Source organism: Balaenoptera physalus (assembly GCF_965194825.1).
Source record: "Balaenoptera physalus genome assembly, chromosome: 19".
NCBI classification, from domain to species: Eukaryota; Metazoa; Chordata; class Mammalia; order Artiodactyla; family Balaenopteridae; genus Balaenoptera; species Balaenoptera physalus.
In genome coordinates this window covers 28,726,226-28,870,404 of record NC_138900.1, presented here as the reverse complement: position 1 = coordinate 28,870,404, position 144,179 = coordinate 28,726,226, and positions in this window count along the sequence as shown.

Sequence of the window (144,179 nt, the reverse complement as noted above, 5' to 3'; positions counted from 1 at the left end):
GAGCATTGTGATGACAGGCATCATGGAGCATTGTGATGACAAGTGTCATGCAATATTGTGCTGACACAGATCATGGAGCATTTTGATGAGAGTGGCCTTGGAAGACAGTGAGGCGAGACGTCATGGGGAATTAGGGTGACAGTGGTCAAGGAGCATTGTGATGAAAGTGTTCATGGAGCAATGCGATTATCAGGACAATGGAGCATTGTGTATACAAAGGCCATGGAACATTGAGATAACAGAGTTCATGGAGCATTGTGATGACAAGTGTCCTGGAACCTAGTGATGACACGGTTCACACAGCATTGAGATGTCCAGGGCCAAGGCGAATTGTGATGACACGTGTCATGGGGCCTTGTGATGACATTGGTCATCTTGCATTGTGATGACAGTTGTCATGTAGAATTTTGATTAAAGGTATCATGGAGCACTGTGATGACAAAGGACAAGGAATATTTTGATGACAAGGGTCATTGAGCAATGGGATGACACAGGAAAGGCGTATTATGATCACAAGTGTTCTGGAGCATTGTGATGACAAGGGCATGGAGCATTCTAATTACAAGGGCCATGGAGCATTGTGATGTCAACGGCATGGAGCATTGTGATGACAGGGTTCTTGGAGCATTGTGATGACAATGGTCATCAAGCATTGTGGTGACAGGGGTCAAAGAGCATTGTGATGAGAAAAACCATAGAGCATAGTGATGTCAGAGGCCATGGAACATTGTGATGACAAGGCCATGGACCATTGTTATGACAAGGGTCATGGAGCATTGTGATGACAAATGACGTGGAGCATTGTGATGACAAGTGTCATGGGGCATTTTGATGACATTGGCATGGAGCATTATGATGACAAGAGTTCTGGAGCATTTTGATGACAAGCGCATGGAGCATTGTGATGACAGGGCCCATGGAACATTGTGATGAAAAGGACAGGGAACATTGTGATGAATGGGTTCATGGAGCATTGTGATGAAGGTGCCATGGAGCATTGAGATGACAGGCGTCATTAGGAATGGTGATGACATTGGTCATGGATCATTGTGATGAAAGTGATCATGGAGCAATATGATAACAGGGGCCATGGAGCATTGTGATGACAGGTGTATTGGAGCATTGTGATGAAAGTCGTCATGGATCATTGTGATGACATGTGCCCTGGAACACTGTGATGACACGGTTCATCGAGTATTGTGATGACAAGGGTCATAGCAAATTGTGATGACAGGTGTCATGGGGCCTTGTGATGACATTGATCATCTAGGAATTGTGATGAAAGGTATCATGGAGCACTGAGATGACTGGGGGAATGAACCATTGTTATGAAAATTGTCCTGGATTATCGTGATGACAGCAGTCAAGGAGAATTGTGATGACAGGGATTATGCAGCATTGTGTTGACAAGGGTATGGACTATTGTGATGACAATGGTCGTGGAGCAAAGTGATGTAAGTTTTCATGGAACATCGTGATGAAAAGTGCCTGGGAGCATTGTGACGATAAAGGCCGTTGAGCATTGTGATGACAAGTGTCATGGAGCATTGTAATGAAAGGTTTCATTGTGCACTGTGATGAAAAGGGGGATGGAGTATTGTGATGAAACTGGTCCTGGAGCATTGTGATAACAAATTCATGGAGCATTGTGATGACAGGCATCATGGAGCATTGTGATGACAAGTGTCATGCAATATTGTGCTGACACAGATCATGGAGCATTTTGATGAGAGTGGCCTTGGAAGACAGTGAGGCGAGACGTCATGGGGAATTAGGGTGACAGTGGTCAAGGAGCATTGTGATGAAAGTGTTCATGGAGCAATGCGATTATCAGGACAATGGAGCATTGTGTATACAAAGGCCATGGAACATTGAAATAACAGAGTTCATGGAGCATTGTGATGACAAGTGTCCTGGAACCTAGTGATGACACGGTTCACACAGCATTGAGATGTCCAGGGCCAAGGCGAATTGTGATGACACGTGTCATGGGGCCTTGTGATGACATTGGTCATCTTGCATTGTGATGACAGTTGTCATGTAGAATTTTGATTAAAGGTATCATGGAGCACTGTGATGACAAAGGACAAGGAATATTTTGATGACAAGGGTCATTGAGCAATGGGATGACACAGGAAAGGCGTATTATGATCACAAGTGTTCTGGAGCATTGTGATGACAAGGGCATGGAGCATTCTAATTACAAGGGCCATGGAGCATTGTGATGTCAACGGCATGGAGCATTGTGATGACAGGGTTCTTGGAGCATTGTGATGACAATGGTCATCAAGCATTGTGGTGACAGGGGTCAAAGAGCATTGTGATGAGAAAAACCATAGAGCATAGTGATGTCAGAGGCCATGGAACATTGTGATGACAAGGCCATGGACCATTGTTATGACAAGGGTCATGGAGCATTGTGATGACAAATGACGTGGAGCATTGTGATGACAAGTGTCATGGGGCATTTTGATGACATTGGCATGGAGCATTATGATGACAAGAGTTCTGGAGCATTTTGATGACAAGCGCATGGAGCATTGTGATGACAGGGCCCATGGAACACTGTGATGAAAAGGACAGGGAACATTGTGATGAATGGGTTCATGGAGCATTGTGATGAAGGTGCCATGGAGCATTGAGATGACAGGCGTCATTAGGAATGGTGATGACACTGGTCATGGATCATTGTGATGAAAGTGATCATGGAGCAATATGATAACAGGGGCCATGGAGCATTGTGATGACAGGTGTATTGGAGCATTGTGATGAAAGTCGTCATGGATCATTGTGATGACATGTGCCCTGGAACACTGTGATGACACGGTTCATCGAGTATTGTGATGACAAGGGTCATAGCAAATTGTGATGACAGGAGTCATGGGGCCTTGTGATGACATTGATCATCTAGGAATTGTGATGAAAGGTATCATGGAGCACTGAGATGACTGGGGGAATGAATCATTGTTATGAAAATTGTCCTGGATTATCGTGATGACAGCAGTCAAGGAGAATTGTGATGACAGGGATTATGCAGCATTGTGTTGACAAGGGTATGGACTATTGTGATGACAATGGTCGTGGAGCAAAGTGATGTAAGTTTTCATGGAACATCGTGATGAAAAGTGCCTGGGAGCATTGTGACGATAAAGGCCGTTGAGCATTGTGATGACAAGTGTCATGGAGCATTGTAATGAAAGGTTTCATTGTGCACTGTGATGAAAAGGGGGATGGAGTATTGTGATGAAACTGGTCCTGGAGCATTGTGATAACAAATTCATGGAGCATTGTGATGACAGGCATCATGGAGCATTGTGATGACAAGTGTCATGCAATATTGTGCTGACACAGATCATGGAGCATTTTGATGAGAGTGGCCTTGGAAGACAGTGAGGCGAGACGTCATGGGGAATTAGGGTGACAGTGGTCAAGGAGCATTGTGATGAAAGTGTTCATGGAGCAATGCGATTATCAGGACAATGGAGCATTGTGAATACAAAGGCCATGGAACATTGAGATAACAGAGTTCATGGAGCATTGTGATGACAAGTGTCCTGGAACCTAGTGATGACACGGTTCATACAGCATTGAGATGTCCAGGGCCAAGGCGAATTGTGATGACACGTGTCATGGGGCCTTGTGATGACATTGGTCATCTTGCATTGTGATGACAGTTGTCATGTAGAATTTTGATTAAAGGTATCATGGAGCACTGTGATGACAAAGGACAAGGAATATTTTGATGACAAGGGTCATTGAGCAATGGGATGACACAGGAAAGGCGTATTATGATCACAAGTGTTCTGGAGCATTGTGATGACAAGGGCATGGAGCATTCTAATTACAAGGGCCATGGAGCATTGTGATGTCAACGGCATGGAGCATTGTGATGACAGGGTTCTTGGAGCATTGTGATGACAATGGTCATCAAGCATTGTGGTGACAGGGGTCAAAGAGCATTGTGATGAGAAAAACCATAGAGCATAGTGATGTCAGAGGCCATGGAACATTGTGATGACAAGGCCATGGACCATTGTTATGACAAGGGTCATGGAGCATTGTGATGACAAATGACGTGGAGCATTGTGATGACAAGTGTCATGGGGCATTTTGATGACACTGGCATGGAGCATTATGATGACAAGAGTTCTGGAGCATTTTGATGACAAGCGCATGGAGCATTGTGATGACAGGGCCCATGGAACATTGTGATGAAAAGGACAGGGAACATTGTGATGAATGGGTTCATGGAGCATTGTGATGAAGGTGCCATGGAGCATTGAGATGACAGGCGTCATTAGGAATGGTGATGACATTGGTCATGGATCATTGTGATGAAAGTGATCATGGAGCAATATGATAACAGGGGCCATGGAGCATTGTGATGACAGGTGTATTGGAGCATTGTGATGAAAGTCGTCATGGATCATTGTGATGACATGTGCCCTGGAACACTGTGATGACACGGTTCATCGAGTATTGTGATGACAAGGGTCATAGCGAATTGTCATAACAGGTGTCATGGGGCCTTGTGATGACATTGATCATCTAGGAATTGTGATGAAAGGTATCATGGAGCACTGAGATGACTGGGGGAATGAACCATTGTTATGAAAATTGTCCTGGATTATCGTGATGACAGCAGTCAAGGAGAATTGTGATGACAGGGATTATGCAGCATTGTGTTGACAAGGGTATGGACTATTGTGATGACAATGGTCGTGGAGCAAAGTGATGTAAGTTTTCATGGAACATCGTGATGAAAAGTGCCTGGGAGCATTGTGACGATAAAGGCCGTTGAGCATTGTGATGACAAGTGTCATGGAGCATTGTAATGAAAGGTTTCATTGTGCACTGTGATGAAAAGGGGGATGGAGTATTGTGATGAAACTGGTCCTGGAGCATTGTGATAACAAATTCATGGAGCATTGTGATGACAGGCATCATGGAGCATTGTGATGACAAGTGTCATGCAATATTGTGCTGACACAGATCATGGAGCATTTTGATGAGAGTGGCCTTGGAAGACAGTGAGGCGAGACGTCATGGGGAATTAGGGTGACAGTGGTCAAGGAGCATTGTGATGAAAGTGTTCATGGAGCAATGCGATTATCAGGACAATGGAGCATTGTGAATACAAAGGCCATGGAACATTGAGATAACAGAGTTCATGGAGCATTGTGATGACAAGTGTCCTGGAACCTAGTGATGACACGGTTCATACAGCATTGAGATGTCCAGGGCCAAGGCGAATTGTGATGACACGTGTCATGGGGCCTTGTGATGACATTGGTCATCTTGCATTGTGATGACAGTTGTCATGTAGAATTTTGATTAAAGGTATCATGGAGCACTGTGATGACAAAGGACAAGGAATATTTTGATGACAAGGGTCATTGAGCAATGGGATGACACAGGAAAGGCGTATTATGATCACAAGTGTTCTGGAGCATTGTGATGACAAGGGCATGGAGCATTCTAATTACAAGGGCCATGGAGCATTGTGATGTCAACGGCATGGAGCATTGTGATGACAGGGTTCTTGGAGCATTGTGATGACAATGGTCATCAAGCATTGTGATGACAGGGGTCAAAGAGCATTGTGATGAGAAAAACCATAGAGCATAGTGATGTCAGAGGCCATGGAACATTGTGATGACAAGGCCATGGACCATTGTTATGACAAGGGTCATGGAGCATTGTGATGACAAATGACGTGGAGCATTGTGATGACAAGTGTCATGGGGCATTTTGATGACACTGGCATGGAGCATTATGATGACAAGAGTTCTGGAGCATTTTGATGACAAGCGCATGGAGCATTGTGATGACAGGGCCCATGGAACATTGTGATGAAAAGGACAGGGAACATTGTGATGAATGGGTTCATGGAGCATTGTGATGAAGGTGCCATGGAGCATTGAGATGACAGGCGTCATTAGGAATGGTGATGACATTGGTCATGGATCATTGTGATGAAAGTGATCATGGAGCAATATGATAACAGGGGCCATGGAGCATTGTGATGACAGGTGTATTGGAGCATTGTGATGAAAGTCGTCATGGATCATTGTGATGACATGTGCCCTGGAACACTGTGATGACACGGTTCATCGAGTATTGTGATGACAAGGGTCATAGCAAATTGTGATGACAGGTGTCATGGGGCCTTGTGATGACATTGATCATCTAGGAATTGTGATGAAAGGTATCATGGAGCACTGAGATGACTGGGGGAATGAACCATTGTTATGAAAATTGTCCTGGATTATCGTGATGACAGCAGTCAAGGAGAATTGTGATGACAGGGATTATGCAGCATTGTGTTGACAAGGGTATGGACTATTGTGATGACAATGGTCGTGGAGCAAAGTGATGTAAGTTTTCATGGAACATCGTGATGAAAAGTGCCTGGGAGCATTGTGACGATAAAGGCCGTTGAGCATTGTGATGACAAGTGTCATGGAGCATTGTAATGAAAGGTTTCATTGTGCACTGTGATGAAAAGGGGGATGGAGTATTGTGATGAAACTGGTCCTGGAGCATTGTGATAACAAATTCATGGAGCATTGTGATGACAGGCATCATGGAGCATTGTGATGACAAGTGTCATGCAATATTGTGCTGACACAGATCATGGAGCATTTTGATGAGAGTGGCCTTGGAAGACAGTGAGGCGAGACGTCATGGGGAATTAGGGTGACAGTGGTCAAGGAGCATTGTGATGAAAGTGTTCATGGAGCAATGCGATTATCAGGACAATGGAGCATTGTGTATACAAAGGCCATGGAACATTGAAATAACAGAGTTCATGGAGCATTGTGATGACAAGTGTCCTGGAACCTAGTGATGACACGGTTCACACAGCATTGAGATGTCCAGGGCCAAGGCGAATTGTGATGACACGTGTCATGGGGCCTTGTGATGACATTGGTCATCTTGCATTGTGATGACAGTTGTCATGTAGAATTTTGATTAAAGGTATCATGGAGCACTGTGATGACAAAGGACAAGGAATATTTTGATGACAAGGGTCATTGAGCAATGGGATGACACAGGAAAGGCGTATTATGATCACAAGTGTTCTGGAGCATTGTGATGACAAGGGCATGGAGCATTCTAATTACAAGGGCCATGGAGCATTGTGATGTCAACGGCATGGAGCATTGTGATGACAGGGTTCTTGGAGCATTGTGATGACAATGGTCATCAAGCATTGTGGTGACAGGGGTCAAAGAGCATTGTGATGAGAAAAACCATAGAGCATAGTGATGTCAGAGGCCATGGAACATTGTGATGACAAGGCCATGGACCATTGTTATGACAAGGGTCATGGAGCATTGTGATGACAAATGACGTGGAGCATTGTGATGACAAGTGTCATGGGGCATTTTGATGACATTGGCATGGAGCATTATGATGACAAGAGTTCTGGAGCATTTTGATGACAAGCGCATGGAGCATTGTGATGACAGGGCCCATGGAACATTGTGATGAAAAGGACAGGGAACATTGTGATGAATGGGTTCATGGAGCATTGTGATGAAGGTGCCATGGAGCATTGAGATGACAGGCGTCATTAGGAATGGTGATGACATTGGTCATGGATCATTGTGATGAAAGTGATCATGGAGCAATATGATAACAGGGGCCATGGAGCATTGTGATGACAGGTGTATTGGAGCATTGTGATGAAAGTCGTCATGGATCATTGTGATGACATGTGCCCTGGAACACTGTGATGACACGGTTCATCGAGTATTGTGATGACAAGGGTCATAGCAAATTGTGATGACAGGTGTCATGGGGCCTTGTGATGACATTGATCATCTAGGAATTGTGATGAAAGGTATCATGGAGCACTGAGATGACTGGGGGAATGAACCATTGTTATGAAAATTGTCCTGGATTATCGTGATGACAGCAGTCAAGGAGAATTGTGATGACAGGGATTATGCAGCATTGTGTTGACAAGGGTATGGACTATTGTGATGACAATGGTCGTGGAGCAAAGTGATGTAAGTTTTCATGGAACATCGTGATGAAAAGTGCCTGGGAGCATTGTGACGATAAAGGCCGTTGAGCATTGTGATGACAAGTGTCATGGAGCATTGTAATGAAAGGTTTCATTGTGCACTGTGATGAAAAGGGGGATGGAGTATTGTGATGAAACTGGTCCTGGAGCATTGTGATAACAAATTCATGGAGCATTGTGATGACAGGCATCATGGAGCATTGTGATGACAAGTGTCATGCAATATTGTGCTGACACAGATCATGGAGCATTTTGATGAGAGTGGCCTTGGAAGACAGTGAGGCGAGACGTCATGGGGAATTAGGGTGACAGTGGTCAAGGAGCATTGTGATGAAAGTGTTCATGGAGCAATGCGATTATCAGGACAATGGAGCATTGTGAATACAAAGGCCATGGAACATTGAGATAACAGAGTTCATGGAGCATTGTGATGACAAGTGTCCTGGAACCTAGTGATGACACGGTTCATACAGCATTGAGATGTCCAGGGCCAAGGCGAATTGTGATGACACGTGTCATGGGGCCTTGTGATGACATTGGTCATCTTGCATTGTGATGACAGTTGTCATGTAGAATTTTGATTAAAGGTATCATGGAGCACTGTGATGACAAAGGACAAGGAATATTTTGATGACAAGGGTCATTGAGCAATGGGATGACACAGGAAAGGCGTATTATGATCACAAGTGTTCTGGAGCATTGTGATGACAAGGGCATGGAGCATTCTAATTACAAGGGCCATGGAGCATTGTGATGTCAACGGCATGGAGCATTGTGATGACAGGGTTCTTGGAGCATTGTGATGACAATGGTCATCAAGCATTGTGGTGACAGGGGTCAAAGAGCATTGTGATGAGAAAAACCATAGAGCATAGTGATGTCAGAGGCCATGGAACATTGTGATGACAAGGCCATGGACCATTGTTATGACAAGGGTCATGGAGCATTGTGATGACAAATGACGTGGAGCATTGTGATGACAAGTGTCATGGGGCATTTTGATGACATTGGCATGGAGCATTATGATGACAAGAGTTCTGGAGCATTTTGATGACAAGCGCATGGAGCATTGTGATGACAGGGCCCATGGAACATTGTGATGAAAAGGACAGGGAACATTGTGATGAATGGGTTCATGGAGCATTGTGATGAAGGTGCCATGGAGCATTGAGATGACAGGCGTCATTAGGAATGGTGATGACATTGGTCATGGATCATTGTGATGAAAGTGATCATGGAGCAATATGATAACAGGGGCCATGGAGCATTGTGATGACAGGTGTATTGGAGCATTGTGATGAAAGTCGTCATGGATCATTGTGATGACATGTGCCCTGGAACACTGTGATGACACGGTTCATCGAGTATTGTGATGACAAGGGTCATAGCAAATTGTGATGACAGGTGTCATGGGGCCTTGTGATGACATTGATCATCTAGGAATTGTGATGAAAGGTATCATGGAGCACTGAGATGACTGGGGGAATGAATCATTGTTATGAAAATTGTCCTGGATTATCGTGATGACAGCAGTCAAGGAGAATTGTGATGACAGGGATTATGCAGCATTGTGTTGACAAGGGTATGGACTATTGTGATGACAATGGTCGTGGAGCAAAGTGATGTAAGTTTTCATGGAACATCGTGATGAAAAGTGCCTGGGAGCATTGTGACGATAAAGGCCGTTGAGCATTGTGATGACAAGTGTCATGGAGCATTGTAATGAAAGGTTTCATTGTGCACTGTGATGAAAAGGGGGATGGAGTATTGTGATGAAACTGGTCCTGGAGCATTGTGATAACAAATTCATGGAGCATTGTGATGACAGGCATCATGGAGCATTGTGATGACAAGTGTCATGCAATATTGTGCTGACACAGATCATGGAGCATTTTGATGAGAGTGGCCTTGGAAGACAGTGAGGCGAGACGTCATGGGGAATTAGGGTGACAGTGGTCAAGGAGCATTGTGATGAAAGTGTTCATGGAGCAATGCGATTATCAGGACAATGGAGCATTGTGAATACAAAGGCCATGGAACATTGAGATAACAGAGTTCATGGAGCATTGTGATGACAAGTGTCCTGGAACCTAGTGATGACACGGTTCATACAGCATTGAGATGTCCAGGGCCAAGGCGAATTGTGATGACACGTGTCATGGGGCCTTGTGATGACATTGGTCATCTTGCATTGTGATGACAGTTGTCATGTAGAATTTTGATTAAAGGTATCATGGAGCACTGTGATGACAAAGGACAAGGAATATTTTGATGACAAGGGTCATTGAGCAATGGGATGACACAGGAAAGGCGTATTATGATCACAAGTGTTCTGGAGCATTGTGATGACAAGGGCATGGAGCATTCTAATTACAAGGGCCATGGAGCATTGTGATGTCAACGGCATGGAGCATTGTGATGACAGGGTTCTTGGAGCATTGTGATGACAATGGTCATCAAGCATTGTGATGACAGGGGTCAAAGAGCATTGTGATGAGAAAAACCATAGAGCATAGTGATGTCAGAGGCCATGGAACATTGTGATGACAAGGCCATGGACCATTGTTATGACAAGGGTCATGGAGCATTGTGATGACAAATGACGTGGAGCATTGTGATGACAAGTGTCATGGGGCATTTTGATGACATTGGCATGGAGCATTATGATGACAAGAGTTCTGGAGCATTTTGATGACAAGCGCATGGAGCATTGTGATGACAGGGCCCATGGAACATTGTGATGAAAAGGACAGGGAACATTGTGATGAATGGGTTCATGGAGCATTGTGATGAAGGTGCCATGGAGCATTGAGATGACAGGCGTCATTAGGAATGGTGATGACATTGGTCATGGATCATTGTGATGAAAGTGATCATGGAGCAATATGATAACAGGGGCCATGGAGCATTGTGATGACAGGTGTATTGGAGCATTGTGATGAAAGTCGTCATGGATCATTGTGATGACATGTGCCCTGGAACACTGTGATGACACGGTTCATCGAGTATTGTGATGACAAGGGTCATAGCGAATTGTCATGACAGGTGTCATGGGGCCTTGTGATGACATTGATCATCTAGGAATTGTGATGAAAGGTATCATGGAGCACTGAGATGACTGGGGGAATGAACCATTGTTATGAAAATTGTCCTGGATTATCGTGATGACAGCAGTCAAGGAGAATTGTGATGACAGGGATTATGCAGCATTGTGTTGACAAGGGTATGGACTATTGTGATGACAATGGTCGTGGAGCAAAGTGATGTAAGTTTTCATGGAACATCGTGATGAAAAGTGCCTGGGAGCATTGTGACGATAAAGGCCGTTGAGCATTGTGATGACAAGTGTCATGGAGCATTGTAATGAAAGGTTTCATTGTGCACTGTGATGAAAAGGGGGATGGAGTATTGTGATGAAACTGGTCCTGGAGCATTGTGATAACAAATTCATGGAGCATTGTGATGACAGGCATCATGGAGCATTGTGATGACAAGTGTCATGCAATATTGTGCTGACACAGATCATGGAGCATTTTGATGAGAGTGGCCTTGGAAGACAGTGAGGCGAGACGTCATGGGGAATTAGGGTGACAGTGGTCAAGGAGCATTGTGATGAAAGTGTTCATGGAGCAATGCGATTATCAGGACAATGGAGCATTGTGAATACAAAGGCCATGGAACATTGAGATAACAGAGTTCATGGAGCATTGTGATGACAAGTGTCCTGGAACCTAGTGATGACACGGTTCATACAGCATTGAGATGTCCAGGGCCAAGGCGAATTGTGATGACACGTGTCATGGGGCCTTGTGATGACATTGGTCATCTTGCATTGTGATGACAGTTGTCATGTAGAATTTTGATTAAAGGTATCATGGAGCACTGTGATGACAAAGGACAAGGAATATTTTGATGACAAGGGTCATTGAGCAATGGGATGACACAGGAAAGGCGTATTATGATCACAAGTGTTCTGGAGCATTGTGATGACAAGGGCATGGAGCATTCTAATTACAAGGGCCATGGAGCATTGTGATGTCAACGGCATGGAGCATTGTGATGACAGGGTTCTTGGAGCATTGTGATGACAATGGTCATCAAGCATTGTGATGACAGGGGTCAAAGAGCATTGTGATGAGAAAAACCATAGAGCATAGTGATGTCAGAGGCCATGGAACATTGTGATGACAAGGCCATGGACCATTGTTATGACAAGGGTCATGGAGCATTGTGATGACAAATGACGTGGAGCATTGTGATGACAAGTGTCATGGGGCATTTTGATGACACTGGCATGGAGCATTATGATGACAAGAGTTCTGGAGCATTTTGATGACAAGCGCATGGAGCATTGTGATGACAGGGCCCATGGAACATTGTGATGAAAAGGACAGGGAACATTGTGATGAATGGGTTCATGGAGCATTGTGATGAAGGTGCCATGGAGCATTGAGATGACAGGCGTCATTAGGAATGGTGATGACATTGGTCATGGATCATTGTGATGAAAGTGATCATGGAGCAATATGATAACAGGGGCCATGGAGCATTGTGATGACAGGTGTATTGGAGCATTGTGATGAAAGTCGTCATGGATCATTGTGATGACATGTGCCCTGGAACACTGTGATGACACGGTTCATCGAGTATTGTGATGACAAGGGTCATAGCAAATTGTGATGACAGGTGTCATGGGGCCTTGTGATGACATTGATCATCTAGGAATTGTGATGAAAGGTATCATGGAGCACTGAGATGACTGGGGGAATGAACCATTGTTCTGAAAATTGTCCTGGATTATCGTGATGACAGCAGTCAAGGAGAATTGTGATGACAGGGATTATGCAGCATTGTGTTGACAAGGGTATGGACTATTGTGATGACAATGGTCGTGGAGCAAAGTGATGTAAGTTTTCATGGAACATCGTGATGAAAAGTGCCTGGGAGCATTGTGACGATAAAGGCCGTTGAGCATTGTGATGACAAGTGTCATGGAGCATTGTAATGAAAGGTTTCATTGTGCACTGTGATGAAAAGGGGGATGGAGTATTGTGATGAAACTGGTCCTGGAGCATTGTGATAACAAATTCATGGAGAATTGTGATGACAGGCATCATGGAGCATTGTGATGACAAGTGTCATGCAATATTGTGCTGACACAGATCATGGAGCATTTTGATGAGAGTGGCCTTGGAAGACAGTGAGGCGAGACGTCATGGGGAATTAGGGTGACAGTGGTCAAGGAGCATTGTGATGAAAGTGTTCATGGAGCAATGCGATTATCAGGACAATGGAGCATTTTGAATACAAAGGCCATGGAACATTGAGATAACAGAGTTCATGGAGCATTGTGATGACAAGTGTCCTGGAACCTAGTGATGACACGGTTCATACAGCATTGAGATGTCCAGGGCCAAGGCGAATTGTGATGACACGTGTCATGGGGCCTTGTGATGACATTGGTCATCTTGCATTGTGATGACAGTTGTCATGTAGAATTTTGATTAAAGGTATCATGGAGCACTGTGATGACAAAGGACAAGGAATATTTTGATGACAAGGGTCATTGAGCAATGGGATGACACAGGAAAGGCGTATTATGATCACAAGTGTTCTGGAGCATTGTGATGACAAGGGCATGGAGCATTCTAATTACAAGGGCCATGGAGCATTGTGATGTCAATGGCATGGAGCATTGTGATGACAGGGTTCTTGGAGCATTGTGATGACAATGGTCATCAAGCATTGTGGTGACAGGGGTCAAAGAGCATTGTGATGAGAAAAACCATAGAGCATAGTGATGTCAGAGGCCATGGAACATTGTGATGACAAGGCCATGGACCATTGTTATGACAAGGGTCATGGAGCATTGTGATGACAAATGACGTGGAGCATTGTGATGACAAGTGTCATGGGGCATTTTGATGACACTGGCATGGAGCATTATGATGACAAGAGTTCTGGAGCATTTTGATGACAAGCGCATGGAGCATTGTGATGACAGGGCCCATGGAACATTGTGATGAAAAGGACAGGGAACATTGTGATGAATGGGTTCATGGAGCATTGTGATGAAGGTGCCATGGAGCATTGAGATGACAGGCGTCATTAGGAATGGTGATGACATTGGTCATGGATCATTGTGATGAAAGTGATCATGGAGCAATATGATAACAGGGGCCATGGAGCATTGTGATGACAGGTGTATTGGAGCATTGTGATGAAAGTCGTCATGGATCATTGTGATGACATGTGCCCTGGAACACTGTGATGACACGGTTCATCGAGTATTGTGATGACAAGGGTCATAGCGAATTGTCATGACAGGTGTCATGGGGCCTTGTGATGACATTGATCATCTAGGAATTGTGATGAAAGGTATCATGGAGCACTGAGATGACTGGGGGAATGAACCATTGTTATGAAAATTGTCCTGGATTATCGTGATGACAGCAGTCAAGGAGAATTGTGATGACAGGGATTATGCAGCATTGTGTTGACAAGGGTATGGACTATTGTGATGACAATGGTCGTGGAGCAAAGTGATGTAAGTTTTCATGGAACATCGTGATGAAAAGTGCCTGGGAGCATTGTGACGATAAAGGCCGTTGAGCATTGTGATGACAAGTGTCATGGAGCATTGTAATGAAAGGTTTCATTGTGCACTGTGATGAAAAGGGGGATGGAGTATTGTGATGAAACTGGTCCTGGAGCATTGTGATAACAAATTCATGGAGCATTGTGATGACAGGCATCATGGAGCATTGTGATGACAAGTGTCATGCAATATTGTGCTGACACAGATCATGGAGCATTTTGATGAGAGTGGCCTTGGAAGACAGTGAGGCGAGACGTCATGGGGAATTAGGGTGACAGTGGTCAAGGAGCATTGTGATGAAAGTGTTCATGGAGCAATGCGATTATCAGGACAATGGAGCATTGTGAATACAAAGGCCATGGAACATTGAGATAACAGAGTTCATGGAGCATTGTGATGACAAGTGTCCTGGAACCTAGTGATGACACGGTTCATACAGCATTGAGATGTCCAGGGCCAAGGCGAATTGTGATGACACGTGTCATGGGGCCTTGTGATGACATTGGTCATCTTGCATTGTGATGACAGTTGTCATGTAGAATTTTGATTAAAGGTATCATGGAGCACTGTGATGACAAAGGACAAGGAATATTTTGATGACAAGGGTCATTGAGCAATGGGATGACACAGGAAAGGCGTATTATGATCACAAGTGTTCTGGAGCATTGTGATGACAAGGGCATGGAGCATTCTAATTACAAGGGCCATGGAGCATTGTGATGTCAACGGCATGGAGCATTGTGATGACAGGGTTCTTGGAGCATTGTGATGACAATGGTCATCAAGCATTGTGATGACAGGGGTCAAAGAGCATTGTGATGAGAAAAACCATAGAGCATAGTGATGTCAGAGGCCATGGAACATTGTGATGACAAGGCCATGGACCATTGTTATGACAAGGGTCATGGAGCATTGTGATGACAAATGACGTGGAGCATTGTGATGACAAGTGTCATGGGGCATTTTGATGACACTGGCATGGAGCATTATGATGACAAGAGTTCTGGAGCATTTTGATGACAAGCGCATGGAGCATTGTGATGACAGGGCCCATGGAACATTGTGATGAAAAGGACAGGGAACATTGTGATGAATGGGTTCATGGAGCATTGTGATGAAGGTGCCATGGAGCATTGAGATGACAGGCGTCATTAGGAATGGTGATGACATTGGTCATGGATCATTGTGATGAAAGTGATCATGGAGCAATATGATAACAGGGGCCATGGAGCATTGTGATGACAGGTGTATTGGAGCATTGTGATGAAAGTCGTCATGGATCATTGTGATGACATGTGCCCTGGAACACTGTGATGACACGGTTCATCGAGTATTGTGATGACAAGGGTCATAGCAAATTGTGATGACAGGTGTCATGGGGCCTTGTGATGACATTGATCATCTAGGAATTGTGATGAAAGGTATCATGGAGCACTGAGATGACTGGGGGAATGAACCATTGTTCTGAAAATTGTCCTGGATTATCGTGATGACAGCAGTCAAGGAGAATTGTGATGACAGGGATTATGCAGCATTGTGTTGACAAGGGTATGGACTATTGTGATGACAATGGTCGTGGAGCAAAGTGATGTAAGTTTTCATGGAACATCGTGATGAAAAGTGCCTGGGAGCATTGTGACGATAAAGGCCGTTGAGCATTGTGATGACAAGTGTCATGGAGCATTGTAATGAAAGGTTTCATTGTGCACTGTGATGAAAAGGGGGATGGAGTATTGTGATGAAACTGGTCCTGGAGCATTGTGATAACAAATTCATGGAGAATTGTGATGACAGGCATCATGGAGCATTGTGATGACAAGTGTCATGCAATATTGTGCTGACACAGATCATGGAGCATTTTGATGAGAGTGGCCTTGGAAGACAGTGAGGCGAGACGTCATGGGGAATTAGGGTGACAGTGGTCAAGGAGCATTGTGATGAAAGTGTTCATGGAGCAATGCGATTATCAGGACAATGGAGCATTTTGAATACAAAGGCCATGGAACATTGAGATAACAGAGTTCATGGAGCATTGTGATGACAAGTGTCCTGGAACCTAGTGATGACACGGTTCATACAGCATTGAGATGTCCAGGGCCAAGGCGAATTGTGATGACACGTGTCATGGGGCCTTGTGATGACATTGGTCATCTTGCATTGTGATGACAGTTGTCATGTAGAATTTTGATTAAAGGTATCATGGAGCACTGTGATGACAAAGGACAAGGAATATTTTGATGACAAGGGTCATTGAGCAATGGGATGACACAGGAAAGGCGTATTATGATCACAAGTGTTCTGGAGCATTGTGATGACAAGGGCATGGAGCATTCTAATTACAAGGGCCATGGAGCATTGTGATGTCAATGGCATGGAGCATTGTGATGACAGGGTTCTTGGAGCATTGTGATGACAATGGTCATCAAGCATTGTGGTGACAGGGGTCAAAGAGCATTGTGATGAGAAAAACCATAGAGCATAGTGATGTCAGAGGCCATGGAACATTGTGATGACAAGGCCATGGACCATTGTTATGACAAGGGTCATGGAGCATTGTGATGACAAATGACGTGGAGCATTGTGATGACAAGTGTCATGGGGCATTTTGATGACACTGGCATGGAGCATTATGATGACAAGAGTTCTGGAGCATTTTGATGACAAGCGCATGGAGCATTGTGATGACAGGGCCCATGGAACATTGTGATGAAAAGGACAGGGAACATTGTGATGAATGGGTTAATGGAGCATTGTGATGAAGGTGCCATGGAGCATTGAGATGACAGGCGTCATTAGGAATGGTGATGACATTGGTCATGGATCATTGTGATGAAAGTGACCATGGAGCAATATGATAACAGGGGCCATGGAGCATTGTGATGACAGGTGTATTGGAGCATTGTGATGAAAGTCGTCATGGATCATTGTGATGACATGTGCCCTGGAACACTGTGATGACACGGTTCATCGAGTATTGTGATGACAAGGGTCATAGCGAATTGTGATGACAGGTGTCATGGGGCCTTGTGATGACATTGATCATCTAGGAATTGTGATGAAAGGTATCATGGAGCACTGAGATGACTGGGGGAATGAACCATTGTTATGAAAATTGTCCTGGATTATCGTGATGACAGCAGTCAAGGAGAATTGTGATGACAGGGATTATGCAGCATTGTGTTGACAAGGGTATGGACTATTGTGATGACAATGGTCGTGGAGCAAAGTGATGTAAGTTTTCATGGAACATCGTGAAGAAAAGTGCCTGGGAGAATCGTGACAATAAAGGCCATGGATCATTGTGATGACAAGTGTCATGGAGTTTGTAATGGAAGGTTTCATTGTGCACTGTGATGACAAGGGGGATGGAGTATTGTGATGAAACGGGTCCTGGAGCATGGTGATAACAAAAGCTGTGGAGCATTGTGATGACAAGGGCCATGGAGCTTTGTGAATACAAGGGACATGAAGCCTTGTGATGACAATTGTCATGGATCATTGTAAAAACCGGTATCATTGGGCATTGTGATGACAGGGACATGGAGCATTTTAATGTAATTTGCCATGGAGATTTGTGATGAAACGGATCATGGGGATTTGTAATGACAAGGGCCATGGAGCATTGTGATGAAACAAATCTTGGAGTATTTTGATGAAAGTTGTCATGGAGCATTGCGATGAAAAGCACCAAGGAACATTGTGATGACAAGGGCCGAGTATTGTGATGACAAGTGTCATGGAGCATTGTGGTGACAGGTGTCATGGAGCAACGTGATGACAAATGCCATGGAGAATTGTGAAGAGAGGTGGCATTTGGCATTGTGATGAAAGGGGTCATGGATGATTCTGATGACAAGTGTCCTGGAACCTTTTGATGACACGGTTCATGTAACATTGTGATGACAAGGAACATAGCGAATTGTGATGACATCTGTCATGGGGCATTGTGATGACAGTGGTCATCTAGAATTGTGATGAAAATATCATGGAGCACTGTGATGATAGGGGCCATGGTACATTGTGGTGACAAAGGCCATGGAGCATTGTGGTGACAAGTGTCATGGAGCATTGTAATAAAAGGTTACATTGTACACTGTGATGAAAGGAGGATGGAATATTGTGAGGAAACTTGTTCTGGAGCATGGTGATAACAAAATCCATGGAACATTGTGATGACAAGAATTCTGGAGCATTGTGATGACAAGGGCCATGGAGCATTGTGATGCCACGGTCATGGAACACTGTGATGACAAGAATTCTGGAGCATTGTGAGGATAAAGGCATGGATCATTGTGATTATCGGGGACATGGAGTATTGTGATGACATGGGCAGGGAACACTGTGATGACAGGTGTGATGGAGCAATATAATGACACGTGTCTTGGAGCATTGTGATTAGAGGGGCCTTGGAGAATTGTGATGACAGGCGTCATGAGGCATTGAGATGACAGTGGTCATGGAGCATTGTGATGAAAGTGGTAATGGATCATTGTGATGACAAGTGTCCTGGGACACTGTGATGACATGGTTCAAGGAGCATTGTGATGACATTGGTCATGGCGAATTGTAATGACAATGTCATGGGGAATTGTAATGGTAGTGGTCATCTAGAAATGTGATTAAATTTATTATGGAGCACAGTAATGAGAGGGGCCATGGAGCATTGTGATGACAAGTGTCATGGAGCATGGTGGTGAAACGGACATGGAGCATTATAATGACAAGTGTTCTGGAGCCTTGTGATGACAAGGGCATGGAGCATTGTGATTACAGGCGCCATGGAGCAGTGTGATGACACAGGCTTGGAGCACTGTGATGACAAGGGCCATGGAACACTGTGATTAGAGGGGTCATGGGGCATTGTGATGAGTGAGGTCATGGAGCATTGAGATGAAACGGATCAGGGAGCACTGTGTTTACTGGGGCCATGGAGCATTGTGATGACAAAGGCCATGAAGCTTTGTGATGACAGGTGTCATGGAGCATTGAGATGAAAAGCACGAAGGAACATTGTGATGACAAGGGCCATCAAGCTTTGTGATGACAAGTGTCATGGGTCATTGTGATGACAGGTGTCATGGAGCTTCGTGATGAGAGGTGGCATTGGGCATTGTGATGAAAAGGGTCAAGGAGATCTGTAATTACAGGGGCCATGGAGCATTGTGATAACAAGTGACATGGAGAATAGTGATGACAGGCCTCATAGAGCATTGTGATGACAAGTGCCATTTAGCATTTTGATGACAGGGGTCATCAGGCATTGTGTTGGGACGGGTCACGGAGCACTGTGATGACAAACGCCATAGAGCATTGTGATGACATGGGTCATGGAGCATTGCGATGACAAAGGCCATAGAGCATTGTGATGATAGGGGTCATGGAGCACTGTGATGACATGGGCCATGGAGAATTGTGAAGACAAGATTCATGGAGCATTGTGATGACACGGGCATGAAGCATGCTGATGACAACAGACCTGGAGCATTGTGATGACATTGGCAGCGATCATTGTGATTACAGTAATCATGGAGCATTGTGATGAAAATTATCATGCAATATGGTGCTGACACAGATCATGGAGCATTTTGATGAGAGTGGCCTTGGAGCACAGTGATGAGAGACGTCATGGGGCATTATGGTGACAGTGGTCAAGGAGCATTGTGATGAAAGTGTTCATGGAGCAACAAGATGAATGGGACAATGGAGCATTGTGAATACAAAGGCCTTGGAACATTGAGATAACAGAGTTCATGGAGCATTGTGATGAAAGTGGTCATGGATCACTGTGATGACAAGTGTCCTGGAACCTAGTGATGACACGGTTCATACAGAATTGAGATGACAAGGGCCAAGGTGAATTGTAATGACACTTGTCATGGGGCATTTTGATGACATTGGTCATCTTGCATTGTGATGACTGTTGTCATGTAGAATTTTGATTAAATGTATCATGGAGCACTGTGATGACAAAGGCCAAGGAACATTTTAATGACAAGTGTCATTGACCAATGGGATGCCACGGGAATGGAATATTATGATGACAAGTGTTCTGGAGCATTGTGATGACAAGGGCATGGGGAATTTGTATGAAAGGCGTACTGGAGCATTGTGAGGAAATGTTTCATGGAGCATTGTGATGACAAGGGCCATGGAGCAGAGTGATGACAGGGGTCATGGGGCATTGTGCTTAAAGCGGTCATGGAGCATTGCGATGAAAAGCGCTATGGAGCATTGTGATGACAAGGGCCCTGGAGCATTGCGAATACAAGGGACATGGAGCCTTGTGATGACAAGGGTCATGGATCATTGTAAAAACAGGTATCATTGGGCAGTGTGATGACAGGGGAATGGAGCATTTATATGTAAGTTGCCATGGAGAATTATGATGAAAGGAATCATGTGGCTTTGTAATGACAAGGGCCATGGAGCATTGTGATGAAACAAATCTTGGAGTATTTTCATGAAAGTTGTCATGGAGCATTGTGATGAGAAGCACCAAAGAACATTGTGATGACAAGGGCCATCGAACATTGTTATGACAAGTGTCATGAAGCATTGTGATGACAGGTGTCATGGAGCATCTTGATGAAAAATGCCATGGAGAATTGTGATGAGAGGTGGCATTGTGCATTGTGATGAAAGGGTTCATGGAGTACTGTGATTACAGGGGCCATGGAGCATTCTGATAACAAGTGACATGGAGAATAGTGATGACAGGCATCATAGGGCATTGTGATGACAAGTGACATTTAGCATTTTGATGACAGGGTTCATCAGGCATTGTGTTGACAGGGGTCACAGAGCATTGTGATGACAAAGCCATAGAGCATTGTGATGACAGGGGTCATGGAGCACTGTGATGACATGGGCCATGGAGCATTGTGAAGACAAATTTCATGGAGCGTTGTGATGACACGGGAATGAAGCATGGTGATGACAACAGGCCTGGAGCTTTGTGATGAAAAGGGCATGGAGCATTGTGATTACAGGAGACATGGAGCATTGTGATGACATTGGCAGGAATCATTGTGATTACAGGGACCATGGAGCATTGTGATGACAAGTGTCATGCAATATTGTGCTGACACAGATCATGGAGCATTTTGATGAGAGTGGACTTGGAGCACAGTGATGAGAGACGTCATGGGGCATTATGGTGACATTGGTCAAGGAGCATTGTGATTAAAGTGTTCATGGAGCACCGCGATTATCGGGACAATGGAGCATTGTGAATACAAAGGCCAAGGAGCATTGAGATAACAGAGTTCATGGAGCATTGTGATGAAAGTGGTCATGGATCACTGTGATGACAAGTGTCCTGGAACCTAGTGATGACACGGTTCATACAGCATTGAGATGACAACGGCCAAGGCGAATTGTGATGACACGTGTCATGGGGCATTGTGATGACATTGGTTATCTTGCATTGTGATGACAGTGGTCATGTAGAATTTTGATTAAAGGTATCATGGAACACTGTGATGACAAAGGCCAAGGAACATTTTGATGACAAGTGTCATTGAGCAATAGGATGACACAGCAATGGAGTATTATGATGACAAGTGTTCTAGAGCATTGTGATGATAAGGGCATGGAGCATTTTGATTAGACGGGCCATGGAGCATTGTGATGACATGGGAATGCAGTATCATGATGACAAGTGGTCAGGAGCATTGTGATGACAAGGGCTTGGAACATTGTGATTACAGGGGCTATGGAGCATTGTGATGACAATGGCATGGAGCATTGTGATGACACGGGCATGGAGCATTGTAATGATAGGCTATCTGGAGCATTGTGATGAAAATTGGATGGAGCATTTTGATGAGAGGGTCCAAGGAGCTTTGTGCTGACAATGGCATGGACCATTGTGATGAAAAGGGTACTGGAGAACTGTGAGGAAAGGAGTCATGGATCATTGTGATGACAGGGGTCATGGAGCTTTTTGATGACAAGGGTCATGGAGCATTGTGATGACACTGTCAAGGAACATTGCGATGACAAGAATTCTGGAGCATTGTGATGAAAGGGCATGGAGCATTGTGATTAAAGGTGACAAGGAGCATTGTGATGATATGGGCAGAGAACTTTGTGATGACAGGGGTCATGGAGCATTGTGATGAAAAGTGTCATGGAACATTGTGCTGACAGGGATCATGGAGCTTTTTGGTAAGAGAGGCCTTGGAGATTTGTGATGGCAGGCGTCATGGGGCATTGTTATGACAGCGGTCTTGGAGCATTGTGATGAAAGGGGTCATGGAGCACTGTGATTACAGGGGCTATGGAGCATTGTAAATACACAGGCTATGGAACATTGAGATGACAGGGTTCATGTAGCATTGTGATGAAAATGATCATGGATCATTGTGATGACAAGTATCCTGGAACCTTGTGATGACACGGTTCATGGAGCATTGTGATGACAAGGACCCTGGCGAATTGTGATGACATCTGTCATGGGGCATTGTGATGACAGTGTTCATCTAGAATAGTGATGAAATGTATCAGGTTCACTGTGATGACAGGGGCCATGGAACATTGTGATGACAAAGGCCATGGAGCATTGTGATGACAAGTGTCTTGGAGCATTGTGATGAGAGGGGCCTTGGAGAATTGTGATGACAGGCGTCATGGGGCATTGAGATGGCAGTGCTCATGGAGCATTATGATGGAAGGTGTTATGGAGCACTGTGATTACAGGGGCCATGGAGCATTGTGAATACAAAGGCCATGGAGCATTGAGATGACAGTGGTCATGGAGCATTGTGATGAAAGTGGTAATGGATCACTGTGATGACAAGTGTCCTGGGACCGTGTGATGACATGGTTCATGGAGCATTGTGATGACAATGGTCATGGCGAATTGTGGTGACAATGTCATGGGGCATTGTGATGGCAGTGGTCATCTAGAAATGTGATTAAAGTTATTATGGAGCACAGTAATGAGAGGGGCCATGGAGCATTGTGATGAAAAGTGTCATGGAGCATGGTGATGAAACGGACATGGAGCATTACAATGACAAGAGTTCTGGAGCCTTGTGATGACAAGGGCATGGAGCATTGTGATTACAGGGGCCATGGAGCAGTGTGATGACAAAGGCTTGGAGCACTGTGATGTCAAGGGCCATGGAGCATTGTGATTACAGGGGTCATGGGGCATTGTGATGAGTGAGGTCATGGAGCATTGAGATGAAACAGGTCATGCAACACTGTGATTAGAGGGGCCATGGAGCATTGTGATGATAAAGGCCATGGAGCATTGTGATGACAGGTGTCATGGAGCATTGAGATGAAATGGGTCATGGACCATTATGATGACAGGGGTCATGGAGAATTGTGATGACAGTGGCCATGGGGAATTTGGATGAAAGGCGTACTGGAGCATTGTGAGGAAATGTTTCATGGAGCATTGTGATGACAAGGGCCATGGAGCATCGTGATGACAGGGTTCATGGGGCATTGTGCTGAAAGCGTTCATGGAGCATTGCGATGAAAAGCACTATGGATCATTGGGATGACAAGGGCCATGGAGCATTGTGAATACAAGGGACATGGAGCCTTGTGATGACAATGGTCATGGATCATTGTGACGAAAAGTGTCATGGAGCATCGTGATGACAAATACCATGGAGAATTGTGATGAGAGGTGGCATTGGGCATTGTGATGAAAGGGGTCATGGAGTCCTGGGATTACAGGGGCCACGGAGCATTGTGATAACATGTGACATGGAGAATAGTGATGACAGGCCTCATAGAGCATTGTGATGAAAAGTGCCATTTAGCATTTTGATGACAGGGGTCAATAGGCATTGTGCTGACAGGGGTCACGGAGCATTGTGATGACAAAGGCCATAGAGCATTGTGATGACACGGGTCATGGAGCACTGTGATGATATGGGCCATGGAGCATTGTGAAGACAAGTTTCATGGAGCAATGTGAAGACAAGTTTCATGGAGCATTGTGATGACACGGGCATGAAGCATGGTGATGACAACAGACCTGGAGCATTGTGATGACAAAGGCATGGAGCATTGTGATGACAGGAGACATGGAGCATTGTGATGGCATTGGCAGGGATCATTGTTATTACATGGATCATGCAGCATTGTGATGACAAGTGTCATGCAATATAGTGCTGACACAGATCATGGAGCATTTTGATGAGAGTGGCCTTGGAGCACAGTGATGAGAGACGTCATGGGGCATTATGGTGACAGTGGTCAAGGAGCATTGTGATGAAAGTGTTCATGGAACACCACGATTATCGGGACAATGGAGCATTGTGAATACAAAGGCCAAGGAGCATTGAGATAACAGAGTTCATGGAGCATTGTGATGAAAGTGGTCTTGGATCACTATGATGACAAGTGTCCTGGCACCTAGTGATGACATGGTTCACACAGCATTGAGATGACAAGGGCAAAGGCGAATGGTGATGACACGTGTCATGGGGCATTGTGATGACACGTGTCATGGGGCATTGTGATGACATTGGTCATCTTGCATTGTGATGACAGTGGTCATGTAGAATTTTGATTAAAGGTGTCATGGAACCCTGTGATGACAAAGGCCAAGGAACATTTTGATGACAAGTGACATTGAGCAATGGGAAGACACGGCAATGGAGTATTATGATGACAAGTGTTCAGGAGCATTGTGATGAAAAGGGCAGGGAACATTGTGATTAGAGGGGCAATGGAGCATTGTGATGACAATGGCATGGAACATTGTGATGACACGGGCATGGAGCATTGTAATGATAGGCTATCTGGAGCATTGTGCTGACAATGGCATGGACCATTGTGATGAAAAGGGTACTGGAGAACTGTGAGGAAAGGAGTCATGGATCATTGTGATGACAGGGTTCATGGAGCTTTTTGATGACAAGGGTAATGGAGCATTGCGATGACAAGAATTCTGGAGCATTGTGATGAAAGGTCATGGAGCATTGTGATTAAAGGTGACAAGGAGCATTGTGATGATATGGGCAGAGAACTTTGTGATGACAGGAGTCATGGAGCATTGTGATGAAAAGTGTCATGGAACATTGTGCTGACAGGGATCATGGAGCTTTTTGGTAAGGGAAGCCTTGGAGATTTGTGATGGCAGGCGTCATGGGGCATTGTGATGACAGCAATCTTGGAGCATTGTGATGAAAGGGGTCATGGAGCACTGTGATTACAGGGGCCATGGAGCATTGTTAATACACAGGCTATGGAACATTGAGATGACAGGGTTCATGTAGCATTGTGATGAAAATGATCATGGATCATTGTGATGACAAGTATTCTGGAACTTTGTGATGACATGGTTCGTGGAGCATTGTGATGACAAGGACCCTGGCGAATTGTGATGACATCTGTCATGGGGCATTGTGATGACTGTGTTCATCTAGAATTGTGATGAATGGTATCATGGAGCACTGTGATGACAGGGGCCATGGAACATTGTGATGAAAAAGGCCCTGCAGCATTGTGATGACAAGTGTCATGGGGCATTTTGATGACATTTGCATGGAGCATTATGATGACAAGGGCATGGAGCATTGTGATGAAAAGGGCAGGGAACATTGTGATGACTGGGTTCATGGAGCATTGTGATGAAAGGGGCCATGGAGCATTGTGATGACAGGCGTCATAAGGCATGGTGATGACACTGGTCATGGAGCATTGTGATCAAAGAGATCATGGAGCAATATGATAACAGGGGCCATGGAGCATTGTGATGACAGGTGTATTGGAGCATTGTGATGAAAGTAGTCATGGATCATTGTGATGGCATGTGTCCTGGAACACTGTGATGACACGGTTCATCGAGTATTGTGATGACAAGGGTCATAGCGAATTGTGATGACAGGTGTCATGGGCATTGTGATGACATTGATCATCTAGGAATTGTGATGAAATGTATCATGGAGCACTGTGATGACTGGTGGCATGAAGCATTGTTATGAAAATTGTCCTGGATTATGTGATGACAGCAGTCATGGAGAATTGTGATGACAAGGATTATGCAGCATTGTGTTGACAAGGGTATGGACTATTGTGATGACAATGGTCATGGAGCAATGTGATGAAAGTTTTCATGGAACATCGTGATGAAAAGTGCCTGGGAGCATTGTGACGATAAAGGCCATGGAGCATTGTGTTGACAAGTGTCATGGAGCATTGTAATGAAAGGTTTCATTGTGCACTGTGATGACAAGGGGGATGGAGTATTGTGATGAAACTGGTCCTGGAGCATTGTGATAACAGAAGCCGTGGAGCATTGTGATGACAGGCATCATGGAGCATTGTGAAGAAAGGGACGATGGGGAATTGTAATGACAATAGAGAAATGTGATGAAAATGGTCAGCGAGCATAGTGATTAAAGTGGTCTTTGAGAATTGTGATGAAAAGCGACATAAAGCATTGTGATGACAAAGGTCAGGGAGAACTGTGATGACCAGGGTCATGTAGCATTGTGATGACACGGTCATGGAACATTGTGATGACAAGAATTCTGGAGCATTGTGATGCCACGGTCATGGAACATTGTGATGACAAGAATTCTGGAGCATTGTGAGGAAAAAGGCATGGAGCATTTTGATCATAGGGGACATGGAGCATTGTGATGACAAAGGCCATGGGGCATTGTGGTGACAGGTGTCATGGAGCATTGAGATGAAACGGGTCATGGACCATTATGATGACAGTGGTCATGGAGAATTGTGATGACAGTGGCCATGGGGAATTTGGATGAAAGGCGTACTGGAGCATTGTGAGGAATATGTTTCATGGAGCATTTTGATGACAAGGGCCATGGAGCATCGTGATGACAAGTGTCATGAAGCATTGTGATGACAGGTGTCATGGAGCATCTTGATGAAAAATGCCATGGAGAATTGTGATGAGAGGTGGCATTGTGCATTGTGATGAAAGGGTTCATGGAGTACTGTGATTACAGGGGCCATGGAGCATTCTGATAACAAGTGACATGGAGAATAGTGATGACAGGCATCATAGGGCATTGTGATGACGAGTGACATTTAGCATTTTGATGACAGGGTTCATCAGGCATTGTGTTGACAGGGGTCACAGAGCATTGTGATGACAAAGCCATAGAGCATTGTGATGACAGGGGTCATGGAGCACTGTGATGACATGGGCCATGGAGCATTGTGAAGACAAATTTCATGGAGCGTTGTGATGACACCGGAATGAAGCATGGTGCTGACAACAGGCCTGGAGCTTTGTGATGAAAAGGGCATGGAGCATTGTGATTACAGGAGACATGGAGCATTGTGATGACATTGGCAGGAATCATTGTGATTACAGGGACCATGGAGCATTGTGATGACAAGTGTCATGCAATATTGTGCTGACACAGATCATGGAGCATTTTGATGAGATTGGCCTTGGAGCACAGTGATGAGAGACGTCATGGGGCATTATGGTGACAGTGGTCAAGGAGCATTGTGATTAAAGTGTTCATGGAGCACCGCGATTATCGGGACAATGGAGCATTGTGAATACAAAGGCCAAGGAGCATTGAGATAACAGAGTTCATGGAGCATTGTGATGAAAGTGGTCATGGATCACTGTGATGACAAGTGTCCTGAAACCTAGTGATGACACGGTTCATACAGCATTGAGATGACAACGGCCAAGGCGAATTGTGATGACACGTGTCATGGGGCATTGTGATGACATTGGTTATCTTGCATTGTGATGACAGGGGTCATGTAGAATTTTGATTAAAGGTATCATGGAACACTGTGATGACAAAGGCCAAGGAACATTTTGATGACAAGTGTCATTGAGCAATGGGATGACACAGCAATGGAGTATTATGATGACAAGTGTTCTGGAGCATTGTGATGATAAGGGCATGGAGCATTGTGATTAGAGGGGCCATGGAGCATTGTGATGACATGGGAATGCAGTATCATGATGACAAGTGGTCAGGAGCATTGTGATGACAAGGGCTTGGAACATTGTGATTACAGGGGCTATGGAGCATTATGATGACAATGGCATGGAGCATTGTGATGACACGGGCATGGAGCATTGTAATGATAGGCTATCTGGAGCATTGTGATGAAAATGGGATGGAGCATTTTGATGAGAGGGTCCAAGGAGCTTTGTGCTGACAATGGCATGGACCATTGTGATGAAAAGGGTACTGGAGAACTGTGAGGAAAGGAGTCATGGATCATTGTGATGACAGGGGTCATGGAGCTTTTTGATGACAAGGGTCATGGAGCATTGTGATGACACTGTCAAGGAACATTGCGATGACAAGAATTCTGGAGCATTGTGATGAAAGGGCATGGAGCATTGTGATTAAAGGTGACAAGGAGCATTGTGATGATATGGGCAGAGAACTTTGTGATGAGAGGGGTCATGGAGCATTGTGATGAAAAGTGTCATGGAACATTGTGCTGACAGGGATCATGGAGCTTTTTGGTAAGAGAGGCCATGGAGATTTGTGATGGCAGGCGTCATGGGGCATTGTTATGACAGCGGTCTTGGAGCATTGTGATGAAAGGGGTCATGGAGCACTGTGATTACAGGGGCTATGGAGCATTGTAAATACACAGGCTATGGAACATTGAGATGACAGGGTTCATGTAGCATTGTGATGAAAATGATCATGGATCATTGTGATGACAAGTATCCTGGAACCTTGTGATGACACGGTTCATGGAGCATTGTGATGACAAGGACCCTGGCGAATTGTGATGACATCTGTCATGGGGCATTGTGATGACAGTGTTCATCTAGAATAGTGATGAAATGTATCAGGTTCACTGTGATGACAGGGGCCATGGAACATTGTGATGACAAAGGCCATGGAGCATTGTGATGACAAGTGTCTTGGAGCATTGTGATGAGAGGGGCCTTGGAGAATTGTGATGACAGGTGTCATGGGGCATTGAGATGGCAGTGCTCATGGAGCATTATGATGGAAGGTGTTATGGAGCACTGTGATTACAGGGGCCATGGAGCATTGTGAATACAAAGGCCATGGAGCATTGAGATGACAGTGGTCATGGAGCATTGTGATGAAAGTGGTAATGGATCATTGTGATGACAAGTGTCCTGGGACCGTGTGATGACATGGTTCATGGAGCATTGTGATGACAATGGTCATGGCGAATTGTGGTGACAATGTCATGGGGCATTGTGATGGCAGTGGTCATCTAGAAATGTGATTAAAGTTATTATGGAGCACAGTAATGAGAGGGGCCATGGAGCATTGTGATGAAAAGTGTCATGGAGCATGGTGATGAAACGGACATGGAGCATTACAATGACAAGAGTTCTGGAGCCTTGTGATGACAAGGGCATGGAGCATTGTGATTACAGGGGCCATGGAGCAGTGTGATGACAAAGGCTTGGAGCACTGTGATGTCAAGGGCCATGGAGCATTGTGATTACAGGGGTCATGGAGCATTGAGATGAAATGGGTCATGGACCATTATGATGACAGGGGTCATGGAGAATTGTGATGACAGTGGCCATGGGGAATTTGGATGAAAGGCGTACTGGAGCATTGTGAGGAAATGTTTCATGGAGCATTGTGATGACAAGGGCCATGGAGCATCGTGATGACAGGGTTCATGGGGCATTGTGCTGAAAGCGTTCATGGAGCATTGCGATGAAAAGCACTATGGATCATTGTGATGACAAGGGCCATGGAGCATTGTGAATACAAGGGACATGGAGCCTTGTGATGACAATGGTCATGGATCATTGTGACGAAATGTGTCATGGAGCATCGTGATGACAAATACCATGGAGAATTGTGATGAGAGGTGGCATTGGGCATTGTGATGAAAGGGGTCATGGAGTCCTGGGATTACAGGGGCCATGGAGCATTGTGATAACATGTGACATGGAGAATAGTGATGACAGGCGTCATAGAGCATTGTGATGACAAGTGCCATTTAGCATTTTGATGACAGGGGTCAATAGGCATTGTGCTGACAGGGGTCACGGAGCATTGTGATGACAAAGGCCATAGAGCATTGTGATGACACGGGTCATGGAGCACTGTGATGACATGGGCCATGGAGCATTGTGAAGACAAGTTTCATGGAGCATTGTGAAGACAAGTTTCATGGAGCATTGTGATGACACGGGCATGAAGCATGGTGATGACAACAGACCTGGAGCATTGTGATGACAAAGGCATGGAGCATTGTGATGACAGGAGACATGGAGCATTGTGATGGCATTGGCAGGGATCATTGTTATTACATGGATCATGCAGCATTGTGATGACAAGTGTCATGCAATATAGTGCTGACACAGATCATGGAGCATTTTGATGAGAGTGGCCTTGGAGCACAGTGATGAGAGACGTCATGGGGCATTATGGTGACAGTGGTCAAGGAGCATTGTGATGAAAGTGTTCATGGAACACCACGATTATCGGGACAATGGAGCATTGTGAATACAAAGGCCAAGGAGCATTGAGATAACAGAGTTCATGGAGCATTGTGATGAAAGTGGTCTTGGATCACTATGATGACAAGTGTCCTGGAACCTAGTGATGACACGGTTCACACAGCATTGAGATGACAAGGGCTAAGGCGAATGGTGATGACACGTGTCATGGGGCATTGTGATGACACGTGCCATGGGGCATTGTGATGACATTGGTCATCTTGCATTGTGATGACAGTGGTCATGTAGAATTTTGATTAAAGGTGTCATGGAACCCTGGGATGACAAAGGCCAAGGAACATTTTGATGACAAGTGACATTGAGCAATGGGAAGACACGGCAATGGAGTATTATGATGACAAGTGTTCAGGAGCATTGTGATGAAAAGGGCATGGAACATTGTGATTACAGGGGCCATGGAGCATTGTGATGACAATAGCATGGAGCATTGTGATGACACGGGCATGGAGCATTGTAATGATAGGCTATCTGGAGCATTGTGATGAAAATGGAATGGAGCATTTTGATGAGAGGGTCCAAGGAGCATTGTGCTGACAATGGCATGGACCACTGTGATGAAAAGGGTACTGGAGAACTGTGAGGAAAGGAGTCATGGATCATTGTGATGACAGGGGTCATGGAGCTTTTTGATGACAAGGGTAATGGAGCATTGTGATGACACGGTCAAGGAACATTGCGATGACAAGAATTCTGGAGCATTGTGATGAAAGGTCATGGAGCATTGTGATTAAAGGTGACAAGGAGCATTGTGATGATATGGGCAGAGAACTTTGTGATGACAGGGGTCATGGAGCATTGTGATGAAAAGTGTCATGGAACATTGTTCTGACAGGGATCATGGAGCTCTTTGGTAAGAGAAGCCTTGGAGATTTGTGATGGCAGGCGTCATGGGGCATTGTGATGACAGCGGTCTTGGAGCATTGTGATGAAAGGGGTCATGGAGCACTGTGATTACAGGGGCCATGGAGCATTGTTAATACACAGGCTATGGAACATTGAGATGACAGGGTTCATGTAGCATTGTGATGAAAATGATCATGGATCATTGTGATGACAAGTATCCTGGAACCTTGTGATGACATGGTTCATGGAGCATTGTGATGACAAGGACCCTGGCGAATTGTGATGACATCTGTCATGGGGCATTGTGATGACTGTGTTCATCTAGAATTGTGATGAATGGTATCATGGAGCACTGTTATGACAGGGGCCATGGAACATTGTGATGAAAAAGGCCATGCAGCATTGTGATGACAAGTGTCATGGGGCATTTTGATGACATTTGCATGGAGCATTATGATGACAAGAGTTCTGGAGCATTTTGATGACAAGGGCATGGAGCATTGTGATGAAAAGGGCAGGGAACATTGTGATGAGTGGGTTCATGGAGCATTGTGATGAAAGGGGCCATGGAGCATTGAGATGACAGGCGTCATGAGGCATGGTGATGACACTGGTCATGGAGCATTGTGATCAAAGAGATCATGGAGCAATATGATAACAGGGGCCATGGAGCATTGTGATGACAGGAGTATTGGAGCATTGTGATGAAAGTAGTCATGGATCATTGTGATGGCATGTGTCCTGGAACACTGTGATGACATGGTTCATCGAGTATTGTGATGACAAGGGTCATAGCGAATTGTGATGACAGGTGTCATGGGCATTGTGATGACATTGATCATCTAGGAATTGTGATGAAATGTATCATGGAGCACTGTGATGACTGGTGGCATGAAGCATTGTTATGAAAATTGTCCTGGATTATGTGATGACAGCAGTCATGGAGAATTGTGATGACAAGGATTATGCAGCATTGTGTTGACAAGGGTATGGACTATTGTGATGACAATGGTCATGGAGCAATGTGATGAAAGTTTTCATGGAACATCGTGATGAAAAGTGCCTGGGAGCATTGTGACGATAAAGGCCATGGAGCATTGTGTTGACAAGTGTCATGGAGCATTGTAATGAAAGGTTTCATTGTGCACTGTGATGACAAGGGGGATGGAGTATTGTGATGAAACTGGTCCTGGAGCATTGTGATAACAGAAGCCGTGGAGCATTGTGATGACAGGCATCATGGAGCATTGTGAAGAAAGGGACGATGGGGAATTGTAATGACAATAGAGAAATGTGATGAAAATGGTCAGCGAGCATAGTGATTAAAGTGGTCTTTGAGAATTGTGATGAAAAGCGACATAAAGCATTGTGATGACAAAGGTCAGGGAGAACTGTGATGACCAGGGTCATGTAGCATTGTGATGACACGGTCATGGAACATTGTGATGACAAGAATTCTGGAGCATTGTGAGGAAAAAGGCATGGAGCATTTTGATCATAGGGGACATGGAGCATTGTGATGAAAAAGGCCATGGAGCATTGTGGTGACAGGTGTCATGGAGCATTGAGATGAAACGGGTCATGGACCATTATGATGACAGTGGTCATGGAGAATTGTGATGACAGTGGCCATGGGGAATTTGGATGAAAGGCGTACTGGAGCATTTTGAGGAAATGTTTCATGGAGACTTGTGATGACAAGGGCAGTTGAGCATCATGATGACAGGGGTCATGGGGCATTGTGCTGAAAGCGGTCATGGAGCATTGCGATGAAAAGCGCTATGGAGCATTGTGATGACAAGGGCCCTGGATCAATGTGAATACAAGGGACATGGAGCCTTGTGATGACAAGAGTCATGGATCATTGTAAGAACAGGTATCTTTGGGCATTGTGATGACAGGGGCATGGAGCATTTTTATGTAAGTTGCCATGGACAATTGTGATGAAAGGGATCATGTGGATTTGTAATGACAAGGGCCATGGAGCATTGTGATGAAACAAATCTTGGAGTATTTTGATGAGAGTTGTCATGGAGCATTGTGATGAAAAGCACCAAGGAACATTGTGATGACAAGGGCCATCGAGCATTGTGATGACAAGTGTCATGGAGCATTGTGATGACAGGTGTCATGGAGCATCGTGATGACAAATGCCATGGAGAATTGTGATAAGAGGTGGCATTGGGCATTGTGATGATAGGGGTCATGGAGTACTGTGATTAGAGGGGCCATGGAGCATTGTGATAACAAGTGACATGGAAAATAGTGATGACAGGCGTCATAGAGCATTGTGATGACAAGTGCCATTTAGCATTTTGATGACAGGAGTCATCAGGCATTGTGTTGACAGGAGTCACGGAGCATTGTGATGACATGGGCCATGGAGCATTGTGAAGACAAGATTCATGGAGCATTGTGATGACACGGGCATGAAGCATGGTGATGAAAACAGACCTGGAGCATTGTGATGACAAGGGCATGGTGCATTGTGATTACAGGAGACATGGAACATTGTGATGTTATTGGCAGGGATCATTGTGATTACAGGGATCATAGAGCGTTGTGATGACAACTGTCATGCAATATTGGGCTGACACAGATCATGGAGCATTTTGATGAGAGTGGCCTTGGAGCACAGTGATGAGAAACGTCTTGGGTCATTACAGTGACAGTGGTCAAGGAGCATTGTGATGAAAGTGTTCATGGAGCAATGCGATTATCGGGACAATGGAACATTGGGAATACAATGGCCATGGAGCATTGAGATAACAGAGTTCATGGGGCATTGTGATGAATGTTGTCATGGATCTCTTTGATGACAAGTGTCCTGAAACCTAGTGATGACACGGTTCATACAGCATGGAGATAACAAGGGCCAAGGCGAATTGTGATGACACGTGTCTTGGGGCATTGTGATGACATTTCTCACCTTGCATTGTGATGACAATGGTCATGTAGAATTTTGATTAAAGTTATCATGGATCACTGTGATGACAAAGGCCAGGGAACATTTTGATGACAAATGTCATTGAGCAATGGGATGACACGGGAATGGAGTATTATGCTGACAAGTGTTCTGTAGCATTGTGATTACAGGGGCCATGGAGCATTGTGATGACAAAGGCATGGAGCATTGTGATGACAGGGGTCATGGAGCTTTGTGATTACAAGACCATGAGGCATTGTGATGACAGGGGCCTTGGAGCATTGTGATGACAATGGTCATCAAGCATAGTGATGACAGGGGTCATAGAGCTTTGTGATGAGAAAGACCATGGAGCATGGTGATGACAGAGGCCATGGAGCATTGTGGTGACAAGGCCATGTACCACTGTGATTACAAGGGTCATGGAGCATTGTGATGACAAGAGCAGGGAACCTTGTGGTGACCAGGGTCATGGAGACTTTTGATGACAACTTTCGTGGAACGTTGTGATGACAGGGGTCATGGACCATTGTGTTGAAAGGGAACATGGAGCAGTGTGATTACAGGGTCCATGGAGCATTGTGAATACATAGGCCATGGAACAATGTGATGACAGGGGTCATGTAGCATTGTGATGACAGGGTCATGGAGCATTGTGATTACAGGGGTTAAGGGGCACTGTGATGACAGGGGGCATGGAGCATTGTGATGAAAATTGTCCTGGAGCATTGTGATGACAGCGGTCACAGAGAGTAGGGATGAAAGGTATCATGCAGCATTGTGATGACAACTGTCATGGATCATTTTGATGACAGGGGTCATGGAATATTCTGATAACAAGGTTCATAAAGCATTTTGATGACATGGGTCATGGAGCATTGTGTTGACACGGGCATGGAGCATTGTAATGATAGGATATCTGGATCATTGTGATGAAAAGGGGATGGAGCATTTTGATGACAGGATCCAAGGAGCATTGTGCTGACAATGGCATGGAGCATTGTGATGAAAAGGGTACTGGAGCACTGTGAGGAAAGGAGTCATGGATCAATGTGATGACAGGGGTCATGGAGCTTTGTGATGACAAGGGTCATGGAGCATTGTGATGACAGGGGTCATGGAGCTTTGTGATGAGAAGTGTCATGGATCATTGTGATGAGAGGGGTCATGAAGATTTGTGATGACAAGCATCATGGAGCATTGTGATGACACGGTCAAGGAACATTGCGATGACAAGAATTCTGTAGCATTGTGATGAAAGGGCATGGAGCATTGTGATTAATGGTGAAAAGGAGCATTGTGATGATATGGGCAGGGAACATTGTGATGACTGGGTTCATGGAGCATTGTGATGAAAGGGGCCATGGAGCATTGAGATGACAGGCGTCATGAGGCATGGTGATGACACTGGTCATGGAGCATTGTGATCAAAGAGATCATGGAGCAATATGATAATAGGGGCCATGGAGCATTGTGATGACAGGTGTATTGGAGCATTGTGATGAAAGTAGTCATGGATCATTGTGATGACATGTGTCCTGGAACACTGTGATGACACGGTTCATCGAGTATTGTGATGACAAGGGTCATAGCGAATTGTGACGACAGGTGTCATGGGCATTGTGATGACATTGATCATCTAGGAATTGTGATGAAATGTATCATGGAGCACTGTGATGACTGGGGGCATGAAGCATTGTTATGAAAATTGTCCTGGATTATGTGATGACAGCAGTCATGGAGAATTGTGATGACAAGGATTATGCAGCATTGTGTTGACAAGGGTATGGACTATTGTGATGACAATGGTCATGGAGCAATGTGATGAAAGTTTTCATGGAACATCGTGATGAAAAGTGCCTGGGAGCATTGTGACGATAAAGGCCATGGAGCATTGTGTTGACAAGTGTCATGGAGCATTGTAATGAAAGGTTTCATTGTGCACTGTGATGACAAGGGGGATGGAGTATTGTGATGAAACTGGTCCTGGAGCATTGTGATAACAGAAGCCGTGGAGCATTGTGATGACAGGCATCATGGAGCATTGTGAAGAAAGGGACGATGGGGAATTGTAATGACAATAGAGAAATGTGATGAAAATGGTCAGCGAGCATAGTGATTAAAGTGGTCTTTGAGAATTGTGATGAAAAGCGACATAAAGCATTGTGATGACAAAGGTCAGGGAGAACTGTGATGACCAGGGTCATGTAGCATTGTGATGACACGGTCATGGAACATTGTGATGACAAGAATTCTGGAGCATTGTGAGGAAAAAGGCATGGAGCATTTTGATCATAGGGGACATGGAGCATTGTGATGAAAAAGGCCATGGAGCATTGTGGTGACAGGTGTCATGGAGCATTGAGATGAAACGGGTCATGGACCATTATGATGACAGTGGTCATGGAGAATTGTGATGACAGTGGCCATGGGGAATTTGGATGAAAGGCGTACTGGAGCATTTTGAGGAAATGTTTCATGGAGACTTGTGATGACAAGGGCAGTTGAGCATCATGATGACAGGGGTCATGGGGCATTGTGCTGAAAGCGGTCATGGAGCATTGCGATGAAAAGCGCTATGGAGCATTGTGATGACAAGGGCCCTGGATCAATGTGAATACAAGGGACATGGAGCCTTGTGATGACAAGAGTCATGGATCATTGTAAGAACAGGTATCTTTGGGCATTGTGATGACAGGGGCATGGAGCATTTTTATGTAAGTTGCCATGGACAATTGTGATGAAAGGGATCATGTGGATTTGTAATGACAAGGGCCATGGAGCATTGTGATGAAACAAATCTTGGAGTATTTTGATGAGAGTTGTCATGGAGCATTGTGATGAAAAGCACCAAGGAACATTGTGATGACAAGGGCCATCGAGCATTGTGATGACAAGTGTCATGGAGCATTGTGATGACAGGTGTCATGGAGCATCGTGATGACAAATGCCATGGAGAATTGTGATAAGAGGTGGCATTGGGCATTGTGATGATAGGGGTCATGGAGTACTGTGATTAGAGGGGCCATGGAGCATTGTGATAACAAGTGACATGGAAAATAGTGATGACAGGCGTCATAGAGCATTGTGATGACAAGTGCCATTTAGCATTTTGATGACAGGAGTCATCAGGCATTGTGTTGACAGGAGTCACGGAGCATTGTGATGACATGGGCCATGGAGCATTGTGAAGACAAGATTCATGGAGCATTGTGATGACACGGGCATGAAGCATGGTGATGAAAACAGACCTGGAGCATTGTGATGACAAGGGCATGGTGCATTGTGATTACAGGAGACATGGAACATTGTGATGTTATTGGCAGGGATCATTGTGATTACAGGGATCATAGAGCGTTGTGATGACAACTGTCATGCAATATTGGGCTGACACAGATCATGGAGCATTTTGATGAGAGTGGCCTTGGAGCACAGTGATGAGAAACGTCTTGGGTCATTACAGTGACAGTGGTCAAGGAGCATTGTGATGAAAGTGTTCATGGAGCAATGCGATTATCGGGACAATGGAACATTGGGAATACAATGGCCATGGAGCATTGAGATAACAGAGTTCATGGGGCATTGTGATGAATGTTGTCATGGATCTCTTTGATGACAAGTGTCCTGAAACCTAGTGATGACACGGTTCATACAGCATGGAGATAACAAGGGCCAAGGCGAATTGTGATGACACGTGTCTTGGGGCATTGTGATGACATTTCTCACCTTGCATTGTGATGACAATGGTCATGTAGAATTTTGATTAAAGTTATCATGGATCACTGTGATGACAAAGGCCAGGGAACATTTTGATGACAAATGTCATTGAGCAATGGGATGACACGGGAATGGAGTATTATGCTGACAAGTGTTCTGTAGCATTGTGATTACAGGGGCCATGGAGCATTGTGATGACAAAGGCATGGAGCATTGTGATGACAGGGGTCATGGAGCTTTGTGATTACAAGACCATGAGGCATTGTGATGACAGGGGCCTTGGAGCATTGTGATGACAATGGTCATCAAGCATAGTGATGACAGGGGTCATAGAGCTTTGTGATGAGAAAGACCATGGAGCATGGTGATGACAGAGGCCATGGAGCATTGTGGTGACAAGGCCATGTACCACTGTGATTACAAGGGTCATGGAGCATTGTGATGACAAGAGCAGGGAACCTTGTGGTGACCAGGGTCATGGAGACTTTTGATGACAACTTTCGTGGAACGTTGTGATGACAGGGGTCATGGACCATTGTGTTGAAAGGGAACATGGAGCAGTGTGATTACAGGGTCCATGGAGCATTGTGAATACATAGGCCATGGAACAATGTGATGACAGAGGTCATGTAGCATTGTGATGACAGGGTCATGGAGCATTGTGATTACAGGGGTTAAGGGGCACTGTGATGACAGGGGGCATGGAGCATTGTGATGAAAATTGTCCTGGAGCATTGTGATGACAGCGGTCACAGAGAGTAGGGATGAAAGGTATCATGCAGCATTGTGATGACAACTGTCATGGATCATTTTGATGACAGGGGTCATGGAATATTCTGATAACAAGGTTCATAAAGCATTTTGATGACATGGGTCATGGAGCATTGTGTTGACACGGGCATGGAGCATTGTAATGATAGGATATCTGGATCATTGTGATGAAAAGGGGATGGAGCATTTTGATGACAGGATCCAAGGAGCATTGTGCTGACAATGGCATGGAGCATTGTGATGAAAAGGGTACTGGAGCACTGTGAGGAAAGGAGTCATGGATCAATGTGATGACAGGGGTCATGGAGCTTTGTGATGACAAGGGTCATGGAGCATTGTGATGACAGGGGTCATGGAGCTTTGTGATGAGAAGTGTCATGGATCATTGTGATGAGAGGGGTCATGAAGATTTGTGATGACAAGCATCATGGAGCATTGTGATGACACGGTCAAGGAACATTGCGATGACAAGAATTCTGTAGCATTGTGATGAAAGGGCATGGAGCATTGTGATTAATGGTGAAAAGGAGCATTGTGATGATATGGGCAGGGAACATTGTGATGACTGGGTTCATGGAGCATTGTGATGAAAGGGGCCATGGAGCATTGAGATGACAGGCATCATGAGGCATGGTGATGACACTGGTCATGGAGCATTGTGATCAAAGAGATCATGGAGCAATATGATAATAGGGGCCATGGAGCATTGTGATGACAGGTGTATTGGAGCATTGTGATGAAAGTAGTCATGGATCATTGTGATGACATGTGTCCTGGAACACTGTGATGACACGGTTCATCGAGTATTGTGATGACAAGGGTCATAGCGAATTGTGATGACAGGTGTCATGGGCATTGTGATGCCATTGATCATCTAGGAATTGTGATGAAATGTATCATGGAGCACTGTGATGACTGGGGGCATGAAGCATTGTTATGAAAATTGTCCTGGATTATGTGATGACAGCAGTCATGGAGAATTGTGATGACAAGGATTATGCAGCATTGTGTTGACAAGGGTATGGACTATTGTGATGACAATGGTCATGGAGCAATGTGATGAAAGTTTTCATGGAACATCGTGATGAAAAGTGCCTGGGAGCATTGTGACGATAAAGGCCATGGAGCATTGTGATGACAAGTGTCATGGAGCATTGTAATGAAAGGTTTCATTGTGCACTGTGATGACAAGGGGGATGGAGTATTGTGATGAAACTGGTCCTGGAGCATTGTGATAACAGAAGCCGTGGAGCATTGTGATGACAGGCATCATGGAGCATTGTGAAGAAAGGGACGATGGGGAATTGTAATGACAATAGAGAAATGTGATGAAAATGGTCAGTGAGCATAGTGATTAAAGTGGTCTTTGAGAATTGTGATGAAAAGCGACATAAAGCATTGTGATGACAAAGGTCAGGGAGAACTGTGATGACCAGGGTCATGTAGCATTGTGATGACACGGTCATGGAACATTGTGATGACAAGAATTCTGGAGCATTGTGATGACAAAGGCCATGGAGCATTGTGATGCCACTGGCATGGAACATTGTGATGACAAGAATTCGGGAACATTGTGAGGAAAAAGGCATGGAGCATTTTGATCATAGGGGACATGGAGCATTGTGATGACAAAGGCCATGGAGCATTGTGGTGACAGGTGTCATGGAGCATTGAGATGAAACGGGTCATGGACCATTATGATGACAGTGGTCATGGAGAATTGTGATGACAGTGGCCATGGGGAATTTGGATGAAAGGCATACTGGAGCATTTTGAGGAAATGTTTCATGGAGACTTGTGATGACAAGGGCAGTTGAGCATCATGATGACAGGGGTCATGGGGCATTGTGCTGAAAGCGGGCATGGAGCATTGCGATGAAAAGCGCTATGGAGCATTGTGATGACAAGGGCCCTGGATCAATGTGAATACAAGGGACATGGAGCCTTGTGATGACAAGAGTCATGGATCATTGTAAGAACAGGTATCTTTGGGCATTGTGATGACAGGGGCATGGAGCATTTTTATGTAAGTTGCCATGGACAATTGTGATGAAAGGGATCATGTGGATTTGTAATGACAAGGGCCATGGAGCATTGTGATGAAACAAATCTTGGAGTATTTTGATGAGAGTTGTCATGGAGCATTGTGATGAAAAGCACCAAGGAACATTGTGATGACAAGGGCCATCGAGCATTGTGATGACAAGTGTCATGGAGCATTGTGATGACAGGTGTCATGGAGCATCGTGATGACAAATGCCATGGAGAATTGTGATAAGAGGTGGCATTGGGCATTGTGATGATAGGGGTCATGGAGTACTGTGATTAGAGGGGCCATGGAGCATTGTGATAACAAGTGACATGGAAAATAGTGATGACAGGCGTCATAGAGCATTGTGATGACAAGTGCCATTTAGCATTTTGATGACAGGAGTCATCAGGCATTGTGTTGACAGGAGTCACGGAGCATTGTGATGACATGGGCCATGGAGCATTGTGAAGACAAGATTCATGGAGCATTGTGATGACACGGGCATGAAGCATGGTGATGAAAACAGACCTGGAGCATTGTGATGACAAGGGCATGGTGCATTGTGATTACAGGAGACATGGAACATTGTGATGTTATTGGCAGGGATCATTGTGATTACAGGGATCATAGAGCGTTGTGATGACAACTGTCATGCAATATTGGGCTGACACAGATCATGGAGCATTTTGATGAGAGTGGCCTTGGAGCACAGTGATGAGAAACGTCTTGGGTCATTACGGTGACAGTGGTCAAGGAGCATTGTGATGAAAGTGTTCATGGAGCAATGCGATTATCGGGACAATGGAACATTGGGAATACAATGGCCATGGAGCATTGAGATAACAGAGTTCATGGGGCATTGTGATGAATGTTGTCATGGATCTCTTTGATGACAAGTGTCCTGAAACCTAGTGATGACACGGTTCATACAGCATGGAGATAACAAGGGCCAAGGCGAATTGTGATGACACGTGTCTTGGGGCATTGTGATGACATTTCTCACCTTGCATTGTGATGACAATGGTCAGGTAGAATTTTGATTAAAGTTATCATGGATCACTGTGATGACAAAGGCCAGGGAGCATTTTGATGACAAATGTCATTGAGCAATGGGATGACACGGGAATGGAGTATTATGCTGACAAGTGTTCTGTAGCATTGTGATTACAGGGGCCATGGAGCATTGTGATGACAAAGGCATGGAGCATTGTGATGACAGGGGTCATGGAGCTTTGTGATTACAAGACCATGAGGCATTGTGATGACAGGGGCCTTGGAGCATTGTGATGACAATGGTCATCAAGCATAGTGATGACAGGGGTCATAGAGCTTTGTGATGAGAAAGACCATGGAGCATGGTGATGACAGAGGCCATGGAGCATTGTGGTGACAAGGCCATGTACCACTGTGATTACAAGGGTCATGGAGCATTGTGATGACAAGAGCAGGGAACCTTGTGGTGACCAGGGTCATGGAGACTTTTGATGACAACTTTCGTGGAACGTTGTGATGACAGGGGTCATGGACCATTGTGTTGAAAGGGAACATGGAGCAGTGTGATTACAGGGTCCATGGAGCATTGTGAATACATAGGCCATGGAACAATGTGATGACAGGGGTCATGTAGCATTGTGATGACAGGGTCATGGAGCATTGTGATTACAGGGGTTAAGGGGCACTGTGATGACAGGGGGCATGGAGCATTGTGATGAAAATTGTCCTGGAGCATTGTGATGACAGCGGTCACAGAGAGTAGGGATGAAAGGTATCATGCAGCATTGTGATGACAACTGTCATGGATCATTTTGATGACAGGGGTCATGGAATATTCTGATAACAAGTTTCATAAAGCATTTTGATGACATGGGTCATGGAGCATTGTGTTGACACGGGCATGGAGCATTGTAATGATAGGATATCTGGATCATTGTGATGAAAAGGGGATGGAGCATTTTGATGACAGGATCCAAGGAGCATTGTGCTGACAATGGCATGGAGCATTGTGATGAAAAGGGTACTGGAGCACTGTGAGGAAAGGAGTCATGGATCAATGTGATGACAGGGGTCATGGAGCTTTGTGATGACAAGGGTCATGGAGCATTGTGATGACAGGGGTCATGGAGCTTTGTGATGAGAAGTGTCATGGATCATTGTGATGAGAGGGGTCATGAAGATTTGTGATGACAAGCATCATGGAGCATTGTGATGACACGGTCAAGGAACATTGCGATGACAAGAATTCTGTAGCATTGTGATGAAAGGGCATGGAGCATTGTGATTAATGGTGAAAAGGAGCATTGTGATGATATGGGCAGGGAACATTGTGATGACTGGGTTCATGGAGCATTGTGATGAAAGGGGCCATGGAGCATTGAGATGACAGGCGTCATGAGGCATGGTGATGACACTGGTCATGGAGCATTGTGATCAAAGAGATCATGGAGCAATATGATAATAGGGGCCATGGAGCATTGTGATGACAGGTGTATTGGAGCATTGTGATGAAAGTAGTCATGGATCATTGTGATGACATGTGTCCTGGAACACTGTGATGACACGGTTCATCGAGTATTGTGATGACAAGGGTCATAGCGAATTGTGACGACAGGTGTCATGGGCATTGTGATGACATTGATCATCTAGGAATTGTGATGAAATGTATCATGGAGCACTGTGATGACTGGGGGCATGAAGCATTGTTATGAAAATTGTCCTGGATTATGTGATGACAGCAGTCATGGAGAATTGTGATGACAAGGATTATGCAGCATTGTGTTGACAAGGGTATGGACTATTGTGATGACAATGGTCATGGAGCAATGTGATGAAAGTTTTCATGGAACATCGTGATGAAAAGTGCCTGGGAGCATTGTGACGATAAAGGCCATGGAGCATTGTGTTGACAAGTGTCATGGAGCATTGTAATGAAAGGTTTCATTGTGCACTGTGATGACAAGGGGGATGGAGTATTGTGATGAAACTGGTCCTGGAGCATTGTGATAACAGAAGCCGTGGAGCATTGTGATGACAGGCATCATGGAGCATTGTGAAGAAAGGGACGATGGGGAATTGTAATGACAATAGAGAAATGTGATGAAAATGGTCAGCGAGCATAGTGATTAAAGTGGTCTTTGAGAATTGTGATGAAAAGCGACATAAAGCATTGTGATGACAAAGGTCAGGGAGAACTGTGATGACCAGGGTCATGTAGCATTGTGATGACACGGTCATGGAACATTGTGATGACAAGAATTCTGGAGCATTGTGAGGAAAAAGGCATGGAGCATTTTGATCATAGGGGACATGGAGCATTGTGATGAAAAAGGCCATGGAGCATTGTGGTGACAGGTGTCATGGAGCATTGAGATGAAACGGGTCATGGACCATTATGATGACAGTGGTCATGGAGAATTGTGATGACAGTGGCCATGGGGAATTTGGATGAAAGGCGTACTGGAGCATTTTGAGGAAATGTTTCATGGAGACTTGTGATGACAAGGGCAGTTGAGCATCATGATGACAGGGGTCATGGGGCATTGTGCTGAAAGCGGTCATGGAGCATTGCGATGAAAAGCGCTATGGAGCATTGTGATGACAAGGGCCCTGGATCAATGTGAATACAAGGGACATGGAGCCTTGTGATGACAAGAGTCATGGATCATTGTAAGAACAGGTATCTTTGGGCATTGTGATGACAGGGGCATGGAGCATTTTTATGTAAGTTGCCATGGACAATTGTGATGAAAGGGATCATGTGGATTTGTAATGACAAGGGCCATGGAGCATTGTGATGAAACAAATCTTGGAGTATTTTGATGAGAGTTGTCATGGAGCATTGTGATGAAAAGCACCAAGGAACATTGTGATGACAAGGGCCATCGAGCATTGTGATGACAAGTGTCATGGAGCATTGTGATGACAGGTGTCATGGAGCATCGTGATGACAAATGCCATGGAGAATTGTGATAAGAGGTGGCATTGGGCATTGTGATGATAGGGGTCATGGAGTACTGTGATTAGAGGGGCCATGGAGCATTGTGATAACAAGTGACATGGAAAATAGTGATGACAGGCGTCATAGAGCATTGTGATGACAAGTGCCATTTAGCATTTTGATGACAGGAGTCATCAGGCATTGTGTTGACAGGAGTCACGGAGCATTGTGATGACATGGGCCATGGAGCATTGTGAAGACAAGATTCATGGAGCATTGTGATGACACGGGCATGAAGCATGGTGATGAAAACAGACCTGGAGCATTGTGATGACAAGGGCATGGTGCATTGTGATTACAGGAGACATGGAACATTGTGATGTTATTGGCAGGGATCATTGTGATTACAGGGATCATAGAGCGTTGTGATGACAACTGTCATGCAATATTGGGCTGACACAGATCATGGAGCATTTTGATGAGAGTGGCCTTGGAGCACAGTGATGAGAAACGTCTTGGGTCATTACGGTGACAGTGGTCAAGGAGCATTGTGATGAAAGTGTTCATGGAGCAATGCGATTATCGGGACAATGGAACATTGGGAATACAATGGCCATGGAGCATTGAGATAACAGAGTTCATGGGGCATTGTGATGAATGTTGTCATGGATCTCTTTGATGACAAGTGTCCTGAAACCTAGTGATGACACGGTTCATACAGCATGGAGATAACAAGGGCCAAGGCGAATTGTGATGACACGTGTCTTGGGGCATTGTGATGACATTTCTCACCTTGCATTGTGATGACAATGGTCATGTAGAATTTTGATTAAAGTTATCATGGATCACTGTGATGACAAAGGCCAGGGAGCATTTTGATGACAAATGTCATTGAGCAATGGGATGACACGGGAATGGAGTATTATGCTGACAAGTGTTCTGTAGCATTGTGATTACAGGGGCCATGGAGCATTGTGATGACAAAGGCATGGAGCATTGTGATGACAGGGGTCATGGAGCTTTGTGATTACAAGACCATGAGGCATTGTGATGACAGGGGCCTTGGAGCATTGTGATGACAATGGTCATCAAGCATAGTGATGACAGGGGTCATAGAGCTTTGTGATGAGAAAGACCATGGAGCATGGTGATGACAGAGGCCATGGAGCATTGTGGTGACAAGGCCATGTACCACTGTGATTACAAGGGTCATGGAGCATTGTGATGACAAGAGCAGGGAACCTTGTGGTGACCAGGGTCATGGAGACTTTTGATGACAACTTTCGTGGAACGTTGTGATGACAGGGGTCATGGACCATTGTGTTGAAAGGGAACATGGAGCAGTGTGATTACAGGGTCCATGGAGCATTGTGAATACATAGGCCATGGAACAATGTGATGACAGGGGTCATGTAGCATTGTGATGACAGGGTCATGGAGCATTGTGATTACAGGGGTTAAGGGGCACTGTGATGACAGGGGGCATGGAGCATTGTGATGAAAATTGTCCTGGAGCATTGTGATGACAGCGGTCACAGAGAGTAGGGATGAAAGGTATCATGCAGCATTGTGATGACAACTGTCATGGATCATTTTGATGACAGGGGTCATGGAATATTCTGATAACAAGGTTCATAAAGCATTTTGATGACATGGGTCATGGAGCATTGTGTTGACACGGGCATGGAGCATTGTAATGATAGGATATCTGGATCATTGTGATGAAAAGGGGATGGAGCATTTTGATGACAGGATCCAAGGAGCATTGTGCTGACAATGGCATGGAGCATTGTGATGAAAAGGGTACTGGAGCACTGTGAGGAAAGGAGTCATGGATCAATGTGATGACAGGGGTCATGGAGCTTTGTGATGACAAGGGTCATGGAGCATTGTGATGACAGGGGTCATGGAGCTTTGTGATGAGAAGTGTCATGGATCATTGTGATGAGAGGGGTCATGAAGATTTGTGATGACAAGCATCATGGAGCATTGTGATGACACGGTCAAGGAACATTGCGATGACAAGAATTCTGTAGCATTGTGATGAAAGGGCATGGAGCATTGTGATTAATGGTGAAAAGGAGCATTGTGATGATATGGGCAGGGAACATTGTGATGACTGGGTTCATGGAGCATTGTGATGAAAGGGGCCATGGAGCATTGAGATGACAGGCGTCATGAGGCATGGTGATGACACTGGTCATGGAGCATTGTGATCAAAGAGATCATGGAGCAATATGATAATAGGGGCCATGGAGCATTGTGATGACAGGTGTATTGGAGCATTGTGATGAAAGTAGTCATGGATCATTGTGATGACATGTGTCCTGGAACACTGTGATGACACGGTTCATCGAGTATTGTGATGACAAGGGTCATAGCGAATTGTGACGACAGGTGTCATGGGCATTGTGATGACATTGATCATCTAGGAATTGTGATGAAATGTATCATGGAGCACTGTGATGACTGGGGGCATGAAGCATTGTTATGAAAATTGTCCTGGATTATGTGATGACAGCAGTCATGGAGAATTGTGATGGCAAGGATTATGCAGCATTGTGTTGACAAGGGTATGGACTATTGTGATGACAATGGTCATGGAGCAATGTGATGAAAGTTTTCATGGAACATCGTGATGAAAAGTGCCTGGGAGCATTGTGACGATAAAGGCCATGGAGCATTGTGTTGACAAGTGTCATGGAGCATTGTAATGAAAGGTTTCATTGTGCACTGTGATGACAAGGGGGATGGAGTATTGTGATGAAACTGGTCCTGGAGCATTGTGATAACAGAAGCCGTGGAGCATTGTGATGACAGGCATCATGGAGCATTGTGAAGAAAGGGACGATGGGGAATTGTAATGACAATAGAGAAATGTGATGAAAATGGTCAGCGAGCATAGTGATTAAAGTGGTCTTTGAGAATTGTGATGAAAAGCGACATAAAGCATTGTGATGACAAAGGTCAGGGAGAACTGTGATGACCAGGGTCATGTAGCATTGTGATGACACGGTCATGGAACATTGTGATGACAAGAATTCTGGAGCATTGTGATGACAAGGGCCATGGAGCATTGTGATGCCACGGGCATGGAACATTGTGATGACAAGAATTCTGGAGCATTGTGAGGAAAAAGGCATGGAGCATTTTGATCATAGGGGACATGGAGCATTGTGATGAAAAAGGCCATGGAGCATTGTGGTGACAGGTGTCATGGAGCATTGAGATGAAACGGGTCATGGACCATTATGATGACAGTGGTCATGGAGAATTGTGATGACAGTGGCCATGGGGAATTTGGATGAAAGGCGTACTGGAGCATTTTGAGGAAATGTTTCATGGAGACTTGTGATGACAAGGGCAGTTGAGCATCATGATGACAGGGGTCATGGGGCATTGTGCTGAAAGCGGTCATGGAGCATTGCGATGAAAAGCGCTATGGAGCATTGTGATGACAAGGGCCCTGGATCAATGTGAATACAAGGGACATGGAGCCTTGTGATGACAAGAGTCATGGATCATTGTAAGAACAGGTATCTTTGGGCATTGTGATGACAGGGGCATGCAGCATTTTTATGTAAGTTGCCATGGACAATTGTGATGAAAGGGATCATGTGGATTTGTAATGACAAGGGCCATGGAGCATTGTGATGAAACAAATCTTGGAGTATTTTGATGAGAGTTGTCATGGAGCATTGTGATGAAAAGCACCAAGGAACATTGTGATGACAAGGGCCATCGAGCATTGTGATGACAAGTGTCATGGAGCATTGTGATGACAGGTGTCATGGAGCATCGTGATGACAAATGCCATGGAGAATTGTGATAAGAGGTGGCATTGGGCATTGTGATGATAGGGGTCATGGAGTACTGTGATTAGAGGGGCCATGGAGCATTGTGATAACAAGTGACATGGAAAATAGTGATGACAGGCGTCATAGAGCATTGTGATGACAAGTGCCATTTAGCATTTTGATGACAGGAGTCATCAGGCATTGTGTTGACAGGAGTCACGGAGCATTGTGATGACATGGGCCATGGAGCATTGTGAAGACAAGATTCATGGAGCATTGTGATGACACGGGCATGAAGCATGGTGATGAAAACAGACCTGGAGCATTGTGATGACAAGGGCATGGTGCATTGTGATTACAGGAGACATGGAACATTGTGATGTTATTGGCAGGGATCATTGTGATTACAGGGATCATAGAGCGTTGTGATGACAACTGTCATGCAATATTGGGCTGACACAGATCATGGAGCATTTTGATGAGAGTGGCCTTGGAGCACAGTGATGAGAAACGTCTTGGGTCATTACGGTGACAGTGGTCAAGGAGCATTGTGATGAAAGTGTTCATGGAGCAATGCGATTATCGGGACAATGGAACATTGGGAATACGATGGCCATGGTGCATTGAGATAACAGAGTTCATGGGGCATTGTGATGAATGTTGTCATGGATCTCTTTGATGACAAGTGTCCTGAAACCTAGTGATGACACGGTTCATACAGCATGGAGATAACAAGGGCCAAGGCGAATTGTGATGACACGTGTCTTGGGGCATTGTGATGACATTTCTCACCTTGCATTGTGATGACAATGATCATGTAGAATTTTGATTAAAGTTATCATGGATCACTGTGATGACAAAGGCCAGGGAACATTTTGATGACAAATGTCATTGAGCAATGGGATGACACGGGAATGGAGTATTATGCTGACAAGTGTTCTGTAGCATTGTGATTACAGGGGCCATGGAGCATTGTGATGACAAAGGCATGGAGCATTGTGATGACAGGGGTCATGGAGCTTTGTGATTACAAGACCATGAGGCATTGTGATGACAGGGGCCTTGGAGCATTGTGATGACAATGGTCATCAAGCATAGTGATGACAGGGGTCATAGAGCTTTGTGATGAGAAAGACCATGGAGCATGGTGATGACAGAGGCCATGGAGCATTGTGGTGACAAGGCCATGTACCACTGTGATTACAAGGGTCATGGAGCATTGTGATGACAAGAGCAGGGAACCTTGTGGTGACCAGGGTCATGGAGACTTTTGATGACAACTTTCGTGGAACGTTGTGATGACAGGGGTCATGGACCATTGTGTTGAAAGGGAACATGGAGCAGTGTGATTACAGGGTCCATGGAGCATTGTGAATACATAGGCCATGGAACAATGTGATGACAGGGGTCATGTAGCATTGTGATGACAGGGTCATGGAGCATTGTGATTACAGGGGTTAAGGGGCACTGTGATGACAGGGGGCATGGAGCATTGTGATGAAAATTGTCCTGGAGCATTGTGATGACAGCGGTCACAGAGAGTAGGAATGAAAGGTATCATGCAGCATTGTGATGACAACTGTCATGGATCATTTTGATGACAGGGGTCATGGAATATTCTGATAACAAGGTTCATAAAGCATTTTGATGACATGGGTCATGGAGCATTGTGTTGACATGGGCATGGAGCATTGTAATGATAGGATATCTGGATCATTGTGATGAAAAGGGGATGGAGCATTTTGATGACAGGATCCAAGGAGCATTGTGCTGACAATGGCATGGAGCATTGTGATGAAAAGGGTACTGGAGCACTGTGAGGAAAGGAGTCATGGATCAATGTGATGACAGGGGTCATGGAGCTTTGTGATGACAAGGGTCATGGAGCATTGTGATGACAGGGGTCATGGAGCTTTGTGATGAGAAGTGTCATGGATCATTGTGATGAGAGGGGTCATGAAGATTTGTGATGACAAGCATCATGGAGCATAGTGATGACACGGTCAAGGAACATTGCGATGACAAGAATTCTGTAGCATTGTGATGAAAGGGCATGGAGCATTGTGATTAATGGTGAAAAGGAGCATTGTGATGATATGGGCAGGGAACATTGTGATGACTGGGTTCATGGAGCATTGTGATGAAAGGGGCCATGGAGCATTGAGATGACAGGCGTCATGAGGCATGGTGATGACACTGGTCATGGAGCATTGTGATCAAAGAGATCATGGAGCAATATGATAATAGGGGCCATGGAGCATTGTGATGACAGGTGTATTGGAGCATTGTGATGAAAGTAGTCATGGATCATTGTGATGACATGTGTCCTGGAACACTGTGATGACACGGTTCATCGAGTATTGTGATGACAAGGGTCATAGCGAATTGTGACGACAGGTGTCATGGGCATTGTGATGACATTGATCATCTAGGAATTGTGATGAAATGTATCATGGAGCACTGTGATGACTGGGGGCATGAAGCATTGTTATGAAAATTGTCCTGGATTATGTGATGACAGCAGCCATGGAGAATTGTGATGACAAGGATTATGCAGCATTGTGTTGACAAGGGTATGGACTATTGTGATGACAATGGTCATGGAGCAATGTGATGAAAGTTTTCATGGAACATCGTGATGAAAAGTGCCTGGGAGCATTGTGACGATAAAGGCCATGGAGCATTGTGTTGACAAGTGTCATGGAGCATTGTAATGAAAGGTTTCATTGTGCACTGTGATGACAAGGGGGATGGAGTATTGTGATGAAACTGGTCCTGGAGCATTGTGATAACAGAAGCCGTGGAGCATTGTGATGACAGGCATCATGGAGCATTGTGAAGAAAGGGACGATGGGGAATTGTAATGACAATAGAGAAATGTGATGAAAATGGTCAGCGAGCATAGTGATTAAAGTGGTCTTTGAGAATTGTGATGAAAAGCGACATAAAGCATTGTGATGACAAAGGTCAGGGAGAACTGTGATGACCAGGGTCATGTAGCATTGTGATGACACGGTCATGGAACATTGTGATGACAAGAATTCTGGAGCATTGTGATGACAAGGGCCATGGAGCATTGTGATGCCACGGGCATGGAACATTGTGATGACAAGAATTCTGGAGCATTGTGAGGAAAAAGGCATGGAGCATTTTGATCATAGGGGACATGGAGCATTGTGATGAAAAAGGCCATGGAGCATTGTGGTGACAGGTGTCATGGAGCATTGAGATGAAACGGGTCATGGACCATTATGATGACAGTGGTCATGGAGAATTGTGATGACAGTGGCCATGGGGAATTTGGATGAAAGGCGTACTGGAGCATTTTGAGGAAATGTTTCATGGAGACTTGTGATGACAAGGGCAGTTGAGCATCATGATGACAGGGGTCATGGGGCATTGTGCTGAAAGCGGTCATGGAGCATTGCGATGAAAAGCGCTATGGAGCATTGTGATGACAAGGGCCCTGGATCAATGTGAATACAAGGGACATGGAGCCTTGTGATGACAAGAGTCATGGATCATTGTAAGAACAGGTATCTTTGGGCATTGTGATGACAGGGGCATGGAGCATTTTTATGTAAGTTGCCATGGACAATTGTGATGAAAGGGATCATGTGGATTTGTAATGACAAGGGCCATGGAGCATTGTGATGAAACAAATCTTGGAGTATTTTGATGAGAGTTGTCATGGAGCATTGTGATGAAAAGCACCAAGGAACATTGTGATGACAAGGGCCATCGAGCATTGTGATGACAAGTGTCATGGAGCATTGTGATGACAGGTGTCATGGAGCATCGTGATGACAAATGCCATGGAGAATTGTGATAAGAGGTGGCATTGGGCATTGTGATGATAGGGGTCATGGAGTACTGTGATTAGAGGGGCCATGGAGCATTGTGATAACAAGTGACATGGAAAATAGTGATGACAGGCGTCATAGAGCATTGTGATGACAAGTGCCATTTAGCATTTTGATGACAGGAGTCATCAGGCATTGTGTTGACAGGAGTCACGGAGCATTGTGATGACATGGGCCATGGAGCATTGTGAAGACAAGATTCATGGAGCATTGTGATGACACGGGCATGAAGCATGGTGATGAAAACAGACCTGGAGCATTGTGATGACAAGGGCATGGTGCATTGTGATTACAGGAGACATGGAACATTGTGATGTTATTGGCAGGGATCATTGTGATTACAGGGATCATAGAGCGTTGTGATGACAACTGTCATGCAATATTGGGCTGACACAGATCATGGAGCATTTTGATGAGAGTGGCCTTGGAGCACAGTGATGAGAAACGTCTTGGGTCATTACGGTGACAGTGGTCAAGGAGCATTGTGATGAAAGTGTTCATGGAGCAATGCGATTATCGGGACAATGGAACATTGGGAATACAATGGCCATGGAGCATTGAGATAACAGAGTTCATGGGGCATTGTGATGAATGTTGTCATGGATCTCTTTGATGACAAGTGTCCTGAAACCTAGTGATGACACGGTTCATACAGCATGGAGATAACAAGGGCCAAGGCGAATTGTGATGACACGTGTCTTGGGGCATTGTGATGACATTTCTCACCTTGCATTGTGATGACAATGGTCATGTAGAATTTTGATTAAAGTTATCATGGATCACTGTGATGACAAAGGCCAGGGAACATTTTGATGACAAATGTCATTGAGCAATGGGATGACACGGGAATGGAGTATTATGCTGACAAGTGTTCTGTAGCATTGTGATTACAGGGGCCATGGAGCATTGTGATGACAAAGGCATGGAGCATTGTGATGACAGGGGTCATGGAGCTTTGTGATTACAAGACCATGAGGCATTGTGATGACAGGGGCCTTGGAGCATTGTGATGACAATGGTCATCAAGCATAGTGATGACAGGGGTCATAGAGCTTTGTGATGAGAAAGACCATGGAGCATGGTGATGACAGAGGCCATGGAGCATTGTGGTGACAAGGCCATGTACCACTGTGATTACAAGGGTCATGGAGCATTGTGATGACAAGAGCAGGGAACCTTGTGGTGACCAGGGTCATGGAGACTTTTGATGACAACTTTCGTGGAACGTTGTGATGACAGGGGTCATGGACCATTGTGTTGAAAGGGAACATGGAGCAGTGTGATTACAGGGTCCATGGAGCATTGTGAATACATAGGCCATGGAACAATGTGATGACAGGGGTCATGTAGCATTGTGATGACAGGGTCATGGAGCATTGTGATTACAGGGGTTAAGGGGCACTGTGATGACAGGGGGCATGGAGCATTGTGATGAAAATTGTCCTGGAGCATTGTGATGACAGCGGTCACAGAGAGTAGGGATGAAAGGTATCATGCAGCATTGTGATGACAACTGTCATGGATCATTTTGATGACAGGGGTCATGGAATATTCTGATAACAAGGTTCATAAAGCATTTTGATGACATGGGTCATGGAGCATTGTGTTGACACGGGCATGGAGCATTGTAATGATAGGATATCTGGTTCATTGTGATGAAAAGGGGATGGAGCATTTTGATGACAGGATCCAAGGAGCATTGTGCTGACAATGGCATGGAGCATTGTGATGAAAAGGGTACTGGAGCACTGTGAAGAAAGGAGTCATGGATCAATGTGATGACAGGGGTCATGGAGCTTTGTGATGACAAGGGTCATGGAGCATTGTGATGACAGGGGTCATGGAGCTTTGTGATGAGAAGTGTCATGGATCATTGTGATGAGAGGGGTCATGAAGATTTGTGATGACAAGCATCATGGAGCATTGTGATGACACGGTCAAGGAACATTGCGATGACAAGAATTCTGTAGCATTGTGATGAAAGGGCATGGAGCATTGTGATTAATGGTGAAAAGGAGCATTGTGATGATATGGGCAGGGAACATTGTGATGACTGGGTTCAGGGAGCATTGTGATGAAAGGGGCCATGGAGCATTGAGATGACAGGCGTCATGAGGCATGGTGATGACACTGGTCATGGAGCATTGTGATCAAAGAGATCATGGAGCAATATGATAATAGGGGCCATGGAGCATTGTGATGACAGGTGTATTGGAGCATTGTGATGAAAGTAGTCATGGATCATTGTGATGACATGTGTCCTGGAACACTGTGATGACACGGTTCATCGAGTATTGTGATGACAAGGGTCATAGCGAATTGTGACGACAGGTGTCATGGGCATTGTGATGACATTGATCATCTAGGAATTGTGATGAAATGTATCATGGAGCACTGTGATGACTGGGGGCATGAAGCATTGTTATGAAAATTGTCCTGGATTATGTGATGACAGCAGCCATGGAGAATTGTGATGACAAGGATTATGCAGCATTGTGTTGACAAGGGTATGGACTATTGTGATGACAATGGTCATGGAGCAATGTGATGAAAGTTTTCATGGAACATCGTGATGAAAAGTGCCTGGGAGCATTGTGACGATAAAGGCCATGGAGCATTGTGTTGACAAGTGTCATGGAGCATTGTAATGAAAGGTTTCATTGTGCACTGTGATGACAAGGGGGATGGAGTATTGTGATGAAACTGGTCCTGGAGCATTGTGATAACAGAAGCCGTGGAGCATTGTGATGACAGGCATCATGGAGCATTGTGAAGAAAGGGACGATGGGGAATTGTAATGACAATAGAGAAATGTGATGAAAATGGTCAGCGAGCATAGTGATTAAAGTGGTCTTTGAGAATTGTGATGAAAAGCGACATAAAGCATTGTGATGACAAAGGTCAGGGAGAACTGTGATGACCAGGGTCATGTAGCATTGTGATGACACGGTCATGGAACATTGTGATGACAAGAATTCTGGAGCATTGTGATGACAAGGGCCATGGAGCATTGTGATGCCACGGGCATGGAACATTGTGATGACAAGAATTCGGGAGCATTGTGAGGAAAAAGGCATGGAGCATTTTGATCATAGGGGACATGGAGCATTGTGATGACAAAGGCCATGGAGCATTGTGGTGACAGGTGTCATGGAGCATTGAGATGAAACGGGTCATGGACCATTATGATGACAGTGGTCATGGAGAATTGTGATGACAGTGGCCATGGGGAATTTGGATGAAAGGCGTACTGGAGCATTTTGAGGAAATGTTTCATGGAGACTTGTGATGACAAGGGCAGTTGAGCATCATGATGACAGGGGTCATGGGGCATTGTGCTGAAAGCGGTCATGGAGCATTGCGATGAAAAGCGCTATGGAGCATTGTGATGACAAGGGCCCTGGATCAATGTGAATACAAGGGACATGGAGCCTTGTGATGACAAGAGTCATGGATCATTGTAAGAACAGGTATCTTTGGGCATTGTGATGACAGGGGCATGGAGCATTTTTATGTAAGTTGCCATGGACAATTGTGATGAAAGGGATCATGTGGATTTGTAATGACAAGGGCCATGGAGCATTGTGATGAAACAAATCTTGGAGTATTTTGATGAGAGTTGTCATGGAGCATTGTGATGAAAAGCACCAAGGAACATTGTGATGACAAGGGCCATCGAGCATTGTGATGAGAAGTGTCATGGAGCATTGTGATGACAGGTGTCATGGAGCATCGTGATGACAAATGCCATGGAGAATTGTGATAAGAGGTGGCATTGGGCATTGTGATGATAGGGGTCATGGAGTACTGTGATTAGAGGGGCCATGGAGCATTGTGATAACAAGTGACATGGAAAATAGTGATGACAGGCGTCATAGAGCATTGCGATGACAAGTGCCATTTAGCATTTTGATGACAGGAGTCATCAGGCATTGTGTTGACAGGAGTCACGGAGCATTGTGATGACATGGGCCATGGAGCATTGTGAAGACAAGATTCATGGAGCATTGTGATGACACGGGCATGAAGCATGGTGATGAAAACAGACCTGGAGCATTGTGATGACAAGGGCATGGTGCATTGTGATTACAGGAGACATGGAACATTGTGATGTTATTGGCAGGGATCATTGTGATTACAGGGATCATAGAGCGTTGTGATGACAACTGTCATGCAATATTGGGCTGACACAGATCATGGAGCATTTTGATGAGAGTGGCCTTGGAGCACAGTGATGAGAAACGTCTTGGGTCATTACGGTGACAGTGGTCAAGGAGCATTGTGATGAAAGTGTTCATGGAGCAATGCGATTATCGGGACAATGGAACATTGGGAATACGATGGCCAAGGAGCATTGAGATAACAGAGTTCATGGGGCATTGTGATGAATGTTGTCATGGATCTCTTTGATGACAAGTGTCCTGAAACCTAGTGATGACACGGTTCATACAGCATGGAGATAACAAGGGCCAAGGCGAATTGTGATGACACGTGTCTTGGGGCATTGTGATGACATTTCTCACCTTGCATTGTGATGACAATGATCATGTAGAATTTTGATTAAAGTTATCATGGATCACTGTGATGACAAAGGCCAGGGAATATTTTGATGACAAATGTCATTGAGCAATGGGATGACACGGGAATGGAGTATTATGCTGACAAGTGTTCTGTAGCATTGTGATTACAGGGGCCATGGAGCATTGTGATGACAAAGGCATGGAGCATTGTGATGACAGGGGTCATGGAGCTTTGTGATTACAAGACCATGAGGCATTGTGATGACAGGGGCCTTGGAGCATTGTGATGACAATGGTCATCAAGCATAGTGATGACAGGGGTCATAGAGCTTTGTGATGAGAAAGACCATGGAGCATGGTGATGACAGAGGCCATGGAGCATTGTGGTGACAAGGCCATGTACCACTGTGATTACAAGGGTCATGGAGCATTGTGATGACAAGAGCAGGGAACCTTGTGGTGACCAGGGTCATGGAGACTTTTGATGACAAATTTCATGGAACGTTGTGATGACAGGGTTCATGGACCATTGTGTTGAAAGGGAACATGGAGCAGTGTGATTACAGGGTCCATGGAGCATTGTGAATACATAGGCCATGGAACAATGTGATGACAGGGGTCATGTAGCATTGTGATGACAGGGTCATGGAGCATTGTGATTACAGGGGTTAAGGGGCACTGTGATGACAGGGGGCATGGAGCATTGTGATGAAAATTGTCCTGGAGCATTGTGATGACAGCGGTCACAGAGAGTAGGAATGAAAGGTATCATGCAGCATGGTGATGACAACTGTCATGGATCATTTTGATGACAGGGGTCATGGAATATTCTGATAACAATGTTCATAAAGCATTTTGATGACATGGGTCATGGAGCATTGTGTTGACACGGGCATGGAGCATTGTAATGATAGGATATCTGGATCATTGTGATGAAAAGGGGATGGAGCATTTTGATGACAGGATCCAAGGAGCATTGTGCTGACAATGGCATGGAGCATTGTGATGAAAAGGGTACTGGAGCACTGTGAGGAAAGGAGTCATGGATCAATGTGATGACAGGGGTCATGGAGCTTTGTGATGACAAGGGTCATGGAGCATTGTGATGACAGGGGTCATGGAGCTTTGTGATGAGAAGTGTCATGGATCATTGTGATGAGAGGGGTCATGAAGATTTGTGATGACAAGCATCATGGAGCATTGTGATGACACGGTCAAGGAACATTGCGATGACAAGAATTCTGTAGCATTGTGATGAAAGGGCATGGAGCATTGTGATTAATGGTGAAAAGGAGCATTGTGATGATATGGGCAGGGAACATTGTGATGACTGGGTTCATGGAGCATTGTGATGAAAGGGGCCATGGAGCATTGAGATGACAGGCGTCATGAGGCATGGTGATGACACTGGTCATGGAGCATTGTGATCAAAGAGATCATGGAGCAATATGATAATAGGGGCCATGGAGCATTGTGATGACAGGTGTATTGGAGCATTGTGATGAAAGTAGTCATGGATCATTGTGATGACATGTGTCCTGGAACACTGTGATGACACGGTTCATCGAGTATTGTGATGACAAGGGTCATAGCGAATTGTGACGACAGGTGTCATGGGCATTGTGATGACATTGATCATCTAGGAATTGTGATGAAATGTATCATGGAGCACTGTGATGACTGGGGGCATGAAGCATTGTTATGAAAATTGTCCTGGATTATGTGATGACAGCAGTCATGGAGAATTGTGATGACAAGGATTATGCAGCATTGTGTTGACAAGGGTATGGACTATTGTGATGACAATGGTCATGGAGCAATGTGATGAAAGTTTTCATGGAACATCGTGATGAAAAGTGCCTGGGAGCATTGTGACGATAAAGGCCATGGAGCATTGTGTTGACAAGTGTCATGGAGCATTGTAATGAAAGGTTTCATTGTGCACTGTGATGACAAGGGGGATGGAGTATTGTGATGAAACTGGTCCTGGAGCATTGTGATAACAGAAGCCGTGGAGCATTGTGATGACAGGCATCATGGAGCATTGTGAAGAAAGGGACGATGGGGAATTGTAATGACAATAGAGAAATGTGATGAAAATGGTCAGCGAGCATAGTGATTAAAGTGGTCTTTGAGAATTGTGATGAAAAGCGACATAAAGCATTGTGATGACAAAGGTCAGGGAGAACTGTGATGACCAGGGTCATGTAGCATTGTGATGACATGGTCATGGAACATTGTGATGACAAGAATTCTGGAGCATTGTGATGACAAGGGCCATGGAGCATTGTGATGCCACGGGCATGGAACATTGTGATGACAAGAATTCTGGAGCATTGTGAGGAAAAAGGCATGGAGCATTTTGATCATAGGGGACATGGAGCATTGTGATGAAAAAGGCCATGGAGCATTGTGGTGACAGGTGTCATGGAGCATTGAGATGAAACGGGTCATGGACCATTATGATGACAGTGGTCATGGAGAATTGTGATGACAGTGGCCATGGGGAATTTGGATGAAAGGCGTACTGGAGCATTTTGAGGAAATGTTTCATGGAGACTTGTGATGACAAGGGCAGTTGAGCATCATGATGACAGGGGTCATGGGGCATTGTGCTGAAAGCGGTCATGGAGCATTGCGATGAAAAGCGCTATGGAGCATTGTGATGACAAGGGCCCTGGATCAATGTGAATAAAAGGGACATGGAGCCTTGTGATGACAAGAGTCATGGATCATTGTAAGAACAGGTATCTTTGGGCATTGTGATGACAGGGGCATGGAGCATTTTTATGTAAGTTGCCATGGACAATTGTGATGAAAGGGATCATGTGGATTTGTAATGACAAGGGCCATGGAGCATTGTGATGAAACAAATCTTGGAGTATTTTGATGAGAGTTGTCATGGAGCATTGTGATGAAAAGCACCAAGGAACATTGTGATGACAAGGGCCATCGAGCATTGTGATGACAAGTGTCATGGAGCATTGTGATGACAGGTGTCATGGAGCATCGTGATGACAAATGCCATGGAGAATTGTGATAAGAGGTGGCATTGGGCATTGTGATGATAGGGGTCATGGAGTACTGTGATTAGAGGGGCCATGGAGCATTGTGATAACAAGTGACATGGAAAATAGTGATGACAGGCGTCATAGAGCATTGCGATGACAAGTGCCATTTAGCATTTTGATGACAGGAGTCATCAGGCATTGTGTTGACAGGAGTCATGGAGCATTGTGATGACATGGGCCATGGAGCATTGTGAAGACAAGATTCATGGAGCATTGTGATGACACGGGCATGAAGCATGGTGATGAAAACAGACCTGGAGCATTGTGATGACAAGGGCATGGTGCATTGTGATTACAGGAGACATGGAACATTGTGATGTTATTGGCAGGGATCATTGTGATTACAGGGATCATAGAGCGTTGTGATGACAACTGTCATGCAATATTGGGCTGACACAGATCATGGAGCATTTTGATGAGAGTGGCCTTGGAGCACAGTGATGAGAAACGTCTTGGGTCATTACGGTGACAGTGGTCAAGGAGCATTGTGATGAAAGTGTTCATGGAGCAATGCGATTATCGGGACAATGGAACATTGGGAATACAATGGCCATGGAGCATTGAGATAACAGAGTTCATGGGGCATTGTGATGAATGTTGTCATGGATCTCTTTGATGACAAGTGTCCTGAAACCTAGTGATGACACGGTTCATACAGCATGGAGATAACAAGGGCCAAGGCGAATTGTGATGACACGTGTCTTGGGGCATTGTGATGACATTTCTCACCTTGCATTGTGATGACAATGGTCATGTAGAATTTTGATTAAAGTTATCATGGATCACTGTGATGACAAAGGCCAGGGAACATTTTGATGACAAATGTCATTGAGCAATGGGATGACACGGGAATGGAGTATTATGCTGACAAGTGTTCTGTAGCATTGTGATTACAGGGGCCATGGAGCATTGTGATGACAAAGGCATGGAGCATTGTGATGACAGGGGTCATGGAGCTTTGTGATTACAAGACCATGAGGCATTGTGATGACAGGGGCCTTGGAGCATTGTGATGACAATGGTCATCAAGCATAGTGATGACAGGGGTCATAGAGCTTTGTGATGAGAAAGACCATGGAGCATGGTGATGACAGAGGCCATGGAGCATTGTGGTGACAAGGCCATGTACCACTGTGATTACAAGGGTCATGGAGCATTGTGATGACAAGAGCAGGGAACCTTGTGGTGACCAGGGTCATGGAGACTTTTGATGACAACTTTCGTGGAACGTTGTGATGACAGGGGTCATGGACCATTGTGTTGAAAGGGAACATGGAGCAGTGTGATTACAGGGTCCATGGAGCATTGTGAATACATAGGCCATGGAACAATGTGATGACAGGGGTCATGTAGCATTGTGATGACAGGGTCATGGAGCATTGTGATTACAGGGGTTAAGGGGCACTGTGATGACAGGGGGCATGGAGCATTGTGATGAAAATTGTCCTGGAGCATTGTGATGACAGCGGTCACAGAGAGTAGGGATGAAAGGTATCATGCAGCATTGTGATGACAACTGTCATGGATCATTTTGATGACAGGGGTCATGGAATATTCTGATAACAAGGTTCATAAAGCATTTTGATGACATGGGTCATGGAGCATTGTGTTGACACGGGCATGGAGCATTGTAATGATAGGATATCTGGTTCATTGTGATGAAAAGGGGATGGAGCATTTTGATGACAGGATCCAAGGAGCATTGTGCTGACAATGGCATGGAGCATTGTGATGAAAAGGGTACTGGAGCACTGTGAAGAAAGGAGTCATGGATCAATGTGATGACAGGGGTCATGGAGCTTTGTGATGACAAGGGTCATGGAGCATTGTGATGACAGGTGTCATGGAGCTTTGTGATGAGAAGTGTCATGGATCATTGTGATGAGAGGGGTCATGAAGATTTGTGATGACAAGCATCATGGAGCATTGTGATGACACGGTCAAGGAACATTGCGATGACAAGAATTCTGTAGCATTGTGATGAAAGGGCATGGAGCATTGTGATTAATGGTGAAAAGGAGCATTGTGATGATATGGGCAGGGAACATTGTGATGACTGGGTTCATGGAGCATTGTGATGAAAGGGGCCATGGAGCATTGAGATGACAGGCGTCATGAGGCATGGTGATGACACTGGTCATGGAGCATTGTGATCAAAGAGATCATGGAGCAATATGATAATAGGGGCCATGGAGCATTGTGATGACAGGTGTATTGGAGCATTGTGATGAAAGTAGTCATGGATCATTGTGATGACATGTGTCCTGGAACACTGTGATGACACGGTTCATCGAGTATTGTGATGACAAGGGTCATAGCGAATTGTGACGACAGGTGTCATGGGCATTGTGATGACATTGATCATCTAGGAATTGTGATGAAATGTATCATGGAGCACTGTGATGACTGGGGGCATGAAGCATTGTTATGAAAATTGTCCTGGATTATGTGATGACAGCAGTCATGGAGAATTGTGATGACAAGGATTATGCAGCATTGTGTTGACAAGGGTATGGACTATTGTGATGACAATGGTCATGGAGCAATGTGATGAAAGTTTTCATGGAACATCGTGATGAAAAGTGCCTGGGAGCATTGTGACGATAAAGGCCATGGAGCATTGTGTTGACAAGTGTCATGGAGCATTGTAATGAAAGGTTTCATTGTGCACTGTGATGACAAGGGGGATGGAGTATTGTGATGAAACTGGTCCTGGAGCATTGTGATAACAGAAGCCGTGGAGCATTGTGATGACAGGCATCATGGAGCATTGTGAAGAAAGGGACGATGGGGAATTGTAATGACAATAGAGAAATGTGATGAAAATGGTCAGCGAGCATAGTGATTAAAGTGGTCTTTGAGAATTGTGATGAAAAGCGACATAAAGCATTGTGATGACAAAGGTCAGGGAGAACTGTGATGACCAGGGTCATGTAGCATTGTGATGACCTGGTCATGGAACATTGTGATGACAAGAATTCTGGAGCATTGTGATGACAAGGGCCATGGAGCATTGTGATGCCACGGGCATGGAACATTGTGATGACAAGAATTCTGGAGCATTGTGAGGAAAAAGGCATGGAGCATTTTGATCATAGGGGACATGGAGCATTGTGATGAAAAAGGCCATGGAGCATTGTGGTGACAGGTGTCATGGAGCATTGAGATGAAACGGGTCATGGACCATTATGATGACAGTGGTCATGGAGAATTGTGATGACAGTGGCCATGGGGAATTTGGATGAAAGGCGTACTGGAGCATTTTGAGGAAATGTTTCATGGAGACTTGTGATGACAAGGGCAGTTGAGCATCATGATGACAGGGGTCATGGGGCATTGTGCTGAAAGCGGTCATGGAGCATTGCGATGAAAAGCGCTATGGAGCATTGTGATGACAAGGGCCCTGGATCAATGTGAATACAAGGGACATGGAGCCTTGTGATGACAAGAGTCATGGATCATTGTAAGAACAGGTATCTTTGGGCATTGTGATGACAGGGGCATGGAGCATTTTTATGTAAGTTGCCATGGACAATTGTGATGAAAGGGATCATGTGGATTTGTAATGACAAGGGCCATGGAGCATTGTGATGAAACAAATCTTGGAGTATTTTGATGAGAGTTGTCATGGAGCATTGTGATGAAAAGCACCAAGGAACATTGTGATGACAAGGGCCATCGAGCATTGTGATGACAAGTGTCATGGAGCATTGTGATGACAGGTGTCATGGAGCATCGTGATGACAAATGCCATGGAGAATTGTGATAAGAGGTGGCATTGGGCATTGTGATGATAGGGGTCATGGAGTACTGTGATTAGAGGGGCCATGGAGCATTGTGATAACAAGTGACATGGAAAATAGTGATGACAGGCGTCATAGAGCATTGCGATGACAAGTGCCATTTAGCATTTTGATGACAGGAGTCATCAGGCATTGTGTTGACAGGAGTCATGGAGCATTGTGATGACATGGGCCATGGAGCATTGTGAAGACAAGATTCATGGAGCATTGTGATGACACGGGCATGAAGCATGGTGATGAAAACAGACCTGGAGCATTGTGATGACAAGGGCATGGTGCATTGTGATTACAGGAGACATGGAACATTGTGATGTTATTGGCAGGGATCATTGTGATTACAGGGATCATAGAGCGTTGTGATGACAACTGTCATGCAATATTGGGCTGACACAGATCATGGAGCATTTTGATGAGAGTGGCCTTGGAGCACAGTGATGAGAAACGTCTTGGGTCATTACGGTGACAGTGGTCAAGGAGCATTGTGATGAAAGTGTTCATGGAGCAATGCGATTATCGGGACAATGGAACATTGGGAATACAATGGCCATGGAGCATTGAGATAACAGAGTTCATGGGGCATTGTGATGAATGTTGTCATGGATCTCTTTGATGACAAGTGTCCTGAAACCTAGTGATGACACGGTTCATACAGCATGGAGATAACAAGGGCCAAGGCGAATTGTGATGACACGTGTCTTGGGGCATTGTGATGACATTTCTCACCTTGCATTGTGATGACAATGGTCATGTAGAATTTTGATTAAAGTTATCATGGATCACTGTGATGACAAAGGCCAGGGAACATTTTGATGACAAATGTCATTGAGCAATGGGATGACACGGGAATGGAGTATTATGCTGACAAGTGTTCTGTAGCATTGTGATTACAGGGGCCATGGAGCATTGTGATGACAAAGGCATGGAGCATTGTGATGACAGGGGTCATGGAGCTTTGTGATTACAAGACCATGAGGCATTGTGATGACAGGGGCCTTGGAGCATTGTGATGACAATGGTCATCAAGCATAGTGATGACAGGGGTCATAGAGCTTTGTGATGAGAAAGACCATGGAGCATGGTGATGACAGAGGCCATGGAGCATTGTGGTGACAAGGCCATGTACCACTGTGATTACAAGGGTCATGGAGCATTGTGATGACAAGAGCAGGGAACCTTGTGGTGACCAGGGTCATGGAGACTTTTGATGACAACTTTCGTGGAACGTTGTGATGACAGGGGTCATGGACCATTGTGTTGAAAGGGAACATGGAGCAGTGTGATTACAGGGTCCATGGAGCATTGTGAATACATAGGCCATGGAACAATGTGATGACAGGGGTCATGTAGCATTGTGATGACAGGGTCATGGAGCATTGTGATTACAGGGGTTAAGGGGCACTGTGATGACAGGGGGCATGGAGCATTGTGATGAAAATTGTCCTGGAGCATTGTGATGACAGCGGTCACAGAGAGTAGGGATGAAAGGTATCATGCAGCATTGTGATGACAACTGTCATGGATCATTTTGATGACAGGGGTCATGGAATATTCTGATAACAAGGTTCATAAAGCATTTTGATGACATGGGTCATGGAGCATTGTGTTGACACGGGCATGGAGCATTGTAATGATAGGATATCTGGATCATTGTGATGAAAAGGGGATGGAGCATTTTGATGACAGGATCCAAGGAGCATTGTGCTGACAATGGCATGGAGCATTGTGATGAAAAGGGTACTGGAGCACTGTGAGGAAAGGAGTCATGGATCAATGTGATGACAGGGGTCATGGAGCTTTGTGATGACAAGGGTCATGGAGCATTGTGATGACAGGGGTCATGGAGCTTTGTGATGAGAAGTGTCATGGATCATTGTGATGAGAGGGGTCATGAAGATTTGTGATGACAAGCATCATGGAGCATTGTGATGACACGGTCAAGGAACATTGCGATGACAAGAATTCTGTAGCATTGTGATGAAAGGGCATGGAGCATTGTGATTAATGGTGAAAAGGAGCATTGTGATGATATGGGCAGGGAACATTGTGATGACTGGGTTCATGGAGCATTGTGATGAAAGGGGCCATGGAGCATTGAGATGACAGGCGTCATGAGGCATGGTGATGACACTGGTCATGGAGCATTGTGATCAAAGAGATCATGGAGCAATATGATAATAGGGGCCATGGAGCATTGTGATGACAGGTGTATTGGAGCATTGTGATGAAAGTAGTCATGGATCATTGTGATGACATGTGTCCTGGAACACTGTGATGACACGGTTCATCGAGTATTGTGATGACAAGGGTCATAGCGAATTGTGACGACAGGTGTCATGGGCATTGTGATGACATTGATCATCTAGGAATTGTGATGAAATGTATCATGGAGCACTGTGATGACTGGGGGCATGAAGCATTGTTATGAAAATTGTCCTGGATTATGTGATGACAGCAGTCATGGAGAATTGTGATGACAAGGATTATGCAGCATTGTGTTGACAAGGGTATGGACTATTGTGATGACAATGGTCATGGAGCAATGTGATGAAAGTTTTCATGGAACATCGTGATGAAAAGTGCCTGGGAGCATTGTGACGATAAAGGCCATGGAGCATTGTGTTGACAAGTGTCATGGAGCATTGTAATGAAAGGTTTCATTGTGCACTGTGATGACAAGGGGGATGGAGTATTGTGATGAAACTGGTCCTGGAGCATTGTGATAACAGAAGCCGTGGAGCATTGTGATGACAGGCATCATGGAGCATTGTGAAGAAAGGGACGATGGGGAATTGTAATGACAATAGAGAAATGTGATGAAAATGGTCAGCGAGCATAGTGATTAAAGTGGTCTTTGAGAATTGTGATGAAAAGCGACATAAAGCATTGTGATGACAAAGGTCAGGGAGAACTGTGATGACCAGGGTCATGTAGCATTGTGATGACATGGTCATGGAACATTGTGATGACAAGAATTCTGGAGCATTGTGATGACAAGGGCCATGGAGCATTGTGATGCCACGGGCATGGAACATTGTGATGACAAGAATTCTGGAGCATTGTGAGGAAAAAGGCATGGAGCATTTTGATCATAGGGGACATGGAGCATTGTGATGAAAAAGGCCATGGAGCATTGTGGTGACAGGTGTCATGGAGCATTGAGATGAAACGGGTCATGGACCATTATGATGACAGTGGTCATGGAGAATTGTGATGACAGTGGCCATGGGGAATTTGGATGAAAGGCGTACTGGAGCATTTTGAGGAAATGTTTCATGGAGACTTGTGATGACAAGGGCAGTTGAGCATCATGATGACAGGGGTCATGGGGCATTGTGCTGAAAGCTGTCATGGAGCATTGCGATGAAAAGCGCTATGGAGCATTGTGATGACAAGGGCCCTGGATCAATGTGAATACAAGGGACATGGAGCCTTGTGATGACAAGAGTCATGGATCATTGTAAGAACAGGTATCTTTGGGCATTGTGATGACAGGGGCATGGAGCATTTTTATGTAAGTTGCCATGGACAATTGTGATGAAAGGGATCATGTGGATTTGTAATGACAAGGGCCATGGAGCATTGTGATGAAACAAATCTTGGAGTATTTTGATGAGAGTTGTCATGGAGCATTGTGATGAAAAGCACCAAGGAACATTGTGATGACAAGGGCCATCGAGCATTGTGATGACAAGTGTCATGGAGCATTGTGATGACAGGTGTCATGGAGCATCGTGATGAGAAATGCCATGGAGAATTGTGATAAGAGGTGGCATTGGGCATTGTGATGATAGGGGTCATGGAGTACTGTGATTAGAGGGGCCATGGAGCATTGTGATAACAAGTGACATGGAAAATAGTGATGACAGGCGTCATAGAGCATTGTGATGACAAGTGCCATTTAGCATTTTGATGACAGGAGTCATCAGGCATTGTGTTGACAGGAGTCACGGAGCATTGTGATGACATGGGCCATGGAGCATTGTGAAGACAAGATTCATGGAGCATTGTGATGACACGGGCATGAAGCATGGTGATGAAAACAGACCTGGAGCATTGTGATGACAAGGGCATGGTGCATTGTGATTACAGGAGACATGGAACATTGTGATGTTATTGGCAGGGATCATTGTGATTACAGGGATCATAGAGCGTTGTGATGACAACTGTCATGCAATATTGGGCTGACACAGATCATGGAGCATTTTGATGAGAGTGGCCTTGGAGCACAGTGATGAGAAACGTCTTGGGTCATTACGGTGACAGTGGTCAAGGAGCATTGTGATGAAAGTGTTCATGGAGCAATGCGATTATCGGGACAATGGAACATTGGGAATACAATGGCCATGGAGCATTGAGATAACAGAGTTCATGGGGCATTGTGATGAATGTTGTCATGGATCTCTTTGATGACAAGTGTCCTGAAACCTAGTGATGACACGGTTCATACAGCATGGAGATAACAAGGGCCAAGGCGAATTGTGATGACACGTGTCTTGGGGCATTGTGATGACATTTCTCACCTTGCATTGTGATGACAATGGTCATGTAGAATTTTGATTAAAGTTATCATGGATCACTGTGATGACAAAGGCCAGGGAACATTTTGATGACAAATGTCATTGAGCAATGGGATGACACGGGAATGGAGTATTATGCTGACAAGTGTTCTGTAGCATTGTGATTACAGGGGCCATGGAGCATTGTGATGACAAAGGCATGGAGCATTGTGATGACAGGGGTCATGGAGCTTTGTGATTACAAGACCATGAGGCATTGTGATGACAGGGGCCTTGGAGCATTGTGATGACAATGGTCATCAAGCATAGTGATGACAGGGGTCATAGAGCTTTGTGATGAGAAAGACCATGGAGCATGGTGATGACAGAGGCCATGGAGCATTGTGGTGACAAGGCCATGTACCACTGTGATTACAAGGGTCATGGAGCATTGTGATGACAAGAGCAGGGAACCTTGTGGTGACCAGGGTCATGGAGACTTTTGATGACAACTTTCGTGGAACGTTGTGATGACAGGGGTCATGGACCATTGTGTTGAAAGGGAACATGGAGCAGTGTGATTACAGGGTCCATGGAGCATTGTGAATACATAGGCCATGGAACAATGTGATGACAGGGGTCATGTAGCATTGTGATGACAGGGTCATGGAGCATTGTGATTACAGGGGTTAAGGGGCACTGTGATGACAGGGGGCATGGAGCATTGTGATGAAAATTGTCCTGGAGCTTTGTGATGACAGCGGTCACAGAGAGTAGGGATGAAAGGTATCATGCAGCATTGTGATGACAACTGTCATGGATCATTTTGATGACAGGGGTCATGGAATATTCTGATAACAAGGTTCATAAAGCATTTTGATGACATGGGTCATGGAACATTGTGTTGACACGGGCATGGAGCATTGTAATGATAGGATATCGGATCATTGTGATGAAAAGGGGATGGAGCATTTTGATGACAGGATCCAAGGAGCATTGTGCTGACAATGGCATGGAGCATTGTGATGAAAAGGGTACTGGAGCACTGTGAGGAAAGGAGTCATGGATCAATGTGACGACAGGGGTCATGGAGCTTTGTGATGACAAGTGTCATGGAGCATTGTGATGACAGGGGTCATGGAGCTTTGTGATGAGAAGTGTCATGGATCATTGTGATGAGAGGGGTCATGAAGATTTGTGATGACAAGCATCATGGAGCATTGTGATGACACGGTCAAGGAACATTGCGATGACAAGAATTCTGTAGCATTGTGATGAAAGGGCATGGAGCATTGTGATTAATGGTGAAAAGGAGCATTGTGATGATATGGGCAGGGAACATTGTGATGACTGGGTTCATGGAGCATTGTGATGAAAGGGGCCATGGAGCATTGAGATGACAGGCGTCATGAGGCATGGTGATGACACTGGTCATGGAGCATTGTGATCAAAGAGATCATGGAGCAATATGATAATAGGGGCCATGGAGCATTGTGATGACAGGTGTATTGGAGCATTGTGATGAAAGTAGTCATGGATCATTGTGATGACATGTGTCCTGGAACACTGTGATGACACGGTTCATCGAGTATGGTGATGACAAGGGTCATAGCGAATTGTGACGACAGGTGTCATGGGCATTGTGATGACATTGATCATCTAGGAATTGTGATGAAATGTATCATGGAGCACTGTGATGACTGGGGGCATGAAGCATTGTTATGAAAATTGTCCTGGATTATGTGATGACAGCAGTCATGGAGAATTGTGATGACAAGGGTTATGCAGCATTGTGTTGACAAGGGTATGGACTATTGTGATGACAATGGTCATGGAGCAATGTGATGAAAGTTTTCATGGAACATCGTGATGAAAAGTGCCTGGGAGCATTGTGACGATAAAGGCCATGGAGCATTGTGTTGACAAGTGTCATGGAGCATTGTAATGAAAGGTTTCATTGTGCACTGTGATGACAAGGGGGATGGAGTATTGTGATGAAACTGGTCCTGGAGCATTGTGATAACAGAAGCCGTGGAGCATTGTGATGACAGGCATCATGGAGCATTGTGAAGAAAGGGACGATGGGGAATTGTAATGACAATAGAGAAATGTGATGAAAATGGTCAGCGAGCATAGTGATTAAAGTGGTCTTTGAGAATTGTGATGAAAAGCGACATAAAGCATTGTGATGACAAAGGTCAGGGAGAACTGGATGACCAGGGTCATGTAGCATTGTGATGACACGGTCATGGAACATTGTGATGACAAGAATTCTGGAGCATTGTGAGGAAAAAGGCATGGAGCATTTTGATCATAGGGGACATGGAGCATTGTGATGAAAAAGGCCATGGAGCATTGTGGTGACAGGTGTCATGGAGCATTGAGATGAAACGGGTCATGGACCATTATGATGACAGTGGTCATGGAGAATTGTGATGACAGTGGCCATGGGGAATTTGGATGAAAGGCGTACTGGAGCATTTTGAGGAAATGTTTCATGGAGACTTGTGATGACAAGGGCAGTTTAGCATCATGATGACAGGGGTCATGGGGCATTGTGCTGAAAGCGGTCATGGAGCATTGCGATGAAAAGCGCTATGGAGCATTGTGATGACAAGGGCCCTGGATCAATGTGAATACAAGGGACATGGAGCCTTGTGATGACAAGAGTCATGGATCATTGTAAGAACAGGTATCTTTGGGCATTGTGATGACAGGGGCATGGAGCATTTTTATGTAAGTTGCCATGGACAATTGTGATGAAAGGGATCATGTGGATTTGTAATGACAAGGGCCATGGAGCATTGTGATGAAACAAATCTTGGAGTATTTTGATGAGAGTTGTCATGGAGCATTGTGATGAAAAGCACCAAGGAACATTGTGATGACAAGGGCCATCGAGCATTGTGATGAAAAGTGTCATGGAGCATTGTGATGACAGGTGTCATGGAGCATGGTGATGAAACGGACATGGAGCATTATAATGACAAGTGTTCTGGAGCCTTGTGATGACAAGGGCATGGAGCATTGTGATTACAGGGGTCATGGAGCAGTGTGATTACAATGGCTTGGAGCACTGTGATGACAAGGTCCATGGAGCATTGTGATTACAGGGGTTATGGGGCACTGTGATGACAGGGGGCATGGAGAATTGTGATGAAAATTGTCCTGGAGCATTGTGATGACAGCGGTCACAGAGAATTGGGATGAAAGGTATCATGCAGCATTGTGATGACAACGGTCATGGATCGTATTGATGTCAGGGGTCATGGAACATTCTGATAACAAGGTTCATAAAGCATTTTGATGACTGGGGTCATGGAGCATTGTGTTGACACGGGCATGGAGCATTGTAGTGATAGGATATCTGGAGCATTGTGATGAAAAGAGGATGGAGCATTTTGATGACACGGTCCAAGGAGCATTGTGCTGACAATGGCATGGAGCACTGTGATGAAAACGGTACTGGAGCACTGAGAGGAAAGGAGTTATAGATCATTGTGATGACAGGGGTCATGGAGATTTGTGATGACAAGGGTCATGGAGCATTGTGATGACACGGTCAAGGCACATTGCGATGACAAGAATTCTGGAGCATTGTGATTAAAGGTGACAAGGAGCATTGTGATGATGTGGGCAGAGAACTTTGTGATGACAGGGGTCATGGAGCATTTTGATGAAAAGTGTCATGGAACATTGTGCTGACAGGGATCATGGAGTTTTTGGTAAGAGAGGCCTAGGAGATTAGTGATGGCAGGCGTCATGGGGCATTGTGATGACAGCAGTCTTGGAGCAATGTGATTACAAATGTCATGGGGCATTTTGATGACATTGGCAAGGAACATTATGGTGACAAGTGTTCTGGAGCATTTTGATGACAAGGGCATGGAGCATTGTGATGACAGGGCCCATGGAGCATTGTGATGAAAAGGGCAGGGAACATTGTGATGACTGGGTTCATGGAGCATTGTGATGAAAGAGGCCATGGAGCATTGAGATGACAGGCGTCATGAGGAATGGTGATGACATTGGTCATGGATCATTGTGATGAAAGTGATCATGGAGCAATATGATAACAGGGGCCATGGAGCATTGTGATGAGTGGTGTATTGGAGCATTGTGATGAAAGTCGTCATGGATCATTGTGATGACATGTGCCCTGGAACACTGTGATGACACGGTTCATCGAGTATTGTGATGACAAGGGTCATAGCGATTTGTGATGACAGGTGTCATGGGGCATTGTGATGACACTGATCATCTAGGAATTGTGATGAAAGGTATCATGGAGCACTGTGATGACTTGGGGCATGAAGCATTGTTATGAAAATTGTCCTGGATTATTGTGGTGACAGCAGTCATCGAGAATTGTGATGACAGGGATTATGCAGCTTTGTGTTGACAAGGGTATGGACTATTGTGATGACAATGGTCGTGGAGCAATGTGATGAAAGTTTTCATGGAACATCGTGATGAAAAGTGCCTGGGAGCATTGTGACGATAAAGGCCATGGAGCATTGTGATGACAAGTGTCATGGAGCATTGTAATGAAAGGTTTCATTGTTCACTGTGATGACAAGGGGGATGGAGTATTGTGATGAAACTGGTCCTGGAGCATTTTGATAACAGGCATCATGGAGCATTGTGAAGAAAGGGGCCATGGGGAATTGTAATGACAATAGAGAAATGTGATAAAAATTGTCAGCGATCATAGTGATTAAAGTGGTCATTGAGAATTGTGATGAAAAGCGACATAGAGCATTGTGATGACAAAGGTCATGGAGAATTGTGATGAGCAGGGTCATGTAGCATTGTGATGCCACGGTCATGGAACATTGTGTTGAAAAGAATTCTGGAGCATTGTGAGGAAAAAGGCATGGAGCATTGTGATTATAGGGGACATGGAGCATTGTGATGACATGGGCAGGGAACACTGTGATGACAGGTGTTATGGAGCAATGTGATGACAAGTGTCATGGAGCATTGTGATGAGAGGTGCCATGGAGAATTGTGATGACAGGCCTCATGGGGCATTGAGATGACAGTCGTCATGGAGCGTTATGATGAAAGGTGTTATGGAGCACTGTGATTACAGGGGCCATGGAGCATTGTGAATACAAAGGCCATGGAGCATTGAGATGACAGTGGTCATGGAGCATTGTGATGAAAGTGGTCATGGATCATTGTTGATGACAAGTGTCCAGGGACCCTGTGATGACATGGTTCATGGAGCATTGTGATGACAATGGTCATGGTGAATTGTGATGACAATGTCATGAGGCATTGTGATGGCAGTGGTCATCTAGAAATGTGATTAAATTTATTATGGAGCACAGTAATGAGAGGGGCCATGGAGCATTGTGATGACAAGTGTCATGGAGCATGGTGATGAAACGGACATGGAGCATTATAATGACAAGTGTTCTGGAGCCTTGTGATGACAAGGGCATGGAGCATTGTGATTACAGGGGTCATGGAGCAGTGTGATTACAAAGGCTTGGAGCACTGTGAAGACAAGGTCCATGGAGCATTGTGATTACAGGGGTTATGGGGCACTGTGATGACAGGGGGCATGGAGAATTGTGATGAAAATTGTCCTGGAGCATTGTGATGACAGCGGTCACAGAGAATTGGGATGAAAGGTATCATGCAGCATTGTGATGACAACGGTCATGGATCATATTGATGTCAGGGGTCATGGAACATTCTGATAACAAGGTTCATAAAGCATTTTGATGACTGGGGTCATGGAGCATTGTGTTGACACGGGCATGGAGCATTGTAGTGATAGGATATCTGGAGCATTGTGATGAAAAGAGGATGGAGCATTTTGATGACACGGTCCAAGGAGCATTGTGCTGACAATGGCATGGAGCACTGTGATGAAAACGGTACTGGAGCACTGAGAGGAAAGGAGTTATAGATCATTGTGATGACAGGGGTCATGGAGATTTGTGATGACAAGGGTCATGGAGCATTGTGATGACACGGTCAAGGCACATTGCGATGACAAGAATTCTGGAGCATTGTGATTAAAGGTGACAAGGAGCATTGTGATGATGTGGGCAGAGAACTTTGTGATGACAGGGGTCATGGAGCATTTTGATGAAAAGTGTCATGGAACATTGTGCTGACAGGGATCATGGAGTTTTTGGTAAGAGAGGCCTAGGAGATTAGTGATGGCAGGCGTCATGGGGCATTCTGATGACAGCGGTCTTGGAGCAATGTGATTACAAATGTCATGGGGCATTTTGATGACATTGGCAAGGAACATTATGGTGACAAGTGTTCTGGAGCATTTTGATGACAAGGGCATGGAGCATTGTGATGACAGGGCCCATGGAGCATTGTGATGAAAAGGGCAGGGAACATTGTGATGACTGGGTTCATGGAGCATTGTGATGAAAGAGGCCATGGAGCATTGAGATGACAGGCGTCATGAGGAATGGTGATGACAGTGGTCATGGAGCATTGTGATGAAAGTGATCATGGAGCAATATGATAACAGGGGCCATGGAGCATTGTGATGAGTGGTGTATTGGAGCATTGTGATGAAAGTCATCATGGATCATTGTGATGACATGTGCCCTGGAACACTGTGATGACACGGTTCATCGAGTATTGTGATGACAAGGGTCATAGCGAATTGTGATGACAGGTGTCATGGGGCATTGTGATGACATTGATCATCTAGGAATTGTGATGAAAGGTATCATGGAGCACTGTGATGACTGGGGGCATGAAGCATTGTTATGAAAATTGTCCTGGATTATTGTGGTGACAGCAGTCATGGAGAATTGTGATGACAGGGATTATGCAGCTTTGTGTTGACAAGGGTATGGACTATTGTGATGACAATGGTCGTGGAGCAATGTGATGAAAGTTTTCATGGAACATCGTGATGAAAAGTGCCTGGGAGCATTGTGACGATAAAGGCCATGGAGCATTGTGATGAAAAGTGTCATGGAGCATTGTAATGAAAGGTTTCATTGTGCACTGTGATGACAAGGGGGGTGGAGTATTGTGATGAAACTGGTCCTGGAGCATTGTGATAACAAACTCCATGGAGCATTTTGATAACAGGCATCATGGAGCATTGTGAAGAAAGGGGCCATGGGGAATTGTAATGACAATAGAGAAATGTGATAAAAATTGTCAGCGATCATAGTGATTAAAGTGGTCATTGAGAATTGTGATGAAAAGCGACATAGAGCATTGTGATGACAAAGGTCATGGAGAATTGTGATGAGCAGGGTCATGTAGCATTGTGATGCCACGGTCATGGAACATTGTGTTGAAAAGAATTCTGGAGCATTGTGAGGAAAAAGGCATGGAGCATTGTGATTATAGGGGACATGGAGCATTGTGATGACATGGGCAGGGAACACTGTGATGACAGGTGTTATGGAGCAATGTGATGACAAGTGTCATGGAGCATTGTGATGAGAGGTGCCTTGGAGAATTGTGATGACAGGCCTCATGGGGCATTGAGATGACAGTCGTCATGGAGCGTTATGATGAAAGGTGTTATGGAGCACTGTGATTACAGGGGCCATGGAGCATTGTGAATACAAAGGCCATGGAGCATTGAGATGACAGTGGTCATGGAGCATTGTGATGAAAGTGGTCATGGATCATTGTTGATGACAAGTGTCCAGGGACCCTGTGATGACATGGTTCATGGAGCATTGTGATGACAATGGTCATGGTGAATTGTGATGACAATGTCATGAGGCATTGTGATGGCAGTGGTCATCTAGAAATGTGATTAAATTTATTATGGAGCACAGTAATGAGAGGGGCCATGGAGCATTGTGATGACAAGTGTCATGGAGCATGGTGATGAAACGGACATGGAGCATTATAATGACAAGTGTTCTGGAGCCTTGTGATGACAAGGGCATGGAGCATTGTGATTACAGGGGTCATGGAGCAGTGTGATTACAAAGGCTTGGAGCACTGTGATGACAAGGTCCATGGAGCATTGTGATTACAGGGGTTATGGGGCACTGTGATGACAGGGGTCATGGAGATTTGTGATGACAAGGGTCATGGAGCATTGTGATGACAGGGGTCATGGAGCTTTGTGATGAGAAGTGTCATGGATCATTGTGATGAGAGGGGTCATGAAGATTTGTTATGACAAGCATCATGGAGCATTGTGATGACACGGTCAAGGAACATTGCGATGACAAGAATTCTGTAGCATTGTGATGAAAGGGCATGGAGCATTGTGATTAATGGTGAAAAGGAGCATTGTGATGATATGGGCAGGGAACATTGTGATGACTGGGTTCATGGAGCATTGTGATGAAAGGGGCCATGGAACATTGAGATGACAGGCGTCATGAGGCATGGTGATGACACTGGTCATGGAGCATTGTGATCAAAGAGATCATGGAGCAATATGATAATAGGGGCCATGGAGCATTGTGATGACAGGTGTATTGGAGCATTGTGATGAAAGTAGTCATGGATCATTGTGATGACATGTGTCCTGGAACACTGTGATGACACGGTTCATCGAGTATGGTGATGACAAGGATCATAGCGAATTGTGACGACAGGTGTCATGGGCATTGTGATGACATTGATCATCTAGGAATTGTGATGAAATGTATCATGGAGCACTGTGATGACTGGGGGCATGAAGCATTGTTATGAAAATTGTCCTGGATTATGTGATGACAGCAGTCATGGAGAATTGTGATGACAAGGATTATGCAGCATTGTGTTGACAAGGGTATGGACTATTGTGATGACAATGGTCATGGAGCAATGTGATGAAAGTTTTCATGGAACATCGTGATGAAAAGTGCCTGGGAGCATTGTGACGATAAAGGCCATGGAGCATTGTGTTGACAAGTGTCATGGAGCATTGTAATGAAAGGTTTCATTGTGCACTGTGATGACAAGGGGGATGGAGTATTGTGATGAAACTGGTCCTGGAGCATTGTGATAACAGAAGCCGTGGAGCATTGTGATGACAGGCATCATGGAGCATTGTGAAGAAAGGGACGATGGGGAATTGTAATGACAATAGACAAATGTGATGAAAATGGTCAGCGAGCATAGTGATTAAAGTGGTCTTTGAGAATTGTGATGAAAAGCGACATAAAGCATTGTGATGACAAAGGTCAGGGAGAACTGTGATGACCAGGGTCATGTAGCATTGTGATGACACGGTCATGGAACATTGTGATGACAAGAATTCTGGAGCATTGTGATGACAAGAGCCATGGAGCATTGTGATGCCACGGGCATGGAACATTGTGATGACAAGAATTCGGGAGCATTGTGAGGAAAAAGGCATGGAGCATTTTGATCATAGGGGACATGGAGCATTGTGATGACAAAGGCCATGGAGCATTGTGGTGACAGGTGTCATGGAGCATTGAGATGAAACGGGTCATGGACCATTATGATGACAGTGGTCATGGAGAATTGTGATGACAGTGGCCATGGGGAATTTGGATGAAAGGCGTACTGGAGCATTTTGAGGAAATGTTTCATGGAGACTTGTGATGACAAGGGCAGTTGAGCATCATGATGACAGGGGTCATGGGGCATTGTGTTGAAAGCGGTCATGGAGCATTGCGATGAAAAGCGCTATGGAGCATTGTGATGACAAGGGCCCTGGATCAATGTGAATACAAGGGACATGGAGCCTTGTGATGACAAGAGTCATGGATCATTGTAAGAACAGGTATCTTTGGGCATTGTGATGACAGGGGCATGGAGCATTTTTATGTAAGTTGCCATGGACAATTGTGATGAAAGGGATCATGTGGATTTGTAATGACAAGGGCCATGGAGCATTGTGATGAAACAAATCTTGGAGTATTTTGATGAGAGTTGTCATGGAGCATTGTGATGAAAAGCACCAAGGAACATTGTGATGACAAGGGCCATCGAGCATTGTGATGACAAGTGTCATGGAGCATTGTGATGACAGGTGTCATGGAGCATCGTGATGACAAATGCCATGGAGAATTGTGATAAGAGGTGGCATTGGGCATTGTGATGATAGGGGTCATGGAGTACTGTGATTAGAGGGGCCATGGAGCATTGTGATAACAAGTGACATGGAAAATAGTGATGACAGGCGTCATAGAGCATTGTGATGACAAGTGCCATTTAGCATTTTGATGACAGGAGTCATCAGGCATTGTGTTGACAGGAGTCACGGAGCATTGTGATGACATGGGCCATGGAGCATTGTGAAGACAAGATTCATGGAGCATTGTGATGACACGGGCATGAAGCATGGTGATGAAAACAGACCTGGAGCATTGTGATGACAAGGGCATGGTGCATTGTGATTACAGGAGACATGGAACATTGTGATGTTATTGGCAGGGATCATTGTGATTACAGGGATCATAGAGCGTTGTGATGACAACTGTCATGCAATATTGGGCTGACACAGATAATGGAGCATTTTGATGAGAGTGGCCTTGGAGCACAGTGATGAGAAACGTCTTGGGTCATTACGGTGACAGTGGTCAAGGAGCATTGTGATGAAAGTGTTCATGGAGCAATGCGATTATCGGGACAATGGAACATTGGGAATACAATGGCCATGGAGCATTGAGATAACAGAGTTCATGGGGCATTGTGATGAATGTTGTCATGGATCTCTTTGATGACAAGTGTCCTGAAACCTAGTGATGACACGGTTCATACAGCATGGAGATAACAAGGGCCAAGGCGAATTGTGATGACACGTGTCTTGGGGCATTGTGATGACATTTCTCACCTTGCATTGTGATGACAATGGTCATGTAGAATTTTGATTAAAGTTATCATGGATCACTGTGATGACAAAGGCCAGGGAACATTTTGATGACAAATGTCATTGAGCAATGGGATGACACGGGAATGGAGTATTATGCTGACAAGTGTTCTGTAGCATTGTGATTACAGGGGCCATGGAGCATTGTGATGACAAAGGCATGGAGCATTGTGATGACAGGGGTCATGGAGCTTTGTGATTACAAGACCATGAGGCATTGTGATGACAGGGGCCTTGGAGCATTGTGATGACAATGGTCATCAAGCATAGTGATGACAGGGGTCATAGAGCTTTGTGATGAGAAAGACCATGGAGCATGGTGATGACAGAGGCCATGGAGCATTGTGGTGACAAGGCCATGTACCACTGTGATTACAAGGGTCATGGAGCATTGTGATGACAAGAGCAGGGAACCTTGTGGTGACCAGGGTCATGGAGACTTTTGATGACAACTTTCGTGGAACGTTGTGATGACAGGGGTCATGGACCATTGTGTTGAAAGGGAACATGGAGCAGTGTGATTACAGGGTCCATGGAGCATTGTGAATACATAGGCCATGGAACAATGTGATGACAGGGGTCATGTAGCATTGTGATGACAGGGTCATGGAGCATTGTGATTACAGGGGTTAAGGGGCACTGTGATGACAGGGGGCATGGAGCATTGTGATGAAAATTGTCCTGGAGCTTTGTGATGACAGCGGTCACAGAGAGTAGGGATGAAAGGTATCATGCAGCATTGTGATGACAACTGTCATGGATCATTTTGATGACAGGGGTCATGGAATATTCTGATAACAAGGTTCATAAAGCATTTTGATGACATGGGTCATGGAACATTGTGTTGACACGGGCATGGAGCATTGTAATGATAGGATATCGGATCATTGTGATGAAAAGGGGATGGAGCATTTTGATGACAGGATCCAAGGAGCATTGTGCTGACAATGGCATGGAGCATTGTGATGAAAAGGGTACTGGAGCACTGTGAGGAAAGGAGTCATGGATCAATGTGATGACAGGGGTCATGGAGCTTTGTGATGACAAGGGTCATGGAGCATTGTGATGACAGGGGTCATGGAGCTTTGTGATGAGAAGTGTCATGGATCATTGTGATGAGAGGGGTCATGAAGATTTGTGATGACAAGCATCATGGAGCATTGTGATGACACGGTCAAGGAACATTGCGATGACAAGAATTCTGTAGCATTGTGATGAAAGGGCATGGAGCATTGTGATTAATGGTGAAAAGGAGCATTGTGATGATATGGGCAGGGAACATTGTGATGACTGGGTTCATGGAGCATTGTGATGAAAGGGGCCATGGAGCATTGAGATGACAGGCGTCATGAGGCATGGTGATGACACTGGTCATGGAGCATTGTGATCAAAGAGATCATGGAGCAATATGATAATAGGGGCCATGGAGCATTGTGATGACAGGTGTATTGGAGCATTGTGATGAAAGTAGTCATGGATCATTGTGATGACATGTGTCCTGGAACACTGTGATGACACGGTTCATCGAGTATGGTGATGACAAGGGTCATAGCGAATTGTGACGACAGGTGTCATGGGCATTGTGATGACATTGATCATCTAGGAATTGTGATGAAATGTATCATGGAGCACTGTGATGACTGGGGGCATGAAGCATTGTTATGAAAATTGTCCTGGATTATGTGATGACAGCAGTCATGGAGAATTGTGATGACAAGGGTTATGCAGCATTGTGTTGACAAGGGTATGGACTATTGTGATGACAATGGTCATGGAGCAATGTGATGAAAGTTTTCATGGAACATCGTGATGAAAAGTGCCTGGGAGCATTGTGACGATAAAGGCCATGGAGCATTGTGTTGACAAGTGTCATGGAGCATTGTAATGAAAGGTTTCATTGTGCACTGTGATGACAAGGGGGATGGAGTATTGTGATGAAACTGGTCCTGGAGCATTGTGATAACAGAAGCCGTGGAGCATTGTGATGACAGGCATCATGGAGCATTGTGAAGAAAGGGACGTTGGGGAATTGTAATGACAATAGAGAAATGTGATGAAAATGGTCAGCGAGCATAGTGATTAAAGTGGTCTTTGAGAATTGTGATGAAAAGCGACATAAAGCATTGTGATGACAAAGGTCAGGGAGAACTGGATGACCAGGGTCATGTAGCATTGTGATGACACGGTCATGGAACATTGTGATGACAAGAATTCTGGAGCATTGTGAGGAAAAAGGCATGGAGCATTTTGATCATAGGGGACATGGAGCATTGTGATGAAAAAGGCCATGGAGCATTGTGGTGACAGGTGTCATGGAGCATTGAGATGAAACGGGTCATGGACCATTATGATGACAGTGGTCATGGAGAATTGTGATGACAGTGGCCATGGGGAATTTGGATGAAAGGCGTACTGGAGCATTTTGAGGAAATGTTTCATGGAGACTTGTGATGACAAGGGCAGTTGAGCATCATGATGACAGGGGTCATGGGGCATTGTGCTGAAAGCGGTCATGGAGCATTGCGATGAAAAGCGCTATGGAGCATTGTGATGACAAGGGCCCTGGATCAATGTGAATACAAGGGACATGGAGCCTTGTGATGACAAGAGTCATGGATCATTGTAAGAACAGGTATCTTTGGGCATTGTGATGACAGGGGCATGGAGCATTTTTATGTAAGTTGCCATGGACAATTGTGATGAAAGGGATCATGTGGATTTGTAATGACAAGGGCCATGGAGCATTGTGATGAAACAAATCTTGGAGTATTTTGATGAGAGTTGTCATGGAGCATTGTGATGAAAAGCACCAAGGAACATTGTGATGACAAGGGCCATCGAGCATTGTGATGAAAAGTGTCATGGAGCATTGTGATGACAGGTGTCATGGAGCATGGTGATGAAACGGACATGGAGCATTATAATGACAAGTGTTCTGGAGCCTTGTGATGACAAGGGCATGGAGCATTGTGATTACAGGGGTCATGGAGCAGTGTGATTACAATGGCTTGGAGCACTGTGATGACAAGGTCCATGGAGCATTGTGATTACAGGGGTTATGGGGCACTGTGATGACAGGGGGCATGGAGAATTGTGATGAAAATTGTCCTGGAGCATTGTGATGACAGCGGTCACAGAGAATTGGGATGAAAGGTATCATGCAGCATTGTGATGACAACGGTCATGGATCGTATTGATGTCAGGGGTCATGGAACATTCTGATAACAAGGTTCATAAAGCATTTTGATGACTGGGGTCATGGAGCATTGTGTTGACACGGGCATGGAGCATTGTAGTGATAGGATATCTGGAGCATTGTGATGAAAAGAGGATGGAGCATTTTGATGACACGGTCCAAGGAGCATTGTGCTGACAATGGCATGGAGCACTGTGATGAAAACGGTACTGGAGCACTGAGAGGAAAGGAGTTATAGATCATTGTGATGACAGGGGTCATGGAGATTTGTGATGACAAGGGTCATGGAGCATTGTGATGACACGGTCAAGGCACATTGCGATGACAAGAATTCTGGAGCATTGTGATTAAAGGTGACAAGGAGCATTGTGATGATGTGGGCAGAGAACTTTGTGATGACAGGGGTCATGGAGCATTTTGATGAAAAGTGTCATGGAACATTGTGCTGACAGGGATCATGGAGTTTTTGGTAAGAGAGGCCTAGGAGATTAGTGATGGCAGGCGTCATGGGGCATTGTGATGACAGCAGTCTTGGAGCAATGTGATTACAAATGTCATGGGGCATTTTGATGACATTGGCAAGGAACATTATGGTGACAAGTGTTCTGGAGCATTTTGATGACAAGGGCATGGAGCATTGTGATGACAGGGCCCATGGAGCATTGTGATGAAAAGGGCAGGGAACATTGTGATGACTGGGTTCATGGAGCATTGTGATGAAAGAGGCCATGGAGCATTGAGATGACAGGCGTCATGAGGAATGGTGATGACATTGGTCATGGATCATTGTGATGAAAGTGATCATGGAGCAATATGATAACAGGGGCCATGGAGCATTGTGATGAGTGGTGTATTGGAGCATTGTGATGAAAGTCGTCATGGATCATTGTGATGACATGTGCCCTGGAACACTGTGATGACACGGTTCATCGAGTATTGTGATGACAAGGGTCATAGCGATTTGTGATGACAGGTGTCATGGGGCATTGTGATGACACTGATCATCTAGGAATTGTGATGAAAGGTATCATGGAGCACTGTGATGACTTGGGGCATGAAGCATTGTTATGAAAATTGTCCTGGATTATTGTGGTGACAGCAGTCATGGAGAATTGTGATGACAGGGATTATGCAGCTTTGTGTTGACAAGGGTATGGACTATTGTGATGACAATGGTCGTGGAGCAATGTGATGAAAGTTTTCATGGAACATCGTGATGAAAAGTGCCTGGGAGCATTGTGACGATAAAGGCCATGGAGCATTGTGATGACAAGTGTCATGGAGCATTGTAATGAAAGGTTTCATTGTTCACTGTGATGACAAGGGGGATGGAGTATTGTGATGAAACTGGTCCTGGAGCATTTTGATAACAGGCATCATGGAGCATTGTGAAGAAAGGGGCCATGGGGAATTGTAATGACAATAGAGAAATGTGATAAAAATTGTCAGCGATCATAGTGATTAAAGTGGTCATTGAGAATTGTGATGAAAAGCGACATAGAGCATTGTGATGACAAAGGTCATGGAGAATTGTGATGAGCAGGGTCATGTAGCATTGTGATGCCACGGTCATGGAACATTGTGTTGAAAAGAATTCTGGAGCATTGTGAGGAAAAAGGCATGGAGCATTGTGATTATAGGGGACATGGAGCATTGTGATGACATGGGCAGGGAACACTGTGATGACAGGTGTTATGGAGCAATGTGATGACAAGTGTCATGGAGCATTGTGATGAGAGGTGCCATGGAGAATTGTGATGACAGGCCTCATGGGGCATTGAGATGACAGTCGTCATGGAGCGTTATGATGAAAGGTGTTATGGAGCACTGTGATTACAGGGGCCATGGAGCATTGTGAATACAAAGGCCATGGAGCATTGAGATGACAGTGGTCATGGAGCATTGTGATGAAAGTGGTCATGGATCATTGTTGATGACAAGTGTCCAGGGACCCTGTGATGACATGGTTCATGGAGCATTGTGATGACAATGGTCATGGTGAATTGTGATGACAATGTCATGAGGCATTGTGATGGCAGTGGTCATCTAGAAATGTGATTAAATTTATTATGGAGCACAGTAATGAGAGGGGCCATGGAGCATTGTGATGACAAGTGTCATGGAGCATGGTGATGAAACGGACATGGAGCATTATAATGACAAGTGTTCTGGAGCCTTGTGATGACAAGGGCATGGAGCATTGTGATTACAGGGGTCATGGAGCAGTGTGATTACAAAGGCTTGGAGCACTGTGAAGACAAGGTCCATGGAGCATTGTGATTACAGGGGTTATGGGGCACTGTGATGACAGGGGGCATGGAGAATTGTGATGAAAATTGTCCTGGAGCATTGTGATGACAGCGGTCACAGAGAATTGGGATGAAAGGTATCATGCAGCATTGTGATGACAACGGTCATGGATCATATTGATGTCAGGGGTCATGGAACATTCTGATAACAAGGTTCATAAAGCATTTTGATGACTGGGGTCATGGAGCATTGTGTTGACACGGGCATGGAGCATTGTAGTGATAGGATATCTGGAGCATTGTGATGAAAAGAGGATGGAGCATTTTGATGACACGGTCCAAGGAGCATTGTGCTGACAATGGCATGGAGCACTGTGATGAAAACGGTACTGGAGCACTGAGAGGAAAGGAGTTATAGATCATTGTGATGACAGGGGTCATGGAGATTTGTGATGACAAGGGTCATGGAGCATTGTGATGACACGGTCAAGGCACATTGCGATGACAAGAATTCTGGAGCATTGTGATTAAAGGTGACAAGGAGCATTGTGATGATGTGGGCAGAGAACTTTGTGATGACAGGGGTCATGGAGCATTTTGATGAAAAGTGTCATGGAACATTGTGCTGACAGGGATCATGGAGTTTTTGGTAAGAGAGGCCTAGGAGATTAGTGATGGCAGGCGTCATGGGGCATTGTGATGACAGCGGTCTTGGAGCAATGTGATTACAAATGTCATGGGGCATTTTGATGACATTGGCAAGGAACATTATGGTGACAAGTGTTCTGGAGCATTTTGATGACAAGGGCATGGAGCATTGTGATGACAGGGCCCATGGAGCATTGTGATGAAAAGGGCAGGGAACATTGTGATGACTGGGTTCATGGAGCATTGTGATGAAAGAGGCCATGGAGCATTGAGATGACAGGCGTCATGAGGAATGGTGATGACAGTGGTCATGGAGCATTGTGATGAAAGTGATCATGGAGCAATATGATAACAGGGGCCATGGAGCATTGTGATGAGTGGTGTATTGGAGCATTGTGATGAAAGTCGTCATGGATCATTGTGATGACATGTGCCCTGGAACACTGTGATGACACGGTTCATCGAGTATTGTGATGACAAGGGTCATAGCGAATTGTGATGACAGGTGTCATGGGGCATTGTGATGACATTGATCATCTAGGAATTGTGATGAAAGGTATCATGGAGCACTGTGATGACTGGGGGCATGAAGCATTGTTATGAAAATTGTCCTGGATTATTGTGGTGACAGCAGTCATGGAGAATTGTGATGACAGGGATTATGCAGCTTTGTGTTGACAAGGGTATGGACTATTGTGATGACAATGGTCGTGGAGCAATGTGATGAAAGTTTTCATGGAACATCGTGATGAAAAGTGCCTGGGAGCATTGTGACGATAAAGACCATGGAGCATTGTGATGAAAAGTGTCATGGAGCATTGTAATGAAAGGTTTCATTGTGCACTGTGATGACAAGGGAGGTGGAGTATTGTGATGAAACTGGTCCTGGAGCATTGTGATAACAAACTCCATGGAGCATTTTGATAACAGGCATCATGGAGCATTGTGAAGAAAGGGGCCATGGGGAATTGTAATGACAATAGAGAAATGTGATAAAAATTGTCAGCGATCATAGTGATTAAAGTGGTCATTGAGAATTCTGATGAAAAGCGACATAGAGCATTGTGATGACAAAGGTCATGGAGAATTGTGATGAGCAGGGTCATGTAGCATTGTGATGCCACGGTCATGGAACATTGTGTTGAAAAGAATTCTGGAGCATTGTGAGGAAAAAGGCATGGAGCATTGTGATTATATGGGACATGGAGCATTGTGATGACATGGGCAGGGAACACTGTGATGACAGGTGTTATGGAGCAATGTGATGACAAGTGTCATGGAGCATTGTGATGAGAGGTGCCTTGGAGAATTGTGATGACAGGCCTCATGGGGCATTGAGATGACAGTCGTCATGGAGCGTTATGATGAAAGGTGTTATGGAGCACTGTGATTACAGGGGCCATGGAGCATTGTGAATACAAAGGCCATGGAGCATTGAGATGACAGTGGTCATGGAGCATTGTGATGAAAGTGGTCATGTATCATTGTTGATGACAAGTGTCCAAGGACCCTGTGATGACATGGTTCATGGAGCATTGTGATGACAATGGTCATGGTGAATTGTGATGACAATGTCATGAGGCATTGTGATGGCAGTGGTCATCTAGAAATGTGATTAAATTTATTATGGAGCACAGTAATGAGAGGGGCCATGGAGCATTGTGATGACAAGTGTCATGGAGCATGGTGATGAAACGGACATGGAGCATTATAATGAAAAGTGTTCTGGAGCCTTGTGATGACAAGGGCATGGAGCATTGTGATTACAGGGGTCATGGAGCAGTGTGATTACAAAGGCTTGGAGCACTGTGATGACAAGGTCCATGGAGCATTGTGATTACAGGGGTTATGGGGCACTGTGATGACAGGTGTCATGGAGATTTGTGATGACAAGGGTCATGGAGCATTGTGATGACACGGTCAAGGCACATTGCGATGACAAGAATTCTGGAGCATTGTGATTAAAGGTGACAAGGAGCATTGTGATGATGTGGGCAGAGAACTTTGTGATGACAGGGGTCATGGAGCATTTTGATGAAAAGTGTCATGGAACATTGTGCTGACAGGGATCATGGAGTTTTTGGTAAGAGAGGCCTAGGAGATTAGTGATGGCAGGCGTCATGGGGCATTGTGATGACAGCGGTCTTGGAGCAATGTGATTACAAATGTCATGGGGCATTTTGATGACATTGGCAAGGAACATTATGGTGACAAGTGTTCTGGAGCATTTTGATGACAAGGGCATGGAGCATTGTGATGACAGGGCCCATGGAGCATTGTGATGAAAAGGGCAGGGAACATTGTGATGACTGGGTTCATGGAGCATTGTGATGAAAGAGGCCATGGAGCATTGAGATGACAGGCGTCATGAGGAATGGTGATGACAGTGGTCATGGAGCATTGTGATGAAAGTGATCATGGAGCAATATGATAACAGGGGCCATGGAGCATTGTGATGAGTGGTGTATTGGAGCATTGTGATGAAAGTCGTCATGGATCATTGTGATGACATGTGCCCTGGAACACTGTGATGACACGGTTCATCGAGTATTGTGATGACAAGGGTCATAGCGAATTGTGATGACAGGTGTCATGGGGCATTGTGATGACATTGATCATCTAGGAATTGTGATGAAAGGTATCATGGAGCACTGTGATGACTGGGGGCATGAAGCATTGTTATGAAAATTGTCCTGGATTATTGTGGTGACAGCAGTCATGGAGAATTGTGATGACAGGGATTATGCAGCTTTGTGTTGACAAGGGTATGGACTATTGTGATGACAATGGTCGTGGAGCAATGTGATGAAAGTTTTCATGGAACATCGTGATGAAAAGTGCCTGGGAGCATTGTGACAATAAAGGCCATGGAGCATTGTGATGACAAGTGTCATGGAGCATTGTAATGAAAGGTTTCATTGTGCACTGTGATGACAAGGGGGGTGGAGTATTGTGATGAAACTGGTCCTGGAGCATTGTGATAACAAACTCCATGGAGCATTTTGATAACAGGCATCATGGAGCATTGTGAAGAAAGGGGCCATGGGGAATTGTAATGACAATAGAGAAATGTGATAAAAATTGTCAGCGATCATAGTGATTAAAGTGGTCATTGAGAATTGTGATGAAAAGCGACATAGAGCATTGTGATGACAAAGGTCATGGAGAATTGTGATGAGCAGGGTCATGTAGCATTGTGATGCCACGGTCATGCAACATTGTGTTGAAAAGAATTCTGGAGCATTGTGAGGAAAAAGGCATGGAGCATTGTGATTATAGGGGACATGGAGCATTGTGATGACATGGGCAGGGAACACTGTGATGTCAGGTGTTATGGAGCAATGTGATGACAAGTGTCATGGAGCATTGTGATGAGAGGTGCCTTGGAGAATTGTGATGACAGGCCTCATGGGGCATTGAGATGACAGTCGTCATGGAGCGTTATGATGAAAGGTGTTATGGAGCACTGTGATTACAGGGGCCATGGAGCATTGTGAATACAAAGGCCATGGAGCATTGAGATGACAGTGGTCATGGAGCATTGTGATGAAAGTGGTCATGGATCATTGTTGATGACAAGTGTCCAGGGACCCTTTGATGACATGGTTCATGGAGCATTGTGATGACAATGGTCATGGTGAATTGTGATGACAATGTCATGAGGCATTGTGATGGCAGTGGTCATCTAGAAATGTGATTAAATTTATTATGGAGCACAGTAATGAGAGGGGCCATGGAGCATTGTGATGACAAGTGTCATGGAGCATGGTGATGAAACGGACATGGAGCATTATAATGACAAGTGTTCTGGAGCCTTGTGATGACAAGGGCATGGAGCATTGTGATTACAGGGGTCATGGAGCAGTGTGATTACAAAGGCTTGGAGCACTGTGAAGACAAGGTCCATGGAGCATTGTGATTACAGGGGTTATGGGGCACTGTGATGACAGGGGGCATGGAGAATTGTGATGAAAATTGTCCTGGAGCATTGTGATGACAGCGGTCACAGAGAATTGGGATGAAAGGTATCATGCAGCATTGTGATGACAACGGTCATGGATCATATTGATGACAGGGGTCATGGAACATTCTGGTAACAAGGTTCATAAAGCATTTTGATGCCTGGTGTCATGGAGCATTGTGTTGACACAGGCATGGAGCATTGTAGTGATAGGATATCTGGAGCATTGTGATGAAAAGAGGATGGAGCATTTTGATGACACGGTCCAAGGAGCATTGTGCTGACAATAGCATGGAGCACTGTGATGAAAACGGTACTGGAGCACTGAGAGGAAAGGAGTTATAGATAATTGTGATGACAGGGGTCATGGAGATTTGTGATGACAAGGGTCATGGAGCATTGTGATGACACGGTCAAGGCACATTGCGATGACAAGAATTCTGGAGCATTGTGATTAAAGGTGACAAGGAGCATTGTGATGATGTGGGCAGAGAACTTTGTGATGACAGGGGTCATGGAGCATTTTGATGAAAAGTGTCATGGAACGTTGTGCTGACAGGGATCATGGAGTTTTTGGTAAGAGAGGCCTAGGAGATTAGTGATGGCAGGCGTCATGGGGCATTGTGATGACAGCGGTCTTGGAGCAATGTGATTACAAATGTCATGGGGCATTTTGATGACATTGGCAAGGAACATTATGGTGACAAGTGTTCTGGAGCATTTTGATGACAAGGGCATGGAGCATTGTGATGACAGGGCCCATGGAGCATTGTGATGAAAAGGGCAGGGAACATTGTGATGACTGGGTTCATGGAGCATTGTGATGAAAGAGGCCATGGAGCATTGAGATGACAGGCGTCATGAGGAATGGTGATGACAGTGGTCAGGGAGCATTGTGATGAAAGTGATCATGGAGCAATATGATAACAGGGGCCATGGAGCATTGTGATGAGTGGTGTATTGGAGCATTGTGATGAAAGTCGTCATGGATCATTGTGATGACATGTGCCCTGGAACACTGTGATGACACGGTTCATCGAGTATTGTGATGACAAGGGTCATAGCGAATTGTGATGACAGGTGTCATGGGGCATTGTGATGACACTGATCATCTAGGAATTGTGATGAAAGGTATCATGGAGCACTGTGATGACTGGGGGCATGAAGCATTGTTATGAAAATTGTCCTGGATTATTGTGGTGACAGCAGTCATGGAGAATTGTGATGACAGGGATTATGCAGCTTTGTGTTGACAAGGGTATGGACTATTGTGATGACAATGGTCGTGGAGCAATGTGATGAAAGTTTTCATGGAACATCGTGATGAAAAGTGCCTGGGAGCATTGTGACGATAAAGGCCATGGAGCATTGTGATGACAAGTGTCATGGAGCATTGTAATGAAAGGTTTCATTGTGCACTGTGATGACAAGGGGGATGGAGTATTGTGATGAAACTGGTCCTGGAGCATTGTGATAACAAACTCCATGGAGCATTTTGATAACAGGCATCATGGAGCATTGTGAAGAAAGGGGCCATGGGGAATTGTAATGACAATAGAGAAATGTGATAAAAATTGTCAGCGATCATAGTGATTAAAGTGGTCATTGAGAATTGTGATGAAAAGCGACATAGAGCATTGTGATGACAAAGGTCATGGAGAATTGTGATGAGCAGGGTCATGAAGCATTGTGATGCCATGGTCATGGAACATTGTGTTGAAAAGAATTCTGGAGCATTGTGAGGAAAAAGGCATGGAGCATTTTGATTATAGGGGACATGGAGCATTGTGATGACATGGGCAGGGAACACTGTGATGAGAGGTGTTATGGAGCAACGTGATGACAAGTGTCATGGGGCATTGTGATGAGAGGTGCCTTGGAGAATTGTGATGACAGGCCTCATGGGGCATTGAGATGACAGTCGTCATGGAGCGTTATGATGAAAGGTGTTATGGAGCACTGTGATTACAGGGGCCATGGAGCATTGTGAATACAAAGGCCATGGAGCATTGAGATGACAGTGGTCATGGAGCTTTGTGATGAAAGTGGTCATGGATCATTGTTGATGACAAGTGTCCAGGGACCCTGTGATGACATGGTTCATGGAGCATTGTGATGACAATGGTCATGGTGAATTGTGATGACAACGTCATGAGGCATTGTGATGGCAGTGGTCATCTAGAAATGTGATTAAATTTATTATGGAGCACAGTAATGAGAGGGGCCATGGAGCATTGTGATGACAAGTGTCATGGAGCATGGTGATGAAACGGACATGGAGCATTATAATGACAAGTGTTCTGGAGCCTTGTGATGACAAGGGCATGGAGCATTGTGATTACAGGGGTCATGGAGCAGTGTGATTACAAAGGCTTGGAGCACTGTGAAGACAAGGTCCATGGAGCATTGTGATTACAGGGGTTATGGGGCACTGTGATGACAGGGGGCATGGAGAATTGTGATGAAAATTGTCCTGGAGCATTGTGATGACAGCGGTCACAGAGAATTGGGATGAAAGGTATCATGCAGCATTGTGATGACAACGGTCATGGATCATATTGATGTCAGGGGTCATGGAACATTCTGATAACAAGGTTCATAAAGCATTTTGATGACTGGGGTCATGGAGCATTGTGTTGACACGAGCATGGAGCATTGTAGTGATAGGATATCTGGAGCATTGTGATGAAAAGAGGATGGAGCATTTTGATGACACGGTCCAAGGAGCATTGTGCTGACAATGGCATGGAGCACTGTGATGAAAACGGTACTGGAGCACTGAGAGGAAAGGAGTTATAGATCATTGTGATGACAGGGGTCATGGAGATTTGTGATGACAAGGGTCATGGAGCATTGTGATGACACGGTCAAGGCACATTGCGATGACAAGAATTCTGGAGCATTGTGATTAAAGGTGACAAGGAGCATTGTGATGATGTGGGCAGAGAACTTTGTGATGACAGGGGTCATGGAGCATTTTGATGAAAAGTGTCATGGAACATTGTGCTGACAGGGATCATGGAGTTTTTGGTAAGAGAGGCCTAGGAGATTAGTGATGGCAGGCGTCATGGGGCATTGTGATGACAGCGGTCTTGGAGCAATGTGATTACAAATGTCATGGGGCATTTTGATGACATTGGCAAGGAACATTATGGTGACAAGTGTTCTGGAGCATTTTGATGACAAGGGCATGGAGCATTGTGATGACAGGGCCCATGGAGCATTGTGATGAAAAGGGCAGGGAACATTGTGATGACTGGGTTCATGGAGCATTGTGATGAAAGAGGCCATGGAGCATTGAGATGACAGGCGTCATGAGGAATGGTGATGACAGTGGTCATGGAGCATTGTGATGAAAGTGATCATGGAGCAATATGATAACAGGGGCCATGGAGCATTGTGATGAGTGGTGTATTGGAGCATTGTGATGAAAGTCGTCATGGATCATTGTGATGACATGTGCCCTGGAACACTGTGATGACACGGTTCATCGAGTATTGTGATGACAAGGGTCATAGCGATTTGTGATGACAGGTGTCATGGGGCATTGTGATGACACTGATCATCTAGGAATTGTGATGAAAGGTATCATGGAGCACTGTGATGACTGGGGGCATGAAGCATTGTTATGAAAATTGTCCTGGATTATTGTGGTGACAGCAGTCATGGAGAATTGTGATGACAGGGATTATGCAGCTTTGTGTTGACAAGGGTATGGACTATTGTGATGACAATGGTCGTGGAGCAATGTGATGAAAGTTTTCATGGAACATCGTGATGAAAAGTGCCTGGGAGCATTGTGATGATAAAGGCCATGGAGCATTGTGATGACAAGTGTCATGGAGCATTGTAATGAAAGGTTTCATTGTGCACTGTGATGACAAGGGGGATGGAGTATTGTGATGAAACTGGTCCTGGAGCATTGTGATAACAAACTCCATGGAGCATTTTGATAACAGGCATCATGGAGCATTGTGAAGAAAGGGGCCATGGGGAATTGTAATGACAATAGAGAAATGTGATAAAAATTGTCAGCGATCATAGTGATTAAAGTGGTCATTGAGAATTGTGATGAAAAGCGACATAGAGCATTGTGATGACAAAGGTCATGGAGAATTGTGATGAGCAGGGTCATGTAGCATTGTGATGCCAGGGTCATGGAACATTGTGTTGAAAAGAATTCTGGAGCATTGTGAGGAAAAAGGCATGGAGCATTGTGATTATAGGGGACATGGAGCATTGTGATGACATGGGCAGGGAACACTGTGATGACAGGTGTTATGGAGCAATGTGATGACAAGTGTCATGGAGCATTGTGATGAGAGGTGCCTTGGAGAATTGTGATGACAGGCCTCATGGGGCATTGAGATGACAGTCGTCATGGAGCGTTATGATGAAAGGTGTTATGGAGCACTGTGATTACAGGGGCCATGGAGCATTGTGAATACAAAGGCCATGGAGCATTGAGATGACAGTGGTCATGGAGCATTGTGATGAAAGTGGTCATGGATCATTGTTGATGACAAGTGTCCAGGGACCCTTTGATGACATGTTTCATGGAGCATTGTGATGACAATGGTCATGGTGAATTGTGATGACAATGTCATGAGGCATTGTGATGGCAGTGGTCATCTAGAAATGTGATTAAATTTATTATGGAGCACAGTAATGAGAGGGGCCATGGAGCATTGTGATGAGAAGTGTCATGGAGCATGGTGATGAAACGGACATGGAGCATTATAATGACAAGTGTTCTGGAGCCTTGTGATGACAAGGGCATGGAGCATTGTGATTACAGGGGTCATGGAGCAGTGTGATTACAAAGGCTTGGAGCACTGTGAAGACAAGGTCCATGGAGCATTGTGATTACAGGGGTTATGGGGCACTGTGATGACAGGGGGCATGGAGAATTGTGATGAAAATTGTCCTGGAGCATTGTGATGACAGCGGTCACAGAGAATTGGGATGAAAGGTATCATGCAGCGTTGTGATGACAACGGTCATGGATCATATTGATGACAGGGGTCATGGAACATTCTGGTAACAAGGTTCATAAAGCATTTTGATGCCTGGGGTCATGGAGCATTGTGTTGACACGGGCATGGAGCATTGTAGTGATAGGATATCTGGAGCATTGTGATGAAAAGAGGATGGAGCATTTTGATGACACGGTCCAAGGAGCATTGTGCTGACAATGGCATGGAGCACTGTGATGAAAACGGTACTGGAGCACTGAGAGGAAAGGAGTTATAGATCATTGTAATGCCAGGGGTCATGGAGATTTGTGATGACAAGGGTCATGGAGCATTGTGATGACACGGTCAAGGCACATTGCGATGACAAGAATTCTGGAGCATTGTGATTAAAGGTGACAAGGAGCATTGTGATGATGTGGGCAGAGAACTTTGTGATGACAGGGGTCATGGAGCATTTTGATGAAAAGTGTCATGGAACGTTGTGCTGACAGGGATCATGGAGTTTTTGGTAAGAGAGGCCTAGGAGATTAGTGATGGCAGGCGTCATGGGGCATTGTGATGACAGCGGTCTTGGAGCAATGTGATTACAAATGTCATGGGGCATTTTGATGACATTGGCAAGGAACATTATGGTGACAAGTGTTCTGGAGCATTTTGATGACAAGGGCATGGAGCATTGTGATGACAGGGCCCATGGAGCATTGTGATGAAAAGGGCAGGGAACATTGTGATGACTGGGTTCATGGAGCATTGTGATGAAAGAGGCCATGGAGCATTGAGATGACAGGCGTCATGAGGAATGGTGATGACAGTGGTCATGGAGCATTGTGATGAAAGTGATCATGGAGCAATATGATAACAGGGGCCATGGAGCATTGTGATGAGTGGTGTATTGGAGCATTGTGATGAAAGTCGTCATGGATCATTGTGATGACATGTGCCCTGGAACACTGTGATGACACGGTTCATCGAGTATTGTGATGACAAGGGTCATAGCGAATTGTGATGACAGGTGTCATGGGGCCTTGTGATGACATTGATCATCTAGGAATTGTGATGAAAGGTATCATGGAGCACTGTGATGACTGGGGGCATGAAGCATTGTTATGAAAATTGTCCTGGATTATTGTGGTGACAGCAGTCATGGAGAATTGTGATGACAGGGATTATGCAGCTTTGTGTTGACAAGGGTATGGACTATTGTGATGACAATGGTCGTGGAGCAATGTGATGAAAGTTTTCATGGAACATCGTGATGAAAAGTGCCTGGGAGCATTGTGACGATAAAGGCCATGGAGCATTGTGATGACAAGTGTCATGGAGCATTGTAATGAAAGGTTTCATTGTGCACTGTGATGACAAGGGGGGTGGATTATTGTGATGAAACTGGTCCTGGAGCATTGTGATAACAAACTCCATGGAGCATTTTGATAACAGGCATCATGGAGCATTGTGAAGAAAGGGGCCATGGGGAATTGTAATGACAATAGAGAAATGTGATAAAAATTGTCAGCGATCATAGTGATTAAAGTGGTCATTGAGAATTGTGATGAAAAGCGACATAGAGCATTGTGATGACAAAGGTCATGGAGAATTGTGATGAGCAGGGTCATGTAGCATTGTGATGCCACGGTCATGGAACATTGTGTTGAAAAGAATTCTGGAGCATTGTGAGGAAAAAGGCATGGAGCATTGTGATTATAGGGGACATGGAGCATTGTGATGACATGGGCAGGGAACACTGTGATGACAGGTGTTATGGAGCAATGTGATGACAAGTGTCATGGAGCATTGTGATGAGAGGTGCCTTGGAGAATTGTGATGACAGGCCTCATGGGGCATTGAGATGACAGTCGTCATGGAGCGTTATGATGAAAGGTGTTATGGAGCACTGTGATTACAGGGGCCATGGAGCATTGTGAATACAAAGGCCATGGAGCATTGAGATGACAGTGGTCATGGAGCATTGTGATGAAAGTGGTCATGGATCATTGTTGATGACAAGTGTCCAGGGACCCTTTGATGACATGGTTCATGGAGCATTGTGATGACAATGGTCATGGTGAATTGTGATGACAATGTCATGAGGCATTGTGATGGCAGTGGTCATCTAGAAATGTGATTAAATTTATTATGGAGCACAGTAATGAGAGGGGCCATGGAGCATTGTGATGACAAGTGTCATGGAGCATGGTGATGAAACGGACATGGAGCATTATAATGACAAGTGTTCTGGAGCCTTGTGATGACAAGGGCATGGAGCATTGTGATTACAGGGGTCATGGAGCAGTGTGATTACAAAGGCTTGGAGCACTGTGAAGACAAGGTCCATGGAGCATTGTGATTACAGGGGTTATGGGGCACTGTGATGACAGGGGGCATGGAGAATTGTGATGAAAATTGTCCTGGAGCATTGTGATGACAGCGGTCACAGAGAATTGGGATGAAAGGTATCATGCAGCATTGTGATGACAACGGTCATGGATCATATTGATGACAGGGGTCATGGAACATTCTGGTAACAAGGTTCATAAAGCATTTTGATGCCTGGGGTCATGGAGCATTGTGTTGACACGGGCATGGAGCATTGTAGTGATAGGATATCTGGAGCATTGTGATGAAAAGAGGATGGAGCATTTTGATGACACGGTCCAAGGAGCATTGTGCTGACAATGGCATGGAGCACTGTGATGAAAACGGTACTGGAGCACTGAGAGGAAAGGAGTTATAGATCATTGTGATGACAGGGGTCATGGAGATTTGTGATGACAAGGGTCATGGAGCATTGTGATGACACGGTCAAGGCACATTGCGATGACAAGAATTCTGGAGCATTGTGATTAAAGGTGACAAGGAGCATTGTGATGATGTGGGCAGAGAACTTTGTGATGACAGGGGTCATGGAGCATTTTGATGAAAAGTGTCATGGAACGTTGTGCTGACAGGGATCATGGAGTTTTTGGTAAGAGAGGCCTAGGAGATTAGTGATGGCAGGCGTCATGGGGCATTGTGATGACAGCGGTCTTGGAGCAATGTGATTACAAATGTCATGGGGCATTTTGATGACATTGGCAAGGAACATTATGGTGACAAGTGTTCTGGAGCATTTTGATGACAAGGGCATGGAGCATTGTGATGACAGGGCCCATGGAGCATTGTGATGAAAAGGGCAGGGAACATTGTGATGACTGGGTTCATGGAGCATTGTGATGAAAGAGGCCATGGAGCATTGAGATGACAGGCGTCATGAGGAATGGTGATGACAGTGGTCAGGGAGCATTGTGATGAAAGTGATCATGGAGCAATATGATAACAGGGGCCATGGAGCATTGTGATGAGTGGTGTATTGGAGCATTGTGATGAAAGTCGTCATGGATCATTGTGATGACATGTGCCCTGGAACACTGTGATGACACGGTTCATCGAGTATTGTGATGACAAGGGTCATAGCGAATTGTGATGACAGGTGTCATGGGACATTGTGATGACACTGATCATCTAGGAATTGTGATGAAAGGTATCATGGAGCACTGTGATGACTGGGGGCATGAAGCATTGTTATGAAAATTGTCCTGGATTATTGTGGTGACAGCAGTCATGGAGAATTGTGATGACAGGGATTATGCAGCTTTGTGTTGACAAGGGTATGGACTATTGTGATGACAATGGTCGTGGAGCAATGTGATGAAAGTTTTCATGGAACATCGTGATGAAAAGTGCCTGGGAGCATTGTGACGATAAAGGCCATGGAGCATTGTGATGACAAGTGTCATGGAGCATTGTAATGAAAGGTTTCATTGTGCACTGTGATGACAAGGGGGATGGAGTATTGTGATGAAACTGGTCCTGGAGCATTGTGATAACAAACTCCATGGAGCATTTTGATAACAGGCATCATGGAGCATTGTGAAGAAAGGGGCCATGGGGAATTGTAATGACAATAGAGAAATGTGATAAAAATTGTCAGCGATCATAGTGATTAAAGTGGTCATTGAGAATTGTGATGAAAAGCGACATAGAGCATTGTGATGACAAAGGTCATGGAGAATTGTGATGAGCAGGGTCATGTAGCATTGTGATGCCACGGTCATGGAACATTGTGTTGAAAAGAATTCTGGAGCATTGTGAGGAAAAAGGCATGGAGCATTGTGATTATAGGGGACATGGAGCATTGTGATGACATGGGCAGGGAACACTGTGATGACAGGTGTTATGGAGCAATGTGATGACAAGTGTCATGGAGCATTGTGATGAGAGGTGCCTTGGAGAATTGTGATGACAGGCCTCATGGGGCATTGAGATGACAGTCGTCATGGAGCGTTATGATGAAAGGTGTTATGGAGCACTGTGATTACAGGGGCCATGGAGCATTGTGAATACAAAGGCCATGGAGCATTGAGATGACAGTGGTCATGGAGCATTGTGATGAAAGTGGTCATGGATCATTGTTGATGACAAGTGTCCAGGGACCCTGTGATGACATGGTTCATGGAGCATTGTGATGACAATGGTCATGGTGAATTGTGATGACAATGTCATGAGGCATTGTGATGGCAGTGGTCATCTAGAAATGTGATTAAATTTATTATGGAGCACAGTAATGAGAGGGGCCATGGAGCATTGTGATGACAAGTGTCATGGAGCATGGTGATGAAACGGACATGGAGCATTATAATGACAAGTGTTCTGGAGCTTTGTGATGACAAGGGCATGGAGCATTGTGATTACAGGGGTCATGGAGCAGTGTGATTACAAAGGCTTGGAGCACTGTGAAGACAAGGTCCATGGAGCATTGTGATTACAGAGGTTATGGGGCACTGTGATGACAGGGGGCATGGAGAATTGTGATGAAAATTGTCCTGGAGCATTGTGATGACAGCGGTCACAGAGAATTGGGATGAAAGGTATCATGCAGCATTGTGATGACAACGGTCATGGATCATATTGATGTCAGGGGTCATGGAACATTCTGATAACAAGGTTCATAAAGCATTTTGATGACTGGGGTCATGGAGCATTGTGTTGACACGGGCATGGAGCATTGTAGTGATAGGATATCTGGAGCATTGTGATGAAAAGAGGATGGAGCATTTTGATGACACGGTCCAAGGAGCATTGTGCTGACAATGGCATGGAGCACTGTGATGAAAACGGTACTGGAGCACTGAGAGGAAAGGAGTTATAGATCATTGTGATGACAGGGGTCATGGAGATTTGTGATGACAAGGGTCATGGAGCATTGTGATGACACGGTCAAGGCACATTGCGATGACAAGAATTCTGGAGCATTGTGATTAAAGGTGACAAGGAGCATTGTGATGATGTGGGCAGAGAACTTTGTGATGACAGGGGTCATGGAGCATTTTGATGAAAAGTGTCATGGAACATTGTGCTGACAGGGATCATGGAGTTTTTGGTAAGAGAGGCCTAGGAGATTAGTGATGGCAGGCGTCATGGGGCATTGTGATGACAGCGGTCTTGGAGCAATGTGATTACAAATGTCATGGGGCATTTTGATGACATTGGCAAGGAACATTATGGTGACAAGTGTTCTGGAGCATTTTGATGACAAGGGCATGGAGCATTGTGATGACAGGGCCCATGGAGCATTGTGATGAAAAGGGCAGGGAACATTGTGATGACTGGGTTCATGGAGCATTGTGATGAAAGAGGCCATGGAGCATTGAGATGACAGGCGTCATGAGGAATGGTGATGACAGTGGTCATGGAGCATTGTGATGAAAGTGATCATGGAGCAATATGATAACAGGGGCCATGGAGCATTGTGATGAGTGGTGTATTGGAGCATTGTGATGAAAGTCGTCATGGATCATTGTGATGACATGTGCCCTGGAACACTGTGATGACACGGTTCATCGAGTATTGTGATGACAAGGGTCATAGCGATTTGTGATGACAGGTGTCATGGGGCATTGTGATGACACTGATCATCTAGGAATTGTGATGAAAGGTATCATGGAGCACTGTGATGACTGGGGGCATGAAGCATTGTTATGAAAATTGTCCTGGATTATTGTGGTGACAGCAGTCATGGAGAATTGTGATGACAGGGATTATGCAGCTTTGTGTTGACAAGGGTATGGACTATTGTGATGACAATGGTCGTGGAGCAATGTGATGAAAGTTTTCATGGAACATCGTGATGAAAAGTGCCTGGGAGCATTGTGACGATAAAGGCCATGGAGCATTGTGATGACAAGTGTCATGGAGCATTGTAATGAAAGGTTTCATTGTGCACTGTGATGACAAGGGGGATGGAGTATTGTGATGAAACTGGTCCTGGAGCATTGTGATAACAAACTCCATGGAGCATTTTGATAACAGGCATCATGGAGCATTGTGAAGAAAGGGGCCATGGGGAATTGTAATGACAATAGAGAAATGTGATAAAAATTGTCAGCGATCATAGTGATTAAAGTGGTCATTGAGAATTGTGATGAAAAGCGACATAGAGCATTGTGATGACAAAGGTCATGGAGAATTGTGATGAGCAGGGTCATGTAGCATTGTGATGCCACGGTCATGGAACATTGTGTTGAAAAGAATTCTGGAGCATTGTGAGGAAAAAGGCATGGAGCATTGTGATTATAGGGGACATGGAGCATTGTGATGACATGGGCAGGGAACACTGTGATGACAGGTGTTATGGAGCAATGTGATGACAAGTGTCATGGAGCATTGTGATGAGAGGTGCCTTGGAGAATTGTGATGACAGGCCTCATGGGGCATTGAGATGACAGTCGTCATGGAGCGTTATGATGAAAGGTGTTATGGAGCACTGTGATTACAGGGGCCATGGAGCATTGTGAATACAAAGGCCATGGAGCATTGAGATGACAGTGGTCATGGAGCATTGTGATGAAAGTGGTCATGGATCATTGTTGATGACAAGTGTCCAGGGACCCTTTGATGACATGGTTCATGGAGCATTGTGATGACAATGGTCATGGTGAATTGTGATGACAATGTCATGAGGCATTGTGATGGCAGTGGTCATCTAGAAATGTGATTAAATTTATTATGGAGCACAGTAATGAGAGGGGCCATGGAGCATTGTGATGAGAAGTGTCATGGAGCATGGTGATGAAACGGACATGGAGCATTATAATGACAAGTGTTCTGGAGCCTTGTGATGACAAGGGCATGGAGCATTGTGATTACAGGGGTCATGGAGCAGTGTGATTACAAAGGCTTGGAGCACTGTGAAGACAAGGTCCATGGAGCATTGTGATTACAGGGGTTATGGGGCACTGTGATGACAGGGGGCATGGAGAATTGTGATGAAAATTGTCCTGGAGCATTGTGATGACAGCGGTCACAGAGAATTGGGATGAAAGGTATCATGCAGCGTTGTGATGACAACGGTCATGGATCATATTGATGACAGGGGTCATGGAACATTCTGGTAACAAGGTTCATAAAGCATTTTGATGCCTGGGGTCATGGAGCATTGTGTTGACACGGGCATGGAGCATTGTAGTGATAGGATATCTGGAGCATTGTGATGAAAAGAGGATGGAGCATTTTGATGACACGGTCCAAGGAGCATTGTGCTGACAATGGCATGGAGCACTGTGATGAAAACGGTACTGGAGCACTGAGAGGAAAGGAGTTATAGATCATTGTGATGACAGGGGTCATGGAGATTTGTGATGACAAGGGTCATGGAGCATTGTGATGACACGGTCAAGGCACATTGCGATGACAAGAATTCTGGAGCATTGTGATTAAAGGTGACAAGGAGCATTGTGATGATGTGGGCAGAGAACTTTGTGATGACAGGGGTCATGGAGCATTTTGATGAAAAGTGTCATGGAACGTTGTGCTGACAGGGATCATGGAGTTTTTGGTAAGAGAGGCCTAGGAGATTAGTGATGGCAGGCGTCATGGGGCATTGTGATGACAGCGGTCTTGGAGCAATGTGATTACAAATGTCATGGGGCATTTTGATGACATTGGCAAGGAACATTATGGTGACAAGTGTTCTGGAGCATTTTGATGACAAGGGCATGGAGCATTGTGATGACAGGGCCCATGGAGCATTGTGATGAAAAGGGCAGGGAACATTGTGATGACTGGGTTCATGGAGCATTGTGATGAAAGAGGCCATGGAGCATTGAGATGACAGGCGTCATGAGGAATGGTGATGACAGTGGTCATGGAACATTGTGATGAAAGTGATCATGGAGCAATATGATAACAGGGGCCATGGAGCATTGTGATGAGTGGTGTATTGGAGCATTGTGATGAAAGTCGTCATGGATCATTGTGATGACATGTGCCCTGGAACACTGTGATGACACGTTTCATCGAGTATTGTGATGACAAGGGCCATAGCGAATTGTGATGACAGGTGTCATGGGGCATTGTGATGACACTGATCATCTAGGAATTGTGATGAAAGGTATCATGGAGCACTGTGATGACTGGGGGCATGAAGCATTGTTATGAAAATTGTCCTGGATTATTGTGGTGACAGCAGTCATGGAGAATTGTGATGACAGGGATAATGCAGCTTTGTGTTGACAAGGGTATGGACTATTGTGATGACAATGGTCGTGGAGCAATGTGATGAAAGTTTTCATGGAACATCGTGATGCAAAGTGCCTGGGAGCATTGTGACGATAAAGGCCATGGAGCATTGTGATGACAAGTGTCATGGAGCATTGTAATGAAAGGTTTCATTGTGCACTGTGATGACAAGGGGGATGGAGTATTGTGATGAAACTGGTCCTGGAGCATTGTGATAACAAACTCCATGGAGCATTTTGATAACAGGCATCATGGAGCATTGTGAAGAAAGGGGCCATGGGGAATTGTAATGACAATAGAGAAATGTGATAAAAATTGTCAGCGATCATAGTGATTAAAGTGGTCATTGAGAATTGTGATGAAAAGCGACATAGAGCATTGTGATGACAAAGGTCATGGAGAATTGTGATGAGCAGGGTCATGTAGCATTGTGATGCCACGGTCATGGAACATTGTGTTGAAAAGAATTCTGGAGCATTGTGAGTAAAAAGGCATGGAGCATTGTGATTATAGGGGACATGGAGCATTGTGATGACATGGGCAGGGAACACTGTGATGACAGGTGTTATGGAGCAATGTGATGACAAGTGTCATGGAGCATTGTGATGAGAGGTGCCATGGAGAATTGTGATGACAGGCCTCATGGGGCATTGAGATGACAGTCGTCATGGAGCGTTATGATGAAAGGTGTTATGGAGCACTGTGATTACAGGGGCCATGGAGCATTGTGAATACAAAGGCCATGGAGCATTGAGATGACAGTGGTCATGGAGCATTGTGATGAAAGTGGTCATGGATCATTGTTGATGACAAGTGTCCAGGGACCCTGTGATGACATGGTTCATGGAGCATTGTGATGACAATGGTCATGGTGAATTGTGATGACAATGTCATGAGGCATTGTGATGGCAGTGGTCATCTAGAAATGTGATTAAATTTATTATGGAGCACAGTAATGAGAGGGGCCATGGAGCATTGTGATGACAAGTGTCATGGAGCATGGTGATGAAACGGACATGGAGCATTATAATGACAAGTGTTCTGGAGCCTTGTGATGAAAAGGGCATGGAGCATTGTGATTACAGGGGTCATGGAGCAGTGTGATTACAAAGGCTTGGAGCACTGTGAAGACAAGGTCCATGGAGCATTGTGATTACAGGGGTTATGGGGCACTGTGATGACAGGGGACATGGAGAATTGTGATGAAAATTGTCGTGGAGCATTGTGATGACAGCGGTCACAGAGAATTGGGATGAAAGGTATCATGCAGCGTTGTGATGACAACGGTCATGGATCATATTGATGACAGGGGTCATGGAACATTCTGGTAACAAGGTTCATAAAGCATTTTGATGCCTGGGGTCATGGAGCATTGTGTTGACACGGGCATGGAGCATTGTAGTGATAGGATATCTGGAGCATTGTGATGAAAAGAGGATGGAGCATTTTGATGACACGGTCCAAGGAGCATTGTGCTGACAATGGCATGGAGCACTGTGATGAAAACGGTACTGGAGCACTGAGAGGAAAGGAGTTATAGATCATTGTGATGACAGGGGTCATGGAGATTTGTGATGACAAGGGTCATGGAGCATTGTGATGACACGGTCAAGGCACATTGCGATGACAAGTATTCTGGAGCATTGTGATTAAAGGTGACAAGGAGCATTGTGATGATGTGGGCAGAGAACTTTGTGATGACAGGGGTCATGGAGCATTTTGATGAAAAGTGTCATGGAACATTGTGCTGACAGGGATCATGGAGTTTTTGGTAAGAGAGGCCTAGGAGATTAGTGATGGCAGGCGTCATGGGGCATTGTGATGACAGCGGTCTTGGAGCAATGTGATTACAAATGTCATGGGGCATTTTGATGACATTGGCAAGGAACATTATGGTGACAAGTGTTCTGGAGCATTTTGATGACAAGGGCATGGAGCATTGTGATGACAGGGCCCATGGAGCATTGTGATGAAAAGGGCAGGGAACATTGTGATGACTGGGTTCATGGAGCATTGTGATGAAAGAGGCCATGGAGCATTGAGATGACAGGCGTCATGAGGAATGGTGATGACAGTGGTCATGGAGCATTGTGATGAAAGTGATCATGGAGCAATATGATAACAGGGGCCATGGAGAATTGTGATGAGTGGTGTATTGGAGCATTGTGATGAAAGTCGTCATGGATCATTGTGATGACATGTGCCCTGGAACACTGTGATGACACGTTTCATCGAGTATTGTGATGACAAGGGCCATAGCGAATTGTGATGACAGGTGTCATGGGGCATTGTGATGACACTGATCATCTAGGAATTGTGATGAAAGGTATCATGGAGCACTGTGATGACTGGGGGCATGAAGCATTGTTATGAAAATTGTCCTGGATTATTGTGGTGACAGCAGTCATGGAGAATTGTGATGACAGGGATTATGCAGCTTTGTGTTGACAAGGGTATGGACTATTGTGATGACAATGGTCGTGGAGCAATGTGATGAAAGTTTTCATGGAACATCGTGATGAAAAGTGCCTGGGAGCATTGTGACGATAAAGGCCATGGAGCATTGTGATGACAAGTGTCATGGAGCATTGTAATGAAAGGTTTCATTGTGCACTGTGATGACAAGGGGGATGGAGTATTGTGATGAAACTGGTCCTGGAGCATTGTGATAACAAACTCCATGGAGCATTTTGATAACAGGCATCATGGAGCATTGTGAAGAAAGGGGCCATGGGGAATTGTAATGACAATAGAGAAATGTGATAAAAATTGTCAGCGATCATAGTGATTAAAGTGGTCATTGAGAATTGTGATGAAAAGCGACATAGAGCATTGTGATGAAAAATGTCATGGAGAATTGTGATGAGCAGGGTCATGTAGCATTGTGATGCCACGGTCATGGAACATTGTGTTGAAAAGAATTCTGGAGCATTGTGAGTAAAAAGGCATGGAGCATTGTGATTATAGGGGACATGGAGCATTGTGATGACATGGGCAGGGAACACTGTGATGACAGGTGTTATGGAGCAATGTGATGACAAGTGTCATGGAGCATTGTGATGAGAGGTGCCATGGAGAATTGTGATGACAGGCCTCATGGGGCATTGAGATGACAGTCGTCATGGAGCGTTATGATGAAAGGTGTTATGGAGCACTGTGATTACAGGGGCCATGGAGCATTGTGAATACAAAGGCCATGGAGCATTGAGATGACAGTGGTCATGGAGCATTGTGATGAAAGTGGTCATGGATCATTGTTGATGACAAGTGTCCAGGGACCCTGTGATGACATGGTTCATGGAGCATTGTGATGACAATGGTCATGGTGAATTGTGATGACAATGTCATGAGGCATTGTGATGGCAGTGGTCATCTAGAAATGTGATTAAATTTATTATGGAGCACAGTAATGAGAGGGGCCATGGAGCATTGTGATGACAAGTGTCATGGAGCATGGTGATGAAACGGACATGGAGCATTATAATGACAAGTGTTCTGGAGCCTTGTGATGAAAAGGGCATGGAGCATTGTGATTACAGGGGTCATGGAGCAGTGTGATTACAAAGGCTTGGAGCACTGTGAAGACAAGGTCCATGGAGCATTGTGATTACAGGGGTTATGGGGCACTGTGATGACAGGGGACATGGAGAATTGTGATGAAAATTGTCCTGGAGCATTGTGATGACAGCGGTCACAGAGAATTGGGATGAAAGGTATCATGCAGCGTTGTGATGACAACGGTCATGGATCATATTGATGACAGGGGTCATGGAACATTCTGGTAACAAGGTTCATAAAGCATTTTGATGCCTGGGGTCATGGAGCATTGTGTTGACACGGGCATGGAGCATTGTAGTGATAGGATATCTGGAGCATTGTGATGAAAAGAGGATGGAGCATTTTGATGACACGGTCCAAGGAGCATTGTGCTGACAATGGCATGGAGCACTGTGATGAAAACGGTACTGGAGCACTGAGAGGAAAGGAGTTATAGATCATTGTGATGACAGGGGTCATGGAGATTTGTGATGACAAGGGTCATGGAGCATTGTGATGACACGGTCAAGGCACATTGCGATGACAAGTATTCTGGAGCATTGTGATTAAAGGTGACAAGGAGCATTGTGATGATGTGGGCAGAGAACTTTGTGATGACAGGGGTCATGGAGCATTTTGATGAAAAGTGTCATGGAACATTGTGCTGACAGGGATCATGGAGTTTTTGGTAAGAGAGGCCTAGGAGATTAGTGATGGCAGGCGTCATGGGGCATTGTGATGACAGCGGTCTTGGAGCAATGTGATTACAAATGTCATGGGGCATTTTGATGACATTGGCAAGGAACATTATGGTGACAAGTGTTCTGGAGCATTTTGATGACAAGGGCATGGAGCATTGTGATGACAGGGCCCATGGAGCATTGTGATGAAAAGGGCAGGGAACATTGTGATGACTGGGTTCATGGAGCATTGTGATGAAAGAGGCCATGGAGCATTGAGATGACAGGCGTCATGAGGAATGGTGATGACAGTGGTCATGGAGCATTGTGATGAAAGTGATCATGGAGCAATATGATAAGAGGGGCCATGGAGCATTGTGATGAGTGGTGTATTGGAGCATTGTGATGAAAGTCGTCATGGATCATTGTGATGACATGTGCCCTGGAACACTGTGATGACACGGTTCATCGAGTATTGTGATGACAAGGGTCATAGCGATTTGTGATGACAGGTGTCATGGGGCATTGTGATGACACTGATCATCTAGGAATTGTGATGAAAGGTATCATGGAGCCCTGTGATGACTGGGGGCATGAAGCATTGTTATGAAAATTGTCCTGGATTATTGTGGTGACAGCAGTCATGGAAAATTGTGATGACAGGGATTATGCAGCTTTGTGTTGACAAGGGTATGGACTATTGTGATGACAATGGTCGTGGAGCAATGTGATGAAAGTTTTCATGGAACATCGTGATGAAAAGTGCCTGGGAGCATTGTGACGATAAAGGCCATGGAGCATTGTGATGACAAGTGTCATGGAGCATTGTAATGAAAGGTTTAATTGTGCACTGTGATGACAAGGGGGATGGAGTATTGTGATGAAACTGGTCCTGGAGCATTGTGATAACAAACTCCATGGAGCATTTTGATAACAGGCATCATGGAGCATTGTGAAGAAAGGGGCCATGGGGAATTGTAATGACAATAGAGAAATGTGATAAAAATTGTCAGCGATCATAGTGATTAAAGTGGTCATTGAGAATTGTGATGAAAAGCGACATAGAGCATTGTGATGACAAAGGTCATGGAGAATTGTGATGAGCAGGGTCATGTAGCATTGTGATGCCACGGTCATGGAACATTGTGTTGAAAAGAATTCTGGAGCATTGTGAGGAAAAAGGCATGGAGCATTGTGATTATAGGGGACATGGAGCATTGTGATGACATGGGCAGGGAACACTGTGATGACAGGTGTTATGGAGCAATGTGATGACAAGTGTCATGGAGCATTGTGATGAGAGGTGCCTTGGAGAATTGTGATGACAGGCCTCATGGGGCATTGAGATGACAGTCGTCATGGAGCGTTATGATGAAAGGTGTTATGGAGCACTGTGATTACAGGGGCCATGGAGCATTGTGAATACAAAGGCCATGGAGCATTGAGATGACAGTGGTCATGGAGCATTGTGATGAAAGTGGTCATGGATCATTGTTGATGACAAGTGTCCAGGGACCCTGTGATGACATGGTTCATGGAACATTGTGATGACAATGGTCATGGTGAATTGTGATGACAATGTCATGAGGCATTGTGATGGCAGTGGTCATCTAGAAATGTGATTAAATTTATTATGGAGCACAGTAATGAGAGGGGCCATGGAGCATTGTGATGACAAGTGTCATGGAGCATGGTGATGAAACGGACATGGAGCATTATAATGACAAGTGTTCTGGAGCCTTGTGATGACAAGGGCATGGAGCATTGTGATTACAGGGGTCATGGAGCAGTGTGATTACAAAGGCTTGGAGCACTGTGATGACAAGGTCCATGGAGCATTGTGATTACAGGGGTTATGGGGCACTGTGATGACAGGGGGCATGGAGAATTGTGATGAAAATTGTCCTGGAGCATTGTGATGACAGCGGCCACAGAGAATTGGGATGAAAGGTATCATGCAGCATTGTGATGACAACGGTCATGGATCATATTGATGTCAGGGGTCATGGAACATTCTGATAACAAGGTTCATAAAGCATTTTGATGACTGGGGTCATGGAGCATTGTGTTGACACGGGCATGGAGCATTGTAGTGATAGGATATCTGGAGCATTGTGATGAAAAGAGGATGGAGCATTTTGATGACACGGTCCAAGGAGCATTGTGCTGACAATGGCATGGAGCACTGTGATGAAAACGGTACTGGAGCACTGAGAGGAAAGGAGTTATAGATCATTGTGATGACAGGGGTCATGGAGATTTGTGATGACAAGGGTCATGGAGCATTGTGATGACACGGTCAAGGCACATTGCGATGACAAGAATTCTGGAGCATTGTGATTAAAGGTGACAAGGAGCATTGTGATGATGTGGGCAGAGAACTTTGTGATGACAGGGGTCATGGAGCATTTTGATGAAAAGTGTCATGGAACGTTGTGCTGACAGGGATCATGGAGTTTTTGGTAAGAGAGGCCTAGGAGATTAGTGATGGCAGGCGTCATGGGGCATTGTGATGACAGCGGTCTTGGAGCAATGTGATTACAAATGTCATGGGGCATTTTGATGACATTGGCAAGGAACATTATGGTGACAAGTGTTCTGGAGCATTTTGATGACAAGGGCATGGAGCATTGTGATGACAGGGCCCATGGAGCATTGTGATGAAAAGGGCAGGGAACATTGTGATGACTGGGTTCATGGAGCATTGTGATGAAAGAGGCCATGGAGCATTGAGATGACAGGCGTCATGAGGAATGGTGATGACAGTGGTCATGGAGCATTGTGATGAAAGTGATCATGGAGCAATATGATAACAGGGGCCATGGAGCATTGTGATGAGTGGTGTACTGGAGCATTGTGATGAAAGTCGTCATGGATCATTGTGATGACATGTGCCCTGGAACACTGTGATGACACGGTTCATCGAGTATTGTGATGACAAGGGTCATAGCGAATTGTGATGACAGGTGTCATGGGGCATTGTGATGACACTGATCATCTAGGAATTGTGATGAAAGGTATCATGGAGCACTGTGATGACTGGGGGCATGAAGCATTGTTATGAAAATTGTCCTGGATTATTGTGGTGACAGCAGTCATGGAGAATTGTGATGACAGGGATTATGCAGCTTTGTGTTGACAAGGGTATGGACTATTGTGATGACAATGGTCGTGGAGCAATGTGATGAAAGTTTTCATGGAACATCGTGATGAAAAGTGCCTGGGAGCATTGTGACGATAAAGGCCATGGAGCATTGTGATGACAAGTGTCGTGGAGCATTGTAATGAAAGGTTTCATTGTGCACTGTGATGACAAGGGGGATGGAGTATTGTGATGAAACTGGTCCTGGAGCATTGTGATATCAAACTCCATGGAGCATTTTGATAACAGGCATCATGGAGCATTGTGAAGAAAGGGGCCATGGGGAATTGTAATGACAATAGAGAAATGTGATAAAAATTGTCAGCGATCATAGTGATTAAAGTGGTCATTGAGAATTGTGATGAAAAGCGACATAGAGCATTGTGATGACAAAGGTCATGGAGAATTGTGATGAGCAGGGTCATGTAGCATTGTGATGCCACGGTCATGGAACATTGTGTTGAAAAGAATTCTGGAGCATTGTGAGGAAAAAGGCATGGAGCATTGTGATTATAGGGGACATGGAGCATTGTGATGACATGGGCAGGGAACACTGTGATGACAGGTGTTATGGAGCAATGTGATGACAAGTGTCATGGAGCATTGTGATGAGGGGTGCCTTGGAGAATTGTGATGACAGGCCTCATGGGGCATTGAGATGACATTCGTCATGGAGCGTTATGATGAAAGGTGTTATGGAGCACTGTGATTACAGGGGCCATGGAGCATTGTGAATACAAAGGCCATGGAGCATTGAGATGACAGTGGTCATGGAGCATTGTGATGAAAGTGGTCATGGATCATTGTTGATGACAAGTGTCCAGGGACCCTGTGATGACATGGTTCATGGAGCATTGTGATGACAATGGTCATGGTGAATTGTGATGACAATGTCATGAGGCATTGTGATGGCAGTGGTCATCTAGAAATGTGATTAAATTTATTATGGAGCACAGTAATGAGAGGGGCCATGGAGCATTGTGATGACAAGTGTCATGGAGCATGGTGATGAAACGGACATGGAGCATTATAATGACAAGTGTTCTGGAGCCTTGTGATGACAAGGGCATGGAGCATTGTGATTACAGGGGTCATGGAGCAGTGTGATTACAAAGGCTTGGAGCACTGTGAAGACAAGGTCCATGGAGCATTGTGATTACAGGGGTTATGGGGCACTGTGATGACAGGGGGCATGGAGAATTGTGATGAAAATTGTCCTGGAGCATTGTGATGACAGCGGTCACAGAGAATTGGGATGAAAGGTATCATGCAGCATTGTGATGACAACGGTCATGGATCATATTGATGTCAGGGGTCATGGAACATTCTGATAACAAGGTTCATAAAGCATTTTGATGACTGGGGTCATGGAGCATTGTGTTGACACGGGCATGGAGCATTGTAGTGATAGGATCTCTGGAGCATTGTGATGAAAAGAGGATGGAGCATTTTGATGACACGGTCCAAGGAGCATTGTGCTGACAATGGCATGGAGCACTGTGATGAAAACGGTACTGGAGCACTGAGAGGAAAGGAGTTATAGATCATTGTGATGACAGGGGTCATGGAGATTTGTGATGACAAGGGTCATGGAGCATTGTGATGACACGGTCAAGGCACATTGCGATGACAAGAATTCTGGAGCATTGTGATTAAAGGTGACAAGGAGCATTGTGATGATGTGGGCAGAGAACTTTGTGATGACAGGGGTCATGGAGCATTTTGATGAAAAGTGTCATGGAACATTGTGCTGACAGGGATCATGGAGTTTTTGGTAAGAGAGGCCTAGGAGATTAGTGATGGCAGGCGTCATGGGGCATTGTGATGACAGCGGTCTTGGAGCAATGTGATTACAAATGTCATGGGGCATTTTGATGACATTGGCAAGGAACATTATGGTGACAAGTGTTCTGGAGCATTTTGATGACAAGGGCATGGAGCATTGTGATGACAGGGCCCATGGAGCATTGTGATGAAAAGGGCAGGGAACATTGTGATGACTGGGTTCATGGAGCATTGTGATGAAAGAGGCCATGGAGCATTGAGATGACAGGCGTCATGAGGAATGGTGATGACAGTGGTCATGGAGCATTGTGATGAAAGTGATCATGGAGCAATATGATAACAGGGGCCATGGAGCACTGTGATGAGTGGTGTATTGGAGCATTGTGATGAAAGTCGTCATGGATCATTGTGATGACATGTGCCCTGGAACACTGTGATGACACGGTTCATCGAGTATTGTGATGACAAGGGTCATAGCGAATTGTGATGACAGGTGTCATGGGGCATTGTGATGACACTGATCATCTAGGAATTGTGATGAAAGGTATCATGGAGCACTGTGATGACTGGGGGCATGAAGCATTGTTATGAAAATTGTCCTGGATTATTGTGGTGACAGCAGTCATGGAGAATTGTGATGACAGGGATTATGCAGCTTTGTGTTGACAAGGGTATGGACTATTGTGATGACAGTGGTCGTGGAGCAATGTGATGAAAGTTTTCATGGAACATCGTGATGAAAAGTGCCTGGGAGCATTGTGACGATAAAGGCCATGGAGCATTGTGATGACAAGTGTCATGGAGCATTGTAATGAAAGGTTTCATTGTGCACTGTGATGACAAGGGGGATGGAGTATTGTGATGAAACTGGTCCTGGAGCATTTTGATAACAGGCATCATGGAGCATTGTGAAGAAAGGGGCCATGGGGAATTGTAATGACAATAGAGAAATGTGATAAAAATTGTCAGCGATCATAGTGATTAAAGTGGTCAGTGAGAATTGTGATGAAAAGCGACATAGAGCATTGTGATGACAAAGGTCATGGAGAATTGTGATGAGCAGGGTCATGTAGCATTGTGATGCCAGGGTCATGGAACATTGTGTTGAAAAGAATTCTGGAGCATTGTGAGGAAAAAGGCATGGAGCATTGTGATTATAGGGGACATGGAGCATTGTGATGACATGGGCAGGGAACACTGTGATGACAGGTGTTATGGAGCAATGTGATGACAAGTGTCATGGAGCATTGTGATGAGAGGTGCCTTGGAGAATTGTGATGACAGGCCTCATGGGGCATTGAGATGACAGTCGTCATGGAGCGTTATGATGAAAGTTGTTATGGAGCACTGTGATTACAGGGGCCATGGAGCATTGTGAATACAAAGGCCATGGAGCATTGAGATGACAGTGGTCATGGAGCATTGTGATGAAAGTGGTCATGGATCATTGTTGATGACAAGTGTCCAGGGACCCTGTGATGACATGGTTCATGGAGCATTGTGATGACAATGGTCATGGTGAATTGTGATGACAATGTCATGAGGCATTGTGATGGCAGTGGTCATCTAGAAATGTGATTAAATTTATTATGGAGCACAGTAATGAGAGGGGCCATGGAGCATTGTGATGACAAGTGTCATGGAGCATGGTGATGAAACGGACATGGAGCATTATAATGACAAGTGTTCTGGAGCCTTGTGATGACAAGGGCATGGAGCATTGTGATTACAGGGGTCATGGAGCAGTGTGATTACAAAGGCTTGGAGCACTGTGAAGACAAGGTCCATGGAGCATTGTGATTACAGGGGTTATGGGGCACTGTGATGACAGGGGGCATGGAGAATTGTGATGAAAATTGTCCTGGAGCATTGTGATGACAGCGGTCACAGAGAATTGGGATGAAAGGTATCATGCAGCATTGTGATGACAACGGTCATGGATCATATTGATGACAGGGGTCATGGAACATTCTGGTAACAAGGTTCATAAAGCATTTTGATGCCTGGGGTCATGGAGCATTGTGTTGACACGGGCATGGAGCATTGTAGTGATAGGATATCTGGAGCATTGTGATGAAAAGAGGATGGAGCATTTTGATGACACGGTCCAAGGAGCATTGTGCTGACAATGGCATGGAGCACTGTGATGAAAACGGTACTGGAGCACTGAGAGGAAAGGAGTTATAGATCATTGTGATGCCAGGGGTCATGGAGATTTGTGATGACAAGGGTCATGGAGCATTGTGATGACACGGTCAAGGCACATTGCGATGACAAGAATTCTGGAGCATTGTGATTAAAGGTGACAAGGAGCATTGTGATGATGTGGGCAGAGAACTTTGTGATGACAGGGGTCATGGAGCATTTTGATGAAAAGTGTCATGGAACGTTGTGCTGACAGGGATCATGGAGTTTTTGGTAAGAGAGGCCTAGGAGATTAGTGATGGCAGGCGTCATGGGGCATTGTGATGACAGCGGTCTTGGAGCAATGTGATTACAAATGTCATGGGGCATTTTGATGACATTGGCAAGGAACATTATGGTGACAAGTGTTCTGGAGCATTTTGATGACAAGGGCATGGAGCATTGTGATGACAGGGCCCATGGAGCATTGTGATGAAAAGGGCAGGGAACATTGTGATGACTGGGTTCATGGAGCATTGTGATGAAAGAGGCCATGGAGCATTGAGATGACAGGCGTCATGAGGAATGGTGATGACAGTGGTCATGGAGCATTGTGATGAAAGTGATCATGGAGCAATATGATAACAGGGGCCATGGAGCATTGTGATGAGTGGTGTATTGGAGCATTGTGATGAAAGTCGTCATGGATCATTGTGATGACATGTGCCCTGGAACACTGTGATGACACGGTTCATCGAGTATTGTGATGACAAGGGTCATAGCGAATTGTGATGACAGGTGTCATGGGGCATTGTGATGACACTGATCATCTAGGAATTGTGATGAAAGGTATCATGGAGCACTGTGATGACTGGGGGCATGAAGCATTGTTATGAAAATTGTCCTGGATTATTGTGGTGACAGCAGTCATGGAGAATTGTGATGACAGGGATTATGCAGCTTTGTGTTGACAAGGGTATGGACTATTGTGATGACAATGGTCGTGGAGCAATGTGATGAAAGTTTTCATGGAACATCGTGATGAAAAGTGCCTGGGAGCATTGTGACGATAAAGGCCATGGAGCATTGTGATGACAAGTGTCATGGAGCATTGTAATGAAAGGTTTCATTGTGCACTGTGATGACAAGGGGGATGGAGTATTGTGATGAAACTGGTCCTGGAGCATTGTGATAACAAACTCCATGGAGCATTTTGATAACAGGCATCATGGAGCATTGTGAAGAAAGGGGCCATGGGGAATTGTAATGACAATAGAGAAATGTGATAAAAATTGTCAGCGATCATAGTGATTAAAGTGGTCATTGAGAATTGTGATGAAAAGCGACATAGAGCATTGTGATGACAAAGGTCATGGAGAATTGTGATGAGCAGGGTTATGTAGCATTGTGATGCCACGGTCATGGAACATTGTGTTGAAAAGAATTCTGGAGCATTGTGAGTAAAAAGGCATGGAGCATTGTGATTATAGGGGACATGGAGCATTGTGATGACATGGGCAGGGAACACTGTGATGACAGGTGTTATGGAGCAATGTGATGACAAGTGTCATGGAGCATTGTGATGAGAGGTGCCATGGAGAATTGTGATGACAGGCCTCATGGGGCATTGAGATGACAGTCGTCATGGAGCGTTATGATGAAAGGTGTTATGGAGCAGTGTGATTACAGGGGCCATGGAGCATTGTGAATACAAAGGCCATGGAGCATTGAGATGACAGTGGTCATGGAGCATTGTGATGAAAGTGGTCATGGATCATTGTTGATGACAAGTGTCCAGGGACCCTGTGATGACATGGTTCATGGAGCATTGTGATGACAATGGTCATGGTGAATTGTGATGACAATGTCATGAGGCATTGTGATGGCAGTGGTCATCTAGAAATGTGATTAAATTTATTATGGAGCACAGTAATGAGAGGGGCCATGGAGCATTGTGATGACAAGTGTCATGGAGCATGGTGATGAAACGGACATGGAGCATTATAATGACAAGTGTTCTGGAGCCTTGTGATGACAAGGGCATGGAGCATTGTGATTACAGGGGTCATGGAGCAGTGTGATTACAAAGGCTTGGAGCACTGTGAAGACAAGGTCCATGGAGCATTGTGATTACAGGGGTTATGGGGCACTGTGATGACAGGGGGCATGGAGAATTGTGATGAAAATTGTCCTGGAGCATTGTGATGACAGCGGTCACAGAGAATTGGGATGAAAGGTATCATGCAGCATTGTGATGAGAACGGTCATGGATCATATTGATGTCAGGGGTCATGGAACATTCTGATAACAAGGTTCATAAAGCATTTTGATGACTGGGGTCATGGAGCATTGTGTTGACACGGGCATGGAGCATTGTAGTGATAGGATATCTGGAGCATTGTGATGAAAAGAGGATGGAGCATTTTGATGACACGGTCCAAGGAGCATTGTGCTGACAATGGCATGGAGCGCTGTGATGAAAACGGTACTGGAGCACTGAGAGGAAAGGAGTTATAGATCATTGTGATGACAGGGGTCATGGAGATTTGTGATGACAAGGGTCATGGAGCATTGTGATGACACGGTCAAGGCACATTGCGATGACAAGAATTCTGGAGCATTGTGATTAAAGGTGACAAGGAGCATTGTGATGATGTGGGCAGAGAACTTTGTGATGACAGGGGTCATGGAGCATTTTGATGAAAAGTGTCATGGAACATTGTGCTGACAGGGATCATGGAGTTTTTGGTAAGAGAGGCCTAGGAGATTAGTGATGGCAGGCGTCATGGGGCATTGTGATGACAGCGGTCTTGGAGCAATGTGATTACAAATGTCATGGGGCATTTTGATGACATTGGCAAGGAACATTATGGTGACAAGTGTTCTGGAGCATTTTGATGACAAGGGCATGGAGCATTGTGATGACAGGGCCCATGGAGCATTGTGATGAAAAGGGCAGGGAACATTGTGATGACTGGGTTCATGGAGCATTGTGATGAAAGAGGCCATGGAGCATTGAGATGACAGGCGTCATGAGGAATGGTGATGACAGTGGTCATGGAGCATTGTGATGAAAGTGATCATGGAGCAATATGATAACAGGGGCCATGGAGCATTGTGATGAGTGGTGTATTGGAGCATTGTGATGAAAGTCGTCATGGATCATTGTGATGACATGTGCCCTGGAACACTGTGATGACACGGTTCATCGAGTATTGTGATGACAAGGGTCATAGCGAATTGTGATGACTGGTGTCATGGGGCATTGTGATGACATTGATCATCTAGGAATTGTGATGAAAGGTATCATGGAGCACTGTGATGACTGGGGGCATGAAGCATTGTTATGAAAATTGTCCTGGATTATTGTGGTGACAGCAGTCATGGAGAATTGTGATGACAGGGATTATGCAGCTTTGTGTTGACAAGGGTATGGACTATTGTGATGACAATGGTCGTGGAGCAATGTGATGAAAGTTTTCATGGAACATCGTGATGAAAAGTGCCTGGGAGCATTGTGACGATAAAGGCCATGGAGCATTGTGATGACAAGTGTCATGGAGCATTGTAATGAAAGGTTTCATTGTGCACTGTGATGACAAGGGGGGTGGAGTATTGTGATGAAACTGGTCCTGGAGCATTGTGATAACAAACTCCATGGAGCATTTTGATAACAGGCATCATGGAGCATTGTGAAGAAAGGGGCCATGGGGAATTGTAATGACAATAGAGAAATGTGATAAAAATTGTCAGCGATCATAGTGATTAAAGTGGTCATTGAGAATTGTGATGAAAAGCGACATAGAGCATTGTGATGACAAAGGTCATGGAGAATTGTGATGAGCAGGGTCATGTAGCATTGTGATGCCACGGTCATGGAACATTGTGTTGAAAAGAATTCTGGAGCATTGTGAGGAAAAAGGCATGGAGCATTGTGATTATAGGGGACATGGAGCATTGTGATGACATGGGCAGGGAACACTGTGATGACAGGTGTTATGGAGCAATGTGATGACAAGTGTCATGGAGCATTGTGATGAGAGGTGCCTTGGAGAATTGTGATGACAGGCCTCATGGGGCATTGAGATGACAGTCGTCATGGAGCGTTATGATGAAAGGTGTTATGGAGCACTGTGATTACAGGGGCCATGGAGCATTGTGAATACAAAGGCCATGGAGCATTGAGATGACAGTGGTCATGGAGCATTGTGATGAAAGTGGTCATGGATCATTGTTGATGACAAGTGTCCAGGGACCCTGTGATGACATGGTTCATGGAGCATTGTGATGACAATGGTCATGGTGAATTGTGATGACAATGTCATGAGGCATTGTGATGGCAGTGGTCATCTAGAAATGTGATTAAATTTATTATGGAGCACAGTAATGAGAGGGGCCATGGAGCATTGTGATGACAAGTGTCATGGAGCATGGTGATGAAACGGACATGGAGCATTATAATGACAAGTGTTCTGGAGCCTTGTGATGACAAGGGCATGGAGCATTGTGATTACAGGGGTCATGGAGCAGTGTGATTACAAAGGCTTGGAGCACTGTGAAGACAAGGTCCATGGAGCATTGTGATTACAGGGGTTATGGGGCACTGTGATGACAGGGGGCATGGAGAATTGTGATGAAAATTGTCCTGGAGCATTGTGATGACAGCGGTCACAGAGAATTGGGATGAAAGGTATCATGCAGCATTGTGATGAGAACGGTCATGGATCATATTGATGTCAGGGGTCATGGAACATTCTGATAACAAGGTTCATAAAGCATTTTGATGACTGGGGTCATGGAGCATTGTGTTGACACGGGCATGGAGCATTGTAGTGATAGGATATCTGGAGCATTGTGATGAAAAGAGGATGGAGCATTTTGATGACACGGTCCAAGGAGCATTGTGCTGACAATGGCATGGAGCGCTGTGATGAAAACGGTACTGGAGCAGTGAGAGGAAAGGAGTTATAGATCATTGTGATGACAGGGGTCATGGAGATTTGTGATGACAAGGGTCATGGAGCATTGTGATGACACGGTCAAGGCACATTGCGATGACAAGAATTCTGGAGCATTGTGATTAAAGGTGACAAGGAGCATTGTGATGATGTGGGCAGAGAACTTTGTGATGACAGGGGTCATGGAGCATTTTGATGAAAAGTGTCATGGAACATTGTGCTGACAGGGATCATGGAGTTTTTGGTAAGAGAGGCCTAGGAGATTAGTGATGGCAGGCGTCATGGGGCATTGTGATGACAGCGGTCTTGGAGCAATGTGATTACAAATGTCATGGGGCATTTTGATGACATTGGCAAGGAACATTATGGTGACAAGTGTTCTGGAGCATTTTGATGACAAGGGCATGGAGCATTGTGATGACAGGGCCCATGGAGCATTGTGATGAAAAGGGCAGGGAACATTGTGATGACTGGGTTCATGGAGCATTGTGATGAAAGAGGCCATGGAGCATTGAGATGACAGGCGTCATGAGGAATGGTGATGACAGTGGTCATGGAGCATTGTGATGAAAGTGATCATGGAGCAATATGTTAACAGGGGCCATGGAGCATTGTGATGAGTGGTGTATTGGAGCATTGTGATGAAAGTCGTCATGGATCATTGTGATGACATGTGCCCTGGAACACTGTGATGACACGGTTCATCGAGTATTGTGATGACAAGGGTCATAGCGAATTGTGATGACAGGTGTCATGGGGCATTGTGATGACACTGATCATCTAGGAATTGTGATGAAAGGTATCATGGAGCACTGTGATGACTGGGGGCATGAAGCATTGTTATGAAAATTGTCCTGGATTATTGTGGTGACAGCAGTCATGGAGAATTGTGATGACAGGGATTATGCAGCTTTGTGTTGACAAGGGTATGGACTATTGTGATGACAGTGGTCGTGGAGCAATGTGATGAAAGTTTTCATGGAACATCGTGATGAAAAGTGCCTGGGAGCATTGTGACGATAAAGGCCATGGAGCATTGTGATGACAAGTGTCATGGAGCATTGTAATGAAAGGTTTCATTGTGCACTGTGATGACAAGGGGGATGGAGTATTGTGATGAAACTGGTCCTGGAGCATTGTGATAACAAACTCCATGGAGCATTTTGATAACAGGCATCATGGAGCATTGTGAAGAAAGGGGCCATGGGGAATTGTAATGACAATAGAGAAATGTGATAAAAATTGTCAGCGATCATAGTGATTAAAGTGGTCATTGAGAATTGTGATGAAAAGCGACATAGAGCATTGTGATGACAAAGGTCATGGAGAATTGTGATGAGCAGGGTCATGTAGCATTGTGATGCCACGGTCATGGAACATTGTGTTGAAAAGAATTCTGGAGCATTGTGAGGAAAAAGGCATGGAGCATTGTGATTATAGGGGACATGGAGCATTGTGATGACATGGGCAGGGAACACTGTGATGACAGGTGTTATGGAGCAATGTGATGACAAGTGTCATGGAGCATTGTGATGAGAGGTGCCTTGGAGAATTGTGATGACAGGCCTCATGGGGCATTGAGATGACAGTCGTCATGGAGCGTTATGATGAAAGGTGTTATGGAGCACTGTGATTACAGGGGCCATGGAGCATTGTGAATACAAAGGCCATGGAGCATTGAGATGACAGTGGTCATGGAGCATTGTGATGAAAGTGGTCATGGATCATTGTTGATGACAAGTGTCCAGGGACCCTGTGATGACATGGTTCATGGAGCATTGTGATGACAATGGTCATGGTGAATTGTGATGACAATGTCATGAGGCATTGTGATGGCAGTGGTCATCTAGAAATGTGATTAAATTTATTATGGAGCACAGTAATGAGAGGGGCCATGGAGCATTGTGATGACAAGTGTCATGGAGCATGGTGATGAAACGGACATGGAGCATTATAATGACAAGTGTTCTGGAGCCTTGTGATGACAAGGGCATGGAGCATTGTGATTACAGGGGTCATGGAGCAGTGTGATTACAAAGGCTTGGAGCACTGTGAAGACAAGGTCCATGGAGCATTGTGATTACAGGGGTTATGGGGCACTGTGATGACAGGGGGCATGGAGAATTGTGATGAAAATTGTCCTGGAGCATTGTGATGACAGCGGTCACAGAGAATTGGGATGAAAGGTATCATGCAGCATTGTGATGAGAACGGTCATGGATCATATTGATGTCAGGGGTCATGGAACATTCTGATAACAAGGTTCATAAAGCATTTTGATGACTGGGGTCATGGAGCATTGTGTTGACACGGGCATGGAGCATTGTAGTGATAGGATATCTGGAGCATTGTGATGAAAAGAGGATGGAGCATTTTGATGACACGCTCCAAGGAGCATTGTGCTGACAATGGCATGGAGCACTGTGATGAAAACGGTACTGGAGCACTGAGAGGAAAGGAGTTATAGATCATTGTGATGACAGGGGTCATGGAGATTTGTGATGACAAGGGTCATGGAGCATTGTGATGACACGGTCAAGGCACATTGCGATGACAAGAATTCTGGAGCATTGTGATTAAAGGTGACAAGGAGCATTGTGATGATGTGGGCAGAGAACTTTGTGATGACAGGGGTCATGGAGCATTTTGATGAAAAGTGTCATGGAACATTGTGCTGACAGGGATCATGGAGTTTTTGGTAAGAGAGGCCTAGGAGATTAGTGATGGCAGGCGTCATGGGGCATTGTGATGACAGCGGTCTTGGAGCAATGTGATTACAAATGTCATGGGGCATTTTGATGACATTGGCAAGGAACATTATGGTGACAAGTGTTCTGGAGCATTTTGATGACAAGGGCATGGAGCATTGTGATGACAGGGCCCATGGAGCATTGTGATGAAAAGGGCAGGGAACATTGTGATGACTGGGTTCATGGAGCATTGTGATGAAAGAGGCCATGGAGCATTGAGATGACAGGCGTCATGAGGAATGGTGATGACAGTGGTCATGGAGCATTGTGATGAAAGTGATCATGGAGCAATATGATAACAGGGGCCATGGAGCATTGTGATGAGTGGTGTATTGGAGCATTGTGATGAAAGTCGTCATGGATCATTGTGATGACATGTGCCCTGGAACACTGTGATGACACGGTTCATCGAGTATTGTGATGACAAGGGTCATAGCGAATTGTGATGACAGGTGTCATGGGGCATTGTGATGACACTGATCATCTAGGAATTGTGATGAAAGGTATCATGGAGCACTGTGATGACTGGGGGCATGAAGCATTGTTATGAAAATTGTCCTGGATTATTGTGGTGACAGCAGTCATGGAGAATTGTGATGACAGGGATTATGCAGCTTTGTGTTGACAAGGGTATGGACTATTGTGATGACAGTGGTCGTGGAGCAATGTGATGAAAGTTTTCATGGAACATCGTGATGAAAAGTGCCTGGGAGCATTGTGACGATAAAGGCCATGGAGCATTGTGATGACAAGTGTCATGGAGCATTGTAATGAAAGGTTTCATTGTGCACTGTGATGACAAGGGGGATGGAGTATTGTGATGAAACTGGTCCTGGAGCATTTTGATAACAGGCATCATGGAGCATTGTGAAGAAAGGGGCCATGGGGAATTGTAATGACAATAGAGAAATGTGATAAAAATTGTCAGCGATCATAGTGATTAAAGTGGTCATTGAGAATTGTGATGAAAAGCGACATAGAGCATTGTGATGACAAAGGTCATGGAGAATTGTGATGAGCAGGGTCATGTAGCATTGTGATGCCAGGGTCATGGAACATTGTGTTGAAAAGAATTCTGGAGCATTGTGAGGAAAAAGGCATGGAGCATTGTGATTATAGGGGACATGGAGCATTGTGATGACATGGGCAGGGAACACTGTGATGACAGGTGTTATGGAGCAATGTGATGACAAGTGTCATGGAGCATTGTGATGAGAGGTGCCTTGGAGAATTGTGATGACAGGCCTCATGGGGCATTGAGATGACAGTCGTCATGGAGCGTTATGATGAAAGGTGTTATGGAGCACTGTGATTACAGGGGCCATGGAGCATTGTGAATACAAAGGCCATGGAGCATTGAGATGACAGTGGTCATGGAGCATTGTGATGAAAGTGGTCATGGATCATTGTTGATGACAAGTGTCCAGGGACCCTGTGATGACATGGTTCATGGAGCATTGTGATGACAATGGTCATGGTGAATTGTGATGACAATGTCATGAGGCATTGTGATGGCAGTGGTCATCTAGAAATGTGATTAAATTTATTATGGAGCACAGTAATGAGAGGGGCCATGGAGCATTGTGATGACAAGTGTCATGGAGCATGGTGATGAAACGGACATGGAGCATTATAATGACAAGTGTTCTGGAGCCTTGTGATGACAAGGGCATGGAGCATTGTGATTACAGGGGTCATGGAGCAGTGTGATTACAAAGGCTTGGAGCACTGTGAAGACAAGGTCCATGGAGCATTGTGATTACAGGGGTTATGGGGCACTGTGATGACAGGGGGCATGGAGAATTGTGATGAAAATTGTCCTGGAGCATTGTGATGACAGCGGTCACAGAGAATTGGGATGAAAGGTATCATGCAGCGTTGTGATGACAACGGTCATGGATCATATTGATGACAGGGGTCATGGAACATTCTGGTAACAAGGTTCATAAAGCATTTTGATGCCTGGGGTCATGGAGCATTGTGTTGACACGGGCATGGAGCATTGTAGTGATAGGATATCTGGAGCATTGTGATGAAAAGAGGATGGAGCATTTTGATGACACGGTCCAAGGAGCATTGTGCTGACAATGGCATGGAGCACTGTGATGAAAACGGTACTGGAGCACTGAGAGGAAAGGAGTTATAGATCATTGTGATGACAGGGGTCATGGAGATTTGTGATGACAAGGGTCATGGAGCATTGTGATGACACGGTCAAGGCACATTGCGATGACAAGAATTCTGGAGCATTGTGATTAAAGGTGACAAGGAGCATTGTGATGATGTGGGCAGAGAACTTTGTGATGACAGGGGTCATGGAGCATTTTGATGAAAAGTGTCATGGAACGTTGTGCTGACAGGGATCATGGAGTTTTTGGTAAGAGAGGCCTAGGAGATTAGTGATGGCAGGCGTCATGGGGCATTGTGATGACAGCGGTCTTGGAGCAATGTGATTACAAATGTCATGGGGCAGTTTGATGACATTGGCAAGGAACATTATGGTGACAAGTGTTCTGGAGCATTTTGATGACAAGGGCATGGAGCATTGTGATGACAGGGCCCATGGAGCATTGTGATGAAAAGGGCAGGGAACATTGTGATGACTGGGTTCATGGAGCATTGTGATGAAAGAGGCCATGGAGCATTGAGATGACAGGCGTCATGAGGAATGGTGATGACAGTGGTCATGGAGCATTGTGATGAAAGTGATCATGGAGCAATATGATAACAGGGGCCATGGAGCATTGTGATGAGTGGTGTATTGGAGCATTGTGATGAAAGTCGTCATGGATCATTGTGATGACATGTGCCCTGGAACACTGTGATGACACGTTTCATCGAGTATTGTGATGACAAGGGTCATAGCGAATTGTGATGACAGGTGTCATGGGGCATTGTGATGACACTGATCATCTAGGAATTGTGATGAAAGGTATCATGGAGCACTGTGATGACTGGGGGCATGAAGCATTGTTATGAAAATTGTCCTGGATTATTGTGGTGACAGCAGTCATGGAGAATTGTGATGACAGGGATTATGCAGCTTTGTGTTGACAAGGGTATGGACTATTGTGATGACAGTGGTCGTGGAGCAATGTGATGAAAGTTTTCATGGAACATCGTGATGAAAAGTGCCTGGGAGCATTGTGACGATAAAGGCCATGGAGCATTGTGATGACAAGTGTCATGGAGCATTGTAATGAAAGGTTTCATTGTGCACTGTGATGACAAGGGGGATGGAGTATTGTGATGAAACTGGTCCTGGAGCATTGTGATAACAAACTCCATGGAGCATTTTGATAACAGGCATCATGGAGCATTGTGAAGAAAGGGGCCATGGGGAATTGTAATGACAATAGAGAAATGTGATAAAAATTGTCAGCGATCATAGTGATTAAAGTGGTCATTGAGAATTGTGATGAAAAGCGACATAGAGCATTGTGATGACAAAGGTCATGGAGAATTGTGATGAGCAGGGTCATGTAGCATTGTGATGCCACGGTCATGGAACATTGTGTTGAAAAGAATTCTGGAGCATTGTGAGTAAAAAGGCATGGAGCATTGTGATTATAGGGGACATGGAGCATTGTGATGACATGGGCAGGGAACACTGTGATGACAGGTGTTATGGAGCAATGTGATGACAAGTGTCATGGAGCATTGTGATGAGAGGTGCCATGGAGAATTGTGATGACAGGCCTCATGGGGCATTGAGATGACAGTCGTCATGGAGCGTTATGATGAAAGGTGTTATGGAGCACTGTGATTACAGGGGCCATGGAGCATTGTGAATACAAAGGCCATGGAGCATTGAGATGACAGTGGTCATGGAGCATTGTGATGAAAGTGGTCATGGATCATTGTTGATGACAAGTGTCCAGGGACCCTGTGATGACATGGTTCATGGAGCATTGTGATGACAATGGTCATGGTGAATTGTGATGACAATGTCATGAGGCATTGTGATGGCAGTGGTCATCTAGAAATGTGATTAAATTTATTATGGAGCACAGTAATGAGAGGGGCCATGGAGCATTGTGATGACAAGTGTCATGGAGCATGGTGATGAAACGGACATGGAGCATTATAATGACAAGTGTTCTGGAGCCTTGTGATGAAAAGGGCATGGAGCATTGTGATTACAGGGGTCATGGAGCAGTGTGATTACAAAGGCTTGGAGCACTGTGAAGACAAGGTCCATGGAGCATTGTGATTACAGGGGTTATGGGGCACTGTGATGACAGGGGGCATGGAGAATTGTGATGAAAATTGTCCTGGAGCATTGTGATGACAGCGGTCACAGAGAATTGGGATGAAAGGTATCATGCAGCATTGTGATGAGAACGGTCATGGATCATATTGATGTCAGGGGTCATGGAACATTCTGATAACAAGGTTCATAAAGCATTTTGATGACTGGGGTCATGGAGCATTGTGTTGACACGGGCATGGAGCATTGTAGTGATAGGATATCTGGAGCATTGTGATGAAAAGAGGATGGAGCATTTTGATGACACGGTCCAAGGAGCATTGTGCTGACAATGGCATGGAGCACTGTGATGAAAACGGTACTGGAGCACTGAGAGGAAAGGAGTTATAGATCATTGTGATGACAGGGGTCATGGAGATTTGTGATGACAAGGGTCATGGAGCATTGTGATGACACGGTCAAGGCACATTGCGATGACAAGAATTCTGGAGCATTGTGATTAAAGGTGACAAGGAGCATTGTGATGATGTGGGCAGAGAACTTTGTGATGACAGGGGTCATGGAGCATTTTGATGAAAAGTGTCATGGAACATTGTGCTGACAGGGATCATGGAGTTTTTGGTAAGAGAGGCCTAGGAGATTAGTGATGGCAGGCGTCATGGGGCATTGTGATGACAGCGGTCTTGGAGCAATGTGATTACAAATGTCATGGGGCATTTTGATGACATTGGCAAGGAACATTATGGTGAAAAGTGTTCTGGAGCATTTTGATGACAAGGGCATGGAGCATTGTGATGACAGGGCCCATGGAGCATTGTGATGAAAAGGGCAGGGAACATTGTGATGACTGGGTTCATGGAGCATTGTGATGAAAGAGGCCATGGAGCATTGAGATGACAGGCGTCATGAGGAATGGTGATGACAGTGGTCATGGAGCATTGTGATGAAAGTGATCATGGAGCAATATGATAACAGGGGCCATGGAGCATTGTGATGAGTGGTGTATTGGAGCATTGTGATGAAAGTCGTCATGGATCATTGTGATGACATGTGCCCTGGAACACTGTGATGACACGGTTCATCGAGTATTGTGATGACAAGGGTCATAGCGAATTGTGATGACAGGTGTCATGGGGCATTGTGATGACACTGATCATCTAGGAATTGTGATGAAAGGTATCATGGAGCACTGTGATGACTGGGGGCATGAAGCATTGTTATGAAAATTGTCCTGGATTATTGTGGTGACAGCAGTCATGGAGAATTGTGATGACAGGGATTATGCAGCTTTGTGTTGACAAGGGTATGGACTATTGTGATGACAGTGGTCGTGGAGCAATGTGATGAAAGTTTTCATGGAACATCGTGATGAAAAGTGCCTGGGAGCATTGTGACGATAAAGGCCATGGAGCATTGTGATGACAAGTGTCATGGAGCATTGTAATGAAAGGTTTCATTGTGCACTGTGATGACAAGGGGGATGGAGTATTGTGATGAAACTGGTCCTGGAGCATTTTGATAACAGGCATCATGGAGCATTGTGAAGAAAGGGGCCATGGGGAATTGTAATGACAATAGAGAAATGTGATAAAAATTGTCAGCGATCATAGTGATTAAAGTGGTCATTGAGAATTGTGATGAAAAGCGACATAGAGCATTGTGATGACAAAGGTCATGGAGAATTGTGATGAGCAGGGTCATGTAGCATTGTGATGCCAGGGTCATGGAACATTGTGTTGAAAAGAATTCTGGAGCATTGTGAGGAAAAAGGCATGGAGCATTGTGATTATAGGGGACATGGAGCATTGTGATGACATGGGCAGGGAACACTGTGATGACAGGTGTTATGGAGCAATGTGATGACAAGTGTCATGGAGCATTGTGATGAGAGGTGCCTTGGAGAATTGTGATGACAGGCCTCATGGGGCATTGAGATGACAGTCGTCATGGAGCGTTATGATGAAAGGTGTTATGGAGCACTGTGATTACAGGGGCCATGGAGCATTGTGAATACAAAGGCCATGGAGCATTGAGATGACAGTGGTCATGGAGCATTGTGATGAAAGTGGTCATGGATCATTGTTGATGACAAGTGTCCAGGGACCCTGTGATGACATGGTTCATGGAGCATTGTGATGACAATGGTCATGGTGAATTGTGATGACAATGTCATGAGGCATTGTGATGGCAGTGGTCATCTAGAAATGTGATTAAATTTATTATGGAGCACAGTAATGAGAGGGGCCATGGAGCATTGTGATGACAAGTGTCATGGAGCATGGTGATGAAACGGACATGGAGCATTATAATGACAAGTGTTCTGGAGCCTTGTGATGACAAGGGCATGGAGCATTGTGATTACAGGGGTCATGGAGCAGTGTGATTACAAAGGCTTGGAGCACTGTGAAGACAAGGTCCATGGAGCATTGTGATTACAGGGGTTATGGGGCACTGTGATGACAGGGGGCATGGAGAATTGTGATGAAAATTGTCCTGGAGCATTGTGATGACAGCGGTCACAGAGAATTGGGATGAAAGGTATCATGCAGCATTGTGATGACAACGGTCATGGATCATATTGATGACAGGGGTCATGGAACATTCTGGTAACAAGGTTCATAAAGCATTTTGATGCCTGGGGTCATGGAGCATTGTGTTGACACGGGCATGGAGCATTGTAGTGATAGGATATCTGGAGCATTGTGATGAAAAGAGGATGGAGCATTTTGATGACACGGTCCAAGGAGCATTGTGCTGACAATGGCATGGAGCACTGTGATGAAAACGGTACTGGAGCACTGAGAGGAAAGGAGTTATAGATCATTGTGATGCCAGGGGTCATGGAGATTTGTGATGACAAGGGTCATGGAGCATTGTGATGACACGGTCAAGGCACATTGCGATGACAAGAATTCTGGAGCATTGTGATTAAAGGTGACAAGGAGCATTGTGATGATGTGGGCAGAGAACTTTGTGATGACAGGGGTCATGGAGCATTTTGATGAAAAGTGTCATGGAACGTTGTGCTGACAGGGATCATGGAGTTTTTGGTAAGAGAGGCCTAGGAGATTAGTGATGGCAGGCGTCATGGGGCATTGTGATGACAGCGGTCTTGGAGCAATGTGATTACAAATGTCATGGGGCATTTTGATGACATTGGCAAGGAACATTATGGTGACAAGTGTTCTGGAGCATTTTGATGACAAGGGCATGGAGCATTGTGATGACAGGGCCCATGGAGCATTGTGATGAAAAGGGCAGGGAACATTGTGATGACTGGGTTCATGGAGCATTGTGATGAAAGAGGCCATGGAGCATTGAGATGACAGGCGTCATGAGGAATGGTGATGACAGTGGTCATGGAGCATTGTGATGAAAGTGATCATGGAGCAATATGATAACAGGGGCCATGGAGCATTGTGATGAGTGGTGTATTGGAGCATTGTGATGAAAGTCGTCATGGATCATTGTGATGACATGTGCCCTGGAACACTGTGATGACACGTTTCATCGAGTATTGTGATGACAAGGGTCATAGCGAATTGTGATGACAGGTGTCATGGGGCATTGTGATGACACTGATCATCTAGGAATTGTGATGAAAGGTATCATGGAGCACTGTGATGACTGGGGGCATGAAGCATTGTTATGAAAATTGTCCTGGATTATTGTGGTGACAGCAGTCATGGAGAATTGTGATGACAGGGATTATGCAGCTTTGTGTTGACAAGGGTATGGACTATTGTGATGACAATGGTCGTGGAGCAATGTGATGAAAGTTTTCATGGAACATCGTGATGAAAAGTGCCTGGGAGCATTGTGACGATAAAGGCCATGGAGCATTGTGATGACAAGTGTCATGGAGCATTGTAATGAAAGGTTTCATTGTGCACTGTGATGACAAGGGGGATGGAGTATTGTGATGAAACTGGTCCTGGAGCATTGTGATAACAAACTCCATGGAGCATTTTGATAACAGGCATCATGGAGCATTGTGAAGAAAGGGGCCATGGGGAATTGTAATGACAATAGAGAAATGTGATAAAAATTGTCAGCGATCATAGTGATTAAAGTGGTCATTGAGAATTGTGATGAAAAGCGACATAGAGCATTGTGATGACAAAGGTCATGGAGAATTGTGATGAGCAGTGTCATGTAGCATTGTGATGCCACGGTCATGGAACATTGTGTTGAAAAGAATTCTGGAGCATTGTGAGTAAAAAGGCATGGAGCATTGTGATTATAGGGGACATGGAGCATTGTGATGACATGGGCAGGGAACACTGTGATGACAGGTGTTATGGAGCAATGTGATGACAAGTGTCATGGAGCATTGTGATGAGAGGTGCCATGGAGAATTGTGATGACAGGCCTCATGGGGCATTGAGATGACAGTCGTCATGGAGCGTTATGATGAAAGGTGTTATGGAGCACTGTGATTACAGGGGCCATGGAGCATTGTGAATACAAAGGCCATGGAGCATTGAGATGACAGTGGTCATGGAGCATTGTGATGAAAGTGGTCATGGATCATTGTTGATGACAAGTGTCCAGGGACCCTGTGATGACATGGTTCATGGAGCATTGTGATGACAATGGTCATGGTGAATTGTGATGACAATGTCATGAGGCATTGTGATGGCAGTGGTCATCTAGAAATGTGATTAAATTTATTATGGAGCACAGTAATGAGAGGGGCCATGGAGCATTGTGATGACAAGTGTCATGGAGCATGGTGATGAAACGGACATGGAGCATTATAATGACAAGTGTTCTGGAGCCTTGTGATGAAAAGGGCATGGAGCATTGTGATTACAGGGGTCATGGAGCAGTGTGATTACAAAGGCTTGGAGCACTGTGAAGACAAGGTCCATGGAGCATTGTGATTACAGGGTTTACGGGGCACTGTGATGACAGGGGGCATGGAGAATTGTGATGAAAATTGTCCTGGAGCATTGTGATGACAGCGGTCACAGAGAATTGGGATGAAAGGTATCATGCAGCGTTGTGATGACAACGGTCATGGATCATATTGATGACAGGGGTCATGGAACATTCTGGTAACAAGGTTCATAAAGCATTTTGATGCCTGGGGTCATGGAGCATTGTGTTGACACGGGCATGGAGCATTGTAGTGATAGGATATCTGGAGCATTGTGATGAAAAGAGGATGGAGCATTTTGATGACACGGTCCAAGGAGCATTGTGCTGACAATGGCATGGAGCACTGTGATGAAAACGGTACTGGAGCACTGAGAGGAAAGGAGTTATAGATCATTGTGATGACAGGGGTCATGGAGATTTGTGATGACAAGGGTCATGGAGCATTGTGATGACACGGTCAAGGCACATTGCGATGACAAGAATTCTGGAGCATTGTGATTAAAGGTGACAAGGAGCATTGTGATGATGTGGGCAGAGAACTTTGTGATGACAGGGGTCATGGAGCATTTTGATGAAAAGTGTCATGGAACGTTGTGCTGACAGGGATCATGGAGTTTTTGGTAAGAGAGGCCTAGGAGATTAGTGATGGCAGGCGTCATGGGGCATTGTGATGACAGCGGTCTTGGAGCAATGTGATTACAAATGTCATGGGGCATTTTGATGACATTGGCAAGGAACATTATGGTGACAAGTGTTCTGGAGCATTTTGATGACAAGGGCATGGAGCATTGTGATGACAGGGCCCATGGAGCATTGTGATGAAAAGGGCAGGGAACATTGTGATGACTGGGTTCATGGAGCATTGTGATGAAAGAGGCCATGGAGCATTGAGATGACAGGCGTCATGAGGAATGGTGATGACAGTGGTCATGGAGCATTGTGATGAAAGTGATCATGGAGCAATATGATAACAGGGGCCATGGAGCATTGTGATGAGTGGTGTATTGGAGCATTGTGATGAAAGTCGTCATGGATCATTGTGATGACATGTGCCCTGGAACACTGTGATGACACGGTTCATCGAGTATTGTGATGACAAGGGTCATAGCGAATTGTGATGACAGGTGTCATGGGGCATTGTGATGACACTGATCATCTAGGAATTGTGATGAAAGGTATCATGGAGCACTGTGATGACTGGGGGCATGAAGCATTGTTATGAAAATTGTCCTGGATTATTGTGGTGACAGCAGTCATGGAGAATTGTGATGACAGGGATTATGCAGCTTTGTGTTGACAAGGGTATGGACTATTGTGATGACAGTGGTCGTGGAGCAATGTGATGAAAGTTTTCATGGAACATCGTGATGAAAAGTGCCTGGGAGCATTGTGACGATAAAGGCCATGGAGCATTGTGATGACAAGTGTCATGGAGCATTGTAATGAAAGGTTTCATTGTGCACTGTGATGACAAGGGGGATGGAGTATTGTGATGAAACTGGTCCTGGAGCATTTTGATAACAGGCATCATGGAGCATTGTGAAGAAAGGGGCCATGGGGAATTGTAATGACAATAGAGAAATGTGATAAAAATTGTCAGCGATCATAGTGATTAAAGTGGTCATTGAGAATTGTGATGAAAAGCGACATAGAGCATTGTGATGACAAAGGTCATGGAGAATTGTGATGAGCAGGGTCATGTAGCATTGTGATGCCAGGGTCATGGAACATTGTGTTGAAAAGAATTCTGGAGCATTGTGAGGAAAAAGGCATGGAGCATTGTGATTATAGGGGACATGGAGCATTGTGATGACATGGGCAGGGAACACTGTGATGACAGGTGTTATGGAGCAATGTGATGACAAGTGTCATGGAGCATTGTGATGAGAGGTGCCTTGGAGAATTGTGATGACAGGCCTCATGGGGCATTGAGATGACAGTCGTCATGGAGCGTTATGATGAAAGGTGTTATGGAGCACTGTGATTACAGGGGCCATGGAGCATTGTGAATACAAAGGCCATGGAGCATTGAGATGACAGTGGTCATGGAGCATTGTGATGAAAGTGGTCATGGATCATTGTTGATGACAAGTGTCCAGGGACCCTGTGATGACATGGTTCATGGAGCATTGTGATGACAATGGTCATGGTGAATTGTGATGACAATGTCATGAGGCATTGTGATGGCAGTGGTCATCTAGAAATGTGATTAAATTTATTATGGAGCACAGTAATGAGAGGGGCCATGGAGCATTGTGATGACAAGTGTCATGGAGCATGGTGATGAAACGGACATGGAGCATTATAATGACAAGTGTTCTGGAGCCTTGTGATGACAAGGGCATGGAGCATTGTGATTACAGGGGTCATGGAGCAGTGTGATTACAAAGGCTTGGAGCACTGTGAAGACAAGGTCCATGGAGCATTGTGATTACAGGGGTTATGGGGCACTGTGATGACAGGGGGCATGGAGAATTGTGATGAAAATTGTCCTGGAGCATTGTGATGACAGCGGTCACAGAGAATTGGGATGAAAGGTATCATGCAGCATTGTGATGACAACGGTCATGGATCATATTGATGACAGGGGTCATGGAACATTCTGGTAACAAGGTTCATAAAGCATTTTGATGCCTGGGGTCATGGAGCATTGTGTTGACACGGGCATGGAGCATTGTAGTGATAGGATATCTGGAGCATTGTGATGAAAAGAGGATGGAGCATTTTGATGACACGGTCCAAGGAGCATTGTGCTGACAATGGCATGGAGCACTGTGATGAAAACGGTACTGGAGCACTGAGAGGAAAGGAGTTATAGATCATTGTGATGCCAGGGGTCATGGAGATTTGTGATGACAAGGGTCATGGAGCATTGTGATGACACGGTCAAGGCACATTGCGATGACAAGAATTCTGGAGCATTGTGATTAAAGGTGACAAGGAGCATTGTGATGATGTGGGCAGAGAACTTTGTGATGACAGGGGTCATGGAGCATTTTGATGAAAAGTGTCATGGAACGTTGTGCTGACAGGGATCATGGAGTTTTTGGTAAGAGAGGCCTAGGAGATTAGTGATGGCAGGCGTCATGGGGCATTGTGATGACAGCGGTCTTGGAGCAATGTGATTACAAATGTCATGGGGCATTTTGATGACATTGGCAAGGAACATTATGGTGACAAGTGTTCTGGAGCATTTTGATGACAAGGGCATGGAGCATTGTGATGACAGGGCCCATGGAGCATTGTGATGAAAAGGGCAGGGAACATTGTGATGACTGGGTTCATGGAGCATTGTGATGAAAGAGGCCATGGAGCATTGAGATGACAGGCGTCATGAGGAATGGTGATGACAGTGGTCATGGAGCATTGTGATGAAAGTGATCATGGAGCAATATGATAACAGGGGCCATGGAGCATTGTGATGAGTGGTGTATTGGAGCATTGTGATGAAAGTCGTCATGGATCATTGTGATGACATGTGCCCTGGAACACTGTGATGACACGTTTCATCGAGTATTGTGATGACAAGGGTCATAGCGAATTGTGATGACAGGTGTCATGGGGCATTGTGATGACACTGATCATCTAGGAATTGTGATGAAAGGTATCATGGAGCACTGTGATGACTGGGGGCATGAAGCATTGTTATGAAAATTGTCCTGGATTATTGTGGTGACAGCAGTCATGGAGAATTGTGATGACAGGGATTATGCAGCTTTGTGTTGACAAGGGTATGGACTATTGTGATGACAGTGGTCGTGGAGCAATGTGATGAAAGTTTTCATGGAACATCGTGATGAAAAGTGCCTGGGAGCATTGTGACGATAAAGGCCATGGAGCATTGTGATGACAAGTGTCATGGAGCATTGTAATGAAAGGTTTCATTGTGCACTGTGATGACAAGGGGGATGGAGTATTGTGATGAAACTGGTCCTGGAGCATTTTGATAACAGGCATCATGGAGCATTGTGAAGAAAGGGGCCATGGGGAATTGTAATGACAATAGAGAAATGTGATAAAAATTGTCAGCGATCATAGTGATTAAAGTGGTCATTGAGAATTGTGATGAAAAGCGACATAGAGCATTGTGATGACAAAGGTCATGGAGAATTGTGATGAGCAGGGTCATGTAGCATTGTGATGCCAGGGTCATGGAACATTGTGTTGAAAAGAATTCTGGAGCATTGTGAGGAAAAAGGCATGGAGCATTGTGATTATAGGGGACATGGAGCATTGTGATGACATGGGCAGGGAACACTGTGATGACAGGTGTTATGGAGCAATGTGATGACAAGTGTCATGGAGCATTGTGATGAGAGGTGCCTTGGAGAATTGTGATGACAGGCCTCATGGGGCATTGAGATGACAGTCGTCATGGAGCGTTATGATGAAAGGTGTTATGGAGCACTGTGATTACAGGGGCCATGGAGCATTGTGAATACAAAGGCCATGGAGCATTGAGATGACAGTGGTCATGGAGCATTGTGATGAAAGTGGTCATGGATCATTGTTGATGACAAGTGTCCAGGGACCCTGTGATGACATGGTTCATGGAGCATTGTGATGACAATGGTCATGGTGAATTGTGATGACAATGTCATGAGGCATTGTGATGGCAGTGGTCATCTAGAAATGTGATTAAATTTATTATGGAGCACAGTAATGAGAGGGGCCATGGAGCATTGTGATGACAAGTGTCATGGAGCATGGTGATGAAACGGACATGGAGCATTATAATGACAAGTGTTCTGGAGCCTTGTGATGACAAGGGCATGGAGCATTGTGATTACAGGGGTCATGGAGCAGTGTGATTACAAAGGCTTGGAGCACTGTGAAGACAAGGTCCATGGAGCATTGTGATTACAGGGGTTATGGGGCACTGTGATGACAGGGGGCATGGAGAATTGTGATGAAAATTGTCCTGGAGCATTGTGATGACAGCGGTCACAGAGAATTGGGATGAAAGGTATCATGCAGCATTGTGATGACAACGGTCATGGATCATATTGATGACAGGGGTCATGGAACATTCTGGTAACAAGGTTCATAAAGCATTTTGATGCCTGGGGTCATGGAGCATTGTGTTGACACGGGCATGGAGCATTGTAGTGATAGGATATCTGGAGCATTGTGATGAAAAGAGGATGGAGCATTTTGATGACACGGTCCAAGGAGCATTGTGCTGACAATGGCATGGAGCACTGTGATGAAAACGGTACTGGAGCACTGAGAGGAAAGGAGTTATAGATCATTGTGATGCCAGGGGTCATGGAGATTTGTGATGACAAGGGTCATGGAGCATTGTGATGACACGGTCAAGGCACATTGCGATGACAAGAATTCTGGAGCATTGTGATTAAAGGTGACAAGGAGCATTGTGATGATGTGGGCAGAGAACTTTGTGATGACAGGGGTCATGGAGCATTTTGATGAAAAGTGTCATGGAACGTTGTGCTGACAGGGATCATGGAGTTTTTGGTAAGAGAGGCCTAGGAGATTAGTGATGGCAGGCGTCATGGGGCATTGTGATGACAGCGGTCTTGGAGCAATGTTATTACAAATGTCATGGGGCATTTTGATGACATTGGCAAGGAACATTATGGTGACAAGTGTTCTGGAGCATTTTGATGACAAGGGCATGGAGCATTGTGATGACAGGGCCCATGGAGCATTGTGATGAAAAGGGCAGGGAACATTGTGATGACTGGGTTCATGGAGCATTGTGATGAAAGAGGCCATGGAGCATTGAGATGACAGGCGTCATGAGGAATGGTGATGACAGTGGTCATGGAGCATTGTGATGAAAGTGATCATGGAGCAATATGATAACAGGGGCCATGGAGCATTGTGATGAGTGGTGTATTGGAGCATTGTGATGAAAGTCGTCATGGATCATTGTGATGACATGTGCCCTGGAACACTGTGATGACACGTTTCATCGAGTATTGTGATGACAAGGGTCATAGCGAATTGTGATGACAGGTGTCATGGGGCATTGTGATGACACTGATCATCTAGGAATTGTGATGAAAGGTATCATGGAGCACTGTGATGACTGGGGGCATGAAGCATTGTTATGAAAATTGTCCTGGATTATTGTGGTGACAGCAGTCATGGAGAATTGTGATGACAGGGATTATGCAGGTTTGTGTTGACAAGGGTATGGACTATTGTGATGACAATGGTCGTGGAGCAATGTGATGAAAGTTTTCATGGAACATCGTGATGAAAAGTGCCTGGGAGCATTGTGACGATAAAGGCCATGGAGCATTGTGATGACAAGTGTCATGGAGCATTGTAATGAAAGGTTTCATTGTGCACTGTGATGACAAGGGGGATGGAGTATTGTGATGAAACTGGTCCTGGAGCATTGTGATAACAAACTCCATGGAGCATTTTGATAACAGGCATCATGGAGCATTGTGAAGAAAGGGGCCATGGGGAATTGTAATGACAATAGAGAAATGTGATAAAAATTGTCAGCGATCATAGTGATTAAAGTGGTCATTGAGAATTGTGATGAAAAGCGACATAGAGCATTGTGATGACAAAGGTCATGGAGAATTGTGATGAGCAGGGTCATGTAGCATTGTGATGCCACGGTCATGGAACATTGTGTTGAAAAGAATTCTGGAGCATTGTGAGTAAAAAGGCATGGAGCATTGTGATTATAGGGGACATGGAGCATTGTGATGACATGGGCAGGGAACACTGTGATGACAGGTGTTATGGAGCAATGTGATGACAAGTGTCATGGAGCATTGTGATGAGAGGTGCCATGGAGAATTGTGATGACAGGCCTCATGGGGCATTGAGATGACAGTCGTCATGGAGCGTTATGATGAAAGGTGTTATGGAGCACTGTGATTACAGGGGCCATGGAGCATTGTGAATACAAAGGCCATGGAGCATTGAGATGACAGTGGTCATGGAGCATTGTGATGAAAGTGGTCATGGATCATTGTTGATGACAAGTGTCCAGGGACCCTGTGATGACATGGTTCATGGAGCATTGTGATGACAATGGTCATGGTGAATTGTGATGACAATGTCATGAGGCATTGTGATGGCAGTGGTCATCTAGAAATGTGATTAAATTTATTATGGAGCACAGTAATGAGAGGGGCCATGGAGCATTGTGATGACAAGTGTCATGGAGCATGGTGATGAAACGGACATGGAGCATTATAATGACAAGTGTTCTGGAGCCTTGTGATGAAAAGGGCATGGAGCATTGTGATTACAGGGGTCATGGAGCAGTGTGATTACAAAGGCTTGGAGCACTGTGAAGACAAGGTCCATGGAGCATTGTGATTACAGGGGTTACGGGGCACTGTGATGACAGGGGGCATGGAGAATTGTGATGAAAATTGTCCTGGAGCATTGTGATGACAGCGGTCACAGAGAATTGGGATGAAAGGTATCATGCAGCGTTGTGATGACAACGGTCATGGATCATATTGATGACAGGGGTCATGGAACATTCTGGTAACAAGGTTCATAAAGCATTTTGATGCCTGGGGTCATGGAGCATTGTGTTGACACGGGCATGGAGCATTGTAGTGATAGGATATCTGGAGCATTGTGATGAAAAGAGGATGGAGCATTTTGATGACACGGTCCAAGGAGCATTGTGCTGACAATGGCATGGAGCACTGTGATGAAAACGGTACTGGAGCACTGAGAGGAAAGGAGTTATAGATCATTGTGATGACAGGGGTCATGGAGATTTGTGATGACAAGGGTCATGGAGCATTGTGATGACACGGTCAAGGCACATTGCGATGACAAGAATTCTGGAGCATTGTGATTAAAGGTGACAAGGAGCATTGTGATGATGTGGGCAGAGAACTTTGTGATGACAGGGGTCATGGAGCATTTTGATGAAAAGTGTCATGGAACGTTGTGCTGACAGGGATCATGGAGTTTTTGGTAAGAGAGGCCTAGGAGATTAGTGATGGCAGGCGTCATGGGGCATTGTGATGACAGCGGTCTTGGAGCAATGTGATTACAAATGTCATGGGGCATTTTGATGACATTGGCAAGGAACATTATGGTGACAAGTGTTCTGGAGCATTTTGATGACAAGGGCATGGAGCATTGTGATGACAGGGCCCATGGAGCATTGTGATGAAAAGGGCAGGGAACATTGTGATGACTGGGTTCATGGAGCATTGTGATGAAAGAGGCCATGGAGCATTGAGATGACAGGCGTCATGAGGAATGGTGATGACAGTGGTCATGGAGCATTGTGATGAAAGTGATCATGGAGCAATATGATAACAGGGGCCATGGAGCATTGTGATGAGTGGTGTACTGGAGCATTGTGATGAAAGTCGTCATGGATCATTGTGATGACATGTGCCCTGGAACACTGTGATGACACGGTTCATCGAGTATTGTGATGACAAGGGTCATAGCGAATTGTGATGACAGGTGTCATGGGGCATTGTGATGCCACTGATCATCTAGGAATTGTGATGAAAGGTATCATGGAGCACTGTGATGACTGGGGGCATGAAGCATTGTTATGAAAATTGTCCTGGATTATTGTGGTGACAGCAGTCATGGAGAATTGTGATGACAGGGATTATGCAGCTTTGTGTTGACAAGGGTATGGACTATTGTGATGACAATGGTCGTGGAGCAATGTGATGAAAGTTTTCATGGAACATCGTGATGAAAAGTGCCTGGGAGCATTGTGACGATAAAGGCCATGGAGCATTGTGATGACAAGTGTCATGGAGCATTGTAATGAAAGGTTTCATTGTGCACTGTGATGACAAGGGGGATGGAGTATTGTGATGAAACTGGTCCTGGAACATTTTGATAACAGGCATCATGGAGCATTGTGAAGAAAGGGGCCATGGGGAATTGTAATGACAATAGAGAAATGTGATAAAAATTGTCAGCGATCATAGTGATTAAAGTGGTCATTGAGAATTGTGATGAAAAGCGACATAGAGCATTGTGATGACAAAGGTCATGGAGAATTGTGATGAGCAGGGTCATGTAGCATTGTGATGCCACGGTCATGGAACATTGTGTTGAAAAGAATTCTGGAGCATTGTGAGTAAAAAGGCATGGAGCATTGTGATTATAGGGGACATGGAGCATTGTGATGACATGGGCAGGGAACACTGTGATGACAGGTGTTATGGAGCAATGTGATGACAAGTGTCATGGAGCATTGTGATGAGAGGTGCCTTGGAGAATTGTGATGACAGGCCTCATGGGGCATTGAGATGACAGTCGTCATGGAGCGTTATGATGAAAGGTGTTATGGAGCACTGTGATTACAGGGGCCATGGAGCATTGTGAATACAAAGGCCATGGAGCATTGAGATGACAGTGGTCATGGAGCATTGTGATGAAAGTGGTCATGGATCATTGTTGATGACAAGTGTCCAGGGACCCTGTGATGACATGGTTCATGGAGCATTGTGATGACAATGGTCATGGTGAATTGTGATGACAATGTCATGAGGCATTGTGATGGCAGTGGTCATCTAGAAATGTGATTAAATTTATTATGGAGCACAGTAATGAGAGGGGCCATGGAGCATTGTGATGACAAGTGTCATGGAGCATGGTGATGAAACGGACATGGAGCATTATAATGACAAGTGTTCTGGAGCCTTGTGATGACAAGGGCATGGAGCATTGTGATTACAGGGGTCATGGAGCAGTGTGATTACAAAGGCTTGGAGCACTGTGAAGACAAGGTCCATGGAGCATTGTGATTACAGGGGTTATGGGGCACTGTGATGACAGGGGGCATGGAGAATTGTGATGAAAATTGTCCTGGAGCATTGTGATGACAGCGGTCACAGAGAATTGGGATGAAAGGTATCATGCAGCATTGTGATGACAACGGTCATGGATCATATTGATGACAGGGGTCATGGAACATTCTGGTAACAAGGTTCATAAAGCATTTTGATGCCTGGTGTCATGGAGCATTGTGTTGACACGGGCATGGAGCATTGTAGTGATAGGATATCTGGAGCATTGTGATGAAAAGAGGATGGAGCATTTTGATGACACGGTCCAAGGAGCATTGTGCTGACAATGGCATGGAGCACTGTGATGAAAACGGTACTGGAGCACTGAGAGGAAAGGAGTTATAGATCATTGTGATGCCAGGGGTCATGGAGATTTGTGATGACAAGGGTCATGGAGCATTGTGATGACACGGTCAAGGCACATTGCGATGACAAGAATTCTGGAGCATTGTGATTAAAGGTGACAAGGAGCATTGTGATGATGTGGGCAGAGAACTTTGTGATGACAGGGGTCATGGAGCATTTTGATGAAAAGTGTCATGGAACGTTGTGCTGACAGGGATCATGGAGTTTTTGGTAAGAGAGGCCTAGGAGATTAGTGATGGCAGGCGTCATGGGGCATTGTGATGACAGCGGTCTTGGAGCAATGTGATTACAAATGTCATGGGGCATTTTGATGACATTGGCAAGGAACATTATGGTGACAAGTGTTCTGGAGCATTTTGATGACAAGGGCATGGAGCATTGTGATGACAGGGCCCATGGAGCATTGTGATGAAAAGGGCAGGGAACATTGTGATGACTGGGTTCATGGAGCATTGTGATGAAAGAGGCCATGGAGCATTGAGATGACAGGCGTCATGAGGAATGGTGATGACAGTGGTCATGGAGCATTGTGATGAAAGTGATCATGGAGCAATATGATAACAGGGGCCATGGAGCATTGTGATGAGTGGTGTATTGGAGCATTGTGATGAAAGTCGTCATGGATCATTGTGATGACATGTGCCCTGGAACACTGTGATGACACGTTTCATAGAGTATTGTGATGACAAGGGTCATAGCGAATTGTGATGACAGGTGTCATGGGGCATTGTGATGACACTGATCATCTAGGAATTGTGATGAAAGGTATCATGGAGCACTGTGATGACTGGGGGCATGAAGCATTGTTATGAAAATTGTCCTGGATTATTGTGGTGACAGCAGTCATGGAGAATTGTGATGACAGGGATTATGCAGCTTTGTGTTGACAAGGGTATGGACTATTGTGATGACAATGGTCGTGGAGCAATGTGATGAAAGTTTTCATGGAACATCGTGATGAAAAGTGCCTGGGAGCATTGTGACGATAAAGGCCATGGAGCATTGTGATGACAAGTGTCATGGAGCATTGTAATGAAAGGTTTCATTGTGCACTGTGATGACAAGGGGGATGGAGTATTGTGATGAAACTGGTCCTGGAGCATTGTGATAACAAACTCCATGGAGCATTTTGATAACAGGCATCATGGAGCATTGTGAAGAAAGGGGCCATGGGGAATTGTAATGACAATAGAGAAATGTGATAAAAATTGTCAGCGATCATAGTGATTAAAGTGGTCATTGAGAATTGTGATGAAAAGCGACATAGAGCATTGTGATGACAAAGGTCATGGAGAATTGTGATGAGCAGGGTCATGTAGCATTGTGATGCCACGGTCATGGAACATTGTGTTGAAAAGAATTCTGGAGCATTGTGAGTAAAAAGGCATGGAGCATTGTGATTATAGGGGACATGGAGCATTGTGATGACATGGGCAGGGAACACTGTGATGACAGGTGTTATGGAGCAATGTGATGACAAGTGTCATGGAGCATTGTGATGAGAGGTGCCATGGAGAATTGTGATGACAGGCCTCATGGGGCATTGAGATGACAGTCGTCATGGAGCGTTATGATGAAAGGTGTTATGGAGCACTGTGATTACAGGGGCCATGGAGCATTGTGAATACAAAGGCCATGGAGCATTGAGATGACAGTGGTCATGGAGCATTGTGATGAAAGTGGTCATGGATCATTGTTGATGACAAGTGTCCAGGGACCCTGTGATGACATGGTTCATGGAGCATTGTGATGACAATGGTCATGGTGAATTGTGATGACAATGTCATGAGGCATTGTGATGGCAGTGGTCATCTAGAAATGTGATTAAATTTATTATGGAGCACAGTAATGAGAGGGGCCATGGAGCATTGTGATGACAAGTGTCATGGAGCATGGTGATGAAACGGACATGGAGCATTATAATGACAAGTGTTCTGGAGCCTTGTGATGAAAAGGGCATGGAGCATTGTGATTACAGGGGTCATGGAGCAGTGTGATTACAAAGGCTTGGAGCACTGTGAAGACAAGGTCCATGGAGCATTGTGATTACAGGGGTTACGGGGCACTGTGATGACAGGGGGCATGGAGAATTGTGATGAAAATTGTCCTGGAGCATTGTGATGACAGCGGTCACAGAGAATTGGGATGAAAGGTATCATGCAGCGTTGTGATGACAACGGTCATGGATCATATTGATGACAGGGGTCATGGAACATTCTGGTAACAAGGTTCATAAAGCATTTTGATGCCTGGGGTCATGGAGCATTGTGTTGACACGGGCATGGAGCATTGTAGTGATAGGATATCTGGAGCATTGTGATGAAAAGAGGATGGAGCATTTTGATGACACGGTCCAAGGAGCATTGTGCTGACAATGGCATGGAGCACTGTGATGAAAACGGTACTGGAGCACTGAGAGGAAAGGAGTTATAGATCATTGTGATGACAGGGGTCATGGAGATTTGTGATGACAAGGGTCATGGAGCATTGTGATGACACGGTCAAGGCACATTGCGATGACAAGAATTCTGGAGCATTGTGATTAAAGGTGACAAGGAGCATTGTGATGATGTGGGCAGAGAACTTTGTGATGACAGGGGTCATGGAGCATTTTGATGAAAAGTGTCATGGAACGTTGTGCTGACAGGGATCATGGAGTTTTTGGTAAGAGAGGCCTAGGAGATTAGTGATGGCAGGCGTCATGGGGCATTGTGATGA